Raw genomic sequence first — 121,935 nt, forward strand, 5'->3', positions numbered from 1 at the left:
TGCTAGAGCCTCATTATACCCTTTTTATTTTTCCGATTATTTGTGCTTCTCTTTCTTTCTTGAACAATTCTGCTAGAAGCTTTTATAACTTCACATTTCCCAAGTCCTCAGAACTGATTTGGGAGGCAGCAGGACCCTCCTTGTGAATTATAGACCCAATCCTGGGAGACCCACCTTGCCCCTGATCTCGCTTTACTACCTGGAACCCAGGAAGTAAGGTTTCCTCCTGCATCAGCAACAACTCACCAATGAGAGACAGTGACCGCTCAGCCAATGAGAAGCTACTACACTTCCAGCTCCCAGTTTCCTCCACTGGACTTTTAGTTTACAACAGCCCCTTCTTTCCTCAATGCAAGAGAGTCTCTTCTTAACTTGTTTGCTCTCTTGCCTGTGGTTCTGTATAGCTTACTTAGTGGAGTTTGCAATTTTTGGCTATTCCCAAAAAAATGCATTTTTTGCTGGTAACATAACTGGGGTTTTTATTTTTAAAGTTAATGATGTCATAAGCCATAAGCCTTGGAGTATGGTATTTTCATGATTGTCTAGTTCCAACATTTAAAAATTTCTGGGAGTGTGGGCTGCTGGGTGGCTTAGTCCCTTAAGCGTCTGACTTTTGGTTTCAGCTCAGGTTGTGATCTCCTGGTTGTGAGATGGGAGTTCTGTTGTCACCTGTGCCCCCCCTTGTTTGGCTTGGTGCTCAGCAGGGAGTCTACTTCCCTTCTCCCTCTGCCCCTCCCCCCCCATGAGCACTCTCCCTCTCTCTCTCAAGTAAAGAAATCTTAAAATGTTTTTCTCTTTTTTTAAAATCTACAAAGTTTATAAAAGTGGAATTTAAAAATTCTAAGCATACAGTTTTGAGTTCTAATTTAATTGCCCTGTGGTTTGAGAACTTAGTCTGTATGATGATGGACCCTTTATTTGGTATTCTTTGGTCAACTTCTGAAAATATCTTTTTGTTATATTGAGTCTGCATATTTCCGATAAACTGAATTGCTGATCCCATTTTAAAAATTTTACTAGTTTTTTGTCCTGTCAAATAAAAGAGGTACCTTGAACATTTCCCACTCTGATGATGAGTTTAATTTCCCTATGTGTTCTATCAATTTTGCTTTACACACATATGTAAGATTTTAGATTTGTTCTGTCTTTCAGATGAGCCTAACACTTGGTTATATAGAGACTCTCTCTGTCTCTATGATGCTTTTATCGGCTGAGGTCTCCTTTTCCAACAGCAGAAAGCTTCTTCTGGTCAATGTTCGCTTCACATATCTTTTGCTTCCAACATTTCCCTGTCCTTAAGTTTGAACGTGTCCCTTGTGAATAGTGCATAGCTGAAATTCTAGAACATCTACTGTGACAATGTTGGTTCAGTATGGGGTGAGATTAGTCCTTTTTCACTCATCGTGATGACTGATGTGTCATCCTACTGTCTTCCTACTATGTTGTAGCTTTTTGCTTCCTATTTATACCATCTGTTCCTTTGCTTCCGGACTATTAAAACTTAATCCATTTTTTCCCTCCTACTTGTTAAGAAGTTATACTATATTCCATTTCTTTCTTTCTTTCTTTCTTTCTTTTTTTTTTTTTTGGATTCCCCATTTTTTTAATAAGATTTATTTATTTATTTATTTGACAGACAGAGAAAGATCACAAGTAGGCATAGAGGCAGGCAGAGAGAGGGGGAAGCAGGCTCCCCGCTGAGCAGAGAGCCCGATGTGGGACTCCATCCCAGGACCCTGAGACCATGACCTGAGCTGAAGGCACAGGCTTAACCCACTGAGCCACCCAGGCGCCCTATTCCATTTCTATTCTTCCTTGGTGACATTTGAAATTTTGCCATGCAAAACTGCTGAACTCTACCATTAGTGCCTCAACCCTCCCATAAACCACACAACCACTTCCTTTCTCAGCCTTCGCATGATTGGCCAGCAGGATTTTAATTTTCTCCTTTTAAGCATTTTTATTTCCATAAGTTAGTCATGGGATTTAGATGTTAATATTATCTGTCACAGACAATGTTAATGTTTGCCCACTTATTTACTTATTTTGCATCTTAGACCTTTCTTCCAGGATGATTTTCTTCCTGGAGTGCATCTTTTAAAAGTTCCATTGGCTTAGATAGTAAACTCTGTTTCGTTTTCTCTGAAAATGTTTTATCTCACTCTCATGAGCAAAGATATTTTTGCTGGGTCTAAACTGGGAATCTCAGAGTCCGCTTCTCTTTTTGTCATGCTTCTCTTTCTGACATGCTTTGGAATGTTTTTAGAGTAACTCTGCTCAGGTCTCTGACTATGTATGTGCTTGTGAATGTGTCTGAGTCTCCATAAGGGTTTTCCCTACTTCTGTAACCCCAGCAATGCAAAGACATTATATTTCATGAAGGATATAGCTGTTCTGAAGCTGTGAGAAGTAGAAGTTGGAGCCCGTTTTTTTAATAGAAGGGAGAGGGGGTGTGGGAATTCAGGGAAAGGTGGGAATATTTCATCGTCATTAAAGTGAGCCTAACTAATTGCTGGTTATTGCTCACAGCATGTACTTGCCCACATCTCATCTTGTCGTTGGTCTCTGGCTACCTCATGTGTTGAAGTTTGTTTTCTGAGCACCAAGAGCTCAGTGTCCTTTCTTTTACTGAGCAGCTCAAGAACACGTTTGCCCTCTCCAGTAACCCCCATCCCATAACCGCCCAGAGAGGCCCAATGTACAGCTGGACAAAGTATAATGCTTTATGCTATAATGCTGTCGTGGACACAGAGATAAGTCCTTATGTTTGAACGTGGTGCTTCCCATGTTGGAGGCAGAGATGTCTCTCCTCTCAGATTACAGATAGGAAACACATAAGCCTGAGGCTTTTGATGGCCATCGCCCATGACATGTGGACAGAGAGTCAATCTATAGCCTTGGTCAACACATGGTTCTTAGCTGAGCCTAAGGAAGATATTTACAATATGATCCTAAAGCAATGGGTAGTTTCTGCCAGTGTATAGATTCAGCCCGTTGTGGGAGGACACCCCAGCTGTGGCATGACTACAACATTGACCTTCTGCCCCTTGCCATCTTGAAGCCCATGCAAGGGTCATGGCTTTGAGCCATCATCCTTGTCCACCCAGCACAACAGATAACTAGGTTAATGGAGAAAGTAAGATTCAGAAACTTCTGGAGGGGTCCTTCCTCCACTTTCAAGGATTAGCTCACCTCTGCTTAACCTCAAAAATGTAAGCTTGCTAGTAAATCTGACCACCTAGTTCCTTTAAGTTAAAACATCTGCAACATCAAAGAGAAACAATGGCCCCTTTTGAAGCACAGATAACTCAATTGGAAATAGAACTATTCTGGTTTCAAGTGCTATGAGAAAGGGAATTGGGTCTCACTGTAACTAGATGTGGAACTGGAAAATACTCAGAGCTTTCTGGGTTTTGAAGAAGGCAAATCAATGACAAATGTTTGGTGTCTCAAAAAACAATCTTTAAAAAGCCCATCATTGACTCTTGAGTATCCAGGACATATAGAAAGGAGAAGAAGACTGTTGCAGATCATCTCAGTGACTGTCCAAGCACAGGAGGGGTTAATGACGAGAACACTCACCTGAGTCAGCATTTTCTGCCGCTCCCCCACACACAGATTCGCTACAGAATCAGGATGGAGGGAGAGCATTAATGAAAGCTGGTCCAATGTGGAATTAATTCAATTACACAGTCAGTGGAGGAACACTTATGTTCCCTAGAGCCAAAGGCAATTTCTTCAAAATTCCTGATGTCTTTCAGTTCAAATGCAACTAATATCATTGTCAGTCTTTAAGTTCTGTGATAAAAGACAACAGGTGTGCTAAGATTGACAGGAGTTAGGTTACATTGGCATTCATTCCTCCAAAATTCTGAGCATACTTGTAAATCAGATTTTCCTTTTAATGAAAATCTGTCCGGCATGAGACTTAAGAAAATATTATATAATAAAAGGGAACATGGCATTCGTATTGTATGTTAGCCACTGTTCTCGACTCCTTATACGTGTTAAACCATTTAATTTTCACAACCCTGTGGATTATACACTCTACTTCCTTTATAGGGATCAAGACACTGACGCATGGATGGGTGATGACCTTGTCCAAGGTCACACATCAGATACGTGACACGGCATGGGTTTGCACATGGCAGTCTGGTTTCAGAGTCTGTGTCCTCCCCACTACCACTGAGAGGCCATGTGGTGCATTCATGGCAAGGGGGCCAACTGAGAACTGGGTTCAAATCCAGAACCAGCACTCAAAGATTGTGCTCAGCCTCACTACACCTCGGGTTCTCATCTGTGAGATACCATAATACTTACATCACAGAGGTTATATGATTTAAGAACGTAATCAAATTTTAAAGTCGAGTGTACATCAGGTGCCTGGCTTGAAGTAGGCATTGGATCAAGGTTTGGCTGCTAGAAGATAGGATGTCTTGACCCCAGTTTTGATCTGATAGCTACAGATCTTCTTTGAGTTACAGTGGGGTTATGTCCCGACAAACCCATCACTGGTTGAGTATATCATAAGTCAAAAATGCGTGTAACACAGCTAACCTACCATAGGTCCTTGGTTAGCCTCACCTACCTTAAACAGCTCGGAATGCTTAGCTTGGCCCACGGTTGGGCAAAAACATCTAATACGAAAGCCTGTTTGATAATAAATGTTGAATTTAATGTTCAAATGTGTCAGGTAATTCACTGAATATAGTGTACTGAGAGTGAAGACAGAATGGTTGTCAGTGAGTGGACCGCTGAGACTCGTGATCACGTGGCTCATGTTGGCTGTGCCCACTGCGAAGTCAGGGAAAGATCAAAATTCAAGATTCAAAGTCCGGTTTCTACAGAATGCATTTCACAGTATTGTAGAACGGACAACTCCTGTTGAACTGCCATAAGTCAAGAGCCACCTGTTCGCAAACACTGTGGAAGTCAGAATACCAAGGCTAGTATGTTTTCACTGAGAGAAATTTCCAACCCAAACTCCTTTAAGCCAATTCAATTCTGTGGTCAGTTTTCTAAATTGTACCGTCCTTGTTTCCACATTTTTGTATTTTTTTCAATTTTAAGACATTCTTTGCATTGAGATTATTTGCATTTATTTTTTGGTATGTTTTTGACAGTGTCAAATGTGACCAATGACAGCCTCTCTGCTACTGTGGGCTTCCCCTTATGGGAATTATTTCTGCCAGGTTTGATTTCTGCAGGCCAAATCCTACAGATCTAAGCATTGTAAAGAAAATCTGGTTCTATCATTTAATTTTAGTCTCGATAGCAACTGTTTCTATTTGCAGTTTGAGGCACTGTTGAGCTCACTTCATGTTAATAAATTTCTACTAAATCTTGTTATCCTGGGGTCAATTTTTGAAGTTCCATTGTCACTAACAAAAATGCTATTTTTTCCAGTGATGAACAATGTGAGTTTTATTTTGCTTTGAGAAACCTTTTGAGATCACGTAGATTCACGTTCAGTTTTAAGAATGCATGCAGAGAGATCCTGGGTCTCTTTGCTCAGGGTTTCCTGATGATGACATTTCACAAACTATGGTATATTGTCCCATGTCCCCCATCTCTGCCCCAGGACACTACACCGAGTTGGTCAAAAGACAATATGTTTTCATCACAAAAGGCCCTTTTGGGCTGCCTTTCATGGACACATGTACTCTGCTCCGTCTGGACCCTACTCTGCCCTCCCAGTCTGCAATTCCATCCTTTCCATCACGTTCTAGATGGAATCACACACTATGTATTTAACCATCCCTCAGAGTACTTCTCTGGATGTTTGTCCGAGTTGTGTGTGTCCATAGTTGGTTCCTTTCCATTGCTGAGTGGTGACTGGTGGGGGAGGTTTGTTTACCCTCTGAGCTATCGAAGGACATCTGGGTTAACCCAGCTCGGGGCCAGTGTGAACACGGCTGTTGGAAACATCCGGGAATAGGTTTCTGTATGAACTAAGCCTTCATTTCTCTGGAAGAGATGCCAGGAGTGCCAACACCGGGCCACGTGGTGGTGACATGTCTAGTATCTGAAGAAACTGCCAAACTGCTTTCCAGAGAGGCTGTTCCCCTTACAATCCCACGCAGCCTCTGAGAGATCTGGTTTCTCCACCTTTCATGGGGTCGCTATGTCTGACGTCAGCCCTTCTGATAGCTGAACAGTGATAGCCCGTTGTGGTTTCAATTTGCATTTTCTCATTCCATAACTCGTCATTTCATTCTTAACAGATTCTTTCTGGCCAAGCTTTGAATTTTGATGAGGCCCAACTTAGTTTTTCTTTTACAGAAGGTGTTTCTGGTGCCAAGGCTAATAACTCTGCTTAACCTTCGAGTCTGAAGATTTTCTCCAAGTTCTTCCCTAAAACATTTTACAGTATTACAATTTACATTTAAGTCTATGATTCATTTTGGGTTAATTTTGTGTAAGATGTGACCCTTGGGCTGAAGGTCTTCTCTGTCTCTCTATCTGTGAGTCTCTCCCTCTCTGTCTGTCTGCCTGTGGATATCCACTTGTTCCAGAAATGTTATGTTGAATTGGCTGTCTTCCTTCACTGAATCATGTTTGCATCTCTGTAAAAAATTACCATTAGATGTATTTGTGCCGGCCTGTTTCTGGTGTCTCTACTCTGTTCCGCCGAGGAGTGAAATCTATCCCCTCAGCAATATCGCAGGGTCCTGATTATGTGTCCCAAGCTATAAAGTTGGGTAGACTGATCCTCTCACTGCATTTCCTGTTTGGAAATTGTTTGAGCTGTTATGTGCACATTTGAGACTAGCCTTGCCCATATCTACAAACAAACCTACCTGGGATTGTGGTGGGAACCATAAGCAATCTGTCTGTGAGTTTGGGGAGAATTAACATCTTTATTCTGTTGAGGCTTCTGGTCGACGGACAGTATGGCTTCCTGCTTATGTCAGTCTTCTTTAGTTTCTTTCATCCACATTTTGTGGTTTTCAGCAGACAAGTCTTACACAGGTCTTGTTTGATTTATATCAAAGAAAACCTAGATGTGAATGGTGTCGTAGTTTTAGGCAACTATGAATGGTATCCAATTTTTTTTTTTTATTTCAACAACCACATGTTCGCTGATGGTATATAGAAAGACAGTGGTTTGGGGCACCTGGGTGGCTCAGTGGATTAAACCCTCTGCCTTCGGCTCTGGTCATGATCCCAGGGTCCTGGGATCGAGCCCCGCATCAGGCTCTCTGCTCACAGGGGAGCCTGCTTCCTCCTCTCTCTCTGCCTGCCTCTCTGCCTACTTGTGATCTCTGTCAAATAAATAAATAAAATCTTAAAAAAAAAAAAAAAAGAAAGACAGTGGTTTTTGTATGTTGATCTTCTATTCTGTGACCTTGCTGAACCCATTTATCAGAAGATTTGTGCGCATTCCTTGGGGTTGTCACCCAGACCACCCTGTCTGGTGTTATCTCTTCTGTTCTAATCTTATCTCTGATTTCCTTCCCCCACCCAGCCCTAGAACAGGAGCCAGGAGAACAGGCATCCTTCCTCGCTTCGGATCTGGGACATAGCATTCTTCTCTCACTGTTGGCTGTAACGTTTGCGGAATAATTTTTGGAGATGCTCTTTACTGAGCGGAGGTGTTTCCCTCTATTTTTCTGAAAGGATTACTCATGAACGGGTGTTGAATTTTGTTAAGTGCTTTTTCTGTATCTGTTGATATGTTCTTGTGATTTTCCTTCTTCAGCCTGTTAAATACGTGAGTTATTGATAGGGTGACGGTTTTTAAAGAATGGATCAGCCTTGAATTCTTGGAATAAGTCCCACGTCCTTGTGGCATATGATTCTTTTTATACATTGTTGAGTGTGATTTGCTGATGTTTTCTTAGGGACTTTTATGTCTATATTCATGAGGGACATCCTTGTGCGGTTTTTGGTTTGCTTCGTTCTGTCCTTATCTGGTTGGGTATCATGGTACCACTATCTTCCGGATACAAACCAGGAAGGAGTCCTTCCTCTTTTATTGTCTGTGAGAGGCTGTGCAGAGTTGGTGTCAGCTCTCTTAAGTGCTTGTGAAATTCTTTTTTTTTTTTTGAAGATTTTAATTAATTAATTTATTTCAGAGAGAGGGAGAGAGAGAGAGAGAGAGTGCATGGGAGGCAGGGGCAGAGGGAGAGGGACAAGCAGACTCTGAGCTGAGCACAGAGCTGGCCCCAGGCTCAACACCACAACCCGGAGACCACGGCCTGAGCCCAAATCAAGTCAGATGCTCAACCCACTGAGCCATCTGGGAGCCCCTAAGTATTGGTGAAATCCTTGAGTAAAATCGTCTGGGCCTGGAAATTTGGGGGGAGGGTTTTTAAATTATGAATTTAATTTCATTTGCAGTTATGGACAGTTTAAGTGATCTATTTTGTCTTGGGTGAGTTGTGGTAGTTTGTGTCTGTGGAGGACTTGGTCCATTTATCTAAGTTCTCAAATTTACATGTATACAGTTGTCCCCCGTTATTACCCTTCTGACGTCTTTAGGGTCCGTAGTGATATCGCGGTTTCATTTATGATGTTGAATCTGTGTCTTCTCTTTTTTCTTTATCACTCGGTAGAGGTTTGTCCATTTCATCTAACTTTCCAAAAATCTCTGTTTTTGTTTTTGTTTTTAGTTTAATTGATTTCTGCTCTTTTGTTATTTTATTCTTGCTTTGAGTGTACTTTGCTTTTTTCTAGATTCTTGAGTTGGGAGCTTAGATAACTAATTTGAGAGTTTCTCTTGTATTAAAACATAGCCACTATTTTGCAAATATTTTCTTCTAGTCTGTGGCTTGTTTTCTCATTCTTTTGATCAATATTTTTTTCTTTTTAGGGCGCCTGGGTGGCTCAGTAGATTAAGCATCTGACTTTGGCTCAAGTCCTGATTTCCAGGGTCCTGAGATTGAGCCCCGGGGCAGGCTCCCTGCTCAGCAGGGAGTCTGCTTCTCCCTTCCCCCACTCCTGCTCTTATGCTTTTTCTTTCTCAAATAAATAAAATCTTATTTTTTAAATTTTTAAATTTTTAATTTGTTTTTTTAAAAGATTTTATTTATTTATTTGACAGACAGAGATCACAAGTAGGCAGAGAGGCAGGCAGAGAGAGAGGAAGAAGCAGGCTCCCCAGTGAGCAGAGAGCCCAATGTGGGGCTCAATCCCAGGACCCTGAGATCATGACCTGAGCCAAAGGCAGAGGCTTTAACCCACTGAGCCACCCAGGTGCCCCAATAAATAAAATCTTTTAAAAGAAGAATTTCTTCTTTTTTTCAGTTTTAGAAATTTGACTATGTAAGGGCCTATTTAGCCAGAGCAGCTCCATCCTGCCCCTGCCCCTCCCCCTTCAGGGAACTTACTTAAAAACAAGTCCCGGAAACCAGTCCCAGGTAACAAAGCCCAAATACAAGGATGGGTCAGGCCAGACGGAGGTATCCAATCCGTGGTGTCTGTCTCCCCAGCTACCAAGGAGTATGGGCCCCGCCCTTTGGGCACCAATTCTGACCAAGGTGATAGGCTAGTTCAAATATCTACTACAGGGTAAATTGTAATTCATTTGGTCACTTATGTGTGACCTAGCAGGACTGTGCAGCTTTCTCTGTGTTACAATCTCATTGGTCACCTGTGCGTGGCCAGGCCCAACCACATGGCCTTTGCCCTTAAAAGCTAGTCTGTAAAGAAGAGAGAGGTCACCTTTTAGCAAGGGACGGCCCTGGCTGGTCAGTTTGATTCTCGATGCTTGGTGCGAAATAAAGCTTTGCTTGACCTTCGCTTTGTATCAGTCTTGCTCCTTTGACCATGGACCCAAAGGATGAAGATGTGTCTTTATGCATTTCTGGGGGTTCACCCTTTTTGGGGGTTCACACAACATCTGGAATATGTAAGGTTAGTTCGTTTACCAAGTTTGTAAATTTTTCAGCCATTATTTCCTTGAGCCCTACCTGCTTTCTCCTCCCTTCCCTCGGTGACACTAGATCTTTTGTTATAGGCCCACAAGTCCACAAGACCTTCCGGTCTTGCCCCTCCTGCCTTGGCAAATTTTCTGCTTCTCAGATTGGGTGGTTTTGTTGTTCCTTTCTGCTGTGGAGCCTATCCACTTAGCTTTTTATTTTTGTTGCTATGTTTTCCAGCTGTAAACTTTCCATTTGGTGATTCTTTATACCTTTCATTTCTTTGCTGAGACTTTCTCTTTGTCAAGACTTAGTTGTTTTTTTTTTTTCCAATTGTTTCAAGTGTGTTCATAATTGTTTACAGAACTTTTATTGTGTCTGCTGTAGAATCTTTAGCTATTTCTCCTTGTCATCCCCATGTTGTCTTTTTCATTCAATTTGAAATATTCTTGGTTCTTGGTATGACAAGTGATTTTCAGTTGAAATCTGGTCATTCCGAGTTTCATAAGACTAGATCTTATTTAAACCTTCTGTCTTATCTGTTTTCCTCTCTCACTGCTCCAGAAGGAGGGAGGTTGAGGCCTTGTTAATGCCAGGTGGAGGGAGAAGTCGAGTTTCCCACCCAGGCTCCACTGCCACCTGCGGTGTGTGTGGGGGGTTCCTCATCACTGCTGGGTGAGGGTGGGAGTGCTCACTCCCCTTGAGGCCTCACGGATACTCCCTGACGGATGGATGGTGACAAAACTTCTCACTGTTCACTAGCCTTTTTTGACACCACCTGGCAGGAAGAGGGAGGGGCACCCTGTTACTGCATGGGGGTGGTGATGGTTGTGGTGGTGGGTGGTCATGGTGATCATGGGCATGGGAGTGGGTGGTCGTGGTGACTGTGGTGGAGGTGGCAGTGAGTGAGGGTGAGTGGGTGGGTGTGGGGGTTGGAAGCCTCAGCTCCCTGTTTGGTCTGCACTGGCACTGGGGAACTGTGATGGCAGAGGTCTTTTTTGGCATGGATAGGGGTGGGGGCCACTGGGTTTGCTGTGGTATTTGGCTGGAGTAGAGCTACTGTCTGAAAGTTTTCTGTCTTATTAGGCTGCCCTTTTCCTGGTTTGGCTAGAGACAGAAGACTTGTCGGTGCTTCTGGGTTGCCTGCTTCTTCCGCTCCAGGTCTGGGATACATGCGGTAGAACGGAAACCTAGGGCATTCACTCTATACGGTTCCTCAGGTCCTGTGTCCCTGGCCTGTTGGCCTTCTTTCCACGTTCAGAGTCTTCCCATGTTTGTTTCATAGATGATTTTCAGGGTATATATGTATCTGGGAAAATACATTTATTTATTCTGAGGTTGTAATAGGGAAAAGTAAGTATATTCCATCTCCTGTCAGTCTGATTTTATACTGATTATTGTTTCCAATCACATTCACCAACAATTGACTAAAAGAATGACAGTATGCATTTCTTTCTTGGAGGAGAGAGCAAAGAATATTAGTGGCGTAAAATCATAGGATAGGGATGTGGGGTTAAAACAACCTGCTTGGGGCACCTGGGTGGCTCAGTGGGTTAAGCCTCTGCCTTCGGCTCAGGTCATGATCTCAAGGTCCTGGGATCGAGGCTGGGATCGAGGCCCGCATCAGGCACTCTGCTCAGCGGGCAGCCTGCTTCCCCTCCTCTCTCTGCCTACTTGTGATCTCCGTCAAAAAAATAAATAAAATCTTAAAAACAAAACAAAACAAAACAGCCTGCTTGACTGTTTTCCTGTGTATTGACCACCGTGGTGAGCATGGGTATGATATCTTGGACAGTGACCCTGGACTTGTAGCAGAGAGTCGAGCTTGGAAGCCAAGAACCGGATCACGGAATGGATGTGCCCCACCCAGCCCAATATTTGCGTGCTCCATGCAGACCGTCTGTCTGGGAAGGGTGACGTCAGGGCCAGCAGCCCAGGTGCCCCACATTTCACAGAGGAGGAAGAAGGGAAACGAGGCTCAGAGACACCAATCAGGGTCTGATGAATGGGGGTCGAGACAGGGAAAAAGGAACTCACAAATATTACCAAGAATAAAATGCAACATTTGACGACACTGTCTGCATTGGGCTCTGGGCACTGTGCTACGACACTGTCTGCATTGGGCTCTGGGCACTGCGCTGAGCGGCTTATGCTGATTATCTACTCGTCTCTCCCAAGTACAAATTATAACTTTGTTTTACAGATGAGCAAGCTGAGGCTCAGGAAGGTAACTTCCTCCACAGATCAACGGCATCAAGTGGAGGAGTTAGATTCGCAGGAAGTCTGAAGCATCCAGCGCTGTCCCACAATGCTGGGAATGCATGCAGCATGTGGCTGGAACAGTGGATTAACTCGAGGGAAGAGGAGAGAGTAGGTGGACATTGAAGCAAGATATGGGAGCATTTTTTGAGCAAAGGAGGGAGGGCCCGATGAGGCCTCACTGGGGGCTCCCAGGGCAGGGGAAAGGACACGAAAAAGGGAGAAGGTCCCGTCCCCACTACGTGAGAATATGGGTGCCTGGGTGACCCCATCTGTGGAGGGACCAACTCTTGATTCGACTCACATCATGATCTCAGGGTTGTGGGGTTGAGCCCTGCCTTGTGCACCAAGCTCAGCGAGGGTCTGCTTGTCCATCCCCCACTCCCATGCTCTCTCAAATAAATAATAAATTTTTTAAAAAGTGAGAATGTGGGGCGCCTGGGTGGCTCAGTGGGTTAAAGCCTCTGCCTTCGGCTCAGGTCATGATCTCGGGGTCCTGGGATCGAGCCCCGCATCGGGCTCTCTGCTCAGCAGGGAGCCTGCTTCCTCCTCTCTCTCTCTCTCTCTCTCTCTCTCTCTCTCTGCCTGCCTCTCTGCCTACTTGTGATCTCTCTCTCTCTGTCAAACAAATAAAATCTTTAAAAAAAAAAAAAAGTGAGAATGTGACTCTCATCATGATCTCTGATCAAAATCCTGACCAGGTTATCTTTCATGTCATTTCAAAAAATCCTAGTAAGACAATCAGGCTTATTCGTTCTCTCTTTTCAAAAGACAAATTTACATTAGGTGCTTTGAAGAAAAACCTGGCTAATTTTTTGACAGAAGCTTTGCAACGTGATGGGTTAAGTCCTACTCAGCTTGTGGCTCCTTAATTTGAAAATGTCATGCTCCTGAATCATGCTGAGTCATTCATTCAGGGCTGGTGAGGTCAATTAGACACCATGTGGGTAGACAGATGACATCATCCACCTCCTTCAGGAGGGACAGAGGAGAAATAGATTCCAACTGAATTTTGTTCCAAAAGACTGGATAGGACTGACCAAAGAGGAGCAGTGTGCAAAGAATCAGAGCAGAAGATTCCAGCGAGCTCTTGAATGAAGCAGCAGTATCATCCAAAACATGTCACAGAACACCAGTTTCATGGAGTGATCCGAGGAAAAAGGGGTTCACGGTTTGTGTAAAACTCTAGGTTCAACAATTAAATTTCTTTACTGCAGGCCTTCTCAGAGACTTTAAAACTTTCAGGTGCATTATAAACACCTGAGGGGATGTAGTATGCACTTGTTTACAGAAATCTACCCCCACTCACCCATTCATACAATCTCTTTTCTATCTTGGAGATTTCTTCTGTCTAGTATCTCACATCTCACCTTACATTGATTATTTTATTTGTCATCTCTCAAAGCATCCCTTGGAAATACCAATTATAATTTGTAAGTTCTGGGACAGGAAGAGACTTATGACCCAGAACTGAATCCCCTCCTGCAGACTTTAGTTCCTCAAAAATGGGCCTGGGGGTGCCTGGGTGGCTCAGTCCTTAAGTGTCTGTCTTGGGCTCAGCTCATGATCCCAGGGTCCTGAGATCAAGCCCGGATATCGTGCTCCTTCCTCAGCCAGGAGCCGGCTTCTCCCTCTCCCACACCCCTACTTGTGTTCCTTCTCTCGTGGTCTCTCTGTCAAATAAATAAAATCTTAAAAAGAAAAATGGGTCTGATGTGTGCTCCCAAGGTTACTGAAGAGCTAATATTTTCTATTTAAATCGAAACTTTGATCACAAGTCATTTTCTTAAAACTCCCAAATTTTTATCCCCAACCCTCTCAGCTCCCCGCATGAATCAATGAACTTGTTCATGAGAGGAACGTGCAGCTATTTTATATACTTTTTCAAATCAGTGTTCAGTTATAATCAGATTATAGAGGGCATCCATTGCCCCCGTCTCCCTCACCCCTGTGTGGGTCCCTGGTGCCCGGCTCTCAGCAGCCCGGTGTCCCAGCCCCGCGCTGGGTCTCACGCGCCCTCCGGTTCAGGAAGCTGCTGGCCAGCGCGCGGGCGTGGTCTCTTCTGGAGGCCCTGGAGATCTTCTGGAACTCCTCGAAGGTGGCGTCTTTTTCCCGGGAGATCTGCTCCATCCTCTGCTCCTTTTTCCGGATGGCCTCCTTGATGCCGGCGATGTGGCACTTCTCCTCCTTCTCGGCTTTCAGCTTCAGGATGTGATGGTTCTTCTCTCGCAGGACGCTGAGCTCGTGGATGTGCTGCACCTTGTCCCTGATGTCCCTCTGGACGTTGCTCCTGGCCTGCTGCCCCTTCTGCTCAGCCAGCTCCGCCAGCAGCCGCTTGTGCGCGCGCGTCTGCTCCTCCACAGCCTGCGCGCGCCGCCGCACCTGCTGCAGCCGCTCCTCCGGCTTCTGCGCCCTGTCCCTCAGCTCCCTCGGGCGCTCGTGCAGCAGGCCCTGCGGGATCTCGTGGGGCCGCTGGGAGCTCTGCTCCAGGGACAGCTTCCTCAGGAGCTCCTCAGCCTTGGCCTGGCAGTCCAGCAGGACCTTCCGGGCCTGGTAGTTGACGAGGGAACTGAGGTTGGTCTCCTGGACCTTTTTCTGGGGCTCCACGGTGGGCAGGCTCTTCCGGTGAGAGCTCTGCTCCAGCTTCTCCTGCGGCTGTGGGCAGTCCTGCTCTCGCAGGCCCTGCACCATCCTCTCCGGCTCCTGCAAGAGCAGCTCTCGGGTCCTCCTCCGGGGCGCACGCTCTGGCTCGGCCACCGCCCGGGCTCGCTCGGGTTTCTCTCGCAGCGCCCTGCACGCATGCTCGGCAGACCCGGGAGCGCTCCTGGCTTTGCCGTCCCGCCGTCGGACACGCTGCTCCTTTTGCCGCCACTGCTCCTGGCTCTCCTGCAGAAGTAGCTTGCGCTCCCTCTCCAAGGTTATCTGCACCTTCTGGTCTGAGCGCTTCAGCTCCTCCCAGGCCACCGCCGCCTGCTGCTGCAGCTCCCGCATCCTCTGGGCCTTCTGGAGCCGGGTCAGCACTAGGGCCACGATCTTCTGGTCCCTGGAGGACATGACCGCCTCCTCCAGCTTGCTCTTGAGCATCTGGGCGTGCGGGCTCTGAATCTCTTTGCTGGACACTGAAGGCTGGGAGAGTTGGCTGGCTAACGACTCCAGCAGATCACTGCTGTCCCTCTTATGGGCGCACACGCATGCCGACTGCGCCCTGAATTCTTGAGATGGCACGGAAGACTTCTCTGAGGGAGCCGAGGACAGGGACCAATGACCTGGACCCCTGCACAACGGCACCGCCCACTGGTCTCCACTCTGCGCCTTCTCCACCCCGAAGATCCCGCTCAGGGGGGTGTATGCTCCCTCGGGGTAAGGCGAGGGCGAGTCTCCCTGGGCCGGAGGGCTGTGCTGGTGGGGCGGCCGCCGCCAGGCTGGGCTGTGCGCGCCGCCTCCGGGCTGAGGCTTGGGCCCTGGCTCGCCCCAGGCGTCCTCTAGGTGCCGGCCTCGGGGCTTGGGCCTCCTGGAGCGGTCTGGGGGCCTCGTGGCCACCTCGGTCAGGCTGCGGCTTTCCCTTGGCGAGTGGGAGCACCTGCGCTGGCGAGGCCCCGCGATGGGCGCGCAGCGCGGGTAGGGCCAGGGCGCCGCGACCTCGTTCACCTCGCCCGGGGTGGTGGCCCCCGAGCCCAAGCACGGCTCAGTCCCAGCTCCGGGCCCACGCAGCCGTGCAGCCGACGTGCGCTTCCCGCCCGTGGCCAGGACGCAGCGCGGGGAGAAGCGGCCCAAGCCCTCCATGCTCGTGCCCGGCGTGTGAGCGAGGGTCCCGGGCTCTGCGGAGCTGGGGCCTCCCCCCACCCCCGACCCCCGCCCTACGACCCCCGACCCCCGACCCCGGGTCCGCGCCTGTGACGCTCTGCCCACTTCACAATGCTCCTCTACCACTGGCCTTCCGGCACCTGCCTGGCTAGGGGGAGGGGACTGCAGGAATCGGGGGCCCAAAAGCTGAGGGGGCGCTAGGAGCTCCCAGTATTTCAGGCAGGGACTGACCTCGCATTTGTATACCTTCAAGTAGCAGGATTTTAAAAGAACTCTGGTGAAGGGGTCATTCCAGAACGGAACTCGGGGGATGGTCGTGGTGCCCTGTATTCAAAGTGAGCGGAGGCTGGAGCACATTCACACACTTCCCCACCTTTTTGCCGGTTTAAGTTAGCAAGCCCCAGTATGTTTTATTTACTTTTAAAAAAAAAAACTTTAGAACAGGAAAAAGACTAGTCTATTTTTTGCCTAGTGTAGCAATTACTGCTTTTGTCAAAATATGAATGTTGTGTGCACACTTCTGAAATAGCATCAGCAAATTACCGCTGAACCCACATCCATTGTTTTTAGTCCCTTTTCTCCAGTTTTGCGAGATTATTTTTCCTTGTTGTTTTAAAAAAAATTTTATTTTACTTTTTCAGTGTTCCAAGATCCATTGTTTATGCACCATACACAGTGCTCCATGCAATATGTGCCCTCCATTACACCCACCACCAGGCTCACCCAACCTCCTACCCCCCCCCTCCAAAACCCTCAGATTGTTTTTCAGAGTCCACAGTCTCTCATGGTTCATCTCCTGCTCCGATTTACCCCAACTCCCTTCTCCTCTCCATCTCCCCATGTCCTCCGTGTTATTCCTTATGCTCCACAAGTAAGTGAAACCATATAATTGACTAATTTACTCATCATAATCTCCTCCATTCCTGTCCATGTTGATACAAAAGTTGGGTATTCATCCTTTCTGATGGAGGCATAATAATCCATAGTATATATGGACCATATCTTCTTTATCCATTCATTCATTGAAGGGCATCTTGGATCTTTCCACAGTTTGGCGATTGTGGCCATTGCTACTGTAAGGGCCTGGTTGGCCAGAGGGAGTCATTTTGTGTTTATGTAGTGAACTTAGATTGACCCTATGTAGTAAACTTAGATTGACCCTGCCCCTCCCAGAGGAACTTACTTGCAAAGCCTAGATACAAGGGCGGGTCAGGCCAGGTGAAGACATCCAATCAGTTGGGCGCGCATATTTGGCCGCGCATATATCTACTAGGGTAAATTGAAATTCAATTGGCCACCCGTGTGTTACCTAGCATTTTTTTTTTTTTTTTCTGTGTGTGGCAGACTTAGCATGACTGTGCAGTTTTTTCTGTGTATTGCAATCTCATTGGCCACCTGTGTATAGCCCGGCTAAACTACCTCTATAAAAGTTAGTCTGTGAGGCTGGGAGGGGTCGCCTCTTTGCAAGAGACGGCCCTGACCGGTCAGTTTGATTCTCGATGCTTGGTGTGAAATAAAGCTTTGCTTGACCTTCGCTTTGTATCAGTCTCGCTCCTTTGATTACGGACCCTAACAGCTACTATGAACATTGGGGTACAGATGGCTCTCCTTTTCACTGCATCTGTATCTTTGGGGTAAATACCCAGTAGTGCTATTGCAGGTCATAGGGAAGCTCTATTTTTAATTTTTTGAGGAATCTCCACACTATTTTCCAAAGTGGCTGTACCAGCTTGCATTCCCACCAACAGTGTAAGAGAGTTCCCTTTTCTACATATCCTCTTCAACACTTGTTGTTTCCTGTCCTGTTAATTTTGGCCATTCTAACTGGTATAAGGTGGCATCTCAATGTGGTTTTGATTTGAATCTTTCTTATAGCTAATGATGATGAACATTTTTTCTTCTGTCTGTTAGCCATTTGTATGTCTTCTTTGGAGAAGTGTCTGTTCATGTCTTCTGCCCATTTTTGACGTGATTATCTGGTTTTTGGGTGCTGAGTTTGAGGAGTTCGTTACAGATCTTGGATATCAACCCTTTGTCTGTAGTGTCATTTGCAAATATCTTCTCTCATTCCATGGGTTGCCTCTTTGTTTTGTTGACTGTTTCCTTTGCTATGAAGAAGTTTTGATCTTGATGAAGTCCCACAAGCTCATTTTCACTTTTGTTTCCTTTGCCTTTGTAGACGTGTCTCGAAAGAAGGCACTGTGGCTGATGTTGAGGTTACTGCCCATGTTCTCCTCTAGGATTTTTATAGATCCCTGCCTCATGTTGAGGTCTTTTATCCATTTCGAGGTTATCTTTGCGTACGGTGTAAGAGAATGGTTGAGTTTCATACAAAGCTGTCCAATTTTTCCAGCACCATTTATTGAAGAGACTGTCTTTTTCCCACTGTATATTTTTTCCTGCTCTGTCAAGTTGTGGGTCTATATCTGGACTCTACTCTGTTCCACTGGTCTGTGTGTCTGTTTTCGTGCCAGTACCATACTGTCTTGGTGATCACAGCTTTGTAATATAGCTTGAAATCATGCAACGTGATGCCCCCACTTTTGTTTTTCTTTTTCAACATTTCCTTAGTGATTCGGGTCTTTTCTGGTTCCACACAAATTTTAGGATTGTTCCAGCACTTCGAAAAATGCTGGTGGAATTTCGATTGGGGTGCATTGAAAGTTTAGATTACTCTGGGCAGTATAGACATTTTAACAATGTTCATTCTTCGATCCATGAGCATGGAATGGTTTTCCATCTTTTTGTGTCTTCTTCAGTTTCTTTCATGAATGTTCTGTAGTTCCTCGTGTATAGATCCTTTACCTCATTGGTTAGGTTTATTCCCAGGTATCTTATGGTTCTTGGTGCTAAAGTAAATGGAATTGATTCTCTAATTTCCCTTTCTGTATTTTCATTGTTAGTGTATAAGAAAGCACTGATTTCTGTGCATTGACTTTTATCCTGCCACATTACTGAATTGCTGTATGAGTTCTAGTACTTTGGGGGTGGAGTCTTTTGGGTTTTCCATATAAAGTAACATGTCATCTGGGAAGAGAGAGAGCTTATTTTTCCTTGGTGAGGTTCCCTAAGGTCCAGGGAAAAGCACTGTATCTGATCCTGGAAAGGTGAGTCTGAGTGTCTTTGGCCACTCTCCACCTGTGTGGTCTCTGGCATTCTGGAAAAGGGGAATGGAGGAGAGGAGCTGTCCTGAGGGTGAGATAAAGTTGTCCCTAAGGGCTTTGCACTTCAGTGCAGTAGTAAATGTTATGTTGATGTCCTGAGAGGCCTCAGTTAAGAATTGTGAGACTTAAATGAATATATGGGCTTACAGAAGTTTCTGCAGATTTCCCAGCTTAAGAAAAGAATGGAATTAGGGTAATTCCATATTCATCCTGTGCTGTGGGTCTTGGCTATGCTCCTTTGTCTGGGGTACAGTGGGGAAAAGTTCTGGGCAATATTCTCCAAATATGGTCACTCCTTACAGGAGAGGACTAAGCAGGACCCTGTGAGTTACCAACTTTGCACCAATCCTCCCAGGCAGGCCTGGTAGGAATTGATAACATGTCCTTAAGACAAATCTGAGACCTGGCCATGTACCCACAGTGCAGCCTCAGAGGGACCCATCAGCACATTTGGATGGGAACAGAAACCCAAGATTTCTGTTGGTGCTACTTATATCATCGCCAGAAAAATGCCTTTGTGATGTGAATTTTTACTAAGAGGTGACTTAAAAAAAAAATCAAATTCCATCTGAAATGGAATAATTTAAATTAAGAGCTATTTAGGTATGAACTGAGTCATGCTGACACCCGAGTGTCCTAGCTCTAGTTAAAGCTTTGGAAAACACCTAGAAACTTTTCTGCCTGGAAATCGGGCTGCAGCCAGTACCAGCCGCTTCCTGTCACTGCAGAACAGGGTTATGGGGGACGGAGCACAGGCATCCAAGGGCCAGGAGCCCTGCCAGCAACCCGCAGAGTCCCCTCGACTGGATGCTTCGCTGCTCAAGTTCTGGCTTCTTCATCCCTGCTGGAGATCGTCCGTGGATTTCAGCTCCAAATATCACTGGGAAAGGGGAGTTCCGTCCAGTAAACACTGTGCTTTGTTCTGTAAAGCAAAAATGAGTTAATCCATGAAAAATGCTTACAGCAGTGCCTGGCATGTGGTTGCTGCCTGATAAATATTAGAATTATCTTTATGATTATTCCAAGAGGAGTAAGACTGTAGCAGTGTAGGGATGAATGGAAAGACCCAAGTTTGGCACAAAGCCAGGCCAAGAACCCAAGGAGTCAAATTCCCACTTGTGGGCTCTTGGCCTCTTGCTTCCCCCAGGGGGTTCTCAGAATTCCTCGTGGAGCTGGAGATGGCTCGCCACCGCCCCCCCCCCCCCCCCGTTGCTGACTGAATGAAGGGCACAGTGTTAACTTGATCGTGGCACAGGGTTAGAAGGTCATCTGGAACCCTTGCCCAACACGTTGCCAGAAGAAACACATCTGGGGCAGATGTGACAAGTGGTTAGTGACTTTAACAGAATCCCTAGAGGAGAGAGACCCAGTTCAGAAGATGAGTTCATCTGGGTTGTCGGTCTGGAGGGTTCCACGCAAGGCGCTGTTGGTACGAAAGTTAGGGGCAGTCGGGATCCCAGGTGATGACACCAAGACTGTGGCCGCGCCTGGTTTCCATGAGGACCTCCATGTCTGGCTGGGAGCAGAGCTTCCCACTCCAGGATTGTGGCAGCTGCCGTGGGTCCCAGGCCAGGTGGGCAGCTTTGCAGCCCAGAGGCCTCTGTCCCTGCCCCTCCTCTGCCCCTCTGCCCCCAGAGCAGCTCACGCTTTACCTGTTCTACAGCCTGGGGCTCTTGGTAACACCCCATTGAGGAGAACTGAAGTTCTCCTTATAGAGAGGGCTGAAAATCTACTGTGTAGACAACAGGGAGGGGCCCAGAAGTGTCTGGAAACTGAAAGAAGTGACCTGAGTGGGTCTATATTTTGCAACTCAGCCTGGCAGCAGTGTGGGGGGCAAACTGGGGAGAAGTGAGGATTGGAGAGGGACCAGTAAGGAGATCGGTTCAGTGATCCAGGTGAGCAAAAAGGAAGGTGAACCTGGACAGGGGCTGGGGGCCAGGAGGGGCCAGGTCAGAGGTCGAGGGACCAGGACCTGAGGGTCTTCTCCTCCTGGAGAAGCCTGGGCAGGAGTGAGCGGCAGTGACCAGCTCCATGGAGCAGCAGTCTTGGAGAGGAGGTACTTGGAGATGAGGTACAACAGATAAAATGCCTGGAAGGGACTGGACTGAGGTGGGGGAGGAGACACATTTCCTCTGAGGGCTGCCAAGGAGGCTAGAGAGCTTGGAGCATAGCAGAGGAGGGCAGGCATTGGATGGAGCCCTGGAGAGATGATGGGCTCCTCCCCCTGGAGCAGATGAAAGAGACGTTTTCCTAATGCTAAGCTGCCAGGCATTCCTCCATACTGCAAACAATCAACTTTCTTTTTATTTGGCAGGAAAATCCCCAATGCATTTCCCTGGATGCCCCAGAATTTGGGCCTTCTGCCAAATAAAGATCTGGGACCCCTGTTTTTCATTTGTTGGAGTTTTGGAAAATATGGCAAACATGCTCAGACCGCACAATTCAGATTAATCTCGGAAATGGGAGTATGCTCTACGTGCTTCCTGGGAAGCTGGCTCTGGCCACTTCAAGTTCTCTCTCAGCACCACTCCTGGCTCTCGGAGCTACTTTGTGGGTGGTTCCAACTGTCGAGTGTTCTAGAATTCACGCTGGAGTTCAAAAACTGACTGTGAGAGTACACCAAATATCTCAACACTTTTGTATACTGGTTACTTGAGATGCTTTTTTTTTTTTTAAGATTTTATTTACCTATTTGACAGAGATCACGAGTAGGCAGAGAGGCAGGCAGAGAGAGAGAGAGGGGAGAAGCAGGCTCCCTGCTGAGCAGAGAGCCCGATTCATGGCTTGATTCCAGGACCCTGGGATCATGACCTGAGCGGAAGGCAGAGGCTTTAACCCACTGAGCCACCCAGGCGCCCCGAGATGCTATTTTTTTTTTAAAGATTTTATTTATTTATTTGAGAGAAAGAGTGAGAGAGAGCATGAGCAGGCAGAGGGAGAGGGGGAAGCAGACTCCCCGCTGAGCGGGAAGCCCAATGGCAGGCTCCCACCCAGGACCCTGGGATCGCAACCTGAGCTGAAGGCAGACGCTTCACAAATGGAGCCCCTTAAGCGCCCTAGATGCTATTTCAAACACAAAAAGGAACTAAAGAAGATACATTATTGGGGTGCCTGGGTGGCTCAGATGGTTAAGCGTCTGTCTTCGACTCAAGTCATGATCCCAGGGTCCTGGGATCGAGCCCCAGATCGGTCTCTCAGCTCAGTAGGGAATCTGGTTCTTTCCCTGCCTGCTGCTCCCCCTGCCTGTTCTCTCTTTCTCTCTCTCTTAAATTAAAGAAAGAAAGAAAGAAAGAAAGAAAATACATTGTCAAAGTTAATTTTGCATATTGCTTGTTTTAATGTGGCTACTAGTAAATTTAAAATTGCCCCATATATAATGTATATCATGGTATATTTCTATTGCATTGCTTTGAGATCACTTTTTTTAAGAAGATGATTTTTGGGTCCAAGGTGTTTTTCTCACTGGCTGGATATGAGGGTAAATTACGAATTTTCCAAATGCAGCTTTGGAATAGTTTCACAGAAATTCAGTATTTCATGCCTGCCCCATGTTTTCTTCACCTCGCCCAAGAACACAGATGCCCCAGAGTTACAGTATCTACAAATACGGCACAGAGCCACTCTCCAAGCCCGCACGCAAGACACGGACGCGTTAACAATCCAAGAGCCACCAAAGAGTGAAGGAAAAACAATCTCATGTGAACACCCAGGGCGGTCAACGGAAACCTCAGGCTCATGCCCTACGAAGAATGAAAACTGTAGTCTGTAAACTTCTTTAAAAAAAGAAAATCGTGGGGCGCCTGGGTGGCTCAGTGGGTTAAAGCCTCTGCCTTCGGCTCAGGTCATGATCCCAGCGTCCTGGGATCGAGCCCCGCATCGGGCTTTCTGCTCAGCAGGGAGCCTGCCTCCTCCTCTCTTTCTGCCTGCCTCTCTATCTACTTGTGATCTGACTGTCAAATAAATAAATAAAATCTTTAAAAAAAAAAAAAAAAAAAAAAAGAAAATCGTGGGATACGAGCCTGGCACCATGAAAGTCAGGTTTCCATGGAGGCCAGCATTTATGCACGGGTGGAACCTTCCACGTGGGAGCTTCCGCGGGTGTAAGCAGGTGGAGTGGATGCGGAAGCATCCCTGTGAGCGCGGTCCCTGCCAACCCCGTACGGCTGCCGCGCAGGTGGGGCTGGCCTCCCGCGGGCACACACGGGATATACAGGGGGCACAGTGGGGCGCCCCGTGGTGGTGGAGTGAGGACTCAACCCAGAGCTGTGGAATCGAGTGTGGTCAAGGGGGGCAGGAGAGGATTTTAAGCATTGGCGGTGCAGGGGCACTTCAGGATTTTGATGGTTTTCCCATTTGTCACCTTTGTGCAATTAAAAGCAGATGGTAATTAGCCAATTCTTGTGAAGAAAAGAAAGAGTCAAAATAGCACTTTCCGAGCTAATGGGGACCCAGACACACAAAACGGCACAGTTACTTACTTTTGGAATCTTATTGGAAAGAGTTTGTAATGCTAAACATCCAGAGAGGTTTTTCTGGTAGAAACGTGGGGGGAAGAGTTGCACATCATCACGTACCCGATAAGGGGTCACTTTATCATCCTCAAGAGAACAGGCATTTTGTTGAAGTTTTTCTGAAGTTTAAGTCTGAAGTTTAAGTTTGTTAAAACTTAATAAAAAGCATGGAGTTTTTAAAGTCTGTCTTTCCCTCCCCTGGTTGGTTACAGTTGAGCCTGGGGTTTTTAACTTCAAAAGAAAAGTGTTTTTCAGGAAGCTCTGAACAAGGGAGGACTGCTGTGCCATGGGGGTCTGGCCCGGGTGGTCCACTGGGTCTGTGTGTAGCATAATGCCCGTGCACGTGAGCCCTTTGCTGGAGTTAGCAGCTGGGTGGGCACCCTCGGCCCTCCCCTGCCCCCCAGTTCCAGCCCGGGCACCCACACGGAGAGCTGGGGCAGGGTCTCAGCCAGGCTACTGACAGCAGGAAGTGGCCAGAGGCACCTTGGTCTACCCATCTGGGTCTCTACATGGCCACTGTTCTGGGCAACATCAGTAACTGTCCCCCCCTCCACACGGAACGGGGCTTCTTCTTGAAGTCTTGGTCCCAGGGAAGCCTTCTCTGACCTCCCTGACTGGATGGACATCCCACTGAGAACTCTCATCCCCACTGAGGACAGCCCCATGACTGCACCCACCCCTGTCCTTGGTGGTACCAGGTCCACTGCAGGGCTACATGTGGGGGCTCTGTGAATATTTACAAAGTCCTCTGCCAGGAAGTCCCCCGAGAAAACGTCCCCATCACTCACTGAAGCATGTCCAGTGCCTGCTTTGGCCACACTGGTTGTGTTTCTGAGGAAAGACATGCCCTTCCTTCATTCAGCTGATAATCATCCTTGGCGTGATGATGGATGTGAAGATTAAGACCTTGTTCCTGCTCTCTGTCAACTTAGAGATACCCGGTAGATGGCAGCCATTTCCAGAAGAAAAGTCCTGAAACATCAGGAACGTCCCAGGTGAAGGACATCCTTTCTGGGGTGGAAGCATGGGGAGTGGGGATGAGTCACGGCCGGTATCCCTCTGTGGAATGTGTGCTCCAGGAGGGCCAGCATCATTGGTTTGTTCCATCCTGGATCTCCATGGCCCGGAGAGCATCTTCAGCACTGGGACGGAAGATGTATTTCCCAAACGAATAAGCAGATGCCATGTGTAAGAGCTGCAGGGTTAGGTTTATAAGGGAGCTGAATGAATGCTGGGTGAACGTTGAGTAAGTGGTTTGTGCTGCGCTGATGGTGGCTTTAAAGGGAAGAATCTTAAAACAGGAGACAAGGCAAGGTGATAGATGAGATGGAAAAAAAAAAAAAGTCAGGAAGATAACACTTTTAATGTAATTAACCCCTGAAGGTCTTTCTGAAAGCACTACCAGAGGCTCCTGAAAGCCACGAACTTCAGACAGCTAAGTGGCTTTGTGCCTGTGTCCCTGAGTGACCGCCATGGAGGAGCCGGACTTTACCTCCGAGGTCCCCTTGCTGCGCATCACCGCCCCAGGCTGGCGGGGAGAGAGGGAGCCATTCCTGTGGCCTTGGCCCCATCATGTCTCAGCTTGTCCATTAGGGAGACACGCTTAGATGGGGGCTGCAGGGCTCCCCCAAGTGCCTTCCCCTGCACCAGGCTGCTCCCAATTTCCCACCATCATAGAATACCTGCCATGAATGTGACCAGTTAATAAGAATGGGACCCACCCCAGCTGCTTCCCAGGTGTGAGCCTCATCGTTTAGCTACCAGAGCTGCTTCTGGGAGCTGAGGCTTGGCCTGCTGCCCTCCAAGAGGCATGCACGCTTTAAGGGAGCCCATGCTTTGTGGCTGTGCACTGTGGTTGGACGCACAGATGGAGGAAATGACCTTCAGGCAGGAAGAAGCTTGTCCCACTCATGGTTTTCTAGAAACAGGAGTCATGGAAGTCTCAAGGAAGTCTCAAGGGACACACAGGGCAGCCCCAGGTGGCCGGGAGGCGGGGAGGCCAGGGGTGGGCCAGAGTGTGAGAACCTGTAGAGGCGGTGGTGGGGTGTGTGGGCTCTGGTTTACTAATCTCGGGGAGGGGCTGTCTCTCCATGGTCAGCAAGGCCCCGTGTCAACATGTCGGAACACGGAAAACAAAGACGTGGTTAATGGCAACTTATGCTCCTATAGCGGAGCATGGGCATTCCCTTTCCGCTGCGTTGTCCCCAAACACCCAGTTTCGTCACACTTATATTTGAAGCCCGTGTGACGCGGGTGAAGCCATATCTGCTGTCATTGTTGGTGTACTGTGATAGATTCATGATGCTGGGTGCTTTCCATGTACCTGCGGGCCAGTGGGGAACAGTCCCTTCCTGACTCCCCTCCAAGTTATTCACACAGGTCCTATGTGCCCTCCAGTCTTACATCTGTCCCATGACACTAACTGCATATTTATTTGTCAGCAATCTCCACGGACTATAGACTTTTGAAGACAAAGACTGTATCTTCTCCCCACCTGTAGCCTCCATTCCTAGAGCACCGGTGGAATGCATCAGTACCCAACAGGACACTTGGCATGACAGCCAAGTGAGTGGGAGGTGACTAGATGCACTCCTCCTGTTCCCCACCCCAGGCTGTAGCTCTTCTCCTCTCAGAGGGCGCATCAGGTTCTTTGAAAATTCTAGATCTCCATTCAAGCATGGCTTCCATGCAGAGCTAGGTTAATGTTCTAGCATGTTCTGAGCTTTTTCATGGGTTGTGGTTAGATGTACATTTCCCTGGAGGTGCAGGATTCAGGAAACTCAGAGAGAAGACAGGTCAATGGGCTCCAGTCTCTGGTTTTTAATGTCAGGGAGAGCTTGGTAGGCACAGTCTTTTTTCCTTCTAATAGTAATTAAATAATTCGGGAAGACAAGTTCTGATTTCTCTACTGGGGTCCCAGTTATGTGCTCAGCCACAGGTGGACCAAACAGATGAGCACAGTTCTTGCACTGAGAACTCATGATCTAGTCAGAGGCATGGGCAGGCAAGCTCCCGTCACAGTCTGTGCCACGTGCAGTTGTGGAGGGATGGAAGGTGGGTGTTGGAAAACTGGTGGTCCATATCTTGGAGGTGATGTCTTGTGGTGAGGGTTGAGCCTCAGGGATAATGCAGGAGGGAGGCAGAAGGGACCACAGGGCGTGGAGTGGTGGGGTGCGTTGGTCAGCCTGATGCTGGACATCAGGTCTTATGGCCCCTTCTTGTTCAAGACTCCTGCTCGCAGATCTCCCATGGCTTCTCTTGCCACTCTGAGTGAAAGCTGGACCACAGCCAAGGCCTCAGAGGCCTACTTGGCCAGGTGACTTCTCTGACCTTCGTCCCTGGTCTCCCTGTCACCCACCCACTCCAGCCCCCCTGATGTCCCTCCTGTTTCCTGCATTTGTCTCTTCTGCCTGGAAATGCTTTCCCGTACAGAAAACTGTATGGCTCCCTCCTTTACCTCTTTCAGGTCTTCCCTTGAAAGTACCCCCAGCTCCCCTGTTTATTTAAAAAAAATCCCACCTCTTTCCTCACACAGAACATGGATGGACTGGAAGCTCCCCCTGACCACACCAGGCCCCTCTCTTCTTTCTGGTCACCTGGTTGCCTGATGAAGACGACCTTCCCAACTTCCCTTGCAAGCAGGTACATCCTCGTGAGCAGGTTCCCGTGAGTGACTGGTGTAACTCACTCACCTGGAAGGAAATGTTGGCCTTAGGCTTCCCTTCTTGACCACTTTCCTCAGGCTGGGACCTGGACATGCCAGGGATCCGGCTACAGCTATCTGCACGAAGACGTTATCTTAGGGGGAGGGCAGAGCAATGATGCAGAAGGTATCCGGGCCCCTGAGTGACTCTGTGGAGCAGAGATGCGGAGAGAGGAGTAACCAGTCCAAGTGACTGTGTACTGGATCGCTTCATTACGCTGACTTAGCCTGGACTTCACCTCCATCCCTCCTCCACCCATTCCCCAATTTATGATTTATATTTATTATATATCTATCATATTACATATTTATTATTCTGCCCAGCACTTAACAGCTCCTGACAGACCCAGTGCTTTCCTTTGTTGGCTTAGTGTGTTTTCCTTCACCGGAACGTAAGTTCTCAAAGGGCACGGATGTTTTGTGTTCTGTGATCACTTTCTCCTCCCCAGTGCCTTGCACAGCATCCTGTTCACAGCTGGTGCTCAAGTAACACATCCTGAATGAAATACTGTTGGCTACTGAAAGTGAAATTATAGTTTTTTTCCCCCAAAAGAGATTCACTAAGTTTTGAAAAATATCTCGTAGTGGGCAGGGAGAGGCTGGGGGATGGAAGGGAAAAGTGAGGGAAAATAGCACAGGGACCGCAGAGTTGAAGTTGGGCCGCTGCACTGTGGTCAGTCAGGGACATGGGCACAAGCCACTCCCCTCATGCTGGGGAGACAGGCCTCAGGAGAAACCAAACGTGTTGACACCTTGATCTTGAGTGGCTGGCCTCCAAAACTGAGAAGATAGACCTGTCTTGGGCATGACCCCGCGAGGGCTACGTGGTTAGGGCTGTTTTAGCAGACCAACACAAAAGGTCCTGTAGAAAACTCACCAGCTGGGGTGTTGTGGTGGCCACCCTAATGTTTGTTTTTCTTATGTTGCATGAACAGAAGCAAATTATTCAGAATAACTTCTCAGTTGCATCATGTGCGGGTCAGAAACTATATTTGCTGGGGAGGCTTTTCTAAGAGAGGTGTTGGCAAATGTACCAGGCTCCCTCAGGAAGTATTCCATGAGGCGGAATGACCGCTTATTAGAAATGTCAGGGGACTCCAGCATAGATCCCGTGTTTGGACCAGAAAAACGTGTGTGTTCCTTTCAATCCTGATGGTCTCTGTACAAATGGGTTGCGCGTTCCTTGAAGAACAGAGTTCAGTAGTATATACATACATATAGACCTCTTACTACGGTAAAAACATGTGCATGGTCAAATATTTCTCAGCTTTGTTGATTTGATGGCTTACTGAAGAAATAAAATGGAATAAGTATTCAAACGGCAGAGGTCAGTTATAGGACCTCCGAAATGTGGAATGGTGCCCAACTCAGATTCCAGAACCCCCAAAGTGAGACAGTGTTAGCAGGAATTAACTTGTGCCAAAGTCTCAAACCTACGGTGTGCAAAGCGGCCATCTCAATTTGACAAAGCCTAAACAAATAAATAAATAGAAACCCGATAGAATCGGGATGAATTTGCTGGTGGTATCATGAACATGGTTTTCAGGGCACAAACTGCTGCGGGATAACGGGGAGCCCCGGATGTGAATTGCCGCCTGCCTGCATCACCTCCTTAGTTCACCCCTCAACTAGAGGGAGACCAGCCTCCGGCGGAGCAGTGGGCGGAGGAGAAAGGGGTCCGGGGGAATGGGCCACCCCTATGCGGGTGCCGGGTTGTGCTCCAAGAGCCGCGGGGAGGCTCAGGCTACCCCCTGAGGACTGGGAGCCAACACCCGACCCCCTCGGGTTAAGGCCCACCCCTCCAGAGGCCTCCCTTCCCAGGGTACCCATCCTTCTCCAGCTGCAAGGACCGCACCCCTACCCCGCTCAGTTCCCCCGCGGGACAGCAGCTCCCGCGCAGGCGGCGCAGACGCTGGGAGAGGCCAGGGCAGCTCCAAGGCACGGGCCTCGGATCGGCGCCCCAGCGGATCCTGAAGGGCAAACGCCGGGGTGCCCTGGGAGGGGGAGAGAGTCTCAGCCGCTTCGGTCGCCACGCGGGCCCCAAAGGGACACGCGGAGCCTTCGCGGGGACCTAGGGCTGACGTGTAGCGGGCTCCCCGCGTGGGTGGGAGGCCGCCCCGCCGCGGGGCAGGCAGGTGCAGGCGCGCGGGATTCCGATTGGTCGCGGTGCCGCGGCGGCCCCGCCCCTCGCGCGCAGGCTTCGGCGGCAGGCCGCGTTCCCTTACGCGCCCCCGCCTGCCGCGCGCCCCCGCCGCCGTCCGCGCCGCCGCGTTCTCGAGCTCAGGTGGCGGGCGCGCGGCCGGGCCGGCGTCCCCACCCCCCGCGCCCGAGCGCCCCGGGAGCCGGAGGGGGGGGCGCCGGCGGGGGGCGGGCGCGGGCGCCGCCGAGGCTTCCGTCTGGCTCGCGCGGCGGCGGCGGCAGAGGTCGCGCACAGATGCGGGTCGGAGCGGCGCGGGGAGGCGGCGGAGGCGGGAAGGAAGCTGCCAGAGGAGCCCCGCAGGTAAGCGCGGGAGCCCGCGGGCCAGGGAGGGGCCGCCGCGCCGGGACCCCCCGCGACCCCGGGGCAGGACCCGGAGCGGGGGGGTTAGGTCGCGCGGGGACCCGCTGCCGCGCCGCGAGGTGCCCGAGAGTGACAACGCATAGGCCGGGGGAAAAGTGCGGGTCCAGCAGGAGACGCGGGGATGCTGCGGACTTAGCGGCGGCGGTCCCCGCGCAACCCCGGCCCGGCCGCCCCTCCCCCGCCGTCCACCCGCGCGGCGCCCGGCCGCGCTGCCTCGGGTTGCGCGCGCGGGGTAGGGGGGTGGGAGGTGATGGTGGGGGCCGGGAGGGGGGTTCCCGCAGGGAGGGGGACGGAGGAGGGGAGGCACCGCGGCCCCGCGGCCCCGCGGCCCAGGCACCGCCGCGTCCGCTCCTGATTGCAGGCGCCTGCGAGCCGGATGCGGTGCGTGGACGAAAGATGCATCATGGAATGAACCCGAGCCCGGGAGACGGATTTCTGGAACAGCAGCAGCAGCAGCCGCCGCCCCCTCGTAGGCTGCTGGCCGCTGTCCTGTGGATCCAGCTGGCTCTGTGCTTCGGCCCCGCACAGCTCACGGGCGGTGAGTGACCGCAGGGCCCGCGGCGCGGGGGTGGGCGCCAGCCGGAGACCACCCTCCGCCGGGACCCCCGGAGTTTCTCGGATGCCTGCGCGCGGCGCACTCAGGGCGCATGCACAGCCGCATGGTGCCTGGAGCTGCCCAGCGGCCCTCAGCCAGGCTCCTCCGAATGGGGCAAAACGAGCGGGCCCATTACCCTCACTTGGTTCGCGGGCGAGCCAGAGAGGGGGAGTGGGCACTTCTGTGCTGAGCGCGCGTTTGTGGGCCTGTGCCTGGTGTCGGAACCCTCAGCGGACAGGGACCAGGTGTCAGCTGTCAGATAGAAGCCAAGGCAAGTTGCCAACTCCCCCACCCCCCTTGTGAGTGTGAAAGGTCTGAGGAACGGGCTAGTCTGGCAGAGGGACGGGTCTGTTGGGAAGTTAACTTTTACCTCTGGAGGGCCTGAGTTCCTGCACGGCTGCGTGGGTGTATGGGGGCGGGGGGGGGGGGTCCACAGATGATCCCGTCAAGGGTGCTTCTGGGGGATGGCTTTGCATCTCCATTTCTGATTTACAGGGGAATGCGGTCGAGTGCATCCGTGGGAAGTGGGAGCTGGCTGAAAGAAAATGGAGAGCCTTGGTCCCCATCCCTGGCTGACCCTCTGAGTGTTGGGATCTGGGGGAGGGGGCGCTCTGTCTGCCTTGGTGGAGAAGAAGGAGGGAGGGAGTCCTGGCTGCATTTGGGAGCTGATTGCTGTCCCTTCCGGATTTCTGAGAGAGCTTGCTCATGTGCCCCTGTGAAAGGGCAGACTCATAGGTTTCCCAGCTGAACTACTGTTCATATATAAATAAATGATAATTGGTGGAAAAGCAGGTATCGATTGCTATGAATAAACCATTTCCCATTTAAAATATTGCTGTTTCAGAGAGTGAAGGTGAACAAGGAGAGACATGAGTGGAAAACTAGTAAAGGGGGGTGGGGAGGGACAGCAGAGGAATCCAGGTCTCAGGCATTGTGCGGAAAGATCTGGACGTCTGGAGCATGGGGGAGCTTTTGGGGCGTGCATGTCTCAGGATTTAGTGAGAGGATACTTGCTTCATCCTAGGGACCTGTTTTGGCTTTCTTTGGTTTTCTAACAGGGGGTGACTTTTGGGTGCTCTTAGTTCTATAGAAACATGTCTGAGGCAGGTGTCCTCTTCACAGAGGACATGGTCAAATGGGAGGTCAGGCCAGCCACTGTGAGGTCTGAGGGGCTCTGGTTGGCCCCTCCGTGCTGCTCCAGAGTTAGCTCTGCTTCTGGGGTGTGTGGGCGCAGGTGGGCAGGAGGGCACAAATGGGGCTGGGCCTCCCTCTTCTTTCATCGCTTTCCCCTGGTTCTAGCTTCGACCCCTCCAAGCAGGTCCATGCCATCCTTCCATCTCCTCCATCCATTTCTTCCACATAGGTGACGGATCATTGGGGTTCTCTTGCCCACTGTTACTGGACGTGTGAGCTTCTCAGACTGGGCTGTGCTCCTGGTTCTGCTGTTCATGTCCACAGAGATTCTTCTGAAGGATCTCAGAGCTCAGGGCACGGCCCAGCCCCCTGGGTTCACATTAGTCCTTTATCCCCTCTTCGGAGGGAGAAGACATCAAGCACCATCATCCAGGCCTTGAAGGAGAAGCAGGGAGGAAGGGTTAGCTGTTCCTTCTCAGGCACTCACACGCTGCAGAAAGGATAGCCACCACCTCTGTTCCACATTGCACTCCTTCAGGCTGCGAAAGTGATTTCTGGGGGAGTATTTATCCTTTCACGATTCCTCTATGGATAAACAGCTCAGGTAGAGAGGATGGGGGGCGTTCTGTGGAGTACAGAGTACAGAGACTTCTTTTCCAGGGCAGAAACTCAGGTGGAGGCTCCAGGATGGTAATGAAAACAAATCCCTTAATTCTAGACCTGTGCCTCCAAGGCTTTGATGTGTGTTCCATCACCTGGAATCCTACTGAAAGGCAGGCTCTCGTTCAGTTGTTCTGGGGTGGGGGAGATTCCACATTTCCTGCAAGCTCTCAGGTGATACGTTGCTAATAGTTCAAGGATCCCGCTGAGGAGCGGTGCTTTAGACTGAGGCGTCCTTAAACGTGTTGTTTCTGACCCCGGAATCACTCCCAGTTACCAAATGCAAGGGTCTAGCGGGGAGCAGAGGACTCCTAATCTTCCCGTGGTGCCCAGAGCAGGAAACCAGCCCTCCCAGAGTGCTTTCCTTTGTTTGTTTGTTAATCAAAAAGTTGCATGTTTAATAGATACTGTTCTAAAATGTGGACTTTCATTTTTGATGGCTTTCACTGGGAAAAAAAAAACAGCACAATAGTAAGATATGATAATCTGAGCTGGGAGGAAGGAATATGTGTCCAGTGCATGTAATATAGAAAAAGCCCAAACTAGATAGAGAGAAATTGAGGAGATAATCAGAGGAAGGGGGGAAAGAACTCTGTCACAAAGAAGCTGCTTTGTTCTGGAAAGGGAGACTCGCTTCAGTTCTCTTGAGTCCTAGGAGAGAATCCATGAGCCTGTGTTGGCTAGAGGTGACTTTTGGGTGGCTCTTTCCAGGTTGTCTTTTGTAAGTTAGGGAAAGGGACCTGCAGTTGGGGCCACTAAGACCAAATACGCTTAGAGGACTAACAGCTTGTTTGCAGGGAGACACAGGACCTGCTGTCCCCAGAGTCTGTGCGGAGTGTGGTTTCAGCTGCTCTGTCCCTGCAGAGACCTGCTGGGTGTTTACCTGCAGGGAAGAGGGCTCAGAGTTTGCTCTGTAAGTCCATTCCTGAAGGCAGATTCATTAGCCCATCCCTGTGTTGTCAGGAATGCGGGCGGAGCCCTGCGACTCCATAGCTTTGGGGCCTAGACCTTGGAAGCCTAGCATCCTCATCTGTAAACCAGGCATGGTGCTGCCTTGCTTCTGGGTTTGGTGTGTGGCTGGAAACCGTGTGGCATGTAGTAAGTGAAAGTGGATATGCCAGAATCTTCCAGGCCCTTGCTTTATTCATTCAAAAAATCCCAAGTTCCTATCCATACCCTGTGCCAAGCACTGATGTGTACACTGTTCTTTTACCTAGAACAACCCTCTCCTACTCTCTATTCTTTTGCCCAATGAACAAGTTTCACTTTAAAACAACTTTAAGTGCCATAGTCTCGTTCATATTTCCGTGGTCACTGGGCTGCCCCTCACCTGGGCTCTCACTGTGCCAAGTGTAACCCTCCCTCATCAAGCAGTCTCATCTGCTGGACCGGATGCCCACTGAAGGCAGGAACCGGACTTTAGTCACGTCTGTGTCTCAGGCGCTCAGCACAGCACGTGACACCCAGGACAGGCTCAGCTGATGCTGGCTGACAGCAAAAAGGAGCCCCACATTATTGCCACATTGTTTAGAAAATAATGACTCCCAGTGATCACTAAAGTGCCAGATTCATGGCTATCAAGGCCACTTTCACTTGGAGGTGGTCTGGGAGGTTGGAGGTGAAATCAAGAAAGGTTCTAGAGCAGAGGTGGGCCTTAGGCTGAGGTCTGAGGGAGAGATGGTTGGAGTGCTGCAAAGGGAGAGACACCTTGTGCGGAAGTGTGGGGGCAGTCACTTGCTTGCCTATTCAGGGAGAGTAAGGTTGACCTAGAACAGCAGATCCACGGGAAGCCAGGAGAGCAGGGCTGATCTAGAACAACACACCCGTGGGGATTCAGGAGGGTCAGGCTGATCCAGAACAGCAGACCTGCAGGGAGCCAGGAGAGCAGGGCTGAACTAGAACAGCAGACCTGTAGGGAGCCAGGAGAGCAGGGCTGATCTAGAACAACACACCCGTGGGGATTCAGGAGGGTCAGGCTGATCCAGAACAGCAGACCTGCAGGGAGCCAGGAGAGCAGGGCTGATCTAGAACAGTATACCTGCGGGAAGCCAGGAGGGTCAGGCTGATCTAGAACAGCAGATCTGCGGGGAGCCAGGAAGTTTGGGCTGACCCAGAGCAGCAGATCTGTGGGGAGCCAGGAGAGCAGGGGTGATCTAGAATGGCACACCTGTGGAGAGCCAGGAGAGCAGGGCTGATCTAGAATAGCACACCTGCGGGAAGCCAGGATGGTAAGGAGGGCGAGTGGGTTGGAACCCTGTTGTAAGGATCTTCGGAAACCGGTGAGGATTCTGAACATTTCCCTGCAGGCTATGAACACTTGATGAGGGGTTTAGGGCAGGTGTGTGATACTGTTGAGCTGTGCTTAGTTTCCTGTTTCTGCTTGCAAATCCCTGACCTGGCGCCCTCCCCCCACCCCCAGCTGCCCTCTCCATGTGTCAGGGTTACGGCCCCAGTGCGGGGAATGGGGCTTCTTGAGTTCTTGCTGTGGCCGTGGCATTGGGCTGCGTGCTTGCAGTGGGGGACGCACGCTTTGTCGGCTCACTGATTCCGAGATGCCACTCTCTCATTGGAGTCTCATCGAGAAGGTTTTCTCACCTGGCAGAGTGGGAGCTTTTCATGCAACGTGGTGTCTAAAAGTCATGGTTTCAAAGTGCGCTGGATCTGTAAGCCCGAGTCCCAACTTCTCAAGCTACAAAGTATGTGTCTTCAGCAAAAGGCCACCTTAATACATGGGAACAGCACAGAAACTCTTTCGATTTATCCACAAGGTGGAATCTGAGAGCTTTTGGAGACATGAGAAGGATTTCCTGCAGCAGGCAGCAAATCTCTCCGCTCAGAGGCCTGAGTGGTGAGGTGGAGGGGAGTACGCGATTCTCTAATTCCTGCAGGGTAGTGAAGAGCATAGGTGAAGATCTCTCTCCTGTAAATATTGATTGGATATGCAAAGAAACGCACCCACGGTCTCTGCCCCTGGCGTTGGAGGCGAATATCAAAAGCTTCCAAAGGCCAGGAGACTTGCCCTTTGGCCGGGAAGATCTGCTGCAGCACGAGGGGTGGTGTTCTTCACAGAGTCGCCGTCAAGTTCAGCCTCTGCCGTTATATCCACGTGGCTTTGGGCAGGTGCGCACCTTCTCCTTGGCTCAGTCCTTCCCATGTTGCTGACTCTCTTTGAGTCTGTGATTGCAGGAATGTGATGGGTTTTGACCTCGCCGTAAAGCTGATTCTCTGTCTCGCCTCTATGCCCTGGTCTTTAGTCTTTCGTGAGTGCATGCTGTATGCCCTGGGGATGCACAGCGAGGGGCCGAGGTCCTGCTCCCCGGGGAACCCAGCAAGGGAGGGCTGGTTTCTTCTCAGAAGCTCAGATGCAAAATGCTTGTGTCAAATGATTTTTTTCCCACATATATCTTAAATTCACTATAAAAGTTAGTTTTATATTGTTAGTGATGAGAAAGGTGATTTTTTCCAGGCTACTTTTCTCTGTCCTTGTCTTATCTTGCAAGTCCATTTGGTGTTTGACAACTGGAATAACTACACATAGCAACGGTACATCTAAATGGACCTTTGGGATCCTTGTCTCTGCCTCAGGGAAAGAAGAGGAAGAAAAAGCGCCTTTCTAATTTGTTTCCATTCACATTTCACAAAAACCGACCACAGCGTTTAGGACAGATACACCAAATACATAAGCTCCTGTCTCAGATATGCTGTTTCATCAATTTCCTGTTGTATTCTCACAAGTATGAGCTGTTTGCCTGTTGCCAAGCAGGGATGACTGGAAACAGACGGGGCAGAGTTTGGGGCTGGCCACTACCTGAGGGTTGGGTAGGTGTGCGAATCATCAGTCAGTGTGCGACGCGCTGGGACCCTGAGGGTCGTTTTGTTCTCAGACTCCTCCTTGGACCTCCTAAACATGGGCTGTGTTCAGTGATGGCGTGTCGTAGCCCACTGGATCCCCATGGCCCCTGACTGAGGCTGGCAGCCACTCACCCTTACTTTACAGACAAGGAAACTGAGGCACAGAAGATCAGCAGTCACTCGGTGTTGCCCAGCTGGTGAGTGAGGCACAGCGACCCAAATTATTGATTTTATTGCAAGCTTTTCCCATAGGCATGGAAATCCCTATCGCTAGACGCATTTTTTTAAAAAAAATTGTATTTCAAGGTGAGCATCCCTTTTTAAGCCACAGTTACCGAACATTTAGGGACTTTGGTCCTTCCCGCCCTGATATTAAAGGAATTGTTGTAACTGGAGAGGGCAAAACATCCAAGCAAATCAACCACACGGGACCCCAATCAAGACAATCAAGACAAAGTGAAGGCTGGAGTGCCTGAGCCTTGAGCTCTGAAAGGAGGAGGGGAAGCAGCCAGAAGCCCATGAACACCCCTCACCCCCGGGCAGCTCTGCAGCCAAAGAGTGAGGAGGCGGGCAAGGGGCACAGCACTGGTCTGGCTCAGCCTGGCCGAGGGGCACAGGGTGGGCCCACGGAGTCTGGACTCTGCAGGCGGCTGTTCCCCATCCCACCTTCTGCTTATTGTCTCTCCTGGTCCTCCGTGAGGCCCTTCTCCCTGTGATATGGCCAAGCACCAATAAAAGCTTCTGTTAATGGGTGATTACTGTGTTGTGTGCGCATGTTTTCACACGAACCTTACCCCGCCTCTGATTTTCTTGACAACCGGGTTAAAATAAGATTTTGATTTTTTCCCCCTCCTCTTTTTTTTTTTTTCTTCAATTTGAAAAAACATCTTCAGCAAGGTGGATCTCCTAAGGTGTACAGAATAGACAAAGCAGGTTAGGAGCCAGGCCTGTGGGTCAAGACTTTCCTCTGAGTCCTGTGGGCCCGGCTGGGCCACCTGTGTACCCAGTTGTGTGATGCAGATGATAATGGAGTTAGTATAAATCAAAGGGTAAAAGGGTAACTGTGCCCGAGGGTCACACAGGTGAGGAGACGCCCCCGCTGGAAGGTTAACTCTGAGGTGACAATAGGATTTGGTAGCTGATGAAAATTGAGACTGCTGTTTGCTGTGCAGGAAGACCCATTTGATGGTCCGAGCCTAAGACACTCAGTTTTAGGGAAGGATTTGGTCCCAACATTTCTTCTGCCTTGAGGAAAAGATTGCTTACTTCTGTAAGACAGAAGGAATTAGCCACTTAAGAAGGAAAACAAACAAATAATCAAGTTGCTCACAAAGTGGAATTAAGAGTGTGTTTTAAAATGGCTTCTTAATTGAGAGTATTATAATTGCTTTATTAATCTGCAGCAAGGTAAACTGGGAACATCAGAGAGAGGAAACAAAATAATTCCTGACGTTATTTGGGAATGACAGCGCACTTGGGAGCACACGAGCTGTGGAGCCTCCGTGGCTGCACTCTGGAGGGAAGGCCCCGCAGGCCCCAGGGAGGGGGGCTGCGGGCAGGCTGCGGGCAGACCACGTGCCCACCGGCCATGCACAGGCCTGGGCTCTGGGAACTGATTTTTGTTCTCAGAAGGGAGGGAAGCTGCAGAGCCCGTGAACTTGATCAATGATCAGTCATCATTATCCCAATAAATTGCGCTTTGCAAGAGGGAGGATGAGTAAGATCTTTTGGAAATGAAGGTATGAAAGTTTGACCTGGTTGTCTGATGTTTCTCTTTGAAATTGGTGACTTTTATCTCCTGGAATTACCAGCATGGGAGCAGAGCTGAATGGGGAGGGTCACTCAGGTACCATATTCCTTTTCCTCAGAGTAACAAAACACAGATCAAAAGGTCTGCCTGCATTTCTGAAAGATGTGTGTGATGACACTGGTGAGCTAGGAATGGGGAAGTTCTCTTCAGAAAGAAAGAAAATCCATTCTCGCGGTGGGTCCTTTCACATCTGTGCATGTCCGACATTGGGACAGATCTGGCTGGTTTCCCAATTTAGAGCCTCATGTGTGGAGTATCCTGTGGACTTCCCTGATCCCTCCAACTTAGAAGACGCTGATTCTGTCCTGGTGAGAAACAACCTTGTCTTGCAGGAATGTTATCGACAGGGGGTTAATCCTGAGAGGGGCTCTCAGTCCTTCGATGAGACCCCAGCTGTCACCTGATGCAGAGTCCCAGTGTCAGACCTGAGGTCACGATGCATTTTAGCATTTTTGTTCAGGAGACCCATGTGTATGTTCAGTGCTGCTATGACAGCACGTGCGCGATGGCTGCCAGGGGCCACCTCTGTGTTTAGGTCACGCTCGCGGTTTGCTGTGGAGCTTATGAATTGCTGTGTGGACATCAAAGCCTTGCCCAGGCTTTCCCCTTTGGATGGTGATAGGGGGCTTGGATTGTTCCTGTCGCCCTTGCATTGATACCACTGCTCTCTGGAGGAGAGGGGCTCGTTTGCTTGTCGCGAGGGTATGTGTTAATGTCTTGAGGCTGAGAGCTGGAGAAAGCACAGGAAGCTGGTGTTCCTGCCACGGCCGCCAGCTGGCTAGGGGAGGGCCCCCTATTACGACCTGTGAAACAGGAACAGTGGTGCTTCTGCCTCCCAGGGATGCTGTGGGGATCCACAGTGTTCACAGAAGTGTCAGCGTTGGCGGGATCCAAGCCATGGCCCACAGACCGGTCGCAGAAGCTTGCTCTGCTGGCTGTGCGGGCTTACAGAGCCTCCTGCGTCCCAACAGATACAGAAAACACTCAGCGGCTCTGGCCTGAGGCCCCAGGCAGCCTGTTCAGGGACACAGACACTGTAGGGTGGGTCCGAGGTGAAGCTTCATGGCAGAGACCCTGGGGGCAGGGGGAGGAGCAGAGAAGGCTCCCGCAGACGACCGTCCAGCTGAGTGTCAGGCAGTGAGGATGTTTTCCAGGGAGGGAAGGTGTTGAGCCCTGAGCCCTGAAAGAGGAGTCGTCTGTACTGAAAATGTACTGAAATGAAACCTGCCCAGGGCAGGTAGATGGGGAAGAGACACGGGAAGGAAGCGGGACAGACAGGTGGGACCTGCAGGCGGCACTCCTGCGGAGGCACTTCGAGCCCACAATGCCTGTGTTTGGAGTGGGATGTGATTGGATCTTTGCTTTAGGAAGAGATTTTTTTAGCAAGGTGAGGGATGGAGGGGAGGTGGAGAGATCTCCACTCATTGTCTTTATTGTGTTCCGGGGTAAGACTGACTCGGGGGGAGGACACAGTGGGGAAAGGACAGAGCTCTGCCCTCCGGATGTACTCTAGTGGGGCCAGTCAGGAAGCTTTCCATGGGCCCAGGAACGATTCTGGGAGGGCTCTGAGCAGAGGGGAACAGGTGCGTGTCAAGACTTTTTAAAAAAAAATTTATTTGACAGACAGAGATCACAAGTAGGCAGAGAGGCAGGCAGGGAGAGAGAGGGGGAAGCAGGCTCCCTGCTGAACAGAGAGCCCGATTCGGGGCTCAATCCCAGGACCCTGGGATCGTGACCTGAGCTGAAGGCAGAGGCTTTAACCTACTGAGCCACCCACGCGCCCCGACAGGTGCATATCAAGGAAGGCTGGCCGTGGGTGGAGTTGGAGGGAGACGAGCTGCTGGTGGTCAGGCCGGGTCATGTGCAGTGACGCAGATGAGGCCCTGTTGATCAGGAGGAGGCTGCCGCTGCCTGTAGGACATCCCTTTAGTAGCCATCTGCCCAGCATGTGTGGGGGACAGAGACCCGAACTGCGTGGAGGGGCTGCCAGGGCAGCTGGCTGAGGGGAGAAGAGGATTGGAGGGTGGAGCCGCGCAGCTCCCACACTCTCCTGCCCGGAGGAAGAGGAAGACGTGGAGGAGGAGTGTGGGAGGAGATGGGGGAGGAGCAGGGAGGAGGAGGAGGAGATTGGGGAAGAGGTGGAACTGGGAGGAGGGGGAAGAGCAGGGAGGAGGAGGAGAAGGAGCCGGGGAGGAATGAAGAGGAGGAGGCGGTGGCATTTGCTCATAGCCGGTGTCGGCAGTAATGGTACAACCACCACCGCGGAGCTCATCCCGGCTATTGGTGGGGCCAATAACGTCTTGGGGCCCGGAGATTAATTCTTATGTCATTTTCTGGGTGATGTTTGAGCACCTTGGATTCTGGGTATGTGTGCCAATAGGCCGGAAAGGAGGGCAGGGTGCTCAGGGCAGGCAGCCCACCTGTGCACAGGTGTGGGGTCTCCACTGCAGCAGAGCCTTGGTGGGGAGGGCAGAGCTGGAGGTCCGCAGGCCCTCCCTCCTGGGGACATGGTGCAGGGATGTGCATGAGCGTGGTGGTCGGGGCGGGGGTGCTTTGTACTCGGTGCAGGGGTGTGTGTGTACGTGAGTGCGGTGGTGGGGGTGGTGGTGCTGTTTGCTCAGTGTAGGGGTGCGTGAGCATAGTGATTGGGGCTGGGCACTATGTGCTCAGTGCAAGGGGGCATGTGCATGAGTGTGGTGGTGGGGCCGGGGGTGGGCGCTGTGTGCTCCGTGCAGGGGTGTGTGTGTGCGTCAGCGTGGTGGCGGGGACACTGGGTGCTAGGTGCAGGGGCGCGTGTGTGTGAGTGCAGTGGTGGGGGCGGGGCCTCCTCTCAGCTCCCAGGTGCTGGGTGCTGTGTGCTCCACCCTTTGGCAGCCCCGGCTTTCAGTCCTTCAAAGACTCAGTCTTCATGGGCTTTCAGTAAGTCTTCAAAGGAGCGACCCCTCTGTCACCCACACCCCGTGACCAGTGCTGTCACCTCTGAAGCAAGTCACTTGACCTCTCCAGGCTTTGGTTTCTTCATGGGCAATTGGGGTGGTGGGCTGTTCCTCTGCACTTCTTGGGGTCAGGCTGTGCACACGGAGGAGGCAGGTCAGGGGACAGAAGCTTTATAAACACAAGACACAGCGGGATGACTGTCGGCCTGGAAGGAGAGCTCCCTCCTCGGGGCTTGGGGTGTGTCAGGGCACGGCATGGAAGCGCCCTCCACGTGTGCCTGACCCTGGGAGAGCTCAGGCGGGGTGGGGGGTGCTCCTGTTGGGCCCTGCCATGGGTAGACCGGGGGAGAAGTCCTGTCTGCGGATGGAGAAGGTCCTCGAGCCCGCAGGAGGGACGCACCTGCAGTCGTCCCTGGACTCAGGGCCATTCTCGCGCTCGCACAAGCCTCGGGGAGGGGAATTTGCACACATGTGGGGGCAGTGATTCACCATGGTGCTCAGGGTCTGCAGCAGGGGAGGGGCTCCTCCACAGGCCCCCTCTGTCTCCCTTCATCCCAGGCACCACCTCAGCTGCTGGAGGCACTGGGCCAGTGGGACACAGGGGGCAGGAGGTTGTGTTTGGATCCAGGAGTCACCAAGGGCTTTGTCCATGTCCAGTGCCAGCTGCACGTGGTCTTGTTCCTGAGAACCCCTTTGTACCTTTGCATACAGGCTGCTGCTTTTGGGCATCTGTGAGCTGGAGACTTAGGGTTCCCAGCCCTCAACAGGAAGGCCCAGAGATCCTCTGCCTTCCAGCCTCACGGCCCCTCGGGACAGCAGCCCCCTGCGGGCCCGCCTGTCCTCAGGGATGTGCAAGGCTAGGGTCTGGTCTGGGGAAGGGGTCCTTTGGTGCAACGTGAGTAGCGTACTTTGCCTTGGTGGGTGGAGAGTGTCCTGTGAGGCTCTGGGGTAGCGGGACATTTATGCTTTGGAGAGCGGCTCTCATTTATGGGTAACAGGCACCCAGACCCTCCAGACCACCCTTCATCATCTGCAGATGCAGGAAGATCTCACCCTTTGGGGGCTCCCTGACACACAGAGTGTGTCTGAAAGTGGGGGCCACCCTGCCCTACCTCTGTGGCCCCGGGTGGAGAAGAGCAGCCGCACTCTAGGCAGATCCCCGTTCGTCCATTTGTCTGCAGTGGTGGTAAGAATCCCTCCTCCTGCCCTCCCTGCTTTCCTTCCAAGAGCGGCGTGGTCACGGGGGCTCTCATCAGCTGGCAGCCGTGCCTGGCCTCCCCTCCACTTGGCTGCGTGCTCCACATGTGTCTCACCTCCCACGTGCCTCAGCCTTCTCTCGGACCTGCCGCATCCATGTTGTTGTTGAACTGGGTCATGTTCTCAGGGACATTGCTTGTGCTAAGTTGTGCAGAAACGCAAGACTGTGCCGGACCTGTTTCTGTGGATGATCTGTGTTGTCAGTACTGTTCCTGGGTTGAGATCAACACATCAAAGGACAAGGTGGCCACACATTCATTCAGACTCGTCTTTTCCGGAGACGGATGATGCACTAGGCACAGCCCATTACCCAGGAAAAACAAGGGCAGAGCAAAATCCAAATTAGATCCGAATCTATCATTCTCACCACCCTAAGCTGCAGGATCCTTCCTTGGGCTGGACTGGCCTGGACTGCCCTCTGTCCCTCGTCCAGCTGCCCAGTCTCCCTGTCCCACTCCTTCCACGACCTCTCGGGTGGCCCCTGGCTTCCTCTCTGTCTTCAGCACTCTGGAAGCACTGGGCTGCTGGACTGAGCTGGGGGCCATGGAGGCAGTCTGATCTAGGGGCTGAGCAAGTTGCCCGGGCTCCCACCTGCTCGGCTCGAGCGTGCATCTGCTTCACAGGTGTGCTTGCCCACCTCCCTCTGGCAGCCGGTGGCCCCTTGGCCCTGCAGAGGAGGACAACGGAGCTCTGGGGTCCCATGTGGCCCTGTACCGTGGTTGCTGAGAACATGGGGTCTGGAGGCAAATCCCTGGGACCGAGTCCCAGGCCTGCTGCTCCCCTTGATCCATCTGTGCCTCAGTTTCCTCGTCTGTATGATTGGGATGGTGATGCCCACGTCATGGGGCACTGGGAGGATGGAATCGGTATGCATGTGGAGGGCACAGAGGACAGCTTCCAGCACTATCATCTTTGTGGTTGCTGCGTGTCGTGTCTTCACTTACAACGCCAGGATCCCACTGACTCTCTACCCAACTGCACTCTGTGTGATCTAGAAGCTCTGTAACGGTTTCTCCTGAGCAGTGTGTGCACTGGGACCAAGGGCAGCCCTGGCATCGGGCCTCTGCAGGGGATGGTAGGTTCCTTTTCCAGGGGGGGCTCCTAGTTGGCTCTCCTGAGCTCTGGAAGCACAGAGGGACGGAGTCTGTCCTGGCCTCGTGGCTGGTCGGCGGGTCAGTAGGCTCCTTAGTGGTTTGGCAGTCAAGATCTGCGACCATGGGATTAAGAGATACTGTCGAATTGAGAATTTTTTACTTCTGACTCTTCCTTCCCTTTGGCTTTGGATGCCTGGGTCACTGGCAAGAAGGACACTGGCTTGGTCTTGAACCCTGTCCTGCCCTTGGCGAGTGCAGCCCTGAAGGGCCCGAGTTTTTCCTCACTGTAGCCCGCCGGATTCAAGCAAGGCTTTGAGCTGCTGTGGGCGAGGAACTGAGGTGGTCTTGCCAGCCTCTGCCCGCCTCCCCTTGCATGGTTACTCCTAACCAAAGGAACTTAGTAAGTGCTTACTGTGTGTAAGTCCTGCTTTAGGAGCTCAGATGAGACATGGGGGTGAGGACCTGGCGTCAGGTGTGGGCAGTCCACAGACCCGTGGCTTAAACGACAGCACTTCATGTTCTTGCAGTTCTGGAGGCTGGACATCAGAGGTCAAGGGCCAGCGAGGTCCATGCGGATGGCTGCCTTCTTGCTGGGACCCCAAGTGGCCATTCCTGCCGTGTGTGGTGGGTGGAGGGAGTGGGGAGAGGGAGCTCCCCGGAGTCTCTTCTCACAAGGACACCAGCCGTAGTGGCTCAGGGCTCCACACTCATGACCTCTGTTAAGCTCAGTCACCTCTTCCAGTCGCTCAGGGGGATTCAGGCTTCAACATATGAGTCTGGGGGTAAGGGGGGACAGAAGTCAGCCCTTGGCAGGTACCTGAGGCAGACCAGTGTGAATTCTGATGAAGAGGTACTGTGAAGCCTCAGAGCTCAGGGGAGAGCAGAGAAGGCTTCCAGGAGGAGGTGATCCCAGAGCTGAGCTTTGAAGGAAGAGTGGCATGTGTGCACATGTGCGCGCGCACGCCTGTGTGTGTGTGTGTGTGTGTGTGTGTGTGTGTGTGTGTGTGTAAGAGAGAGAGAGAAGGGGGATGTTAACAATCTGCTGTTTTCCAATTCCTGTGTTTTCTTAAGTCATTCCCTGAACGTTCCCCGAGGTTTGCTCTACACAGACCTTGCAGACACTGATGTGGGGCCCGGGGATGATCCGGAAGCTCACATGTGCAGTTTCCCAAATTACAGGCTGTAATGTTTGCTCTAACCTAATCAGCCAACTGCTAGACACTCCCAGTATTTGATTACAGCTGCTGGTCCCTAAAAAATCAATTGCAAGTGGGTCCCCAGGCCACCGAGTGGGCCACGTCTGGCTTAGGTCAGGTAAACATTGAATTACTGCTGGAGTGGGCCTGCGGAGAAGTGATGGGTTAATACCTACAGTAATAGGAGGTTAGCTCTGATTGCATTTTAAGTCGCTTTGAATTTATCTTTCACAGGGCAGTTTCTCCTCTCCCAAACATTTCCTTTGTTCCTCCCCCTCCTCCTTCCAACGTTCTGAGTTGAAACACGGAGGGCTTCTGACTGACCTGTGGGTCTGGGTGTGGTGGCGGTGCCTGAGCTCTTCAGGGGCCTCCTCCAGGCCGACGGGGCGGGCCGTGGCCAGGCAGCTGAGATCGGGCTCCCCGCATTCACTGCCTCCTGGGAGCACTCTGTCTCCACCCGCATTCCAGCTTTTAGTGACCCCACTCCTGCGCATGGGTGCGTGCAGACTGGCGTGAGGAGCCTCACATGCATTCGTTACCCGAAAAGAGTCCAGAAAATCCGAGGCTCAGGGCCAACTGCTCAGGCTAAGCAAGGGAGGACATGGTGGCCAGGGGCTTGGGAAATCGCAATTTAGAAAGACCGCTGTTCAGCCATTTCACTCTAAATAGTAAAACAATAAGTAAGCCTCGAAGAGGCAGCGATCATTTACCGAGCAAGAATTTTCTGAGTCGTTCTGATGTGCGAGGCGCTGGGCCAGGCAGGGTGGGAGTCAGAGATGAACAACAGGCAGGACCCTAGGCCTGCGCTGTTCTGGAAAATCACGTGTGGGAAATAATCATCTTTATTTCTTCCCCGTGAAAATGGGGGTAGAGTGAGAAATATTCCAAAAAATGCAAAAATGATGCTTCTGTCTTAGTTATCTCTGTAATTCAGCGTGTCATTATGACACATTGAAGTATTATGGGCTTTCTAAGTGTGATTATCTGCTCTTGTTATAAATGGATAGCTTCATGGCATAGGAGAAACCATGTTTTTGTTTTTGTTTTCCATGATGGATATTAGAAACATAGTAAATGTCCCGGTCGTTCAGACCTGTGGCCTGCCCAGTGTGGGCCTTGGACACACACCTGTGCTGCAGGGACCTTGGAGGGGCTATTAATTACCGCTGAGCAGGCGGATTGGGGGTCTCCCAGCAGGCTGGCAACGGATCCAGGATCGGGACCCTGATTTCCTCTCCCTGAGGGCTCCCCCGTGATGTCACTCGCCTTCCTGCAGACAGCTGGGGGCTGTAACAGTGGCCACCTCCCAGGGGTTCTCTGGCTTAGACGAGGTTACATGTGGAAAAGCACTTACAGCGGTGTCTGGGCCAGAATGTGAGCTCCATGGCTGTGAGCCACCCGTACCTCCTGTGCATCTCGTTCTCCACAAATCCTCTTCAGCCCGCCTCAGGCAGGCGCTTCCCCTCACATCTTGGGTAATAGACTTTGTGCATTCACGAGCAACTATGTCCTCCCTTAAATTTCCCTTGGACACGTTCATGGCTGGGAGGTGCTCGGATAAGCTGGTACTTTCTTGTAGACTTTACTATGCAGCTGTTCTTCACCCCGTGGAGGATCCATCTGCCCCATGTGTCCTCATCTGTCCCTGTGCCAGGTCTGTCCCCTGGGGCCTGTGGGTCCAGCCCCCAGAGGCTGGGTTGTGGGGCACTGGCAGTCAGCTGCCCATAGCTGGCGTGGTGGGTCCCTTTCTGAGGGTGTGGGGAATGTGGTTGGTGGCGCTACCAGGGTTTCCCAACACTCGGGGTGATGGGTCCCGAGGCCTGAGTGAAGAAACGACAGCTCCCAGTGAACACGGTTCCCGAACCAGACCTGTTCACGCTGAGACCGGGGAGCAGGTGTTGTGGGGAACCCGTCATGTTGGGAACATCACGCTCACGAGCACAATCCGTGGGGTTTCACTCTCCTGACCATGGATAAGTCATCAAAGCCAATGCCGAGGCTGAACTGTGACGAAGTGATTCCTGATTTCTAGGAGAAAATGAATGAACTCTCCACACACTACACCAGCAGAGCCGTGGTCTCGCCACGCTTCTAAACTTGCACGTAAGAACCGGGAGTTGGAAACCTGTCCTCACCCTGTACTTTTAGGAGAATACATTAGCACAAGTGTCCAGCTCTGCCTTGGGACACCTGTCTTTGAAGAGATATCACAGTATTGGGAAGAGCATTCCCATCAGAATCACCAAGGACTCACTGTGCACTAGGCACCGTCACCGGCTCTGCCTGGGACCTTGAGCTGGGATTGCATCCCCCGGGGGTTGGGACGCAGTTTGACGGGAGGTAATTCTGTCTCCTGCTGCAGTGATGGGGAAGGTCTGTGTTGAGTGTAGGCAGCACCGTGGGGTTCAGGAGTAGAAACACAGGTGGAGGGCAGGGGACAAAGACAGTGCTGTCCCTGGGCAAGTGTGAGGCTTGGTGCTGCTTGGGGGGGCCTCACTCTGGCCTGAACTTCGAGTGTGTTTTGGAGACATGCAGGCAAGAGACCGGAAGCATTGCCAGGATGGTGAGCATGACAATGGTAACATGGTGGCCATAGGCCAGTGTTTAGTGGTTGGCTGCTTTATGCATGGTTCACATGTTTTCCACATATTAATTCGTCTAACCCTGTGACTCAGGTACTGTGTTCATCCCCACTTTCAGACCCTCAAACCGCAGTACTGGGAGACGGGCGGGCTAGGGTGGTGGGGCTGGGGTCCCATCCTGGCCCATGGCCCCACATCTTCCCTGCTGGGGCACTCAGCCCCAGAGCCTTTGAGGGACTTGCCAGCCACATTGCACCCCGAACCCCACCCTGAGGGCAGTTAAGCCCAAAACCCCAGAGGAAGGAAATGACGAACAGGAAGCACAATACCCTGAACACCGTTTCCTTCCCAAGAACTCCTCGGGAAGCCCTCGGCGAGCCCCTGCGGAGCCCTGAAAGGAGCAGCATGTTTGAGCCACGCTTTACAGCATGTCTGCCCTCAGGTGTTGGACGCTGTCTGAGACACAGTGGTTGTCGTGACTGGGATTGGCGTCCAGAGGGCAGACGCTAGGGGTGCCGCTGACCCCGGTCCATGCACCGGGCGAACCCACGCTGAGGCGCGCAGCCCAGCTCAGCCCTGGGCCTGAGGCTGGGAAGTGCTGCTCTGGGTACCAGTCTGGCTGTGTCGGACGCCGGTGGCTGGGCAGGTGTCCAGGCAGGGGCGGAGGGGACGGGAAGCCAGGAAGATGCCATGAAGGGACGGCAAGGGAGGAGCGGCAGTCGGAGTTCTTGTGAGGATCGTGGGGAGAAGTGTGGCGTCTGTATGTGGAATGGAATATCAGGGAGAAGAGTTCGTTTTAGGAAGATGGTGAATTTGGTCCCAAGACATCTGGTTTCTGACAGGTGGAATTGCCCAGCAGGTATATGAGAATGAGGACAGTCAGGGGACACGTTGGGGCTGTGAAGGCAGATTTCTAGTCCTCTTCTGGGAAACAGTAATTGTGATCAGTGTTTGTGGCCCAGAGAGAAGAATGAAGGCCGGGAATTCACCAGTGGCTCCCTGGGCCAAGGCTGGGACTCAGGGAGAGCCTGGAGCCCATCTCTGAATCCCAGCTGCATAGCCCATGACCTGTGAGCTCATTGCTCAGGGGACCCTGGCACTCTGGGGGGCTTGACGGGAGCCCCGCTCACTGCCCAGGGGGGCCTGGTATTCTGGGGGTGCTTGACGGGAGCCCCGCTCACTGCTCTGGGGGGCTGGGGCGGGTGGCTCGGCTGGGGGTGGCAGCCCCCCGCTGGCGGATGCAGCCGCAGCTCGGCTATTTTTAAGCGTGCGCTGCGCTCTGGTGGAGGCTGCCGGCGCCTGATGCTGAATCACGATCCAGCTTGCTAATTGCGGCGGAGCCCATGGCCTGCCAAGTACCCGATAGGCATCTGGCTCTGTGCGGTGGGTTCCGGAGGCAGCCGGGGATGGGGAGGGTGACACGACCCTGTGACGGGGGCCAGGTAGGCCCAGTGCGGCTGTGGTTCTTGTAGGTACCCCTGGGTGTATAGACTGACAGCAGCATTTCTGCGAGCTACCGGATTGTGGCTGGCTGTGAGATGAGGACTGTGCGCATCAAACCCGGGTATCTTTGCCATCAGAGCTGCTTTCATTCCTTCCCTTAGAGCAGAAGGCACTGATGCGCAGCCATCAGAAGGCTGCCTTGCCCACGGGAGTCAGGTGGAGGAGGTCGCGCGTCCTTGTCTGGGGTCCTTCCGCATTTCTGAGACAGGAAATTTAAGCAAGTCTCCTGCAGGGGAGTCTCTCCCAAGGCAGGCCTGCCTCACTTGTGCTCTCCCTCCCCGAGCACCTGCAGGTCACAGCCGGCCTTGTATACCTCCTATGGGGAGGTCTTCCTGCTGGAGCCCCTGGAGGGCTCACCTCCTGGGAGAGCCGGGCCATCGTTAGGCCTGCGGGTGAGTGAGGGTTTGAAGGAGTAAGCTTCCCAGCCCCTTGCTCACCTCCAGAAGGCCTTCTTTGCACCCGCGTGCCTTCCTGCCTCTTCCCCAATGCAAGGGTGATGCAGATCACGGAGCCAGCCAGCACCCTGGCTGGCTCCACACCATGAGGGGGTGGCTTTCCCCCGTTGGCTGAGGTGGCCCCTTGGAGGGTCCCAGAAGTTTCTAGAGCCTGAGCTGTCCATTGCAGAGGCAGGATGGAGTTCCTAGAGCTGGGCTGTCATGGGAAGGGGAGCGATGGACAGCACAGGCTGCCAGGTCTCAGCGGGTATTGGCTTCTTGTACCTTCTTCCTTGTGGGATGCATGATACTGCGGCGCAGACGTGCACATCACAGCCCCGGTTGGGACCGTGGAGTCCTCCTTCGGGAGTATGATTCATGCAGGAGGCTTGTGGGCTGTCGCCGGGGGCAGGTGTGCCCCAGGTGAGGGTCATGCGGCGGGCCTTAGGGGCTGTGAGGTTTGGCCCACACGTTTCTTGGCCCACGGATGTGCCGCTCACAGGCTTATGAAGCTCCTGGCGTCCCAGAACGGCAAGAGTCACGGGGTGCGAGGACAAGTTCCTCCACACCGGTCCTCCACGGCCAGCCCGGGACAGAACCGAGTCTCTTTCCTTACTTCCAGCTCCCTCTTTGACCCGCCGCAGTGTGGTTCCAGCCCCCATGGCTCCGAAATTCTCCTGGGAGGTGTTGCCGCGGGAGGATGTGGGAGTGCCAACCCACGGACACTGTGGAGTCATCTGTTCTCAGTGCCCTTGAGCTCTCTGTGGCCCTTGATGGCTCTTTCTAGAGACTCCACTCCTGTGGCCACCAGGCATCACTCACCAGTTGCTCCTCCTTCTGGGTGTCCGTCTGTCTGCCCTCACCAGCCAATGCAGCCTGGTGTCAGCTTCCACCCAGAGCTGGGGGGTCCTCCTTCCACATGGAGTTCTCCTTGCACCTGCTCATGGCCTGTGCCGCCACCTCCCCAACCTGCCTGAACTGAAGTATATTCTTCTCTCAAAGTGCTTCTGTCCCCAAGCTCCCCATGTCCGTTGGTGGCATCGTTGTCTGCCCAGCTCTCCAGATCTGGGGCCTGGGTTCCCCGCATCCAGCATGCCCTTCCCACCCACCCTCCCCACCGTCAATGGACTGCTCATTCCAAACGTTCAGTGTTTCTGAGTTGTCTGCTGGCTCCCACATTTCCTGATGCATAAACCTTACCTATGGGGTTTTTGGTGTTCCTTTTCTTAACACGGATGGCACGATGGTTTCCTTCCCTAGTTCTTGTTCTTCCTTCTCTTGGGCAGCTGCCTCCTGTGTTTTGTTCAAACTGTAGTCACTTCGCAGACTTTGTTAAGTGTGGTTCACTACTGAGCCCATGTATGTGGGTGACCTTTCCTTTCCTTTCCAACAATTTGTGTTTTTTCCAGGTGTTAACCATCACCTTGTTGATTTTTTTTTTAATTTTCTCTTTGGCAATATTTTCTGTGTTTCTATAATAATTCTTCCCTGAGTCTCTAGAAGAGCCCTCAGTCTGTCTTGATGCCCCACTCTCTGTGGTTGAATGTAGTCAGTTGGGTGAATGATCACTCCCATTTTCCCTGGGGACGTTACCCCTGGAGCCCACCAACCATTGCTCAGGCCTGGAAGGGCTGTTCTCCAGGTTTGCTGCGATCTCTCTGCCCCGCTGTGTTGGGCTCCCCATTTTCTGAGTCTGTCTTCCCATTTTTCAGATGAACCCCGAGTTTGGTGGGGGCAGATGTTTTAGGAGCTCCCTGAATCAGGGGGTTTGAGGGTTAACTATTTTGGGATTTGACTGTTGAATGTCTTCCCTCCTCACCTCACATGTGACTGATAGAGTTTCGGAGGAATCACCCTGGAGGTTCTGCCTTCTGGAACTGTTGCTGAGAAATCTGGGGTCATTCTGGTTCTCAGTCTTCTTGTGTGACCTGCCCTCCTGCCACCAGAAGCCTCAGGTCTTCCCTTTATGTCTGGTTTCCTGAGATTTCCCAGTACTGTGTGTGGTCTGGGGGTCTGTTTGGTTATCTGTCTCTTGTTCAGCAGGGGTAGGGGGCTGTGCCCCTCACTTCTGCCCCTCCCTTTCTGTGTTGCAGCTGTGACAACTCCCCTCTTCATTCCCCTCTTCTTCTGAATTTCATGTCAGCAGGGCACTGAAACTCCCAGACTGACCCTGTAATGTTCTTATCTTTTCTCCCCAACTTTCCATCTCTTGGACTTTTTGTTCCCTTTTCTGAGAGATTGCCATAACTTTTTTACTTTTTTTTTTTTTTTTTTTGGGCTTTTTTTAGCTGCCATAATTTAATTACTAGGAACACTTCTTTTTTATCTAATCATTTTTTTTTCGGAATAGTGTTCTGCTCTTGTAGCATGGATATGTTCTCTTGTTGTATGGATATGTTATCTCCTCCTCTCTCTGGGGCTATGACTGGTCATATTTCTCTTCCTGTGGTGTGTCCTATTTCTTCACATGCTGCTTCTCAGCTTGGAGACTGACTGACCGTCTGTGATTACTGCTGAGACCCACGAGGGCTGTGTGTACACAGGTGCAGAGGTCTGGGCCACGGCAGGACTCAGGGACCATCGTGCAGGTGTGAGCACGGCACCCAGGTACCACCAGCCCCTGACACGCTTCCTTCTGCTCTTCGTGTGGACGAGAGTGTTTTCTCTATAACACTTTCTCTAGGAGTTTGATTTTGTCCTTAAAACCTATATATGGAATTCCACAGGAGTCAAGTCCAGCTCTTTTCTCTGCCCCCACCTTGTGGGGTCCCGTGGCACAGAGGAGAATGGAGCCCCCGGTCCCTTTCTTAGAGGTGGGAGGTGGGACAGGGTGTGACCTCCAGACCAATGAGCACCCTCACTCTGCCTCACCTCTCCAGACTCGAGTCAGCAGCTGCCCTCCCCACCAAAGAGCAGGGACCCTCCAGCTGCATACCGGCCACGGGCACCCACTCAGGCCCCAGCCTGAGACTGCCCCCTGCATCTTGGGGGGCAGAGCATGCACGGCTGAGAGAAGCCAAACACCAGAGCGTACAATCTGCCTTCAACCCTGAGATCAGCCCATTTTGGCTGTGCAAGTTGGGGCCAGTCAGTGAGCCCTTCGGGGCTACAGTTTCCTACTCTGTCAGAGGAATGATAAGGTGCTTGCCTTCCAGGGCTGATAGGAGGGTTCAGAGATATGATACGTGAGGTACTCAGAACCCTGCCTGGGTATATGGCTATACGCACTGACTTCGTCCTGTCACTGAGCTCCCTTGTCTCTTCTGGGAAGACCTCCGACTTCCCTGTGCAGGGCTGAGACTCGCACTCGGTGTCTCCGAACGCCACACTCACGTCCCCTGCCTCGCCTGCTGAGCTGCTGTAATTATTTAGCGTGTGTCTGCTGATCCAACCAGACCAGGCATTCTAAATCCTTCTGTGCTGTGGGTCCTTCCCTGGGGCGTTCTGCTGAAGGTGGTGGACCCATTGATAGAACTTTTTTTTTTTTTAAGATTTCATTTATTTATTTGAGAGAGAGAGAGAGAGAGCATGAGAAGGGGGAGGTCAGAGGGAGAAGCAGACTCCCCGCTGAACAGAGAGCCTGATGCAGGACTCAATTCTGGGACTGCAGGATCATGACCTGAGCTGAAGGCAGTCACCCAATTGAGCTAGCCAGGTGCCCCCAGAACATTCTTTTTTATGTATAACATAAAACACAGAGGATCATCAAGGAGAGTGATCATACTGAAATAGGGTTATTAAAATATTTTTAAGAATAGATCTGTGACGTGGCATGTGTACGTCTTTATTAACACATCAAGAAATGAGATTTACCACTGGGTCTAATGAGTGCCCTAATTTCCAAGGAAAGATGCGCATAGATGATATTTTGAGATACAACAAATGGTATGAAAACACCCATGACTTCTGCTGCCGACAAAGTCTCAGGGACTTCTAGCATCACTCACAGCACCCCCTGCCTTCCCGAGGAGAGGGAATGCTGCTCTTCACCAGGAGATGAGCGGAAATAAAAGATACTTCTTTCTAATCTAAGACCTCTTGGATTCTGCAGAGAACATTATCTGGACTGGGAGCTTCTAAGAATTCACTGTTCCATTTATCTTTATGACTTCGGTCTCGGGTACAGAGCTTGGGACACAGGAAGGACTTAGCATGTTTCTTTTAAATTAATAAACTTAGGACAAGCCACAAAAGAGGTGAGGCTCCTTCCTTGTAGAAGCTAAAATCTGTAGGCAAATAACTGATGCAAGATAGAAGCTGGGAGATGCTGTATGGCAGGCAGGAAGGTAGATGGCCAGGGATACATGCGTGTATGTGTGGGTGCATGTGGTCAGGAGTGCCAGGCCTGGGTGTGTGTGCATGTGCGGTCAGGAGTGCGGGACCTGGGTGTGTATGCATGTGTGCACATGAGGTCAGGAGTACGGGGCCTGGGTGTGTGTGTGTGTGTGTGTGTGTGTGTGTGTGCATGCGGTCAGGAACATGGGGTCTGGACGTGTGTGTGTGTGTGTGTGTGTGTGTTCTGGAGTGCAGGGTCTAGGTGTGTGTGTGTGTGTCCGTGTGCTATCCAGAGTGTGGGGCCTGTGCGTGCATGTGCATGTGTTAGTGGTCAGGAGTATGGGGCCTGTTGTGTGTGTGTGCATGTGTGTGTGTGTGTGTGTGTGGTCAAGAGTGCGGGGCCTGGGTGTGTGTGTGAGTGTGTGGTCAGGAGTGCGGGGCCTGGGTGTATGTGTGTGCATGGTCAGGAGTGCGGGGTCTGGGTGTGTGTGTGCGCACATGCGTGTGTGCGGTTACGGGTGTGGGGCCTTGGTGTGTGTGCATGTGTGTGTGTGTGCAGTCAGTACGGGGCCTGGGTGTGTGTGTGTGTGCATGTTGCATGCATGCGTGGTCAGGAGTGTGGGGCTTGGGCGTGCGTGGATGCATGTTGTGTGTGTGCATGGTCAGGAGCATGGGGCCTGGGTGTGTGTGTGTGCACATGTGTGGTCATGAGTCCAGGGCCTCTGTGTGTGTGTGTGTGTGTGTGTGTATGTGCAGTCAAGAGCGCAGGCCCTGGGTGTGTATGTGCGTGTGTGCGCACATGATCAGGAGTGTGGGGCTTGGGTGTGTCTGTGCACGTGTGCAGTCAGCAGTGCAGGGCCTGGTTTGTGTGTGCATGTGTGTGGTCAGGAGTGTGAGGCCTGGATGTACATGTGCATGTGTATGTGCACACGTGTGGGAGGAATGCAGGGCCATGATGGAGCTGTGTGTCTCTCACATGATGTGACTCTCTGGCTATGAATCTGTCTCCTTGACTGGAGCAGGATTTCCATGGACACAGACCATATTTTATTTATGTTTGTGCAATGGGAATGATATTTTGAAAATATTAAGAGGATGTATTTTCATTCCCTAATAATCATGCTCCCTGCAGCCTGGCCTGTCCCCAGGGCCAAGGAACGCAGCCCCAGGAAGGCCAAGAGAGGGAAGGAGGCCTCGAGATGAAGGCGCCACCTGCCACGATAGCCAGGAGAGTGGACAGGTCTCCCTGCTGGGGAAGGGCCCTGAGGAGACACGGCTGAGGGCACTACCATGCTGCATCTGTCGGAGACCCTGGTCCCTTGGCATTGCCAGCTCACGTCTGCCACAGAAGGGAAATGCTGCAGTGATGGTGGGGCTCTCGGCTGCCATGCGGCATGAAGGGAGCCAACGCGGCCACGTGAGGCGGCTGAGGACGGAGGGCCAGGGTGCGCAGGGGGTGGCTGTGGAGAGGAGACAGGCTGGGGATGGGCAGGAGCACAAGGCTGAGACTCCGGGTAGGGCAGCAGCAGGCAGCTTTGACGGGGGAACCTCACACGCCCAAGCGTTCACCAGCGGCAGACTTGCGCCCTGGGTGCCAGCAGGACGCCTGGTGGCCACGGGGCAGAGCCTCTGGGAAGAGGAGCTCCAACCCAGCTTACTGTGCCTGCCACCCCGAGGACATCTGGGTTTCCTCCCCAGACGCCACACCAGCACTGGGGTGCAGGGTTAGAACGCCCCCTCCATGTGACAGAGCAAAGAGGCGGCGATGGGCCGTGGCAGAGCCCCATGGCACAGTGGAACTGCACACGCTGTTCTCATCACTGCGCACCTGCCCCCAGGTCAGCACAGTCCCTGGCATCGGTCCTCCCTCTACCCAGTTGAGATGGGCCTGGGAGTCCTCTGCCTTCATTCTATCGTGGGGGAAGGAGCCTGAGAGCCTGCTTCCATTGGTTGTCCCCAACCAGGACAGGGCTGAAAGCTGTTGTTAGAAGTTCCCTCTCTCCTATCTTCCCCACCCTCCCACATGCCAGATTTTATTTAAAAAAAAAAAAAAAATCAATAAGCAAATTCCCAAAATAAGAGGATTCCTAAATAATACTGTCATTGGATCAAACGGAGCCATGAAAGAAAATTCAGAGAAGACATGACTCTAATAGAAACATGTTCACAGTGACGACGAGATGAATTTTGCAGGTTACAAAGGTTCTACAGAATTCTACAGAAAACAACTCAAAATGTACACGAAGTTTTGTTGACGTGTGCATTTTCCTGTGAACTACAGGTTGAGCTTGTCCCAATTTCACCAAGGAAAGAAGAGCAAGTGTCCTTCCTGACTGTGTGATCTGGGTGCACTCCGGCCACTCTGTGGGGGGCACAGGATCCTTGATGGCAGGGGGCAGCCCCCACGCATGCAGGAAGAGGGAGATGGGGGTTCCAGGCCAGCGTCAGGACACGAGGGGTGTGCCTTCTCCTGGCCTGGCACCCAGGCTGGGACCCTTGTGTGACTGTCCCAGGGAGCTGGCAGTAGACATAAAGACTCCGTGAGATCCTATGTTAACACGCCTGCTAATCATTTGGAAGCTCCTGTTTGCCAGAACTGTGTCTTCTTGAGGGGTGAGCTGTGGTCTGGCTCTGGGGAAGCACCAGACAGAGGCCGGTTCCCAGCCGCTGGCACCCTTCTCTTTGGCCACAGAGGCAACCTTTTCCCCCAAGATGGATTGGAGTCGGGATGGGATTGGGATGGGGACAGGGTTGGGAAGGGTCGGGATGGGGTCAAAAATGGGTCAGGATGGGGTCAGGAAACGGTCGGGATGGGGTCAGGACAGGGTTGGGATGGGGTCAGGATGGGATGGGGTCACAATGGGGTCGGGACACAGCAGGTGTAGGGTCATCTGTCATCAGTAACGAGAGTTCTTCTAAAAATTTTAAGGAGCTCTGCCATTTTCTTCTGCTCCTGGATGTGACAATGGCAGCCCAGTGACTCTTACAAGACCTCCCCCCCACCCCGCGCCCCAGTTGTTGTTCTCCGGATTTACCAGGGCTCTTGGGCCCAGCATTGCACTTGGTCCTTCCTTCGTGCCCACATGTCCTGTGCTGTAGGGATGAGGCACGGGGCTCTTGATGTCCCATGACTTGTGTGTGGTCACAGGGACATGGCAGAGCCAGGACCACAACCACCACCAGCCCTCCTGAGCTAGCCTCTCAGTGCTCAGGGCGCAGCTGGGAGTCCTTCTGAGACAATCCACCCATTCTGTTTCTAAATAGTCCGTGAGCCTGGGGGGAACACACCAGGGACTCCTCTGCCTGGCGTGGACCTGTGTGTTTTCGCTGTGGCTATCCACTGCCGTCAGAGGCAGGGCGCGAGTCAGAGAAGGGGCTTGATGCTGCTGCTGCCCACCACTCGGCACCTGTGGGCCAAGTCCCCACCCTTTCCTCGAGCCCTGGCTCCTGGTGCGAGCCCGACTTAGCCTGTGCCACTGAGCTTGCGCCAGCAGCTAACCCTCTGGTGCCCGCCCCGCTGCCCTGGCTGGTCGACCCGCTGGCTCCTGCAACTGCACCACCATTCTGCCATTCGGTGAGAACGCGGCATGTCCTGACCATAGAGGGGTCTGCTGCTCCCAGTCCTCCATGGATGTTGGCTTTGGTCTCATGAGCATGAGTACATGCTCCAAGCTCGGGGTCTCCAAATCCCTGTGTACCTGGGTTGTGCCAAGAAAGCAGGAGCTGGGTGCTGAGTTCAGCTGTGACTTCCGGCTCCTGCCCTGGCTCTCGGGTCTCCCTCTGTGGATGCCTGCTATGTACGTTCAGCCCACCATCATGTCTGGGGCGAGTTTCACTTCCATTTGGAGCCTTATCCATGGGTATGGGGGCAGAAGGGGTTTAGGCCCAGCTTTCTATTTTGATCGGGGGGCAGGCTGGAACACATGGAAACAGAACTTGGGGTTATCAGCAAACTCCACCCCCAGCTCTCCTAGTCTCAGGAAATGAATAGGAAAAACCATGGGTTATCTGTTCTGACTTGGTGGTTTATAGTCTCATTCCAAGAAACCAGAAACACCTTTGCGAGAAATCACCTTTTCCTGGGGCAGCATCTCTCCCCTTTTTGCTTTCTGTGCCCTGCAGCCTTATGTACCATGCATGCCCCTGTCCCATACCCCTCAGGCTCCCCTGGGTTCTCTCCTCAGGCCTTTTATGCTAGAAAGGGCCCAGCAGAAGCAGACTTAGTGATGGATGGATGGATGTCATGGATGGACAGATGGATGGACTGGTATGGATGGATGGATGCACAGCTGATGGGACAGATGGATGGTCAGTGGATGGATTATGGACGGATGGTAGATGGACAGATGCATGGATGGTCGGTGGACAGATGATCGATGGACAAGCGGAAAGACAGATGGGCACAGACGGATGGATGGTCAGTGAAGAGATGATGGACGGATGGTTGATGGATGGTCGGTAGGCAGATGGATGAATGGATAGATGGATGGTCGATGGAAAGATGGATAGAAGGGCATAGATGGATAGATGGGCATAGACAAATGGACAGACGGATGGATGGTCGGGGGTGGATTATGGATGGGTTGTCGATGGAAAAATGGAAAGATGGGCATAGATGGATAGACATATGGACAAAAGGCAGAGAAGAGGGACTCCTCCTCTGTGCAGCCACTACAACTCTCTTTCCGTCTTTCTTTGGAAAAGCAACCCACACCTGCCTCGTTATCATGCCTGCTCGACTCAAGCACACACTCCCAGCCGGGAGGTTGTGTGGTTTCTCTATGACCACCAGATTAAAAGTGTACCCGCAGTGGGAAAGCCACGGGCGTTCCAAAACTTGACGGGCTAGATCTCTGCCTGAAGCACAAGCCACAGATCACTGTTCTCCCTTCATGTTTAGGAGCTGAAAGTTTTCCGACTGGGAACTCTGCAGGCCTGCCCTCTCACACCTGCTTAACATGCCTTCCAAGTGCTCCCAAGTGTCTTCATTCTTTCTGTAGGTGCTGCCAGTTCTCATCAAATTTTAAGTTTAAACAAAGACATTCAAAAAGCAACCAGGGAGAAAATATGGTAGGTTCGCTGACAACAAAGGGAGCATCACTGATGATGTCATGTGTTGCAGTTTCTGCCTTTCACTCCCTCCCAGACTAGGCACCACGAGAAACAAAGGCGCATGTGTCCCATGCAGCAGGTCCCCTGTGACAGCCCCTCCCTCAGGCCACCTGTTCCAACATCAACACCGTGGTTGTGCTTTTCTTGGATGGCGGTGGTAATCCCAGCCACTCAGAGGGGCCTGTACTGCCCACCCCTGACGGGAAACAGTAGCAAGCACTCAGATCCAGCTCTGGACCCTACAGGGGGCTTCCCAGTGCCACGAGGAGACCTGCTCCTGCCTGTGTAACCATCACCTGGGCCCCAAACACAAGTTTTCAGTTTTTTCTTTCTTCTTTGCATTCCAAGGCAACCTTGTGTACCAACCACGCTCTGTCATTTGCTGCAAAACCGCAGGTGAACCTGCGTACTCCGTGGCTGGGGCCGAGCAAGAGCAAACATGGCCTGGGGATTGCAGTCGTCCATACTGGCTGCCCCAAAGCCCTTGCTGACTTCCGAGGCCCTGTTGGTCGGCGCGAGGCAGAGATGAGGTTCTCAGGGCTGAGCTAACACAGCTTGCCTGGCTGGCTCAAAATGCACGGGGCCACCACTCACAGGACTGTGTGCGCCTCCCCTAGCAGCGCTGGGAAGATGCCATCTGCTCCCGCAACAGGCTCTGGCAAGGATACTGAGATGCCCTGTCCCAGCTGGGAGTGCGTGTGCCCTCCTCATCTTCCCAGAGAGATTACCGCCCACACACACTGAAGGACACGCGTCCAGGGTGTACTGAAGACAGTGGTAAAGTCACAGATGAGGCAGCTGGAGCATGCTTCATGAGCCCCCAAGGAGCTGTCCGCCTCCTGTCCCCTACCGGCTGTCGCCCGCTTGCATCTTGCTTCACGAACTCCCAGCCCAGTCGCTTCAGAGGGATGAGTCTTGGGGATGGAGGCATAGGTTCCCCTGTCTCTGAGCATGGCGTAACCGGTCAGGTGCCGGTTACGACGGGAGACAGCTGTGGGGGGCGGGGGCTTGTCGGGGACGCTACAAGCAGCCATAAAATACATCAGATGTGGCTCGTGAAACCCTGGGCTCCCTCAGCACAGCCTGTTGTATTCCCGATGACAGACACACGTTCCTGCAGAAAATGGTACAGTATGTATGTAAACGACACATCTATATTCACACACACTACCTGGATTCCAGCAAGCGCCACCGGGATGAAATGACCTCGGCAAGGTCTTGCAAAAATCACGTGTCTCCTGCTGCTGGCCCCTGTAACAACTTCCAGGCGTCTGCGTTCTTGAACACCAGCCTTCCCGGCCCCTTGAACCCACATGGTTTCTTAGCATCTGTCCATTTCAACCAAAGGTCAGTAGTCGTTTTTAAGCCTGTAGTTTGGATCTGAGACTTCAACATTCGATTCCTGGGCACTGGTGTGAGTTATTCTGCAATCCTCCATGACGGGAAGTTGCTGTGGGAGGACCTAGACCTGCCGCTCGTCGCCGCTGTGGCAGCTTGTGTCTGCAGAACTGTTGGCCACAGTACCAGCACCTCCTGCCAGGGTGAGTGTGAGGATTCAGCAGGATTGCACACATAAACCACTCAGAACGTGTCTTGTACTATCACCATGCAAGAAAACAATGACTCTGCAAGAAGTTGAAATGAAATTAGGGCTTTCTGCTACACCCGACAGATTTAACGCATGGAGAGTTTTTTTTTCCTTTCCCAAACTCCACTAAAATGAGAATTGAGGAATAAGAAAACACACAAACCTCCAAGAACACTTGAAAACAAGAGAAGTGACGATGCAGAAACAGTCTCTAATTTTTTTAAAAGCAGAGGGTGGACTGAGGAGCTGGCAGAGCCACGAAGAGCAGCTGAGGGCCTGCAGAAGCGGCGGCAGGCGAGGGGCGGGAACACCTGCCAAGAGCAGTCAGACCAAGGTGCTACGGGCCTGGGCCTTGGGGTGAGCCATCCCCCATGGCATGTGCTTCGATCTCACCTTCTTCACTCTTCAGCCCAACCAAAATTCGAGGGTACCAGGTGCTGCAGGGAACAGGAAAGAGGCAGCAGGCCCAAAGTAGGGGCTTTGGGGAAAACATAAATCCAGACCAACACCCCTCCCACAGCTTTCCCACCTCTGCAAAAACAGCCGACTCCAGGCCACTGTCTTCATCCCTCCTCCCGGGGAGACAGTGGAGGCCCTCCTCCTCCTCCACAAAGATGAACAACTTCAGGGTAAAGAGGGAACCACCTGACCTGACAAAGTGGCTGAATTGCCCTCTTAGCCCAGCCCTATGCCAGGGTTCAAGGCCTGGGTGGGGTTGTTTGGGGAGGGGCCCCAGGCTACACAGCCCCGCATTCAGACCCAGAACTGACTTCTGGTGAGCAGCCTATCCCTCCCTAGGCTTGGACCTCCCACCCAACCTCTTGGGTCCATAGGAGCTGGGGAGCTGCCACACACAGATCTGTTTTCTAAGACACACCTACATACAGCATCAGAAACTTTTTCCAAATGAGTCTTACCTGTCACCCCCAACATAGAAGACATGAGATGAGTGGTGGTCCCATAGACCCCTGCCTGGGCCTTGCTGTCCGTCGGAGGGGGAACCTGATGCCCCCTTGGGGGAAGACTTGCTGTAAGGTTCTGTAGCACCTCCCCACGTGTAGATGTCTGCCCGCCCGTTTCTACCCAAAGTGGAGCGGCTGTCTGCTGAATACCCACCCAGGTTCCGGGGGGACACTCAGCTCCTCCCTCGTGGCTCCGTGTGGTCCTCCGTGTGGAGACTGAGCTTTGGGCAGACGAAGGTTAGTGACTGCATTGTCACAGGGTGGAGCGATGGGAGAGCCAGAGCTCGGCCCCAGGGTTTGCCATCAAAAACTAGGTCCAGTTCGCCTATCCGTCCTCCTACCCCAAACCTCCGGAGGGAGCAGGGACCCACTTCCCACATGGGCCACCCACGATGGGGGGGCCGCCGGGTCCGTGCCCTGACGGGCTGGCTGTGGGTTTGGGAGTCCCCCCGCTCCTCAGGTTCCGTAACGACCGCGGCTCCCGGGGCCCAGGGCGGTGAGGTACTGGGATTACAGCTGATGATAAGTACAGGCCAGTCAGAAACCACACAGGCAGGGTGATGGCGGGGAGAGTCCCAAATGCTGAGCGAATGTCTTCGGGAACCTCAGCCTCCCGGGTGTCCGCTTGCATCCCCGCGGGGAATCGCCCTCGAGTGTGCGCATGTGCTTCCGAGGTCGGCTGGGGCTTCTCCTCCTCCGCACGGCTGATTGCGTCACGGGCCACATGGGTGAGCTGCAGCTATAACACCCGCTCCTTCACCGAGGGCTGGCTTGGTTCACTGACGCCCCGCCCCCTGGTCACGTGACTGGTGTTTCTGATGTGGCCCATCTCCAACCGGGGTCATCCGGCTCGTGGGCGCTGTTTGAGGACCACCATAGGTAAGAAAGAGACGTGCTACTCAGGGGATCCCGAGGAACAGCGGCAGCGGTGGGGGGGGGGGGGCAGGGCAGGCAGATTCTTACTTGCCCCCACCCACTGCCGCTGTAGCCTGGGCTTTCCTCCTTCCCGACCTCGGCTTGCCCCCCATCTCAGCTAGATCCTCCCGTCCCCCACCGGCCGGCCCCGCGGTCCTCGACCTCGTCAGCAGGCTACCACCGCCTGCCTCTGGGTAACATACCGTGCTTCTGAGTTGCAGTGATCCTGGAAACACTGTCATCCCCCCTCTCTCCAGCCGCCTGGGGACACGGGGACCTGGGACATGGGGAGCAGACCCGGGAAGATGGAGGGGCCCAGGCTCCTAGCCGGACCTCTGTGCTTCCAGGCAAATCCACTGCTCTGGGGCCTCAGTTTACCAGTCCAGGTCCTTCTCAAATTACATTTGGATAGCCTTTCAGAGTTTTTGGAGAAGTTAGGGGTCTTTGCTTCCCTGGGCACCCGCAGAGGTTCAAGACAGACAAGGTAATTACAGATCTCTCTTTTTTGCATATGGTAACAAGGCTCTGGAAGCTGATGCAATTTGCTGAAGGTCACGTGTCCCTGAGGTGCTAGAACAGGTAGCTGCCACTGGGTACACCAGCCCCTAAGCCCCATGAGTGATTCCATGTGGATTGGTTTTCCTCATGCAGACTTGAGGCCAGAGCTGCTTTCGTTCCCAGCCTGTCCTATTTGCCAGCTAATGAGACCAATTGTAGGCTCCATAAAAAAAATTAAACAGCAGCTGCTTCATTTTCTTCCTCTCCAACTTTGAAATCATGATGACCTCGTTTGCAGGCAGCTCCAGCTAGGGCTGTTGGGGCCTATAGCACCCAGGAACTCTGATATGTAAGCATAGTCCTGCTGTGTTTTCGGGTTGGCCAGAGTGAAATATTCTGAGCACCGGCATTCCCAGCCCGAACCAGTCACCATGTTCATGAAGCATGGGATGTCTGCTCAGCCTGGTGGCTCTAATTAATAATGCCGTTCAGGTAGGGGCAGCACCTGCAGCTTTTCTTTGGAATACTAGCAAGGAGGTGGAAGGAGCAGGTGATGTGAGCCGGGGGAAGATTAGCCAGAGGTGGAATCCCAGACCCCAGATGCTGCTGTTTTGGCAACGGTCTCAGAGGAACAGTGCAAGCCTGCACCCGTCCTCGGTGCAGTTCCTCCCACTTTGTCTGGGCTATAACAACAGTATGGACTGCGTCTTGGCACTAGGAAGGAAAGCCTAGTTTGCTTTTGTGTTATAGAGGTTTGGGGAGCTTATAAAATTTTGCAAGAAAAATAATAACAAACCCTGAGCTCTTTCTGAGTCAACAAACACCTGCTTGCATTTTTTTTCCCTTTGCGTTCATCTGAAATTACTGTGTTCCCACCCGGACTGTTCACAAACCCCCACCATCCCTGCGGTAATACAGTAAGGCAGCATTTCACGCCGTGGGTGAGGGTGGAAATCTGTGATGAACGGGGTGTCTTTTGATGCCCTTTAGTGAGTGTGATTTTTTTGAAAGCAAAGCTGCTCATTAGCAACCCCAGGCTGAGCAGAACAGCCTGCATCATGTGTAGCATTTCCCTTCATCCTCCAAAGTAGTGTTTTGCTGAGATCAGAGAGATTGATGTTTGTTTGGGGAAGGGGTGGTGTTCCATTAGCCCGGTTTCTGCTCCATCTCCTTTCTTCCCCAGCGAACTCCACTGACAGCATATTTATAACACAGTTTCAGAAATTTAGTAATTCGGATAGGATGTAACGGTTCATTCTCGATGTCGGCCAGACAGCACTTTTATCCTCCGCGTCCATCTGTTTTACTCTCCTGGTCTCCCAGTGCCTGCCCCGCCTGCGGCCATCGGTTTTCAGCGTGCAGGACCCTGTCCCGGAATGAGACCTGTCAACCACGCCCATGGCATCTCAGTGCCCATGGCCAGGGGACGCTCCTTATAAACCTGCGGGGCCCGGGGAGCTCAGAGTCAGTGCCGCTCCCCCAGTGGGGAGATGATTTAGGGATACCACTAGAGGGAGGTCATGTGGTCTGCAGGCACCTGGGTAGACTTACTACCCGCCAACCCAGAGCCTGTCCTTGTATGTGCTGCCTCCGGAGAGCCCATTTCACTCTGTCCATCTCTGAGACCGTGAGTCTGCCAAGATCCCCTTGGGCCGGCTCTTACCCTCCCCAGTCTGATACTCCCTTGCCACCAGGGTTCGCTAAAACAGTAACGTGGGCTTCTTGATTATAAGCGTTCATCATAGAGAATTTGGAAAACACAGAAATGCATAAAGAAGGCTATAAAAGTTGCTCATCAGTCCTGAATCCCAAATAACACAGGTCCTATCGGGGCATCTTTCTCTTCTACGCACGCGTGTGCTTTTTGTATGTTAAAAACAAGGATCATGAGGTGTATGCTATTTTGTGGTTTGTTTTTTAAATTAACTATGCGGGGAATTGTCCCACAATCACCCACATTTAATGATCAGAAGATCTTGAGAGCCTTGCTCTCAAGTGTGTGGTGTGAATGGATCAGTAGTGACAATGGAGGTTTGGGGGCCTGCTGTGTGGGGCTCCTGGGGAAGTGCTGTGGGGCCGACAGGCATGTGAGGGTTCCTGGGAGGAGGGTGATAGGGGGCGCACTGGCTTGCTGCAGGGAGGCCGGAGCACCACAGCCGGCCAGCTGTGCTGAAGGAGCAGTTGCGGGGTGCCGCAGAGGTCGGCTCTGAGTTGCTGCCCTCCCCATTTGCAGAACGGCACCAACACAGGGCCTGCCCACCCCTGGAGATGGGGGAGCCTTGCAGGACCCCAGGACTCCCTGAAGTAGAACACAGCCTTTTCCTGCCTGCACCCGAGAACGTTCCCCTCCATCTCTCCACCACTGGGCCCTGAGGGAGGCCCTCTGCTCCCTGTCAGGCACTCCTGGTGCTGGAGCTCTCGTGTGGATGGGGTTAGAACTTGGCGGTCAGATGCTGGGGGTGTTGATGAGAAAGATCACATGGGGAACCCCGATTCCCTGTGTTTCATGAAGGACAAATAAAGTCAGAAAAGCCTGCCTGTCAAAGATCTGTTGGGCTCAGACGAAAACACCAGTTATTGGTTGGATACCTCTTGTGCTCAGGGATGCCTTTCACCTGAGTCTGGTGTATCCTGGAGTAGCTGCCGTGGGGGTCGACTCCTTCTCATTTGCGCCAGATGTCTGTACTGGGGATGAGGCTCTGCAAGGAGACGGAGGGCCAAGATGTGGCAGATTCCTGCATTTTTCTAGATTAAATGTGACATCCTCAGAGCCACTCACTGCCTGGCTGGGATGCTCCTTCCACAGTCCTTCCATGGTCCTTGGGTCAGGCAGCCACCTGGGGTTCCTGTAGTGCCGGCAGGGAGAACCCTGGGTTGTCCATCCTTGGTGGCTGCCATGTTGCTTTCTGGGGTTGCACAGGCCAATGTCGCAGGCCTGGCTCCTCCTGGAGGGCTCAGGCTGCATCCCCCAAAGCTGATCATGATGCCAGGCCTGCTTCCCTGGCCCCTACCTGCCCCTGTTCCCACGGCTGTCCCTGGGACAGAGGCAGCTGGTGAAGGGTAGACAGCATAGGGCAAGGTGCAAAAGGAAGGAGGTGGTCCACATGCGGGTGTGGGGACGTGTGGGACGGTGAGGGCGTGTGTACCCTGCCACCTCCTTGTTTTCGTTTTACCCTGCAGTCCTGTTGACCCGTGGCAGGAAGCTGTTTAAGGCCTTGCCCTCCATGCTTGGAGGTGGCTGGTGGAGGGACAGAGCATCAGAAGGGCCATGTGTCTGCATCTTACAGTCAGAAAAGAACGACAGAGTGGCAGACTATGTGAGTTTGTTGGAACGAATTCATGTTGTCATCCTAACCCAGAGGAGAGCCTTCTATTTAATGCCCTGCCCCCTGTGTGTGTTGTTGGAGGTCAGTTTTGGCAGTGGCCGGAGGTACAGTTTCATTGGTTAGGGTGCCCATTGTTGGGGGTGCCGCACCGTGGCCTCCCTGATTAGATGCAGACCTGGGCTGGGGCCCCGGGGCCCCCTCATTCAGAGCTGTGTGAGTCTGCACACTCCGTTAAACTTTTTGGTCTCAGATTTCTCAGCTATAAAATGAGGGAAATTATTTTGGGTGAATTTTAAGATTCCTTCCAGCAAGAACATTCTGTAACTTGTGTGTGGTTAAAAAGCTTCAGCTGATACATACATACATATTATTTTGTAGTTTTCAAAATATTTTTTAAAGATTTTATTTATCAGAGAGAGAGCACGCACGAGCACAGGGAGGGGCAGGCAGAGGGAGAACCAGGCTCCCCGTGGAGCAGGGAGCCTGACGTAGGACTCAGTCCCAGGACCCCAGGATCATGACCTGAACCCAAGGCAGACATTTAACCGACTGAGCCACCCAGGCGCCCCCCGCCCCCTGCCATTTTCAACTTAACTAATCAGCTTTGTAATTTATCCACGTGTTTGTGGGATGCTGTCAGCTAATAACCCCGAGGTTTATGTCAAGGATGAGGTGTGAGTGCCCCATCTCTGGCTGATAGACGAGGCCCTCGGGTTATTCTGATGGGTGGTTTTCTATAGGAAGGCTTGTTCTGTTTCTCCATGTTGTGATGCAGTCTGGAGTAATTCTGTCGTGTTGGTCGCACATTTATGGAGCAGTATTGAAACTGGAGTGGAAAGCATGTTAGGCGTTCGCACTGTTATCAGTTTTATAGGAGCTGAAACTGAGTGAGAGGATTTTGGAATAATTGGGTAATCAAAGCGAATTAAATCAAGAGGGGGAAAATATCAGTTTTGGCATCAGATGGGGAGAGCGACGACTTCCACATCTGTGGTCTTTATGCATTTTAATCAAGTCTAAATTATGCTATTAAGATTTACTTTTGCTGCATTTACTTAGATGCAGTGACGCAGCTGACTTTATATTCATCTCTGGATACTTCTCGAAACGGGGAAGCATTCTCATGGTTTCCAGGGGAAGAGTTGCTTCCCTGCTGAGTGCCGGGTGTGGGCTGGGGCCTGGCAGGCGCCATGTCCCCAGGCCACAGGGGCTTCGGGGCCGTGGGTGTGCACACCATGTGGCGGGTGTGACTCTTCTGTGATCAGCAGCGCACCATGCTGGGACACAGAAGCAGCTCCGTGGTCACGCGCCTGGTCTTGCTTTCTGGCCTTGTGGCTGTGTTTCCCAGGGGATCCTGCCTTTTCAGTGAAGTCTCTTCAGTTTAATAAATAGTAACAGTGATCAGTGTCCTTTATTCCAGAGGCTTGTTAAATACGTAAAGGGATGCCGTGTTGAACTGTGGCATGATGATATGCCATATTCACAGACAAAATTAACTTAGAAGGCTTTGATTGCCTTTGTTGCATTTTTGATCTTGTATCAGAAAATCCGTCCCAAACCCGTTCTTGGACTCAAGTGCTTTCTGCATGTTTTCTGTTTGGTTTCCATCTGACTCGCTGGTCCCCAGGAGCGTGCCCATCCTTGTGCCCAGGCCGGGGAGCCTAACTGCCATCTCGTGCTGCCCACCGCCCTCCTCTCCAAGTCTGGCTCAGGATATACAAAAGGCCAATTCGAGGGCTCTGTGTGACTCTCTTTTTTTATTTTTTTTAAAGATTTTTATTTATTTATTTGACAGAGAGAGATCACAAGTAGACAGAGAGGCAGGCAGAGAGAGAGAGAGGGAAGCAGGATCTCTGCTGAGCAGAGAGCCCGATGTGGGACTCGATCCCAGGACCCTGAGATCATGACCTGAGCCGAAGGCAGCAGCTTAACCCACTGAGCCACCCAGGCGCCCATCTGTGTGACTCTCTTGACTGTTTGCTGAGGACGGCATTCTGGAAGTATTTGTTGTCCTTCTGATGTTCGACAGCCAAAATTTGCAGACATCTCTAGGGCAAGTTCAGAAAAGAGCCCGAATATTTTTGGAAATGAAGGTGGTTCTAGGAAATCTGGCGATTGCCCTTTGTGAAGTCAGATGTTTTTGTTCTTGAGGGAACTGGTTGAACATTAACGACGTTAACATATTAGTGACGTTATCTATGCTTGTTGTGAACTTACCATGTGCTGGTTATCATGTTACTCATATTTGTCAGTAGCTCTAGAAGCAGAGCTGCGACGCAGAGAGGTGAAGTAACTTACCCGAGAGCACACAGCTAGAAGAATGGCTGGGTCAGGATACAGAGCGCACAGCCTCCCTCTACAACCTGGAGTGTCCATGTTATTTAAGGAAATTTATGTGTGCAAATAGAATGACAGGGTAGGGTATGTTTAAAGCAGGGTCTTTCAAACCTTTTTTGCCTGTGAACTGTGGAAGCAAATCTAGTTTCCACTGCAGATTAACAACTAATAAAACCATATGTAAGAGTTCTCCCCCTTACTGTGTGGAATGCACTCTGATTTTTTCTTTTTACTTTGTTTCCAAAGAGTGCCTGTTGTGACCCTTAAAATCTATTTTGTGACTTGCTGTGAGTCTATGACCTGCAGATCAGAAACTCTGGTCAGTCCTCGATGTAAGCTCGTTTTCCAGGGTTGGGGGGGGGGGGTGGGTGGGCTCACGTGGTTTGTTGAGCGAATGCCTGTTGGCAGCTTTCCCCCAGTGCCTGGCACTGGATGTTGACCCAATGAGTGTGTAAATAGGTCATAATAACCCCTCCTCTCCTCCTTCCCTTTTCCTTTTAAAAACAAAGAGCTGAAATTTCGGCCAAACATGGGTATCATCTGGACTGGAATAGAGAAGGTCAAGAACCACTTAATAATGATTTTGTTGCGGAAATATTGGTTATAAGTGAATTTTTATAAAGCAAATTCCATTTTCACATTGATTTTAATTATAATTTTAACAGTGTTAAATTATTAATTTGCTGTTTTTCCTGCATTCCAACTCCTGTGAGGGTCTTCTGCAGCCCACCTGGCTTCTCCTGGCAAGGTGGTTGGCCCAGGGTGGGCTCAGCTCCCCAGTCCACAGTAGCCCGGGGCCACCTTGCTCGGTTCTTCCAACACTCCGTGGAAGATGTTGTCATCGGGGAAGGGGGGGTTCCTCCAAGTGTCCGAGGCTGACCCTGCCTAGGATGGGCCTCCCAAATGTGTAGATGGTGTTTGGTTGGCTCTGAGGTGGCTGGAAACTTCTGGCAAGCGCATGGTTCCGGGTTCCCCAACCACCATCTGTGTAGGGCATTGCATTTGGGAATATTGGTGTTGAGGGTTGATTTATTTGCTGGTTAGGTTTTGCCTGACGTCATTTCCTCAGCGTTGTCTCTGTGGCTCTTGTCATTGGTAATGCCTTGTTTTAGACACACCTCCAGCTCTAGTGGCTTCTGGAATAAGGCAGGCTCTCCATACCCGCCTTCGTTGGAATAATCAGTAAAGGCAACGTGGAGATGGGATTTCTGCGGCAGAGGGAAGCCCAAGGGGTTGTCTGTGGTGGTGCGGAGGTGGTCGGAGGCACCCCTTGCCCGCAAGCCCTGAGGACCTGCCCAGTGGCTTCATGTTGGTGCTTATAACTCCACAAGCCAGGTGCCCAAGTTTCCAGTGTCTTTAAACTTAGGAAAGGTGTTCCGAGGGTCTTCCCCTGACATGATGGGAGGAAGGGCTCCTCCCTGGCTGAGACACAGACATGTCGCACTAGTCAGTGTCTCAGAGACTTTGTCCCCCTCACTGGTGAGGAGAAGAAGCAGAATCCATGCAGGGGGAGTCGGGTGTGTTCGGATCAGCGGGACGGAAGCCGTCGTGTTGCTAGGAGGGACTCTTTGGTTCATGTGTGGTCACTGGGCTGCCATGCCTTTATTCCGGGCCACCAAGGGCGGGAGTCCGGCGCCTTGCCTGGCTGCTTCTGGGTCAGGAGCTGCTCCCTGGGCCCCGAGCCATGGCCTCTCCTGAGGCTCTCACCGCCCAGGTCGTCCATGCTGTACTGTTGTCAGTGGGGGCTCTGTGGCCAGCTGCCCCAAGTTGGCATGTGTCAGGTCATGCAAAAGGTTCCCCAGCCCCATCTCCCTGAGACGGTGCACCAGAAGGTGTCAGCGTGGGGGAACCACGAGGATTCTTTTCTGTGTGGTGATGAACCCTTCCCCACAGCTGTTTGTTCAGTCTTTTCTGAATAGGTATGGAGACACCAAAGCGTTGACAAATTGTCCTTTCCCTTGAAGCGCTTGCAGAGTCGTGACGATGTGAGCCCCTGCTGCACGAAAGGCCTGCTGGGGCAGCAGTGGGAGTGGCTGTGAGCCCCAGGCCAGATCGCCCCAGTGACCGGACCAGCCCCCCCACCCCCAGCGTCCTCTCCAGGGTGCGGCAGGGCTCAGACCCCGGCCTGTCGGTGGTCCCATGCCCACCAGTGGGGCAGACCGTGAGTGTGGGGGGCTCTGGAATCTGGCTCAGATGTGCAGACATGTGAGCTTCACCTTGGCAGGAATGCCCTTTTCTTACCCGCCCCAGGACCCTCTCCCCAAGTCAGTGCATACAAAATCAATTTCTCTGTCTCTATTCTGTTCCTTCCTCCAGAGACTCACCCAGCAGTTTACAGAGAAATGGAAGCCACCCCGACTTCTAAATTGATTTGGCTACATTTGATACAGTCTTCCTTCCTTGAAGATGACTTTTCAGTTATAATAAGCCCAAAGATTGCTTTTCACACCGCTTTTATTTTTATGATTCTTTCCAGAGACTCTTATGTTGCTCACAGTAAAATGGTCTGGTGGGTTTCAACAGACTCCGAAGTCCCCAGACCTGAGGGCTCAAACCCTCGTAATGAGCCTCAGGTTGGGATGCCATTCTCTGGGGTGAAGAACCCACATTCCTGTCACTGCCCCTGCTTTTAGTCAGAAGGAAAGGGAAAGAGGAGATCTTACCTTCTGCCCAGAAGCCAAACCCAAGTTACAGTCCTTGCTCTGATCTCCCGGGTGGTCACAGATGCCAGGGTCTAGGAGGGTGTCACAGGCTGGGATTCTGGGATGGGCTTGCAGACCCAGGCACCAGGCACTGCCCCACCCTTCAGGCTGCTTCCCGGGACTTGGGTCCAGAGAGAAATAGTGTCTCCTGGGGTGTGGGGACAGCTGGCATTCATGTCTTTGCCTCTTTAAAGTGCCTGTGTATCTTTAGGAAGACTGCATGTGTCTGGGTTCTCCAGAGAACACAGGGCCAAGGAGGAGCACTATCTCCTTCTCTCGCACACATGCGCACACGCACACGCACACGCGCATACCCAGGAACCAGCTGACACAGGGATGCAGGATGGGAAGTCCAAGTTCCGCTTGGTGAGCCGGAGGCCCAGGAGGGCTGCTGATGTGCGCTCCAGCCTGTGTCTGAGACTGAAGGCAGGGGGACACTGATGTGCCAGCCTGAGTATGCAGACAGAGAGAAAGAAGTCTTTCTTACTCAATCTTTAGTTCTATTCAGGTCACAAGATTAGATGAGGCCCACCCGCGTCAGGGAGGGCAGTCTGCTTTACTCAGTCTACTGACTGCAGTGGTGATCTCATCCGGAAGTACCCCGCAGACACACCGAGAATACTGTGGGACCAAATGTCTGGGTGCCCCAGGGCACAGTCAAGTTGACATGTGAAATGTCTCTTGTACATACGTGTTGTGTTCTGGATTGAATTTAGGAGGAACTGTTAGGGGATACTCTCTCCAGGACTTACTAAAATGGGATCTTCCCTTTTCCTTCCATGTCCCCCAAAAGAAACATTAGAAATCATCCTGTGAACTCTGTTCTCCTTCCTAAGCTGTGGCTGCTGGATTGTAAAGCAGAATTTGGAGCCCAGGAGGGCAGTTTCCCAGAGCCAGACCCTCCGAGCAGGCCAACTACCCCCGCGTGGGTGTGCGTCTGGTGGATGGATCCCCATGTTACAGGAAATGCCAAAACAGCCTGTGGAGACATGGCTGAGGCTGGGGACTGACCCTCCAGGGTATTTTGAAGAGTGGCATATGGAGCTCTGGCAAGACATGGAAGATGGTGGTCTTGCTTGATGGGATGAGGTGTCCAGAGTGAACCGTGTGCTCTTCTTACACCATCCCACTTTCTTTCTTTCTTTCTTTCTTTTTTTTTTTTTTAATTTATTTGACAGGGAGAGATCACAAGTAGGCAGAGAGGCAGGCAGAGAGAGAGGGGGAAGCAGACTCCCTGCTGAGCAGAGAGCCCGATGCGGGGCTCAATCCCAGGACTCTGGGATCATGACCCGAGCTGAAGGCAGAGGCTTTAACCCACTGAGCCATCTAGGTGCCCCACCATCCCACTTTCTGACGGCTGTCTCTTCACTCCTGTCTGTGGCTGGGCCTGGCCAGTGGCATCTTGAGTCTCGGACTGTCTGGATGCAGAGATGCAGAAGCTAACTGGTCCCTCGTAGGCAGCGGATGGGGGCAGGGAAGGAATAAGTAAGGAGAGCACAGAGCTGGGTCCCTGAGGAAATTCCTCCGTCCTCACAGCATATTTTTCCCATTTATTGTGAGAACAGGAGTCATTCTGATGGATCCAGGGCTGGCACTCACAGAGGCTCAGCACTCACCTGGGTTATCTCTCCTCTCACGGAGAATGGCTCTCTGCCTGGGGCAGGGGGTGTGACAAGCTGAGGGTTTGTGCCTGTGATTGGTGATCACTGTGGCTCATTTGTTAGTGGGTGTGACTGCCCAGAGAGTGTGTGTTTGAGAGAGAAACACATGGCTCAGTCCAGTCCCAACCCAGATCCACCTCTGGCCCTATGTTGCAGAGGGCGGAGGAGGGGGCGTTGTGTGCAGGTATGGATGGGAAGAAGGTTGTAAAAAAATTAAGGAATTCAGTCCACTCAGGGTGGAAGAAGGGAGGGGGTAAGAAGGTATAGGAGAAAGCCTGTCTGTGCTGGGGGAGAGCACTTAGTGCCTCCCTCATCTGTGAAACCCATCCATCCATCCATCCATCCACCTATCTACCCACCCACCATCCATCCACCATCCACCCATCCACCATCCATCTATCCACCATTCATCCATCTATCCCCTATCCATCCATCTACCCACCTACCCATCTATTCAACCCTCCATCATCCCTCATCCACCATCCACCCATCCATCATTGATCTGTCCATCCATCCATCCATTCACCCACCCACCTACCTACCCGTCCATCCATCCTCTGTCATCTCCCCATCCACCATCTATTTGTCTACTCACCCACCCTGCTCATCCATCTACCATCCTCCATCCATCCATCCCCTCCCCCCCCCACCCATCCATCCACCTACCTGTCCATCCATTCTCCATTGTCACCTCGTCCACCATCCTCCATCCATCTATCCTCCCATCTACCCTTCCATCCACCTGTCCATCCATCCTCCATCGTCCCCTCATCCAACATCCTCCATCCATTCATCCACCCATCCATCTATCTATCCATCCACCATCCTTCCATCCACCCACCAACCCACCCATCCATCCTCCATCATCCCCTCATCCACCATCCTCCAACCATCCATCCACCCATTCATCCTCCCTCCCTCCCTCTGTCCTTCCCTCCTTCCATCTCACCCTCCCTCTCTCTGTCCTTCATTAGCAGCACCTGTGGCATGCTGGAAGTGAAGGATAAGACATGGTTCTCCAACCCCAGGAGTTCACAGCCCAGTGGCAGAGGCTGTGAGGCAGAGCACAACACTGCCAGTGTGAAGGGTGCTCTAGGAGAGCTGGGCACAGGTGCCTTGATGAGAAGAGAGGCTCCTGGTCATACTTTGCAGAGGGTGGGATGGCTCCTGGGAGGTACCCGTGAGCTAGTCCCAGAGGGTGATTACACCATGGGGACCATCCTTTCCTCAGTGGGGGTTCTGAAAAACCCTTTTTGCGCCTTAATGGAAGTCAAGGCCCTCCTATAGGGCTGGGTCCCCTCTCCACCCACACACTTGCTTCCTCATCTGCTACTCATTTGCAGTCTTTCTTTCTCCCTGCTGTGTGGACATGGGTTCAGATCTCTTTCACTCTCAATTTTCAATATGGTAACAGGAAAGTCCCTCCCTTGACCCTAATGCAGGGATGGCTTGTGCCCTGTGATCTTCTGTCCCCATGTAGCACTATGAACGGGCAGTGCACATTTGCTGCAGCCTCCCCCTGACACATGGGGAGGCAGGCTTCCCCAGGCCCATCCAGCCCTGTATCTGTCCCGGCTCCTCCCTCTGCAGCCAGCGGCTGCATATTGTGCCTTTGCCCAGCTGCCTGCCTGGGGGCTGAGATGCCTTCCCTTGCCTCTGCAGCCTTGCTCAGGCCATCTTGTGTTCTCATGCCCTTGGTGCCTGCCTCTGTCTGAGGCATGTGTCATCCTCTCCCTGTGTTTGTTCCCCATCCAGCTGTGCCTTCAGCTGCCACCTTTGTGTATACGTGCAGCTCAGGACATCATGGCTTCAACTTGGCTCTCCAGCTGGTCTCCCCCACCTGGCCTCGGTGTCCTGAGGACTCAGACTCATTGTATCCACCTGCTACACTGGGACTGGTCCCCAGGCTGGTCTTCACCACGTCCCCTCTCTCTGTGTGCAGGCTCAGCGCCCAAACCTGGCAGCTGTCCTTGATGCCTCTCTTAACCCATTCCCCTCCCCTCAGCTGCTGTCCCTTTGGTCCCTGAATTCATGCATCTGGGTCCTTAGTATCTCCTGCAGCCTTGAGACTCCACATACCTCAACTGCTGGCCCTCTCAGGAGCCAGACTGGCTGCTCAGAGCTGTTTGGAGAGCTTTCCAGGAGGACAGCCCTTCCCCCACCCACCCAGAGAGTGCCTGGTCTGTGGGTCTGCCTTTCACAAACCATCTTGCAGATCCTGGTGCAGCTAGGGTCCGGGAGGCATTTCTGATGGTCTTTCTGCCTCCTGAGGCCTCTGTACAAGTCCGTCCTCTGCCTGAGTGCGAAGGGGCTGAGATACCGGTCTGGTCTCAGTTGTGCCTTTGTTCAAGTCTCGGTCTCTGGGGTTAATATCCAAAGTATACGAAGAACTCACACAACACCCAAAGAATAAATAATACAGTCAACAAATGGGCAGAAAACATGAACAGACATTTCTCCAAAGAAGACATCCAAATGGTCAACACACACATGAAAAAATTTTCAACATCGCTCAGCATCAGGGAAGTACAAATCAAAACCACAGTGAGATAGTACCTCATACCAGACAGAATGGCTAAAATTAACAAGTCAGGAAACAACAGATGTTGACAAGGATTCAGAGAAAGGGGAGCCCTCCTGCATTGTTGGTGGGAATGCAAGCTGGTGTAGGCATTCTGGAAAACAGTATGGAGGTTCCTCAAGATGTTAAAAATAGAGCTATCTGATGGTCCAGCAATTTTGCTACTAGGTATTTACCTAAAGCAAATGACAACGCTAACTCATAAAGATGACATGCACCCCGATGTTCATGGCAACATTATCTACAGTAGCCAGGGTGGGGAAGCAAGGCAAGTGTCCACTGATGGATGAATGGATAATGAAGGTGTGGTATATACAGAGCAGAATATTACTCAGCCATCAATTCTGGAATGAAATCTTATCATTTGCATGGGCATGGATGGAGCTAAGGGGGTATTATGTTAAGTGACATAGTCAATCAGAGAAGAAATACTTTATGATTTTGTGGTATCTCAAACGCAGAACAAGAGGAGAAGCAGAGCCCTGAGTACAGAGAGTACAGAGAACAGACTGGTGGTTGCAGAGGGGAGGGAAGAGAGGGAAAAGGGAGAGGGGGAGAGGGAAGTCTGGTTTCCAGGAATGGGATGAATAAGTCCCAGGAGGGAACGGCACAGCACGGGAACACAGTCAGTGCTGTTGTCACATTGAAGTGTGGTGATAGATGGCAGCCATGCTCATGTGACCGCAGCGTAACGCACACACTTGTTGCATCACTGTGTTGTGTGCTTGACACTAACATCACAGCTTGTGTCCGCTGCACCTAAAACAGCCAAAACCGCAGAATAGTCTCCATTCCTTCACATCTCTGCAGCCTGCATCAAGTCCCAGCCCTGGGCCCACATGCGGCGGTCAGGGTCCGTCTCCAGCTCCCCCTGCGTTGTCCCTGCGTTGTTGGGTCTCCTGCTAGAAGGGCTGTGCCCGGCCTGGCAGAGCCGTCCTTTTCCTGGATTGAGCTCCACCGTCCGCACTCCACTGGTCCCCGCAGGCCCGTTCTCCCTCTGGCTGGCTCCCTGGGGGCCTCAGCCCTCCCCTGCTCTCTGCATGTACCCCAGCCCCCTGGGGCTACCTGAGGCTGTCTCTGAGGGCTGACGTTGACCAGCCCCCACGGAGGGGGCACCCTACACTCTGCTGCAAACTGAAGACATGAAGCCAGCATGTTCCTGCTCTCCACCCCCAGCAGTGTTGATCCTGGCCCCTCCTGGGGTCATCTGTGGACCCTCAGGACGCCCATCCTGCTCCGTGGATCCACGCTGCTTCCACATAGCCCGGCTTTCGAGGGTCACCCCTTCCCCTATATGTGGTGACGGTGGAGTCTGTGGGAGTCTGTGGGCCTTCGCTCCTCCCTGGGATGTGCGTGGGGGTGATGTGGGGCAAAGGCAGATTCTGAGGGTCACAAAGATGAACAGGTGACTCGTCCTTGGAGGGCTCCCAGCTCAGCACCGGTGGCGGTTGAGCTCTTGTTGGAGCACAGAAAGGGTGGCTGGGAGGTTAGGAAGGTACCCAGATCCTCAGGAAGTCTGGATGAGGCCTGGCGGGTGGGGCCAGGGTGAGGGGCGGGGAGGAGACGAGTGTTGGTGGCTCAGGCCTGTCCTGTGAGAATGCCAGCCCTGCCAGTCCTACATCCTTGGTTCTGTCCCTGAAATGTCGTCTGTCCTGCTGGGTGGCTCAGAGTCCGTGCCTCCTCCCCGACCCTCCCGCCTCACCCCCCTGCAGCGCCTTGCACAGTGTGGTTCCCTGTGTGGCTTCCTTCTCCACTGCTCCTCCCTGAGCCTCCCTGAAGGGCTGTGGTCGGCCATGGGCCGGAGGACACTAATGGGCGCTGTTCTAAGCAAGAAGCCAGTGTGGCACACAGCAGAATGTGGACGTTCTGGGCTGACTGGAGTGGCTAGGTGTTCACGGTGTGTGACAGTGTCCGTCACGTGATGCAGGAAGGCTCCCAGCCTCGGAAGCGCATATTTAGAGGCTCCTTTTCTTCTCTCTGTCAATGTAGGGCTCGATGACCTTCCGGTGTGTGCTGACCCAGGCGTCCCTGAGAATGGCTTCAGGACACCCGGTGGAGGGCTTTTCCTTGAAAGGTCTGTCACCCAGTTTCACTGCCAAGATGGGTTCACGCTCAAGGGCCCTACAAAGAGGCTGTGTGTGAGACATCTCAATGGAACCCTCGGCTGGATCCCCAGTGATAAGCCCTTCTGTGCACAAGAAGGTAAAGTGCCCACCTCATCCGTGGAGTCTGCTCGTGGGGCTGTGGGGACCAGCCGCGCCAGCCTAGGGCCCACCCCACGTGCTGGTGGGAGAGCATTGTGGCCAGGCCGGGGGCAAAGGAGGCTTGGTGTCACAAGTCACCGTGTCCCTCCTCTACCGCAATGACAACCCAGGTCCTGGTTTCTGTTGAGGCAGGAGAGCAGGTCACACGAGGGGTGCTCACTGCTGCGTCCCTAGCCAGCTGCACACTCCCAGCCCCGGCGCCTGAGAAAGCAGAGTACGTGCTGCTCAGACTTGCCCGTGGAGGCAGGGACATGTGGTACTCGGGAGATCCGCTCAGTCACCGTCGCATCTCTTCCAGGCGGGGTTCGATAGGGAGACAGGGCGGCACAATGGGCATTTGTTTCCAGCAGTTACCCTATGGTCTCTTGTCACGGCGAGGTATCTGCCTACCTCTGGCAAGCGTGGCGGTGTCTTCTCTGTGCAGTTCATGCTGCGTGGGTGCGTGTGAGTTTAAAACACTACTCAGAGGTTACCTGGCGGCGGGCAGAAGGCTGGCTGTCTCTGTGGCAGGTTGGGCTGACGCAGGGGAGGCAGTGCTGGTGCGGGCAAGGGCTCCATCTCTCCGCCCACCACCCTGACCGTGGGTGTGGACGGAGCTTTCCTGACCCTGACAGCTCACTGTTTCTCGGACTTGGCATGGACCGTGTTTATGGAAGTCTTCAAAGCAGTGAACTCAACTGTCACTGAGCACAGGCGAAGGCTTCCCCAAGCTGAGAGCATGCGTGGTCTCTGCTTTCATTTTCAAGGTCTTTTTCTAAAAGAGTCAAAATGAAAACAAAGAACTAAGGTGAACTAAATCACACAGAGAAGGACAGGTGTGTGTGACAGTGGAATCTCAACAACAAAACAAATGAACAAGTAAGAGAAGTGTTGGAATGAGCATGGGAGGGGCGGGTGAGCAGGCCAGAGAGAGCTCCAGCTGTGAGGTGGGTTGCAGGAGGGAACATGCGCCCGGGAGTACTGTCTGCGGTACTGTGACCACAGTGTGTGGGGACAGACGGGGACACCCCTGGTGGCACTGTCGGAAGTTCTGAAATATGGAATCACCGTGGTTACGCCTAAAAGCAAGAGGATGTGGTTGGTCAACTATACTTCAATTAACAATGGTCAGTGTCACCATTCAGAACGGGTGCTGTGGGACTCGGGTAGATGCTATGTAGGGAAGGCGGCTCCCTGTGTTGCAGTTAGGAGTCTGTGTCACGTGATACAGAACGCTTCTCTATATTTATTGAGACAGGTGTGTGGTTTTTCCTCTTTAACTTTGCAGTCTTGCAGGTTACACAAGCTTTCTCTTGAAAATCAAAACAAATTTTGAAAAGAATTTTAGAAATAAATGAATATTTTCTGCTATGCATAGCCCATGCAGGCTGTGGTTTCCATAAGGTTTCAGTAATGAAAAGTTTATTTGGTTTTGTAGATCGACTTCCCTGATAAATCCTTTGGCCCAAGATACTCAGCGTTTAAAACCCAGACAGACTCAGGAACATATCAGGATGAGCAGAACACGCAGGCTCCGAGAATATTGCCCAGAGACAAAGGCCTTCTATTGTTTTATCATCCTGGGAAACAGAGAGCTTATCTAAAAGACAACCTCTTTCCAGCCCTGTCCTAACTACCTAATGAAGTATGCCCCAACTTATAAGGCCTTCATCTCCCCTTGCTCACTTTATCTCAGACACATGGACCCTCCCGTGTGTGTGTGTGTGTGTGTGTTTTAAAGATTTTATTTATTATTTATATGTCAGAGAGAGTGCAGGAGCAGAGGGAGGGGAGCGAGGGAGAATGACACCGTGCTGAGCCGGGAGCCCGATGCGGGACTTGATCCCAGGACCCTGAGATATGACTTGGGCCGGAGGCAGGTTCCACCGACTGAGCCAGCCGGTGTCCCCCTCCAGTGTGTTTTTAAGGACACTTGAGTTCTCCTGGCTTATGCACCTGCCTTCCCTCTGCCTGAAGCTGCCTTCTCCCAGACCCGCTCCATGAGGCCACCTTGCCGTGTGGCCCTGCATCATAAACATTATCTCCTCAGGGTGCCTGTCCCATGCACCCGGATTCCAGGGGCCCCTGCTAGGTCCCTGTGACCTCAGCACCTGTTCCTCCTCATGCGAGCGGCAATCACTGCATGTTAGTCTCTAGCTCGCGGATTTGTTAACCTGTTAGCGGCCTCCTCCATGCGGCGAGGGTACGATTCCTAACTCTCCGTGCCCAGCACCTGTGGCTGGGTGCTCAGCGAGTCACCAATGGATGGACGGAAGGTTGGATGGATGAATACCGGGCGTTATAAATGCAGCTGTAAACAAAATCCAACACCATCCTTTACAGCGAGACTTCCAGCACCTTTCCTGTGTGGATATGAATGCTGTGTCTCCAGGGTGGATTACGTAGTCACGTGTCTGGAAGCACTTTTTAAGGAGAATGGGTGTCAGAAGTTGGCACTTGAAGGAATCAGATCATGTTCACATATAACTGGCATTTAAAAAGGCCAGTAAATATTGGTCGTGATATGTATTCTTAGAACTTTGCCTTTTCTGCTCCTTAGGACCCTGCTCTGTGCTAACTAATGTCATCGAATAATTTGTGTAATATTGCCTTAATATCCCCTCTTTGACTTGCTTTTATTAAATCCCCTATTACACGAGCAGGACTCAGACGCAGCGATGCAGTGGTCTGGGGAGAAAGGATGTCTCAAAGTGGAAGCTTTGCAACCTCTCTGTTGTATCCCCAAAGTGCCCGTTTGTATCTGTCTATGTAGGGTTTGATCACATCCCCACTCCTGCCAGAGTCAGATACCGATGGAGCTGTATCTGTCATCCTTGGTAACGGCATTTTTGGAGCAGCTTTTAAACATTCTTTCGGCTGACGGGATGCACTCATACTGTAGAAAATTTCTCTTATTTCTGTTTGAAACTTCAGAACTGATGAAGATTATATGTATTCGTTTTTGGGCACTAAAGATCCTGGCTTATCTGTTTCCATAGGCATGAAGTGCATAGTCACGTCCGGCTAAGGATGGCGGGCTGGGCCAGGCTCGTCTTCCAATCTCCCCTCCTCTGGTGGGGGGTCAGGCGCCAGACGCCAAGGGTAGGATCTTAGTCCGGCTCCAGGGGGCCGACTTCTGTGAAGCTACAGCTGGTCTGTTTGGTTCTGTCCTTTATCTGGGCCACAGCCCTCCTGGCCTCCTGGCCGTAGCTCCAGTGCCTGCTCCCAGCTCCCTGGTCAGTGCGTGTCTCTGTTCCGTAGCAGCCAGTCCCCATGGTGACTCCACCGTGAGCAGAACTTGGGAGGCCGTAGTGCCCTGGGATCCTTGAGCCATGTGCCCCGTGGCGGCCCCCAGCTCCTGGCTGTGGACACAGGTGTCTGGTCAGGAGTTTAGGGCACTCCGTGTGAGTGACTGCTGCCTCTGCTCAGCCAGCGGCCACGTGCCCATGGGCCCCAGGGTCCCTTCTGTCCACTGGCTTTACTCCGTGATGCTGGCTGCCTGCTAAGGACCTGGGTCAGCTCCAGGAGAAGTCGGAAGCCAGTCTGGGGAACGGTGGCTTTGTCGCGTAAATCAGCACCAGGGGGTCAGTTAGCAGCTGGGGTTTTACAGAGGGGCACCTGGATAAAGGTGTTTTTATTTGCTGTGAGTAATGCCTGCGTTAGCACTACTGAGAAACATGATTCCCCGTTTCCATTAAGAAGGCAGCTGTGGTGCCAAGATGTCACTTGCCTTGTGACTCCAGGTGGGGTCATTCTGGCATTGACTTTGGGGGAATTTGTCTATTCTGGTAGAAAAATTATTGGTTAAACGTGAGAGGTTGGAAACCCCTTTCCACAGTTTGAAGCTCAAAAATGAGAGGTCGAACTAGAACCACAACAGTTTTCCATCAAGGACGCTTCCTGCTGAAATTTGGAGACAGAGGGATGACGGGGGTTGTCCCTGGGCTCCACGGCCCCACTTCCTCGACATTTCTTCTTTGCCAGCCACGTGCGGAGTCCCGGAGTGCCGAGGGCATGTGGGAGAATGCAGGGGCGCAGTCCCTGTTCTCCAGCTAATCTGGAGATGAAGGCAGATGCCGCACCCAAGCCTTGACTTTGAATGACCCCGGGAAGGCAGCAGATGGCTGCATCCCTGGGCTCTCCCTTCAGCCCCAGCCTGCCCCATTGCTGACATGCTGTTTTCTAGAGTCTGTTGTCAGATTCTTCATTGGTCCCTGTAAACCCAGCCCCAACCCCACATCAAAACTCTCGGGATGTGCTTTTTAAAGCCACCTGTGTTCCCGGCCGTGGGCTGCTGGTGTCCCTTCCCTCCACAGCTTCAGGACTCCCGGGCTCAGGCCTCAGAGCCAACAGTTCATGGTCAAGTCTCCCACTGAGACCATTCCAACCATATGGCTGATCCAGAAGGCTTTCAGGAGTGGCTGAGAAACCCAGTCTTAGAGCATTGAGAAACTCTTGGAGAAAGTTTCTGTGATTGTCAAAACGCTGTTCTTGGATTTTGCTTCATTTTTAAAACTTGCGAAGCTTGGAGCACAACCCCTCTGTACGCCTCCGGGCTGGCTGCACAAGGTTATGCGGCGACACACGCTGAATTGGGAGGAGACCGTGTTCGAAGTGGAGGGTTATAATTTATCCACTGTATTTTATCTCTTAATCATCTTCTGTGTGGACTCCCTGTTCCTGCGCCCCTGATGCTGGGCTGGCTGTCTCCCCTTCCGAGTCTGTATTCTCCAACCTGCTTCCAGGAGAAAGGTCACCTACCTGTGGGGGCCTGTGTGGTGTTGGCAGTTGCATGTTCTGCCATGTTATTACCCTCGTGGAGCGGATCAGGTTGAAGGGAGGTGCCAGCAGGTGCGGCCCCAGCTTGTCCCCCACTGTTCTGCAAGGCCTTTTTTTTCCTTCTTTTTTCTGCAAGGCTCTTCTTCTGCCCCAAGGCAGAGGTGGTGGGCTGGGTGGAACCACGTAGTGGGTCATTGTGAGCCCCCAGCTCTGTCCTTCCTCTCTTATTTCCAAAATCGCCTGAGGCTCCACTGTGTGGTGTGAAGGGTTCCAGGCTGGAGGTAAAGCTCCTTTCATGGCTGGATTGGGACATCTTGTCCTCAGTCCCCTCCAGACCGGGGGCTAGCTGTCAGTGTGCGAGGGCCTCTTATCACAGGGAAACCTGAGGCCGGGTCTGAAAATAAGAGCTTTGTGCCAAGCTGGGAAGCACAACAGGCTGAAATTTAAAAAAATAACGTGTCCTTTTTACACCTTTGCAGATTGCCGTATCCCTCAAATCGACGATGCTGAGATTCATAACAGGACATACAGACACGGAGACAAGCTGATCATCACCTGTCACGAGGGATTCAAGATTCGCTACCCTGATCTGTACAACATGGTTTCTCTGTGCCGTGATGACGGGACGTGGGACAACCTGCCGCTCTGTCAAGGTAGGGGCGCGGGCTGGGAGCACGTGCGTGTCTCTCCACTGGGACGTGGAGGGCAGCAGGGCCCACCGGCTCTGGCCTTGGCGTCCCCACACCCTCCCTGTGGTCCCCACCAGCCCACGTGCCCACCGTGAGAGCCCAGACCAGAAGAGCCCTTGTTCTTGAGCATGTTGACTTCTCCTTCACACCGAGAACCAAAAGTCTTTTAAGAAATAGGCATTTTGTAACCGGGCTGTGAGCACAATGATGAACTATGGCATTTTTAATGAAAACAGCAGAACATTTATACTTATTTCAGTGGTGGTGAGGGTAGATTAAAGGCGAATCTTTACAGAGGCTATTTTTTCTTAACGTTATCCATTTTTATAATACACGAGGAGCAGAAAAATAATCAAATTCAGATTTTATCCAAACTACACAGTAAATAAGAATCCTCTTGCCTTTTTAACATTTGCCCGGGCCAACATGGAGGACCCTGTTTGTGAAAATAAGTCCTCGCATGCACATTAATTCTGATTTTATTTTTTTGACGTGTGACTTGAAAGCCAGTGCATAATTCATTCTTCGGGGAGCAGGCTTGTTTGCACTGGAGCCTTGGCGTGTTCCGGTCGAGACGAATGCTAGCGCTGGGCTTGAGGTCATGGCTGGCAGGCTCTGCTATTACTCTGTGTGCCCTGGGGTCGGAAATGAATTATTTCCTTCTGTGAGGGTTTAAGAGTCATGGCCCTTTGCAGAAACAAAGGCTATGGATCGGGAGGACCAAGGGCGGCCAGGCCACCCCCTTGTGCGCTTCTCTGCTGAAACTCCCTGTGCCATGTGGCCTACACAGATGACATTTCCAGGGATATATGTGCTCTGGGGACACTTCTGGGGAGGCTGTGGAGAGTTGTCGTGTGATCTGAGGTTGGGCTGAATGTTCACGTGAACGTTACCAACCACTGGTCCCTTTCCTTCCCGGGGCCAAGAACACTCCCTTGGATGCCAGCCCCCTCTGCCTTCATGAATCCCGCATCCCCCCCGCCCCCTGTTCTCCTGCCCTTTCTAGAGGCTTCTTCCTCTTAGGTCTTGCAAATACTGTGCACCTATTTACGAGTTCTTTTGGTCCCTATTATTTCTTAAGAAATGCCCGAGGGTGGTGTCCTCATCACAGGCTCAGGTATGGCCTCCTGCTCGCTCGCCAGGCCCCTCCGTCCACCACCCTGCGCTCGCATCTCAGAGTGTCGCCCAGAGCCGGCTGGCTGCTCTTGGAAGGTGCCCTTCCTTGGATAGCACCATCACCCACACCACCCTCCATCGGGGCGTGTCCCCTGGTCTGCGCCCTGACCTCATCTCCATGCAGAGGCAGGTGGGGGCCTGGCCACCCGAGCAGTGACTGCCCAGCACGGCATGGGCGTGAGGGGTTTGGCGGCCTTAGATGGCCTGACACCTTGGAGCGCCAGGGGGAGCATGACTGGCCCTTAACATGACGTCTCGTCCTGTGGCTTTTCTTTGCACCTCCAGATCCGGGGGACAGAGCCTGACATGCCGGCTTGCCATTGTCTGGAAGTGCAAATAGAGATTGCACCAAGCTATTGTGTCAAAGCCTGGTGTCTGCTGCCATGCTTGGGATGGGCTGTCCCCAGCCAAGGAGCATGTCTCTCTTTCCCTGGTTTACTACTGGAGTTACAACCCCTTCTGGCTTCTTTTGGGGCAGGCAAGCGGTGGGCATGTTCCAAGGCCATGTTTTCCTTGGGAACTTTGTGTTTTGGAGAGCAGTGTCCAGACGTGCCTGCTGTTCACTGTGGGTCTGCCCGTTTTATATTCAGGGGACTCCAGCTTCTCCGTGGGAGTGGCCAGGAATGACACTCCTTCTTGGGAGGAGCTGCGGGCACTGTCCCTTGTGCCGGCTCATTTGAACGGCACTTAGGGACTCTGATACAGTCAATTGTTCATGTTGACATGCTTGTCTTACTTTTCTCAGTTACGGATTCTGTTTATTTCTGAGTCCCAATCTCCCCCTCCTCCCTGACATTTCACTTTTCCTGTGAACACAGTTCATGTTCAGCTCAACTGGTAAATCCTTCCAGGCTGTGGAGAAAGGACGTGGCCACGTGTCTCAAATGTGGCCAGGGTGGTAGTAGGTCTGTGGATCTCTGTGGCACGGGACACTGTCGGCTCCAAAGGGAGCGTTTCCCTAAGTTCTGCATGCCAGGGCTGCCCTGGCCTCCCCCTGGTCTCACGCCAAAACATAGATCCCATGTACCAGCTCACTGACCAGGGCAGTCGGCGGAGCAGGAAGCCGTTCGAGGCTCAGAATGTCAAAGCAAGCCAGCTCGGGAGCAGAGCTCAGACATCTGCTGCCATGCTGTGATCCGTGCTCGGCGACTGGAAGGGAGAGTCGGGATTTCCATTATACGTTATTTACTTCACACACAATTAGTTCTCCGCGGGAAGAGCCCCAGCTCTGCAGGGTTATTATTTCCTCTAGTGAGACCACTGACACCAACAGGAAATGCCAGGATCGCAGCGGGGGCCACACAGAACGGGATTCTGTGCCGCTGGGAATGTTCCCCAGGCAGCTCGGGTTTCGACATGGAAAAGCAGCTTCCGTTTGGCAGAAGCAGAAGTGTGGGGACACAGACAGCATGGCGAATTCTGGGTGTGCTGTGGGGGCTCGCGGCGCCCAGCCCCATGCCTGCCGTGCATGTCCTCGGGCTCTGCGCAGACCCAGACCAGGAGCTCTGCGGGAGGGCCCAGCGGGGTGTGTTCTGAGATGCCCTTTTTCTGGGTAGTTCTCAAGGCTGAGAACCTTGTCAAGTGCACCTAAAATGCAAATCGATCTTCACGTGGCATCACACGGGGTCGGCAGGCCCCTGCCTCACAGTCCAAGCAGGGGAAGGAGGTTTTTGCTGCCACCTCCTCAGACCCCCCAGGTGTCCCCATCGTTGAAACAGTTGGGGTGTATGTTTGTTGCATAGCACCTCAGTGCTTCTCACCCCCAAGAGCATGTTAGCATCACCTGGGAAGATTTTAAAAAGTCGGGGTGCCCTGGCTGTGCATAGACCTAGGGCTCGCAGCCAGGATGGTGTTACTTAAAGGTTCCCGGGTGATTCTGAGGTGTGTCTGGGGCTCCCTGATCCCAGCTGCACCCCCCTTCACTTCCTCCCTCTTTCCCTGGGCCTCTCTGTGTGGTTTGCAAGCATGACGCCAAATTCTGCAACATGAATGGAACAGGAAAGTGGGTACGGGTGTCTGGCTGAAGAGCCCTTGGAGGCGGGCAGGGGGCCAGGGTTTTGCGGGTCTCATTGGTGCAGAGGGGACCAAGTGCGACCGTCCCTCCTCTTTTCCTCGCCACAGGCTGCCTGAGACCTCTTGCCTCTTCCAATGGCTACGCGAACATCTCCGAGTTGCAGACCTCCTTCCCCGTGGGGACGGTCATCTCCTACCACTGCTTCCCTGGGTACAAGTTGGAGGGGGCCGAGCACCTCGAGTGCCTACACAGCCTCATCTGGTCAACTAGCCCACCCCGGTGCCTTGCTCTGGAAGGTAATGTGTCCACTCTTCGGGAGGGCGACTCACAGTTACAGCGGGTGCTCCTGTGGGAGGTGACGAGCTGGGAACCCTGGTCAGCACAACTCCCATTCCTTGAGTGCACACGGCCCTGAGCTGGGCTGTGAGGCTGGTCATCCCCCAAGAGGCAGGACCTACAGCTCGTCGTAAAACGGGCTTCCCCGATCTGAGGCCTAAGGGGATGAAAGAGAGGAGCTTTAGGCATCAGAGGTTAAACTGTAAAATATTGCCAAGTTAAGTGAAATGTCCTAAAAAATTAATTTTCTCTGCACGAAATGAAAACAGACTGTATTATGGCATCGTTCATTTTTCCCTTGCTTTATTGTGTTGTCCATGCTTCTCCCTGTTCCCCTGCATTTTATGGCTTGGCTCGAGCCGTGGCTGGCACACGCTGGGAAGCCTGGAGCTGAGGGCTCCTTTCTTCCTGTTCTCCTCGAATGTGTGTCATTACCCTGAGCAGTGGTTTGCAGTAATGAGGGGACAGGGCATCCAGGGACAGCAGCAGGCCCGGGTCTGAGGGGTCTCCTGCTAGCGAAGGTGGGCATACTGGTCCAGCTCTCAGTGTCATGTGGGTCTTGAAATTACGACTAAAGTACACACACTGATTGGTGTGTTGGCCTCTGAGCACAGTGTGCAGGATGGGTCTATGAGGGGGAAGAGGAAAACAAAAGCAGGCTCCAGTTAGGAGCCCCCCGGAGCTTTTCCTGGAAACAAGACGCGATCACATGACGTTCTTTCAAGGGTGTGCATGCAGCAGGGAAGACGCCACTGGACCATGGGTTGTGTGGAGTGCTGACAGCCAAAAGAGCCCAGGGGGGCGTCCTAAAGCAGTGCTGGGGGAAGGGCAAGTGGGGGCCCCTGGGACAGCGGCAAGCATGCCCTCATGAGTCCGGCCCCCACCCGTCCCAGGTCCCTGGGGTTGGGCCTCCAGTGCATGTGGCAGGTAAGACACGGTATGCCTGGTAAAAGCTGAATTTTCAGATAAATGACAAATCATTTCTTAATTTGAGCATGCTCTCAATATTGCATGGGACTTAACTCATTTGTTAAATTCTCAATTCAAACATAACTGAGCACCCAGTACTTTCACCTGTTAAATCTGGGGACCCTCACCTGCAGGGATGGGGTGTCCCCCATGTCCAGAAGTGCAGGCAGGTAGAGGTGAGCCTGGGCCATAAGGAAAGGGGCTCCTTTGGGCCTGGGGGTGTCTCGCTGCTCAAAAAGCCAGAACTAGCTTGGGTGGACGGTGTCATGGTTATGATTCTATCAGTCCGAGATGCCTGTTTCAAGATGTTGACAAGTTTGGTTTAAATGTTTTTCAATCAGTTACCTTCCAATAAGCTTCATTTTGAAACTTTGAGAGCTGTTTCTGTGGAGTCTGGAGGATCTGAAGGGAGCAAATAAAACAGACCCTAGTGTTAGCAGCTGGTAGCTAAGGTTGGAACACAGAGCTGGAGCGCAGCCCCGTCCTCCGCCAGCAAGGGCTATGGCCATGGGTGACCACTGCCACAAAAGCCACAGTGGCCTTTCCCCTGAGGTTTTGGTGTGTGTGCGTGCGTGCATGTATGGCTGCGTGCATGTGTGTGTGCATACACGTGCACATGTACCCGTGTGTACACACGTGCGCGTACATGTGTATGTGTTGAATAATCTTCGCATGTCTGCTCTTCCTGTAAAGTATCTGGTGGAAGCACTCGTGGGACCTTGAACTGCTAACTGGGCAAAGATGCCAAAACTGGGATTCAGAACCAAGAGGCACAGTGCCGACTGAAGGATTTTCGTGTTTCGAGACTTGATAGAAACGGGGCCGAGTTGAACGATGGGTCGGGGTACCAGGCAAGGATTCATGGAACATTATCCAGATGCATCAGATGTTGCTGTTTCTTCAGACTTACTGGAATCATATGCGGTCTTTGAAAGGAGGGGTCATGCTGTCACGGGGCATCTGTTGTCAGTGACCCGTCCCCAGGGACTCTGCCCCTTGCCTCTGTCACCTGGTTCCCCCTTCAGTTTCCCATCTTTCTTAGCACAGTCTGATTTTTCTTGATGTCCCAGGGAAATCCACTGCATGGTGCTGGGAAGCATGGAGCCTTCAGGGGCTTTTAAATGTAGCGGTGATCTGACCCCTGAGCGCCTGGGTCTGGTTGGCTGTGCCAGGAAAGTGGTTCTCTTCCGTTTTGGGGCTCCCCGGGACCCACCAGTGCATCGGCTGTGGTCCCCACCCCAAGCCTTCTCCACTCCCACCAACAGCCAGGAGATGGGGTCCCCAAGTGGGTCGGGAGGCAGTGTGCAGTGTTGAGCAAGAGTGTGGACTGACGTCTGACTGGCCGGGCTCACATCGTGGGTTCCCACATGATGGCTTTGCCGTGGGGTGCATCACTTAGCTCTGTTAGCCCCGTTCCCTCACCTGTCGCATGGGGCAGATGGTCATCGTGCCTCCTGACACCTGAGAATCCAGCATGAACATCACACATTTAGGGAGGCATGTGGCACATGCTGGGTGTTCCCTCCAGGGCCACCGTTATCATTCTGCTTGGAATTCTGTGCAGAGGCACAAAAAATAAATAAGTGAGAACCTGGGCGTGGCCATGTGAGCCCAGTACCCACACTTCTGTGCACACTCGGGATCGTCCAGGGTGTTCTGGTGCTCACATGGAAGGTGAATCCCATGTGTCAGGAGGAAGTGCTCAGCAGCACCAGTGATGCCATTGGTTCTGAGAGCTTAGCATGTGGCCACAGGTTTGATGTGGCAAGCCACTTAGCGCCTTGTGAGGCAGGCACTGGTTTTGACCCACTTCACAGATGGGCCATCCCGGGCTTACAAAGTTCCAGAAACTCAGCAAATGACATAGCTGGGAAACGGGTGCACTGGGACCCCGACATGGGTCCCTGTCCTGTCAGAGCTCGCGCGTGTTATCGTCAGGGTACGTCACCTAACTAGCTTGTTCTGATCACTTTGCAGCCTCGTGGGCAAGCAGCGTGATGTTTTTATAACCTTTTCTTGCAGAGTCAAACAATTTGGAAGCACTAACACGTAGGAAGGGGTTTGTCTTTCTAGACTGGCTGCAGACCCTGTGAAGCTCTCCACTGCAGGGGATGTGTGGCGGACATGAGCCGCTCACTGCCCCCCTGGCACCCCATGTCCCCATCATGGTGCAGAGCCTGGCCGGGCTTGGGTCTCCTCTCGTAGGCCCGGATGGACACCTCAAGGGTGACATGACGTGTCTGGACCCTCCATCTCTTTGGCTGTGGCAGCTCTTTCTGCCACGTGGGGCCTCCTGTCCTCAGTGGGCCACGGGGCATCTTCTGAGATCAGACCTCTCTGGCACTGGTGTCAGGCAGCCCCACTCACATGTCAGCAAGCTCAGAACGGATGGTCGCTTTGTGAAGGAGTTTATGCTTTGGAAGGAAAAGCTCTGGCAGCTTCTTCAAAGGTACCGGTTGTGTTTTCTGATGTCTGTGCGCTTGTACTGAGAGTAGATGCCCCTGGAGCCTGTGTTCCCTGCAGCTGAGCTGGGGGCAGTGGATAAAGCAACAGAAATCATGAGGTCTTGAACCAGGTTGTTGGTCCATCCTTCAAAAATAGATGCGTGCGTATAAATGTACTTGGCCGGAGCTCCACCCGTCCCCGTGTGCCAGCCTAGCTCACTGCGGCCTCGGGGTTGTCATCCCTGTGCATCGTCCATTCTGCCTTCATCCCTTTCTGTCTCTTTCTCTCTCACACGCACACGCACACACACACAATCCAAGACATCTTTAGAAAAACAAAGAAACTCCTGACCTGTAACAATGAATGTGGGCATTTTCATATTTACAAGTGCTAGGACTCAGTTTATGTTGTCAGTGGTGTGTCTTGAACACCTGCTAGGCACAGGGCAGCACCAGAGTGGGCACTGGGGAATGACAAAGAAAATACCAGAAGTAATTTGTTATTCCAAAGAATTTATACTCTAATGGGAAGAAGCAGGTGATAATTCCCCTGATCCAGGGCCCAGCGCCATTCCCAACATTACTTGTTTGCATGCAGCTACCTTTACCAAGGGGCACATGAGTGTCTGTGCATTTGGGAGGGGTGGAGTGACAGTTCCTGCAGGTGGTATCACAACTGTAAAAGGAAAATTTCTACCTGGGGATTTGCCGGGGTTTTGTTTCTTTCTCCTGGAGACAGAACAGAAGTAAGTTTTCTCTCTTGGCTTGAGCTTTGGGGGAAGAGGAGTCTGAGCATCTCACTCCTATGGAGGGCTATGCATTTTGAAGCTCAGTAGGGCTCGTTGGCCTTGGTGGCATGCCTCTGTGTGTGTGAGGATGCCAGCCCAGTGGTTGAAGGGTAGGAACATGGATGATACTGAGGAGTGTACAAATAAGTCAGTGAAAGACCTGTGCAATAGTACTTACATGGGGACTAGCATGCACCCTGGGGCTGTCAAGGAAGAGGCACTAACTGCCCAGAATTCTTCCCTGCATGGGGAAGAATCATCCAAAAGCCTTAAGTATCCAGAACATTCTCCTCACATTCAGGTTTTTGAATGGCCTGGAAGTAGCTCAGAGTGGTGGGGATCTGCTGACTGGCATTCCTGGTTCAGGTTGCCAGCAGAGGTTCCATGACTACATCTTTGAGGGGGGTGGCAAACACTGGGAAGGCCGATGGTTGAAGCTCAAACGTGGAACTTGGAATCCTTGATTGTGACTGCCCCCCCCCAATTAAAGATTCTTTGGTTTCCTGCTGTTAAGTTAGAGAACTAGATCCTTTAACTAGAAGTCCTTCTTTCGATAGGTATCTATGGAAAAAGATGGAATGAAATCTAGAAAGGATCAAGATTTGCCATGTCATCCAGGGGACCCCCACATCTCCTAGTCTAGAGACCAGCAAGGGTTACAATTGTGGCCCGTAGGACTGTATATATTTGCAGACTTTAAAAGCTGCTGCCTGAGGGTCTGGCTACCAGTCAGCCAAAAGCAATGTGCTAAGTGAGATTCCTACTGACAGGTCTTGGCATACCTTCGATGGGGAGACTTATCAAGAATAGATCAGGCAGTTTAAAAAATCACAGACGTTTGAGAGACAGCCAAGAACTAGGGCAGGGTGACAAAGAAGTTTCATCACCTCCAGATGTCACTCCAAGATGGAGAGAGGTAGCTGTTTCACCTATCCATAAAAACAAACACAGAGAGTCAAGCAAACTAGGACACAGAGAAATGTGTTTCAGATGAAAAAGCAAGATAAGACCCAAGAAAAATACCTTAGTGATACAGGGCTAAGTAATCCTTCTGACAAAGAATTCAAAGTAATGGTCATAAAGATACTCACCAAACTCAGGAGAAGAATGGATGAACACAGTGAGAACTTTAACAAAGAGACAGAAAACAAGAAAGTACCGAACAGAAGTCACAGAGCTCAAGAATACAAGAACTGAACTGAGAAATATACTAGAGGGGCTCAACAGCTGGTGAACAGAAGACATAGAAGCAGTGGAACTCACCTAGACAGTGCAGCAAAAAAGAAAAAAGAGGCTTTACAAATGTAGATAACATAAGGGATCTCTGTAACATCACATGGAATAACATCTACATTATAAGCATCCCAGAAGGAGAAGGAGGGGGAGAAAAATTACTTGCAGAAAAAAAAATTTGCAGCCCCAAATTTCCTTCATCTGAGAAGGAAAGAGACGTCCACATTCAAGAAACCCAGGGAGTGCCAAATTAGATAAATCGAAAGAGCTCCCACATGAAGACACATTATAATTAAAATGTCAAAGGGTAAAGAGAGAATCTTAAAAGCAGCAAGAGAGAAACAGCTTATTACGTGCAAGGGAAACCCATAGACTATCAGCAGATTTCTCAGAAACTTTGCAAGGCAGAAGGGAGTGGCAGGACATATTCTAAGTGCTGAAGGGAGAAAATGTCCAACCAAGAATACTCTATCCTGTAAGGTTGTCATTCAGAATGAAAGGGGAGATGAACAGTTTTCTAGACAAACAAAAGCTAAAGGAATTCATCCCTACTAAACTGGCCTTACAAGAAATGATTAAACTGAAAAGAAATGGCACTAATTAATAACAAAAAAATATGAAACTAAAAACCTCACTTGAAAGAATAAATATATAGTAAAGGTAGGGGCTTAATCACTTAAAAAGCTACTTTGAAAGTTAAAAGACAAAAGTAACAAAATTAACTGAAACTACATTAGTTAGTTGACAGATACATAAAATAAAATGACACAAAAGGTGACAACATAAAAATGTCCTGTTCTGGAATGCATTCAAATTTATGTTGCTATGAACTTAAAATGCACTGAGGTAAATATAGGTACATGTACGTGAACCTGACGGTGACCACAAAGCAAAAATGTATAGTAAATAGACAAAAGAGAGTGAGATCTGAACATAACATTTGAGAAAGTTCTCAAACCACAAGAGAGAAAGAGAAGAAAGGAACAGAGAGAAACAACAGCCAAAAAACCACAAAATAGCAGTAAGTACACACCTATCAGTAAGTACCTTAAATGTAAATGGACTAAATTCTCCAAACAAAAGCCAGGGAGTGGGTTAATAGATTAAAGGAGGAGACTCACGTCTCTGCTGCCTACAGAGGACTCCCTTCAGAAGTCAGGACAGGGACTGAAAGGGAAGGGCGGAAGAAGTCATCCCATGCACGTGGAAGTGAGTGAGAAAACTGGGGTAGCAACATTTCTATCAGAGACTTGGAGACAAAGACTAACAAAGGACAGTGAAATATCCTTGACTACCGTACTACAGAATGATAAAGGTGCCAATTCAGCAAGAAGAGGGAGCATTTATAAATGTGTTTGTACCCAACACAGGAGCACCTAAATATGTAAAGAAACATTAAAAGATCCAAGGGGAGAAGTTGATCCAGCTGATCAGTAATAGCAAGGGGCTTTAACATCCCATTTACGTCAGTGGGTGGTTGTAAGGAAAGGACAAAAAGTCAATCAGGAAACATCAGTCTCAATTGACCCATTAAGCCAGATGGATTTAACAGGTATGTGCAGACTATTCCATCCAAACATAGCAGGATACTCATTCTTCTCAAGGACACGTGGCATGCTGCCCAGGGCAGGTCACGTGTTGGGCCACAGAACAACTTTAGTGAACACAGGAAGACCGAAACCCTATCAAGCATCTTTTCTGAACAGAAAGGTAGGAAACTAGAAATCAAGGACAAGAAGAAACCTGGAAAAAGTACAGATATGTGGAGTAAACAATATATGACTGAACAAGTGCTGGGTCATAGGAGAAATAAACGTATGGCCAAAGAAAATGGAGATGTGCCATGGTGAAATCCACAGGACATGGCAAAAAGGGGTTCTAAGCGGGAATTTCAAGACAATACAGGCCTACCTCAAGGAGCATCTCAACAGTTTAGCATCACAGCACAAAGAACTAGAAAAGAAACAAATATCCAGTGTTAGTAGAAGGAAGGAAATAATAAAGATCAGAGAGGAGCGGATGCCTGGGTGGCTCAGTCGGTTAAGTGTCTGTCTTAGATCGAGTCCCTGCATCGGGCTCCCTGCTCAGCAAGGAACCTGCTTTTCCTCCTGCCTGCTGCCCCCACCCCGCTTGTGCGCACATGCGCGTGTGCTCTCTCTTTCTCTCTCTCTCAAATAAATCTTAAAAAATCAGAGAGGGAAAAATGGCAGGAAATAAATGGCTGAAAGGACAACAGAAAGATCAATGAAGCCAAGAGTAGGTTCTGTGATAAACAAAACTGACAGACCCTTAGGTCGACTCCCCAAGAGGAAAAAGAGAAAGAGCTCAATTAAATAAACTCATATATGAAAGAAAAGTTATAACTGATACTACAAGAAATACAAAGGCTTGTAAGAGACACTATGAACAATTATACATAAGCCAGTTAGACAACCTGGGAGAAAGGACTAAATCCATGGAAACTTAAAATCTTCCCAGACCGAATCATGAAGAAATAGAAAGTCTAAATAGGCTGATATCTAGGAAGGAGATAGAGTCAGAAATCCGAAACCTCCCAGCAAACCAAAGTCCAGGACAAGACAGCTTCCCCAGGGAATTCTACCAAACATTCAGAGAAGATTTAATACCTATTCCTCTCAAAGTCTTCCCAAAAGTTGAAGAGGAGGAAATGCTTCCAAACTCATTTTGTTAGGCTAGCATTACTGCGATCCCCAAAGCAGACAAGGACACCACAAGCAGAAAAAGTTACAGGCCAGTATCCCTGAGGAACATAGACGTAAAAACTCAACAGAATATTAGTAAACAGAGGCAAAGGGCCAACAGACACACGAGAAGACGCTCAGCATCACTCACCATCAGGGAAATAAAACCAAAATGACAGTGAGATCCCACCTCACACCTGCCTAAGTGGCTAAAATGAACAACACAGAGAGAATAGGTGTCGGCAAGCTTGCAGAGAAAGGGGAGCCCTTGTGCACAGTTGGTGGGCATGCAAGCTGGTGCAGCCACTCTGGAAAACAGGATGGAGGGTCCTCAAAAAAATTGGAAATAGAACTATCCTATGATCCAGGAATCACACTGCTGGGTATTTACCCAAAGCAAATGAAAATCTATGCGAAGGGAAACATGCACCCCATGTTTGTAGCAGCGTTATCCAGAACAGCCAAGATACGGATGAGCCCGAGTGTCCATCAAGTGATGAGTGGATGAAGAAGTCGTGGTATGTGTGTATACAGTGGAACATTGGTGAACTGTCAAATTAGGAATGATATCTTGGCACTTGGAACGGCTTGGATGGACCAGAGGGTACACTAAGTGTCAGGCAAAGACAAATACCACATGATTTCACTTAAATGTGGACTCTAAGAAACTCTGGTTGCCAGGCTCACTGTGGTGGCATTGTGCGGTGTGTGTAGACATCTAGTTCCTATGTTGCACAACTGGTGTAATGTTGTGTCATAGACTCCACAGAAGGAAGGAGGAGGCGGGAACGCAGGCATCCGTCCAGGAAGGTGGCGGTCTGGGTGTTTTGCGCTTGCTTTTCCCAAATAGGGACGCAGTCATTTCACTTGCCATGACTGGGGTAGGGGCTCCCCATGCAGACCTCCTCCATAGGCATTTTCCCAGGAGCAGGCAAGCTGGACCTCGTTAGAAGCTGGACATCGGAGTTTTTACATCCGACCAGTCCCACAGCTGAGGATGCCGGCGCTGGTTTCCGCCCTTCACCGGCTGGTTTCAGACTTGATTACAGGGAATGTGCATTTCGATTTCCTGAGAACCCGCCAGCGCCTAGGGGCCTGTGTGGGTCCACAGCCTTCTCCAGAGAAAGAACAAAAACAAGAATCTGAAAAACCCTGTTTAGCCGAATGTGAAATCCCTGGAAATATTCCGATTTAGGATCAACACTGAAAGCTAGTGTGGACATGGAGGTATTGTCCAACCCCCTCAGGTCCCAGAGGACCACATGCACTTTCCCTGGCAGGAAGCACCTCGCAGCCGTGAAGCGAACCCATGAAGGGGGCAGGAGACATGCAGCAGGAAGTCGGGGCCTTGTCACATGGGACCTGCCCTGCTCAGGGCAGCCTGAGGGCTCCTTGAGGTCCGGGATACACTCAGGCCATTCCAGCCCCCCTGGGCCTGTGTCCTTCCCATCTTACATGAGGAAAAATCAGAGCACATGAAGGGTTCATCTGGGATGCGATCATGTGTCATTGTGTTTTCTGCCAACCAGTTGGGACTGTCTCCGCGTGGGGCTGGTGCCCCTCCTGCCACCCCCACCAGACCAGCAAGCTGGGGAGCATAGGCTTTCTCTGCCCTCCTGCACACGATCCCTAGAAAGTGCAGAACTGTGTCCCTTCATTACCTGGACACTCTCCTGCCCTGGGTTTTAAGTAGCTCAACAGGACTGGTGGGACCGAGTCACCGTGGGATTAACTGGTGCTGAGTCTGGACCATCAGTCATGGAATTTGGAGTTGGGGATGCCTCAGATGTCTCCGGAGAGACTTTCTCCCCGACCCCACCTGTCCCAGTGCTTCCTTTGCAGGAATGAAGCAGCATGGACAGAACTGAGTGGCCGTGTCCCAGGCCCGGCCGGGTATGCAAGTCCCTCACGTGGGGCCCTCATGGCTCTCTGTCCCGTCCTTCCTCCCTTGCACTTTGCACCAGGAGGGGCAACCTCCAGAACTCCCTTTCCTTTGGGCAGCATGGCTCCGGGGGCACCTGCATTCCTCTGTGGCACCAGTGGGAGCTCAGGCAACCAAACGTCCTTGGTTCCCTCCGCCGGCCTCGGATGCCTGTGCTATGCCCAGAGCTGCGGAGGTGCTGTTAATATGTGGTCACTCATCCTGACAAGCACAGTGAGAGGCGTGGAGCCGCCCGGTAGAGTGGAAACAGGCTCCAGCGGCCTCCAAGCTTGCCCAAGGTTACTGACTCACAGGGAGTCCTGCCCATGCGCGCTCTGAGACCACAGCCCCTCAGGTACTTCTAGGACCCAGTGTGTCTGCTAGAGGCCAGGCTCTGGGTTCTAAGCCTCACTCCCTGAGTCCCTTCCTCCCATGCAAAGGGACCTGACTTGGGGGGAAGGTGGTCCCCAGGCTCCTTCCCGGCTCCACACTGTGTGACTCTGCTCCTACCTAGAGTGCACTGCTCCAGGGAGGCTGCAAAGGGACAGGGTGTGAGGAGGGTCTCCCCCAGTGAGTGCCCCAGAATTCCTGCGCCCACACCATCAGCCCTGGGCCTGCATCACTGGGAAGGGAACCGTGTCTGCTGAGGGTCATCTTGGCACCAGCCATGTCACTCCACATCTTTATTCAGCCTCGGAACCACTCCAGGCATTCTTACTCGCTCTCTGCCCGGAGAAACAGGTCTGGGAGCCCATGGGAACAGCCAGGACTCACTTCCCAGGGGTACTCCCTCCACGGCTCTGTGCTGGCTTCTCTGCTCCACTGCTGTTCCCGGCACCCTGGATCTCCATCCTGGAGGAGGTTTCAGAGGAGGGAAGGTACACGCTGTGATTTGGCCCAAGCCGCAGGGGAGGTGATGGTGCTGGAGTGTTCTTCCGCCTTCCCTCCCTCCTTCCTGGGAGGGCTGTGGCGCAGCGGCTGGGTTGCTCTGGAGCCCGTGGCACCTGCACTCCCCTCAGCTGGCGTGACACCAGCAGGGACCCGCAAAGACCTCCCACCGCTCAGAACACACGCGATGGCCAACCACGTGGTCCCCTGGTCCCAGTGAGCCTCCCCTGGGCTCTCTAGCTCCCTCTAGACTCACCCCTGACCCAGCCGCCCCTGCATTCAGTGTGAAATGGAATCAGAAGAGGAAGAAGAGCAATGAGTACTTTTTTCCTCTCTTTTCTCCCCAGTGCAGCAATGGGGCTTTGGCTCAAGGGAAGACAGAGGGTTTCTGCTTTATCTGCTCGCCTGCCTGCACCCTTCTCTCATGTTCTTTTCTGCGTGTAAAAGGTTTCCACGGGGCCAGGTAACACGGGCTCAGGCTCCGGCCTCCCGCCTGGACACCCCGAGGTCTGGGGGCTCCCCAGGAAGCAGTGGCCGGACTGGGCTGTGTCCCTGTACCCCCATGCCAATGCTCTGCGCTTCTTGTCCACACGCCACGCTTCCACTTCAGGTTTGCTCGCAGGAAGAGCTTTTGCTGCTGTAAAGCATGCGTCGCTCCTCTGGTTCCGCGTCCCGAGGACCTTGAGGCCAGAGAGTGAAGTCACCGGCTGTCTCAGCCCATGTCCTCGGCTGCCAGCCTGCCAGAGTGTGAGCAGGTTAACTTAGAGTCCCCGTTAGGAACCCGGCCTAGATCAAAGTCTGACAGCATTTTTAAGTCTTACTCCCAAACACGAGAGACTCGTCCGTGTTCTGTGAAGACAAACGTGCTGCGTCCTGGCCTGGAAGAGAGGCTGGCTGGGCCTCTCGCCGCCCGTGAGTAGATGACCTCGGCTCGCGGAGCCCGTGGGAGCGGCGTGGGGACTGAGAATGTGTGAGGCTCCGTGGCGCTTACCTTAGCCCCTTGTGCCATCCCGTTTGCTGGTATGGGAAGTGCCTGTGCCAGGTGCGGCGTGATCCCAGCACGGCCTTCCTCTCAGGAGGAGATGCAGAGCACAAGCAGTCTTGCTCACTGGTCGCAAGCAGCTGTCGGTCATCGTGGTACGTGTCCACGCTCGGCTCTCGCGTCCCCGCCGGGCGATCGCGGGGGTGCCCCAGCGTTTCCCGGGGTCACCGTGCTCATGTTTTCCTCTCTCTTGCAGCTCTCTCTTCAGCTGCTGCAGCCCCTTTCCTTCCCGGTCGCGCTCATCCCCGCTCAGGAGCCGACTGTGCTGTGGCATCGAGAACCCTCATTAGCTGTTTCCCCTTCTACACTGAATCCAGAAACACTGGTCTTTCTGTACTCAGAGCCAGAAGGCCTGGTCCTGGTTCCTCCAGGAGGACCGGGTCCCGGGGCTCCCTTGTCTCCTTCTCGGGCTCCTTTTCCTGGAGCTGCATGGCCCCGGCAGCCCTGCGCTTCTGCCCACCTCGCAGCCTGAGCCGCTGGAGGCCCCTCGCAGCACCTTGCCTGCCTTCCAGCCTCGGTAGGAACAAGTGGCCATGGGCGCCGCAGAGTTCCTGGACTCTGAGAGCTGGTTTCTCACCTCATTTGAGTAAAGAGATTTACGTGGAAGACAGAGGCACCAGGAAAGGCCAGCAAAGCCGGCTGAACCCTGGAGTGGCTTCTCCGCCCAATAGGAACCAAAGGACACAAAGGAGGACTCAAACCACCCCAGGGATGGGGTCCCCTCCAGCTGCACCCCTCCCTCCCTTGGCTCCCACCCGCAGGTAGCCGGGCCCATGGAGGTGGGTTCTGAAGCCAGGCCCCTCGTTCACGTCTTCGTGGGGAAAGTCTTGGAAGCAGGGCTCGGGGCTAAGGGTGCATCCCTGGCCAGTGAGCAAATCAGACACTGGACACCCTCCTTGCTGGTGCTGTGGGTCTGATGAGGCCCCAAGTGTGGGGTGCCAGGAGGGACCAGTGGCCAGCATTCTGCTGCAAGGCCATGCATCCATGGCGGGAGCCTGGCATGCCAGTGTCTCCCGGGGCTCGTGCTTCTCAACGGGTCTGATTCCCACACCTTCCAGGGAACTCAGGCCGGGGCAGGCTTGTGGCTGTCACCAAGATGATTCTTGCTCTGCCTTATAACCGCCTCTGAATTTGGAGAAGCTTGCAGACGTGGGAGCTGAGGTCTTTCCGTTGTGCTGTTCATATGTCCAGTCACTGAAAGGAGTGTGGGACTCACAGCCACAAAGCTGCACCCCAGGTCTGAGCCACCGGTTGCATTGAGGGAGCGACCATGTTGTGCTCAGAAATTTCATCCTGGGACAAATGGGAAAATCTCGCTGTTTGTCCCCAAACTCCAGAATATCTCCCCATTCGCTGCTGCTCCAGGCAGAGTTTCTTTCTTTCTCTGCTGTCTGCGAAGTTCTGTGACTTGTATTTCACACAAGTAGGAAAACCTACTTGCAGAGGTTTTGGTGCAGCGGTCAGGTGCAGCACAGAAGGCTGTAAACCCCCCAGCAGGTGGCAGTGGCAGCACTGGGAACATCCGGGTATCCTGGGGGGTGGTTTGGGAGCCACTTCCTCCCCGCTTTTCTTCACAGATGGTTGCCAGAGGGTCCTGCTTTTCCCCCAGTAATTAGACATTTGGAGGACAGGCTGGTCAACCCATCCTACCTTTCTGCGTGTATCTCAGGGTTTTGAATCATTCATTGTTTCTGTAGAACATGTCACTGTCTTGCCTGCGTTCATAGTCACTTCCTCTTTTTGTGCAGGAAGAGCAATTCTCATTGTTCTTGGTTTTGTTCTTGCAAAAAGATGGTGCCTGAGTCTAAATTGCACCCAGCTTTCTGTGGCAGTGACAGCTCATTCTTCTCCCGGGGGCCTGGCTTACGTTCTGGCCAGTGCGTCCTGATGGATGAGATTCTAATGCGGTTTCCAGCACTTGTCTTCCTCGCGCCGGGAGAGGCATCGAGAAGGGGGCAGTCACTGGAGTTTGAACAAAGGCAATCACAAGTGAACCTCCATCCATGTTTTCCTACCACAGACACCTTATCCCGGGGGATATTGTTTTGGCTCAGGAAGAAAAGTGATTTTCTAGGAAGCATGGCAGCCCAGAATTCCATAGCCCCCCCCAAGCTGAGGAGTGTCAGGGGACCTGGCTACGCTGTGCCTGACATTATCAGGACACGGGCCCTTTGTGTTGACTCTGGGTGACTCTGTCTTGTCCCCAGAGGCAGTGCTTCCCAGCCTGGTTTCTGCTGGCACAGCCCAGGGAGGGCTGGAGGCCTGGGAATCCACTCCCCAGTTGCCCTGCTCCTGTCCCCTATGCCTGGCCACTGTGGGGCACGCAGCTGGTTTAGTGCCCTTTGAGGAAATCTCAGTGTCTTGTTGTTTTGCAAGGATGCTGATGTGAGCCGGGAAACCCTCCTGGTCTGGAGGGCTGCTTTCCTGGGGACCTGGGGACTGAACCTTGGTTGCAGGCCCAGCATGGCTTGTGTTCCTCGCCTGAGGTTCACAAAGCACCGTGTGTGGGTGACTTACACAGCAGGGTCAGATGTCCTCTCCCTTCTGGAAACTGGAAATCTGGGAAGAGTTCACAGTGCCATGTTCCCTCTGAGACCCAGGGTAGGACCCCTCCCTGCCTCGTCTGGCTCCCAGCATGGCCTCGGCGTCCCTCGCTCGTCTTCCAGAGCTGCAGTCTGCCCTTCCCGCAGGGACACCAGTCACGCTGGAATGAGGGCTGCCTCTCCTGCAGGAGGACCTCCCCGTAATCTGATTTCATCCGCAGCACCCAAGATGAGTTTCCAAAGGAGGTCATGCTCACAGGTGCCTGGACTTAGGACTTCAGCATGTTTTTCTTAGGGACACAGTTTAACCTGCAACTCATGTTCTCCCTTGGCTTAGGAGGAAACAGACACCCTCTGTCTCCCCTCCACCTGCTTCCAGTTTGGAAAGGTTTTCTTCAAGGTGTCCCCAGCCCATTGACCAGCCTCCCTGGAACCCTGTCCTCAACACTGCCCAGATTTGTGTCCCCTTGGGCCCAGCACACAGCACCCTCTGTGCCCCTGGAAGCAAGGGGGCTCCCCGACCTCCTCTTCCTCTTCCTCTTCCTCTGTCTCTTTCAACCTCTGAATCGCCCCCCCCCCCACACCACAGCCCAGCAGATAAAGAAATTGCTGCTCAGACATCTGCCCTTGGGTGGCCTACACACCCTTCCCTGGGGCACACGTGAGACCCCATGCAGGACCCAGGAGGGAGTGAGGCTCCAGAGTAACCTCATTTAAGGTCAGATCCTAGCTTGGCAGTTTATTTGTTGAGTGACCTTGGGCAAATGACCTCACCCTGCTGAGCCCTGCTTCCCTTATCTGTGCAAGTGAGGCCACGAGTAACCCGCCATGCATGGGGGTCATTGGGATTAGGTAGAGTGGTGTGCGTGCAGCCCTCAGGGTCCATGAGGTCAGCGTCCCTCAGGGTGGGTACCTGTGGAGTTGTGGTTGTGCTTTCTGCTTACGTTTGACCTCACTGCCCGTCACATGATGAACGGTCACAGTAGCCATCCAAAGCCCAGGTGTCCTTTCTCATTTGTACAGACCCTACTGCACAGATGGTACCGTTTCTGTGTCATGGGTGGTGGGCACACCGGCTCAGGACAAGGGGAGGCGGACGCCGTGTGGTGGCTCGTGTCTGGTCAGGATTTGAACCTGGGCATGGAGCGGCTGTGGGCGGTCCTGGATCCCCGGCAGTCCCGTCCTCTCCACCCTAACCCCTGCTCTGCCGACAGGCTGCTGGCCGGCTGCTCCTTTGTGTCCTCTCCTGCCCACAGCGTCGCGGCCAGCACTTCCCAGATTGGTTCCGGTGCTAGGAGCACAGGGCACTTCTTGCAGAATGGCCCAGTGGCTGGGACACACCATGGAAACCTTCGAAGCATCTTTGTCAGCGGAAGACATGGCGGTTTATTTTCCGCATGTAACGTAGAGCCGTGCCCACGCTCGCAAGCGCACCATGCAAGCACTTACTTCTCATCCATGAGGATTTCTGAGTAGCAAAAGTGAGAAGGCACCGATAGGATGAAAGTTTGAGGGTCAGAATACTCAGTAGGCTAGTTTTGTCATGGAAGGAGAATCTGAACACAGCCCGACACCCTGGCTGCATTGACCTGGGGCGGGGTCTGATGGTGGGAGGGTTGGCTGACTGCCCGCAGGGGCAGAGCAGACCCACGCCTGCGGGACTCGCTCCTCTTCATCCTGTACCTCTGCCAGCTTCCCCTTTCAGAGAAGATGCCCCAGTTCCAGCGGGGTCTCCGGCCCTAGGGGAACCCTCTTTCAGAAAAGGTTTGCAGACGCGAGGAGCCTGACACATGGATCTCTTGTGCTTTGTGTCTCCCCTGCGGCGGTGAAGGCCCTCGGAGCTCAGTCGCTGCAGAGATGGAAGAGCAGCCTCGTCAGAGCCCCAAAGTCGACATCAGCCATCCCTGCAGCTGAGGAAGGCAGAGAAGCCGTGTGCGCCCCGCGCCCTCCCCGTGCTCACGGCGGTGGCCCTGTGTCTCAACCCCTGCCCACCTCACACTCCAGCCACCACAAAGCCGCACACCTGTCCTCGCTCTGCCTGGGTGCTGTGTTTCTTTGTCCCCCTCCCCCAGTGTGGCAGCCCTACGATGACATGGAGCTGATGCCCCCTCCCAGCCTAGGGCAGCTGCACAGTACTGATCCTCACCCATCTGTCAGCTCGGACCGGAGCAGGCAGACGCCAGTCTCCCTGCAGCCTGTGGAAAAGCAGAGCCCCAGCCTTGTCACCGCTATTTGCTTCCTCGGTGGACACATGTACTGGCCTTCCTTGTTGTTACAGCAAAACAGAAGTGGAAAATACGCCATGCTCCAGGACGTTCACTGACTTTCCCTGAGCGAAAGGCAAAGTTTCAGGCGCCCCCTTGGAAACAGCTGGGAGTTAGGCCTGGAGGTCTTCTGTCCAGCTTCCTAGAATCATGACCCAAATGCAGAGCAGACAGGGAGTTTTCTTTATTGGAAGGGTGCCGGCCACTGATGGCCAAGGCAGTGATGCCGTGTGTGTCTGAGCATGGCCTGCGCCCCCTGCTCCTGAGCCCGCCGCTCAGACAGCATGCTTGGTGCCTCGAGATGATTGGCGCTGGCCCCTCGGAGCTGCCAGCTTTCCCACCGCGTCTCCATGCTCCCCAGCCCTGCGCAGAGCGAGCTTGCCACAGTTTCCTCCAGGTCTGGGGCAGCACTGCCCAGGTGTCAGGATGGTCTGACTTGCCTGGGACCCCCACCAGATGGCGCTGAGCTGTGTGTTCCCAAGGGCTCCTGGCTGAACCCCAAGCTGGTGGTCCGGGTACTGTAGCTGAAAGCATGGGTCTGGGGGAAGGTGAAGACCCACCACGGCCACCACGGCCACCTCATTCTCACACCAGCTCTTCTGGCTGCCGCCAGCCAGCCACGGGGCCTGGGGCCTTCTTCCAGCATCTGAGGCCACACCCTCACATTGGATCCCCCCTCAGACTTGCCTGGAGTCCCGAAGACCTTGCCAAGCCCAGGACCTAGTTGGGACTCACCAAGCCATGCTCCCTGGTGATGCCACGTGCCGGCAGGATGGAGGAACCGCTGACGTGCAGCTCAGAGACATGGAGACAAGGATCACATGCAGTGCAAATGGCAGGCGGGCAAGTGCTGGTGGGCCGTTGATGGGAGTGTGTCCCCAGAGATGTTCCATGGCCCCAGCAGAGTGGAAGTGGATTTTCATGTGGTGGCGTTTGTGCACATGGGCTGGTCACTCAGGCTGCAGGGGCCCAGCTCTTGGGACCCCTGGGGGTCATCTCTGCTGTGGTCAGCCCGAGGCTCGGCCCATTTCGTGGCTCAGCCTGGACGTAGCATTTGTCACGTCAGCTCATGTTCCACTGACAGGGACCCAGCCACCGGGTGGCTTTGACCCTGGCGACAAGCTGGCAGTTTGGGGCAAGCAGCCCCCCGGCACCCACACTGCAGGCGGATGGTCCTGGTGCGCAGCTCTTGGCTCCCGCAGTATGAGCACTAACGCACGGGGCAATGTACCTATCACGGCACCAGGGCGACTCCCAGAATAGTTAGTGGCCACAGGCTATAGGACCCCACGTGCTTCCATCCCCATGGCACGCTCTGTGTTCGCGAGGCGCAGACTCCAGGGGCTTGTCCTCCTCTGTCACCCAGAGAGAGACAGGTCCCTGGTGAGGACTGAGGCGGGCGACCAGAGGGTCAGGCCAAGCCTCCCTCTCAGTCCTCTGTAGGGACTCGCCCGCCACCGCCAGCCCACCCATAGCTCTGCCGTGTTCCCCCCGGATACCTATGAGGGCCAGTCTGTTCCCTCGGGAGCTTCCTTCTACCCACTTCTCCTGTCTCATCCCCGTGCCAGGAGCACTGGCATCTGGGATCTCTGAGCACCGTCCGCACCCACCCGTGTCACCTCCTCAGCTCAGTCCTAAATAGAATGCCCTCTGCTAAGGTTCCCAGGGGCTCTGTGTGGCCAAGTCAGGTGTTGCTTTTCTGCTCCCAGCTTTCTCACTTGCTGGGACCCACCCTCCTCCCCAAAGTGCTCTCCTTCCTTGCTCCAGTGGCACGGCCATCCACTCAGCCACTCTTGTACCCCCGACTGATTCCAGCGTTTGGACCGGGACCCTCCCTACTCAGGGGAGTTTGCCCCATGCTGTGGTTTTATTTCTGTGCTCTGAGTCCAGAGCTTCAGGTGAGCCACGGACGCTCTCCATGGCTGCCCCATCCCACATGGACACTCTCCCCTTAGCTGAGACAAGCCTGGGCAAAGCCGGACCTTGGTGCCCATTTTCCAGCAATGAGCAAACCCACCAGGACAGCCCTTCCTGGCAAGTAGCTCCACTATCAGGCACGGAATGTCAGAAATCTGGGAGACACCCTCGGAACCAGACTCCAACTCTCAACAGTCCTGTTGTGGGAACGGACTGATGTCTGTCCCATCCTGCATTCCTCACTGTCACTGCCCCAGTCCTGGGCCAGGCCCCCTCCTTCCTCACCTGGGTGTGGCCTGAGCCACACTATAGCCTCAATGCTGCTGTCCCTGCTCCCAGTGGGCCATCTCTCTCAGGGGTGCCCATTCCTGCCCCCGACGGGCTGTCTCACACAGCGGTGCCTGTCCCTGCTCCCGGTGGGCCATCTCATGTGGTGGTGCCTGTCCCTGTTCCCCAAGTGCGCAGCACACACAGGCCAGACCCTGGGCTTCCTGCCCAGCCACCCCTCCACCCCCTCTCTGGACCTGGAGCCACCATTCCTGCCACTCCTCCTGCCCCTGCTGGCCCTGTCCTATGCCTGGCCCTCTGCCAGGACGTTCCTCCCAGCAGTACCTGTAACCAGCTCCTCCCTGCTCTGTGGGCATTGTGTGTGCGTTGTGCGGTGATGAAGGTGCCCGAGCTGCTCATTTGCCCGCACTGAGGGAACCAGCGGCTTGGTTTGTTTTCTAACACAGTATAGACCGATCGCTGTACAATACTTGATAAACATGGGTTATAGAGAAAACAGAAAAACAAAGACCTGTTAGACATTCTCCTTTAGATGATTAGATATGACGGTATTAAAATTGTATTTTAATAGAAATGGAAAATACTCTTGGATGTTACAACAAGGTCAACTTGAAGGTCAGATTGCTATAGCCATTTCTCATTGGTTCTTTGTGTTGTGGACTAGAAGCACATGGTCAGGGTGCCTGCATTGGGCTGCGGGCCCATGGGCCCTGGTGGAGACTAGCTGCTCCCCTGTAGCCTGCTCTCTCCCAGGCATCCTGCACCAAGAGCACCTCTCGCCTGGGCTACGCTGCGGCCAAGGTGGTGGTCAGGCTTCGCTGACGGCAGCTTCTCCTGGCTGCCCGTCCGCCCCAGGGGAGGGAGCTCCAGGCCTGCCTACAATTCTGGGGCACAATGGGGAGACAACAGCTGAGTCTTCAGGGGGGCCCTGGCGGTTTCCTATCTCCATTTGCTGGAGCGAATCTGACCTGTGGAGTTGGGGTGTGGCTGGAGATTCATGTGGCCGAACTGTGGCGTCAGGGCTCTGGAGAGAAGCAGGCCCAGCAGGGTGCATGCAAATGGGCACTACTGTGTGTATCCATGATTGTGTTCGTGTATGTGATGCGTGGAATCCTAGTGTGTGTGCCTACTGTGTACATACACGTAATCACTACACATACACACACGGTATGTGGATACCGTCTGTGCATGTGTGCCTCGTGTACACATGTTGAATCCTAGCACGCGTGTGTGTTTATATGGTATATACGTAACCCCTGTGTATATGTTCGTACTGTGCCCGTGACCCTGGAACAGATGTGCATATGCATGTACCGTGTACACATCTGTGATCACAGTGCGTATAATCTACCGTGTGTGTGTGTGTGTGTGTGTGTGCGCACGCGCATGCACGTGTGAGAGATCGTGGCAGCCAGGACATCCCAGGAGGCACCAATGTGCCATCTGTGAGCCCGAGGTCCTGGTGTGCCCCTGCTGTGATTCAGTGCAAGTCTGGAGGTGGAGCACCAGCGGCCCCAGCGTCCAAGGATGCAGGAGAGGCTGTGCCGAAAAAGCGAGTTCCTCCCCCTTTGCTGTTCTGCTCCATTCTGTTTGGCCTTCTGCACGATGATGATGCCCCCACACTGGGAGGGCCACCTCAATCTGTGACTCAGACATGAGTCTCCTCCACCGACCCTCCTAACAGACCCAGAAGTGATGCTTTACCTGCTGTCGGGGCACCCTTGGCCCAGGGTCCCCACATAATCCACGCAAGGGACTGGGACACGTGGACCTCCCGGCGGGCTCAGTCCACCCACAGCCTGTCTCTCCAGCTCCACCTCCTCGTGTCTGGCCCCATTCACCCCCTCGCACATGACACAGGGATGCTGTGTCGGCTGTCTCAGCAGAGCCTATAACCACCTGATGTCCCGACCCCAAGGCTCACAAAGTCCTTGCCTGTAGCTCATGATTTCTGGAGCTGTACGAGACATGGAGGGAAGCTGCCTTCCAGAAGAGTCTCTGTTCCCACCACCGTGGGTTCTGAGTCACAGCGGGTGGACCCACAGGAGCTCTGGGCCTGTGGTTGCTCTTTGACCAGTGGGGTTTCCAGGAAACTGTGGGTGGTTTGCAAAGCTTGCCATGTGCATGAGGTCCCTGTGGTGGGTGCTGCCTGTCCATGTGGATGCATCTGCCTCTCGGGGGGATGGAGAGGAAGGGCCCGCAGCTGGCTGGATTATAATTAATGCTTCCGTTGTCCATCTTGGCTCCTGACAGTGCACAGGCGGGGGGCTTCCTTGCGCCAACGCTCATGGTTCCTCAGGCGCGATTGTCAGAGATGCTGCAAGCTGTGAAGGGAAACACTTCCTTTTCAGGGCGCGCTTCTGCACCTGCTGTGGTGTCGGGACTGAGGCTTCTGCAGGGGTGGCTCACATGTGGCCTCAGGGCAGATGCGGCTATGACACGTCAGAGTACGTGCATGCTGGTGGGGCGGGGGAGGGTGTTCCAGCTACATCAGGACCCGGTGGTGCCCAGCCAGGCCACTCCGGCATTTGTGTCTTGCTGCTTCCGTGCTCCTGCCAGTCCTCATGGGCACCCAAGGGGTGAGGAATCAGTTGTTCCCCTCATTACATGGGTGATGAAGCTAAAACCCCCAAAACTCAGATGAGCTGCCCAGCATGCCAGAGTTTGTCAGCTCAGAGCTGTGATTTACACACAACTCTGGGAATGTCCACAGCCCGTGCTCTTTTGTGCCACGCTGCCACGGTTTCCCTGCTGGATGGTTCATCTGTTCAGCTTCATCATTCTGTAACACATTGGGGACCCTATGCATCAGGGTTGATGCAGTGATAGGGATAGTCCTTTGTCCTTGAGGCCAAGGCCAGGAAGTCCTGCCGTGACCCTGGCTCCCTGGGCCTAGGGAACATTCTGGTAGTTTCTGATCCTAGTGGCTCTGGAACTTGCTTGGAGTGCCTGCTGGGAAAGAATCCCATGGACCCATGTGTCCCTGACCATGGAAAGGGCCTCCCCTGGGCACAGTGCTGTAGGGGTTCTGGGCTGTGGAGGGTGGAAGCAGGTGGAGGTCCCAGTTAGGCTGGTCTCACCACAGATGTGGATGTTCCCCTGGGCAGCTCTGGGAAGGCGGCCTTCACTCTCTGCCTCCAAGCTGGGATGGTATTCCTGACCCTGCCCGCTGGCCCCTGCAACCTCAGGCCCCAGCTGCGACCTGCACTGCCCTAAAGGCTACCTCTCCCAGGCCCCCACTCAGAGACTGCGGGCTGGGCCAGTGGGGAGTTTGGCCCTGGGGTTCCAACCCCTGTGCCCTGGGACATCCCAGGTGGTGTCTGAGTCTCCCTGGGCTCTGGCCTTTGCAGGCCAGTTCCAGCCTCTGCTGGGGACCCAGCAGCAGGACCATCACATGTGTCTGCACTGCGGGGGGCCTGCCGCTCTCTGTCCGCGTGTAAGCAGTCCCTGCGGGCGTTCCTCTCTCTAGCTTCTCGGGTCCTGGCTGGCCCTGGCTGCCCACTCACATGATGTCAGAACAGCCCCCAGACTCTCCTGTCCTATAGGTGATGACACAAAGGCTCAGCGGTGAGAGGCTACTCAGCAGCCAGGCAGGGTCCCGTGAGCTTCTGCTTCCCCATCTCCACCAAGAGCCTGGCAGATCTCACTGCCCGTTGTTTGCAGGCCTGGAGGAGGGTCTGAAGGGGCCTCTCACCCCCATGCCTGCGAGCGGCTCTGTGCCCGGGGACGCATCTTTCTGGTGGGCCCTGGGGCTCCCTGCACACATGGCCTGCATGTGAGGGCTCCCATGGGCTGGGTGGTGGGCTTCCGCGGATGTAGATGTGAAGCAGGCCACCATAGAGTCTGTGCTGTGTCTCCTGGGGATGTTTAAGCAGATTGGCAGCTCTGAGTCCTGAGAAGAAACTGAAAATGACGATTTCTTTCCCCTAAAATGGAAAATAGAAGAGTCAGAGAAACCGTAAATCGTGGAGGGTAGGATAAGCTTTCACTGTACAGGGAAGAGCGTCAAGGCCGGGAGAGGCTGTGTGACCTGTGTGAGGTCACACAGTGTGCATTGGCCGAGCCAAGCCCAGGACCCAGGCTCCTCCCACACCACCTGCTGTGCCACAGGGGCCAACCCAGGGTCTGCATGCAGCCACCAGGGTTGAGCCACGCCCCCTGCAGGGCCTGTGGGGATCAGGATGGGGACACCCAGGGAGGTGGACAGCCCCCATGGTGGTCACAGCAGAGGAGTAGGCTGGGGCTCGCTGCTCCTGTCAGTACGGGCTTCATCTGTAAATACGCTAATCTCACCAACCTGGCTTTTGGACAGGTGACACGTGTCATTAACACAGTCTCTCGATGCTGTCCCCGAGACACGCATGCTCTCCACTGTGGGAGACGACTCTCTGCTTTACCAGGGGCTGCCAGCGCCGGCCACATGTGCTCAGCGTGTTTAGCAGGTTCCCGGTGACCCCATGGGGGAGAGGTCGCGGGTCTGGTGGTGCATGTCCAGACGCCCCTTCCTGCTGGATGTGCGTCCTGACCGGCCAATGGGCGGGCCATGGTGCTGACGCTGCTCTTCTCCCTGTCACCCCAGTGTGCCCGCTGCCTCCAACAGTGAGTCATGGTGATTTCGTCTGCCACCCGCGGCCCTGTGAGCGCTACAGCCACGGGACTGTGGTGGAGTTTTCTTGTGATGCCGGCTACAGCCTCACCAGCGACTACAAGTACATCACCTGCCAGTATGGGCAGTGGTTCCCCTCCTACCAGGTCTACTGCATCCGGTCAGGTAAGCATGGACTACCTGGCCCATGCCGCTCTCGGTGGCCACCGGCCACGTGCACCCTCCAGTGCCAGGGTCAGGGACATGGCGCAGAGACCCCTCTCCGTGTGTGCCTGTCCCCAGAGAGGAGGGACGGCAGCCTCTGTCTGCCCCCAGCCTGTCCCTGTCCCAGGGGCAGCAACCTCAGCCGTTCTCTCCTGTGTAACCCAAACCCAGCCGTCCTCTCCTGTGTGAGGACACGTGTCACAGCCCAGAGGATGGCATCTCAGGGAACACCTGGTCTCGCAGATGAACGCCCAGGACCCTTCTAAACATTGGTGCTTCTTGGCACATAATGAATCACTGGCCTCAGGAGTCCAGGGTAGTGAGTGGGAGACAGAGACCGGGCACCCAGCCTCCCACCGTGTCCCGCATGCCCACCCCTGCCCACTCGCCCCAGCATTTCCTGCCACAGCAGTAGTGATGGCCATTGTCTGTGGGGGCAGCGCCTCATGACACGGGGCCCTTGGAGGCCCTTGGATGGCAATGGGAGTCCGAGCATGATGTGTTCGGAGGTGGCGGCAGCAAGGGAGGATGGTAGGGGGCAGATAGGGCGGCCTGGGCCGCGGGGGTGGGACCTGCCTTGGAAGGTAGTCAGCTGCCCCTTTTGCAGGTGTGCTGATGGCCAGAGGTGGTGGGGGGCGAGGGCCATGGCGCGCTCACCCTGCATCCCTCTGTCCCTTTCTTCAACCTTTCTGGGGTGCATTGCAAGCTCACTTCCCTGGGGAGACGGACTCACCCTCCCCCGCCAGAGAGGCAGGAGTGTTTCCGGCTGGGCGCCAGCTCTCAGCCCCATGGGGAACACACCCCTGGAGGGTCCGTGGGCACCAGCAGAGGCCACAGTGCCGAAGGAGCGTGGGCCATGGATTCTGGATGTGGGGAGCCCCCAGACGCATGTGATAAGCATGTCGTGTCCCAGATCATTGAGCACGGGGACACATGGCCACCCCAGTGCCGAGGGCTCACACGCCACTCTTTTCTTTCCCTGGCAGAGCAAACATGGCCCAGCGCCCATGAGACCCTCCTGACCACGTGGAAGATTGTGGCATTCACGGCGACCAGCGTGCTGCTGGTGCTGCTGCTTGTCATCCTGGCCAGGATGTTCCAGACCAAGTTCAAGGCCCACTTCCCCACTAGGTGAGTGCTGGGCTCTGGTGCCTTGGGGCGGGGGTGCCAGGGGTGGTGGTGAGAGCAGAGGTCCGGGGTCAGGCCAGGCAGATGGTGGAGAGCTGGGAGCAGGTGTCTGGGGCCACATGGGCTGGACGGGACTCGCCTCCCTCTCTCCCACCTCCCTGTGAACCCCAGGAGCTGTGGGGTATGGTGAAGGGGTGTACAGAGTCGGGGCTGCCATCATGCAGGGCCCCCCGTGACCCCATTCCCATCCCCCCAATGTGCACGGGGCCCACAGGAAGGATAAAGTCACGGACCTAATTAGGAGATGCAGTGAAGATGTGTGACGCAGCAGAGATTCAAGAACAGCCTGTCTGGAAGTCTCCGGAGGGCGACCTGGTTCTGGGTGAGGCATGGGGGAGGGGGCAGGACCTGCTAGTCCTTGCCCCACCCATGCACCGAGATGCTTGGGGCTCATGCCTCTGTTGTCCCCATGGCCATCACAGAAGAGCAGCTCACCGGGAAGCAAGTACACCAGCTCCTCCGCGACAACAGGGCCGTCACCACAGCTGCTTGCCGGCCTCGTTCCTGGGAGGAAACGTTGCCAGGAGAGCCAGCAATGAGTGTGTAGCCATCCGGAGGCGGACGGCAGTGCCCTGGCCACCCTCCCCGACACCAGCTGCCTCCAGCCACCTCCCTCCATGGAGTCCTGAGCATCTTGGGGCTCCTGTGCCCTTGCTGGCCTCCCTGTGGGGAACTCGCACTTGCAGAAAACATCTGTCTTCGCACACGGGACACTGTGACCCCCAGAGCTGTGCGTGCCACCCATCAAAGGGGGCACTGGTAGTGGAGAAGGAGTCTCTGACGAATCACCTCCCTCCCTTGCCTCCAGGGGAGTCTGGGACAGTCATTCCTGCTCTTCGTCCCCGAGAGGGGCTTCAGGGCACCCGCTCCACAAGGGGTCTATAAAGTGACCCCAGACTCATCCACGTGAGCATCTCTGTCTTAGAGAACTCCCTGGTTGGGGAAAAGCCGCTCTCAGCTGTCCGGGTAGAAGACCACGTTCCTCGGAGTAAGCCCAGGACAGACTCCTCCTCGGGCGCACGGGTGTGGGCCTTGGAGAGCTGCTTGACCAGTGCATGGAGGGGCTGAGCGCTGTGGGGGCCGTGGATAGGGCACACCCCGGAGGAAGGGGAATGGCTCGTCCTGGGCACGAAGACAAGAGCCAGCGGCTCTCGAGGGCTGGCGGCGAGCTCGTCTTTCATCCCCACCTTGTTTTCCGGGAGCATGGGCCTTGCTTCTCACTCTCTGGAAGTGCACCCCACGTTTCTGCAGACTTGGGCCTGGCACTGCCCTCCCCCAGTGCTGCGTCCGGACACGGCATTTCCTTGGGCTTCAGAGCCCCTGCCGCCAGCACTCTGCAACGAGGGTCTGCCTGCCGGCCGCCCATCTTCTTTCCTGGTTGGTGTAGTCCTGGCGGCAGCGCTCTCGTGGGGCCCCACAGAGGAGCCAGTCCACTGGCCGCCTGCAGCCACGGGGGCCCCATGGGGACCAGAGAGGTGTAGAGAGGTGGTCAGACGGCCTGTGGGGTGACAGAACGTGCAGAGGTGAGGCCAGCAGCTGGAGCCACATGGGGGACCCTCCCGGCTCCCACAGAGAACACGGCCCTTGCCAGTGGCCCCGTGTGGCTCCGGATCAGGAGGCTGCTGGGTTGGGGGTTGGAGCTGGGCCCACATAACCGGTCAGGCAGTGAGGGAAGGCTCGGAGCTTTCCTCTTATCCCTTTGACTAAAATTGTGAGCAAAATGGCCTCAGCAGCACAGAGGGCCCCTTTCCTGGTGGGGCACAGGGTCCTGGTTTCCTGTCAGTCTGTGGCGTCTTCTATGCCCAGCAAGCTCCACAAGGGGACCTGCGGGAGCCCAGTAGATGGAGGCCAGAGATGGGGAGGAGGAACCCCAAGGGGGCACGGGGGCCCAAGACCGAGGAGGACGCTGCAGGCAGAGTGTGGCCGTGGGGCAGAGCGCTGCTGTGGGCCAGAGGGGGCCCAGGAAAGAGGCTGGTCCTTCCACAGGAGCTCCATGTGGGCTCTGTGGCCGTCAGGGGCACAGGGGGCACTGGTGGTCTCCATCCAGGGGACGTGCTGTCTGATCTGTGGACACTGCTTTCCTTCACCCAGGGGGCCCCCGCGGAGCTCCAGCAGTGACCCGGACTTTGTGGTGGTGGATGGCGTGCCTGTCATGCTTCCATCCTACGACGAGGCTGTGAATGGAGGTGTGAGGGTGTCAGGCCCAGGGTACCTGGCCTCCGTGGGCCAGGGCTGCCCCTTGCCAGTGGACGACCAGAGCCCCCCAGCATACCCCGGCTCAGGGGACATGGACATGGGCACGGGGGGGTCAGAAGCCTGTGACAGCAGCTCAGCCTCCTCCGAGCTGCTCCAGAGTCTGTATTCACCTTCTGTGTGCTTGGGGAGCACGCACCCCGACAGCGTGGACACGGGGGCTGGCACGACAGGAGAGACAGCGTCTAGCAGTCCAGGCATCGACATTGCAGATGGTGAGTGTTGGCCCCAGACCCGGCGCCAGGCCTCTCTGCAGCCTGAGCCGCTGCTTGTCGCTCTCTCTGTGTGTGTCCCTGCCATCCAGAGTGGGAGGGCTGCGGGGGCCAGTTCTTGGTTTCATAGTCTCCACGAGAACCAGGATGCTCCTTCCCTGTTCCTGCTTTGGACAGGGCTCTGGGGGCGTTCAGAGACGGTCACCACGCACATGAGCAGGGGATGGGTGTGTACGGTAGGGTGGCGCTGGAGAAGCCTTGTACACGCAGGGCGCTCTCCGCAGGTGGGAGTTAACAGGCACATGTGCTTGGCTGCTCACGGCTCATGGGGAAGAGAGAGACCCAGCTGTGTCCCTGGGGAGGCATACAGCACACAGTGCACGCAGGAGCATCTGTCCCGCCGGTGGCCATAGCTGCCCGGAGATGGCTTCTCTCCTGCATGCCCGCTGTCCCTGTGTCCCCACATCCTGCCTTTCATCTGACTTGACTCCTAAGGCACATGGTTCAAGTCTTTCAATGTTTCATTTTTCATGAGCTAGGTGTAAGATTTTCCACCAGAGGAGTGGTTTCTGTGATTATTAACCAATAAGTGTAGAACTTAACATTTTCTTTTCACTGACACCAGGAATCATTGATATTGTAGTCAAGCTTTTAATCCCTGATGCTTGCGGCTGAGTTAGTAACTGTCTGTCCTCTCACAGAGATCCCGCTAATGGAAGATGACCCGTGACCAGCAACACTGCAAAGATTTTCCTGCTCCTGCGGGGATGGGAGCCGTGCCCCTTGGAGTGAGGCCCCAGGGGACGGACTGTGGGGCCGTTGGGGGGTTTCCAGCTCACCTACATGGAGACCATGACTCACATCATCCATTTTGGGCTCAGTGCTGCGGTGGGCGCACTCGGGGAGCAGCGACCAGGGGTTCTGGGCGGTCCTGGTGAAGGGGTCTAGCTGTCCCTGCTGCAGAGTGGGGCGGCTCCACACATGTCCCCTGGACCCCGCATCCCGTGACTTGTGCTGCGGCCACTGCCTGCCGCCTTTGCAAGCATGTCCCCCGCCGATTCACTCTGCGGTCTGCTCCACGCAACACGGCTGCCGTGTGGCAGGCTCTGGGGCATGTGGGGGCTTTTCCTTGATCCAACACAGTACTGGATGAGTGAGAGAGGAAAGGAAGGACACAGGCAGACTCTACTTCCTGGAACCTCGTCCACAAGTGCAGTTGAGCAGCCCTGAGCCGTCCTTTGGTGAAACACGGTCATTTCCTGTGTCACGGGCTGGTGCACCACCGTGCTCTGGTCAGATGTGCTCGGACGTATCTCCTGGTGGACAGGATTACAAGGCAGCATTCAGCTTGGCATCTCAAGGTGTCCCTTGACTGTGTGTCTCGAGAGTTGCAAGTCCCCTCCCATCGCCTGTTCCGATGTTGCTCCCACTCCCAGAATGCAGCCATATGTTTATTTTCCAAAACAGAACCTGTTTCTGTAAACATGCTCCTCCTCCAAATAAAGTATGAGGCTGGGTTGTTTTCTTTCTGTTTCATCTGCAAAGTGTGCAGGCTGGCCTCCCGGCCCAGGCTACTCCCCCGCTCCCCTCCCATTCCAGGGCTGTGCGCCTCTGCCGGGAGGACCCCCAGGCCCACTGGTGTTGTTTCTTAGAAAATGATACAGAAACATCTCCTCAAACATGCTGATCTGTGGATTTGATGTCTGTCCTCCTCTGGGCTGTGGGTAAATAGAGATAAAACTCTGATCCATAAAATTCTCCATCGTCAGTGCACCAAGCTGGAAGCTTGGTCTAATCCTGTTTTATCCTGACACAGACTGATTGAAAGTTAACAACATGACAGTTTGAAGCATGGCTTTCATAGTGGAGCAGGGCAGGCCCAGGAGGGGTGGTGACCCTGAAAACCGGGGCTGGAGGCAGCGGCTGCGAGGGGCTCCTGAGCTAGCCTGGGCAGGGGGAGCATTGCATGCACGAGGAACAGTGTTTAATTATGAGAACTTTTGCACAACTTTGCACCACAAGGTGCTCAGAACGAGCTGGTTTTCATGAGTGTTTGTGCTTAAATGTCACCCTGCCCACCAGGAGGCAAAGGGCGTGGGCGGCTAGGGGCGCCAGGGTCCACTGTGGGCTGCCTCCTCCAGGCAGCGGCCCCAGGGGCCAGGCCTTCCCCATGCCTGCGCCTGTCCTCCCTTTCCGCCTCCTCCCCACCCCCGAATGGAGAGCATGTCTCTAAGACCAGCTGGCAGGCCCCTCACTTTCTGGAAGGGGGCAGGTGGGAAGGGGGCAGGTCTGGCCTTGCCTCCTTCTGGGAGGTGTTCTCCTCCCAAACTAGCGAGCAGCACCCCCGACCCCTGTCAGCTGAGCACAGGGTGCCCCCCATCCCCTGCACCTGGAGTTGGGTAGTCCAGGCATCAGCGGCAACTGTGCTGGAAGAGTAGCAGCCGGTTGCAAAGAGATGCCTGCTCCTTGGTCTCAGTCTAACGGGATCCCCTGGACCCCCTCAGTCCCTTTAGCTTCTGGCTGTAGTCTCGCCCACAAATGCTGTTTGCTGTGACTTCTCATATCGGTGAGGTTGTGTGGCAGGAGAGAACGCCTACGACATCCCCCACACGTCCTGGTCCTCGCTTCACGTGAAAGTTCTGGAAGGCCCTCTGACTCTGACACCCTGGGGACCTGTCGGCAGTCAGGCTGGGGTCCTGGGGTGGGGAGAGCACCCTCCCCAGCTCCACACTCTGCCCTGGGGGAAGGAGGCTCCTGAGGCCAGAGCCTGCAGCCCAGAGCCCCGACTGCCCGTGGTCTGCCCGTGGTGCCCCCGGTTTCCAGGAACCAGAGGGGAGTTCTCTGCTGCAAGTCCAGCACACGTCCCAGGACATCCTCACACTTCACTGCCATGAGGCTTGTTTTAATTGCAAAGTTTGACTTGCTGGTGTGTGCCCTTCAGAGCCTTCCCCACCAGCTTGCGCCTGTCCTGGCGGCCGTGCGAGACTGCCTCCCACTCCCTGGCCACGCAGCAGGCCCAGGCCAGTGGGGAGTCCGAGGCTTGCGGCCCCACCTGCTGGGTCCAGGTGCCCCTCGTGCTCCTGTGCTGCCGCCCTCCACACCGCAGGGCCCGGTGTCCCCATGGGGACAGCACAACATCATGGGACAGCATGGCTTGATCGCGGCCACCTCCCCGCTTCCAGTCCTGCCTCTGCCACTAACACGCTGGGTGTTTGAATGACGGGTTGCCTCCTGGGGCCTCTGTCTCCTGATGTGGAAGTAAGAGCTGGCTCCGCTTTGGCCTTCCCTGCTGGGCTGTGGCGAGGGCAGTGAGCGCCGGGCACACACCCAGCAGGTGTTGGTGAGCAATGGCTGTTCTCCCTGTTGCTGAGCATGGGTGAGGCTGTCACATGGCTCATTTCCAGGCACCTCTCACCTGCCTGGGTCCCCGTGACCCTGAGAATGCTTGCAGGCGCACCGTGCCAGGGGTGCCCTATGGGTGGGCAGAAAAGTGGGATGCCCCTTTCCCTGGACCCATCCCCCTCAGGAGCCCCTCCCTGGCTTCTATATGCTGAGGCTTCCATGAAGGGGAAGGTGTCTGATTCTCAGAATGCTCTGGAAGCTTCAGCTCAGGGAGGGCAGGACAGCCTTGGGAATTTCTCTGAGGACTCCAAAGGACCCAGATCACCTCCACAGGCAGCCCCGTAGGTTAACATGAACTTGCCTCCCTAATTTTATAGTCTGTCTTGGATTGAGGGCATAAAAGTTAAGGCCCATCCATTTCCCAAGGTGATAAAGGGCCAAGCCCACAGTAAAGATGCATGGTCTAGCAGCAGGCAGAATAGGTCCAGGGAGAGCACAACCACTTGGCAGGGATGGCAGGTCCTGAGCACAATGGTCTTGAACTAATCAAACTTAACTTGGAGCATGTGGCGTCCACGCAGCCGTGGCAGGCAGAGCACTGTCTCTCTGCTGGGCTGGGAATCCCTGGGTATCTGTTGTGCACGGTTCTGAGGGGCCCGAGGTGTGGCCTGGCCACCTGCCCTGCACATCAGTGCGTCCAGAGCCCGTGGGAACGCTGGTCCCCTGTCCTCCGAGACAGTGGGATACAGAAACCCCAATGCCAGGGATAGAGGTTGGAACGTGACGGAATGAGAAGTGTTTGCTAAGGACCCGCTGTGTGCCAGCCCTGTCTCAGGTCTCCGGGCCAGCGGATGTGGGCTGTTAAATGGGCAGGTGCCGACTGGGAGTTGGGACGCAGGGAACGCCCACCCAGGCCTAGGTGCTCAGGGAGGCTGCCATGCTGGAGGTAGTGGGGGATCCCTGGGGGCGGGGGGAGCAGCAGGTGTGTGGCAGAGGGGCAGGAGAGCTGGGCTGAGCTAGGGGCCCAGAGGCCAAGAAGAGAAAAGCAGGCGAGGAGAGGAAGGGCAGGCAGAGGTGGGACTGCGAGGAAAGCCAGGCTGGCAGGGAGCCTGGATGCCGCTGGAGAAGGAGAGTGGTTCCCTTGGGACTTGAACCTGCTTGAAGCTGGGAAGTGCATCCGGAACCTGAACTGGCTGTGAGGCCCCTCAGCTGGTGGAGCCAGTCCCAGGAGTCACCTTCCTGCCCCAGGGCCCCTGCCTTTGTCCCCACCAACGTCTCCTCCCCTGGCATTCAGGCTCAGTCAGGGGGGCATCTACACCAAGAAACCGTGCATTTACCTCCATCAGGGAGGGCGGGGACGAGATGCCACCCTGGGCCAGCCAGAGCCCCTCCAGGAGGCAACCGCAGGCCCAGACCGGTTACCAGGTTGAGCTGGCCACAAATTCTTCACAGTTGGGGAAGTGTGTGGGGAGACAGGGAGGAAGCCGTAGGTGTTGTGTGCCCATCCTTGTGTGCTCTCCTACGTCAGCCCCTTTCCCCGGTTAGGCTGTCCCGTGTGCACACGGATTTCGGTACTTTTATAATTGACTGTATATTTCAGAGCAGCTTTACTTTTACAGGAGAATTGAGCAGAAAGTAATGAGTCCCATGGTGCGCGGTTTCTCTGATTATTCTGTCCTGTGCTTCCATGGCCAGCATGTGACCACGGAGGAGCCCTGGGGGACACGGCACAGGTTCCCCTCGTTCTCTGAAACCTTTCTTAAGCTGAAATGGCAGAAGTCGAAGCATAGCCCCTGCTTTCGGATAGTTGCGTTAGTCCACTCGGCTTTTAGGAAGGATGTGTGTTCGTACCTGTTTCCACTAACGGGAGCAAATCCAGAGGGGACGCTGCTTTTATGAAGAGAGCTGTCACGGCTCTGATGCAGGTGGCAGGCTTCCGGAGAGCAGGAGATCCCTGTCCTAGCAGCTCACATGCATGGTTTATGGCAGGGTCGCTCCTGGTAACACACCTCCTGTGGGTTTGGACGAAGCTACGGTCATGCACATCCACGTGACAATGTCACGGAGCAGTTTCTCCGTCCTCGAAAACCCCACATCCACCTGCTCCTCCTTCCAGCCCCGAGAACCCATGACCACCACTGATCTTCTGTCTCAGAATGTCACCGCGCTGAGATCACACTGGGCCACATGCATGCAGGGCTTTCACAGGACGAGGAACCATCCTAGAAACTCCAGAGACCTCAGATGTCCCAGGTTGTGTGGCTGGAGACAGCACAGGGTCAGCAAGGCTGTGACCAGGGTCTCCTCCCTAGACACCTGAAGACCTGCAGGTTCCCCGAAAACCCCATTCTGGGGTCAAACAGATTTCTTCCTGTTGTCCTGTCCCCGAGCACGTGGAGGAGGCCACCATGGGCCTGGGAGATGGGTCTCCCAGAGACGGCGGGGACCTCTTTGTACACACACCAGCCACATCCCCCCAACCCCGCCCACCCTGGCAGGAGCCTCTCAGTACCAACGGGACCCCCTGGGGCACTCTGCTGCAACACCAGCCTCTGCCTTGTTCCCGCAGCTGTAAAACCGGGAATAACAGGACTCGAATCTATGCAAACTTGTCAAACCGGGCCTTGCATGGAGGACGTATTCTGAAGCTGCGAGCTGCGGGCATGATTACCTCACCCAGCCAGCTCGAGGACACTGGGTCCCCTCCCTGATATTCTGAATGTAGACTTAAGCCCGCTTGTTCTCCGCAGCATGCCTCCAAAGCCCCGTCCTGTTCGCAGCTGAGGTTCCCTCTGAGCCCAGAGGCGTGGGGCAGACCCCTGGGGGCACAAGTGTTCCCCCCACCAGACCACAGCCTGTCCGGGACCCATCCACTCATTCCCCCAAGTATATTCTGGAGGACAGCATGACAAAAGGGAGCGGACTCTGTGGAACGCCTTCCCCTACCCCACCCCCATGAGTCCAAAGGGCAAAGCCATAAAAAAATGAAGTTAGTCTGATGTGACTTGTTCAGTTTGTTAACCTCCGATCTCACCGTGATTCTGATCAACCACCCCTGGGGATCTGAGGTCTAGAAGCCATCCTTTTAGTCATCAAGCCAGACGCTGGTGTGACCCAGCACTGAGTTCCCATGTCCACGGGCCCCGCACCTGCCCTCTCCTCTCTGGCCAAGCGCCCCCTCCCAGGGCTCCCATGGACCCCTGATGTGGGCATAGCCAGGTCAGCCTCGGGCTCCTGGGGGCCTGGCGGTGCTGGCTGCGCTCTCTCCGCCCTGCCCCTTATGGGAGCCACGCCTGGCAAGACTGCGGCGTTCAGCTTCACGTCCTTCACCAAGGCGAGGCTGTGAGCGGCCCCAGCCTCTGTCTCTTGTCTGGTTTCAACGCCACCATGACTTGTGCAGTGGGGCCGTGCCTGGCACGGAGTAAATGGCCACTATTGCGTCTGTCCCCTCTGTATGCCCAGGGAATCCGGAGATGCCCCTGCCTCCTTGCTGTTCCTGCTCAGTAAGACCCAGGAACCCCCTGAGGCTGGGTGAGGCCCCCCTGCAGCCCCTGCCCTTCGGGCCTGTTGCGTCCAGGCGCTCCCCTGGGGCATCCAAGGGCCCTGCTCCTGCCCCTCCCCAGGGGCTGCCGTTGCAGTTACCGAAGTGGGAGCTGGCGGGACTCCAGATGGGGCTTCCTGGGGAAACTTGGGCCCTGAGACCAGCCCCTCTTGACCCTGAACTTACTGAAATCTGGTGTCCCAATGAGGAAGAGAATGCGCTTTTATAAAAGCCTCATAGAAAGCTCAGCAGGGAGGCCTTATCAGGATCAGTGGCTTTCAGCTGGGGAGCTCTTGCACTCCGGGGGGAATTTGGCTGGTGCCATTCTGGGCTGTCACACCATGGGGGGACAGGCATTACTGGCACCCAGGGGTGGAGCTCGGGGGTTCTGCAAACACTCTGCCTGCACAGGACAGCCCCCAACAAAGAGTCACCCCAAACACCAATCGTGCCAAGGGGAGAAGCTGCGGTTTAGGAGACGCTGCGAGAGGCCATGTCATGGACTCAGCTGACACAGGTGAGATCTGACTCGGTCTCTCTTACTCTCTTGCTCTGGATCAGGGCCCTGGGCCCCCCACAGTCTTCGGAGGCCTCTAGAGCGTCTCTCAGAATCATGTCTTCAAATGCATAACGCAAAAATCAGTGAATTACATGGAAGCACAACTATGAAAACATTTTTAAAACTAATACGTAACACAGTTTTGATCTCCTTTTCTTGATCACATTAAAGAACAAGGTAGAGCAGCAGGTCTAATCAGGACCCTAATGCAAAGCAGCAGGTGCTGTGTGACCTGTACGTGCCCCACTCTGGGGATCAGACCCCAGGAGCCCAGAGCCCACAGGCACGTGGCTGTGCATGGATGTGCAGGGGAGGACGCAGCTGCTGGGGCTGCGCCTGGGCGCCGCGCCGAGCAAGGACAGGGGCGGCAGCTCTGGGTGGGGGCTGCTAGGACCTGGCTCAGGTGCGCAGTCCCTGCTCAATGTCCCCGCTTGGACCCCTGGCTCAGATGCCCCCCACTCAGATGCCTCCACTTGTTAGGGTACGGAGCCGACCTCCCCTCAATTAGAGGACACTCGATAATGCAAGTCACACAGCGAGGTTTATTTCCAGCTAGCTGGGGTCCAAGTATCTGCCTGACGCAGCGGGTTTCTACAAGGACCCCGAGCACTCAAAGCCAAGGGTTTATATAGCATTTTTTTTTTTTAAACATCCAACTCTCAGTAACTTTCCATCACTTCAGAGACCATACATACTTTTGGCTTGCACCCCCCTGGTGGTTTAGTAAGATAAGCTCTCTTCAACATCTGGTCCTGGTGGTTTAAGCTGATTAGCTGCAGGGTGGGGTAATTTCTTGGAACTAAAGCAGGGAGGGGGATCCCTGGAACTAAAGCAGGGAGGGGGTCCCTGGAACTGAAGCAGGGAGGGGGTCCCTGGAACTGAAGCAGGGAGGGGGTCCCTGGAACTGAAGCAGGGAGGGG

General features: G+C 53.4%; 2 protein-coding genes across 3 annotated transcripts; one reads left to right on the forward strand and one right to left on the reverse strand.

Moving 5' to 3' along the window:
- Positions 1 to 14,096: 14,096 nt before the first annotated feature.
- Positions 14,097 to 15,905, reverse strand: LOC111150706 (coiled-coil domain containing 185). The gene has a single exon (XM_022508248.1). It carries the CDS (start codon positions 15,903 to 15,905, stop codon positions 14,097 to 14,099), a length of 1,809 nt encoding a protein of 602 aa, XP_022363956.1.
- A 14,355-nt stretch (positions 15,906 to 30,260) lies between these two features.
- Positions 30,261 to 114,866, forward strand: LOC111150894 (sushi domain containing 4). 2 transcript variants are annotated; one of them, XM_022508575.1, is made up of 9 exons: positions 30,261 to 30,402; positions 76,864 to 77,076; positions 82,376 to 82,549; positions 85,883 to 86,071; positions 90,637 to 90,642; positions 109,690 to 109,881; positions 110,907 to 111,051; positions 113,200 to 113,576; positions 114,275 to 114,303. In XM_022508575.1, the coding sequence occupies exons 1-9, from the start codon at positions 30,261 to 30,263 to the stop codon at positions 114,301 to 114,303; spliced, it is 1,467 nt and encodes a 488-aa protein (XP_022364283.1). The 2 variants fall into 2 exon arrangements, with proteins under 2 accessions (XP_022364283.1, XP_022364284.1); XM_022508576.1 differs by lacking the exon at positions 90,637 to 90,642 and having other exon boundaries at positions 114,275 to 114,866.
- Positions 114,867 to 121,935: the final 7,069 nt, after the last annotated feature.

Source organism: Enhydra lutris, unplaced genomic scaffold (genome assembly GCF_002288905.1).
Source record: "Enhydra lutris kenyoni isolate GAN:26980312 unplaced genomic scaffold, ASM228890v2 scaffoldscaffold24, whole genome shotgun sequence".
NCBI classification, from domain to species: domain Eukaryota; kingdom Metazoa; phylum Chordata; class Mammalia; order Carnivora; family Mustelidae; genus Enhydra; species Enhydra lutris.

What these genes read in the sequence shown, in the direction of transcription:
- LOC111150706 (XM_022508248.1), bottom strand. Translation starts at nt 15,905, where the DNA reads ATGGAGGGCTTGGGCCGCTTCTCCCCGCGCTGCGTCCTGGCCACGGGC.
- LOC111150894 (XM_022508575.1), top strand. Translation starts at nt 30,261, where the DNA reads ATGCATCATGGAATGAACCCGAGCCCGGGAGACGGATTTCTGGAACAG. An exon ending in AAGGCCCACTTCCCCACTAG is followed by an intron (nt 111,052 to 113,199) that starts GTGAGTGCTGGG and finishes TCCTTCACCCAG; the next exon opens with GGGGCCCCCGCGGAGCTCCA. An exon ending in AGGCATCGACATTGCAGATG is followed by an intron (nt 113,577 to 114,274) that starts GTGAGTGTTGGC and finishes GTCCTCTCACAG; the next exon opens with AGATCCCGCTAATGGAAGAT.